Source organism: Momordica charantia (genome assembly GCF_013281855.1).
Source record: "Momordica charantia cultivar OHB3-1 chromosome 11 unlocalized genomic scaffold, Mcharantia_2.0 BLBB01000011.1, whole genome shotgun sequence".
Lineage (NCBI taxonomy): Eukaryota > Viridiplantae > Streptophyta > Magnoliopsida > Cucurbitales > Cucurbitaceae > Momordica > Momordica charantia.
The window spans coordinates 5,284,797-5,390,990 of record NW_028275159.1 but is presented as its reverse complement, the minus strand read 5'-3'; the positions used below and the strand labels follow the sequence as shown (position 1 = coordinate 5,390,990).

General features: G+C 34.2%; 15 protein-coding genes, 1 long non-coding RNA gene and 2 other non-coding genes across 29 annotated transcripts; 12 read left to right on the top strand and 6 right to left on the bottom strand.

The window, feature by feature from the left end:
• Positions 1-8,311: 8,311 nt before the first annotated feature.
• Positions 8,312-17,496, top strand: LOC111012310 (uncharacterized). 4 transcript variants are annotated; one of them, XR_015788712.1, is made up of 9 exons: positions 8,321-8,596; positions 9,519-10,977; positions 11,950-12,138; positions 12,558-12,653; positions 12,746-12,908; positions 13,925-14,057; positions 14,145-15,911; positions 16,012-16,657; positions 16,726-17,496. XR_015788712.1 is itself a non-coding variant. In XM_022286408.2 (8 exons), exons 2-8 carry the CDS (start codon positions 9,627-9,629, stop codon positions 16,438-16,440), a joined length of 4,128 nt encoding a protein of 1,375 aa, XP_022142100.1. In that variant the 5' UTR covers positions 8,312-8,465; positions 9,519-9,626; the 3' UTR covers positions 16,441-17,496. The 4 variants fall into 4 exon arrangements, 3 of the variants coding, with proteins under 3 accessions (XP_022142100.1, XP_087975562.1, XP_022142109.1); XM_022286408.2 differs by having other exon boundaries at positions 8,312-8,465; positions 16,012-17,496; XM_088119436.1 differs by having other exon boundaries at positions 13,928-14,057; positions 16,012-17,496.
• Positions 17,497-18,094: 598 nt separating this feature from the next.
• Positions 18,095-21,506, top strand: LOC111010983 (uncharacterized). The gene is made up of 7 exons (XM_022284581.2): positions 18,095-18,374; positions 18,478-18,562; positions 19,633-19,725; positions 19,846-20,022; positions 20,152-20,250; positions 20,555-20,797; positions 20,932-21,506. Exons 2-7 carry the CDS (start codon positions 18,488-18,490, stop codon positions 21,232-21,234), a joined length of 990 nt encoding a protein of 329 aa, XP_022140273.1. The 5' UTR covers positions 18,095-18,374; positions 18,478-18,487; the 3' UTR covers positions 21,235-21,506.
• A 1,053-nt stretch (positions 21,507-22,559) lies between these two features.
• Positions 22,560-23,429, top strand: LOC111008997 (FCS-Like Zinc finger 6). Its single transcript, XM_022281895.2, has 2 exons — positions 22,560-22,924; positions 23,024-23,429. Exons 1-2 carry the CDS (start codon positions 22,668-22,670, stop codon positions 23,199-23,201), a joined length of 435 nt encoding a protein of 144 aa, XP_022137587.1. The 5' UTR covers positions 22,560-22,667; the 3' UTR covers positions 23,202-23,429.
• A 5,186-nt stretch (positions 23,430-28,615) lies between these two features.
• Positions 28,616-34,449, top strand: LOC111004790 (uncharacterized). Of its 2 annotated transcripts, none has more exons than XR_002600642.2 (3): positions 28,616-28,946; positions 29,629-29,800; positions 34,237-34,449. It is a non-coding gene; the product is annotated as an uncharacterized LOC111004790 (long non-coding RNA). The 2 variants fall into 2 exon arrangements; XR_015788752.1 differs by lacking the exon at positions 28,616-28,946 and adding an exon at positions 29,416-29,556.
• Positions 29,627-34,226, bottom strand: LOC111004761 (sulfate transporter 1.3). The gene is made up of 13 exons (XM_022275943.2): positions 32,550-34,226; positions 32,397-32,445; positions 32,094-32,301; positions 31,805-31,979; positions 31,646-31,711; positions 31,437-31,550; positions 31,210-31,326; positions 30,990-31,116; positions 30,609-30,895; positions 30,306-30,496; positions 30,059-30,144; positions 29,870-29,946; positions 29,627-29,772 (listed from the first exon to the last, which is right to left on the bottom strand). Exons 1-13 carry the CDS (start codon positions 32,892-32,894, stop codon positions 29,629-29,631), a joined length of 1,986 nt encoding a protein of 661 aa, XP_022131635.1. The 5' UTR covers positions 32,895-34,226; the 3' UTR covers positions 29,627-29,628.
• Positions 34,450-35,531: 1,082 nt separating the features above from the next.
• TPR12 (Tetratricopeptide repeat (TPR)-like superfamily protein) lies at positions 35,532-38,840 on the bottom strand. Its single transcript, XM_022275931.2, has 7 exons — positions 38,422-38,840; positions 37,372-38,286; positions 36,922-37,290; positions 36,487-36,820; positions 36,207-36,411; positions 36,026-36,132; positions 35,532-35,945 (listed from the first exon to the last, which is right to left on the bottom strand). Exons 2-7 carry the CDS (start codon positions 38,250-38,252, stop codon positions 35,793-35,795), a joined length of 2,049 nt encoding a protein of 682 aa, XP_022131623.1. The 5' UTR covers positions 38,253-38,286; positions 38,422-38,840; the 3' UTR covers positions 35,532-35,792.
• Positions 38,841-50,348: 11,508 nt separating this feature from the next.
• LOC148208043 (uncharacterized) lies at positions 50,349-52,664 on the top strand. Of its 2 annotated transcripts, XM_088119354.1 has the most exons (2): positions 50,349-51,946; positions 52,079-52,664. In XM_088119354.1, coding segments are annotated over exons 1-2 (870 nt in total). In that variant the 5' UTR covers positions 50,349-51,078; the 3' UTR covers positions 52,081-52,664. The 2 variants fall into 2 exon arrangements, with proteins under 2 accessions (XP_087975480.1, XP_087975479.1); XM_088119353.1 differs by having other exon boundaries at positions 50,350-52,664.
• A 3,331-nt stretch (positions 52,665-55,995) lies between these two features.
• On the top strand, positions 55,996-59,773 carry UNE2 (Major facilitator superfamily protein). 2 transcript variants are annotated; one of them, XM_022287066.2, is made up of 3 exons: positions 55,996-56,411; positions 57,588-58,342; positions 58,760-59,773. In XM_022287066.2, exons 1-3 carry the CDS (start codon positions 56,124-56,126, stop codon positions 59,286-59,288), a joined length of 1,572 nt encoding a protein of 523 aa, XP_022142758.1. In that variant the 5' UTR covers positions 55,996-56,123; the 3' UTR covers positions 59,289-59,773. The 2 variants fall into 2 exon arrangements, with proteins under 2 accessions (XP_022142758.1, XP_022142766.1); XM_022287074.2 differs by having other exon boundaries at positions 56,197-56,411; positions 57,602-58,342.
• Positions 59,774-61,299: 1,526 nt separating this feature from the next.
• Positions 61,300-61,373, top strand: TRNAN-GUU (transfer RNA asparagine (anticodon GUU)). The gene has a single exon. It is a non-coding gene; the product is annotated as a tRNA-Asn (tRNA).
• Positions 61,374-61,447: 74 nt separating this feature from the next.
• TRNAN-GUU (transfer RNA asparagine (anticodon GUU)) lies at positions 61,448-61,521 on the top strand. The gene has a single exon. It is a non-coding gene; the product is annotated as a tRNA-Asn (tRNA).
• A 226-nt stretch (positions 61,522-61,747) lies between these two features.
• LOC111016077 (S-adenosyl-L-methionine-dependent methyltransferases superfamily protein) lies at positions 61,748-65,264 on the bottom strand. 2 transcript variants are annotated; one of them, XM_022291391.2, is made up of 8 exons: positions 64,898-65,264; positions 64,376-64,482; positions 64,158-64,298; positions 63,438-63,522; positions 62,980-63,173; positions 62,732-62,843; positions 62,296-62,403; positions 61,748-62,063 (listed from the first exon to the last, which is right to left on the bottom strand). In XM_022291391.2, exons 1-8 carry the CDS (start codon positions 65,075-65,077, stop codon positions 61,923-61,925), a joined length of 1,068 nt encoding a protein of 355 aa, XP_022147083.1. In that variant the 5' UTR covers positions 65,078-65,264; the 3' UTR covers positions 61,748-61,922. The 2 variants fall into 2 exon arrangements, with proteins under 2 accessions (XP_022147083.1, XP_087975448.1); XM_088119322.1 differs by lacking the exon at positions 64,898-65,264 and adding an exon at positions 64,565-64,876.
• A 4,458-nt stretch (positions 65,265-69,722) lies between these two features.
• Positions 69,723-71,059, top strand: LOC111009395 (E3 ubiquitin-protein ligase). The gene is made up of 2 exons (XM_022282466.2): positions 69,723-70,200; positions 70,429-71,059. The coding sequence occupies exons 1-2, from the start codon at positions 70,081-70,083 to the stop codon at positions 70,882-70,884; spliced, it is 576 nt and encodes a 191-aa protein (XP_022138158.1). The 5' UTR covers positions 69,723-70,080; the 3' UTR covers positions 70,885-71,059.
• A 1,755-nt stretch (positions 71,060-72,814) lies between these two features.
• Positions 72,815-73,561, top strand: LOC111009432 (uncharacterized). Its single transcript, XM_022282514.2, has 2 exons — positions 72,815-73,093; positions 73,200-73,561. The coding sequence occupies exons 1-2, from the start codon at positions 72,950-72,952 to the stop codon at positions 73,368-73,370; spliced, it is 315 nt and encodes a 104-aa protein (XP_022138206.1). The 5' UTR covers positions 72,815-72,949; the 3' UTR covers positions 73,371-73,561.
• A 563-nt stretch (positions 73,562-74,124) lies between these two features.
• LOC111011548 (synaptonemal complex protein 1) lies at positions 74,125-83,062 on the bottom strand. 5 transcript variants are annotated; one of them, XM_022285375.2, is made up of 20 exons: positions 82,715-83,061; positions 82,582-82,631; positions 82,189-82,396; positions 81,952-82,077; positions 81,733-81,831; positions 79,718-80,394; positions 79,387-79,635; positions 79,162-79,290; positions 79,008-79,076; positions 78,824-78,934; positions 77,859-77,966; positions 77,671-77,781; positions 77,509-77,595; positions 76,685-76,771; positions 76,489-76,596; positions 76,221-76,307; positions 76,047-76,103; positions 75,662-75,765; positions 74,519-74,767; positions 74,125-74,406 (listed from the first exon to the last, which is right to left on the bottom strand). In XM_022285375.2, the coding sequence occupies exons 1-18, from the start codon at positions 82,869-82,871 to the stop codon at positions 75,664-75,666; spliced, it is 2,622 nt and encodes an 873-aa protein (XP_022141067.1). In that variant the 5' UTR covers positions 82,872-83,061; the 3' UTR covers positions 74,125-74,406; positions 74,519-74,767; positions 75,662-75,663. The 5 variants fall into 5 exon arrangements, with proteins under 5 accessions (XP_022141067.1, XP_087975716.1, XP_022141058.1 ...); XM_088119590.1 differs by having other exon boundaries at positions 74,125-74,441; positions 74,519-74,749; XM_022285366.2 differs by having other exon boundaries at positions 74,519-74,749.
• A 752-nt stretch (positions 83,063-83,814) lies between these two features.
• LOC111006841 (RNA polymerase I-associated factor PAF67) lies at positions 83,815-89,223 on the bottom strand. Its single transcript, XM_022278926.2, has 7 exons — positions 88,595-89,223; positions 87,714-88,048; positions 86,250-86,589; positions 85,078-85,226; positions 84,885-84,978; positions 84,287-84,358; positions 83,815-84,189 (listed from the first exon to the last, which is right to left on the bottom strand). The coding sequence occupies exons 1-7, from the start codon at positions 89,144-89,146 to the stop codon at positions 84,145-84,147; spliced, it is 1,587 nt and encodes a 528-aa protein (XP_022134618.1). The 5' UTR covers positions 89,147-89,223; the 3' UTR covers positions 83,815-84,144.
• Positions 89,224-90,499: 1,276 nt separating this feature from the next.
• ADCL (D-aminoacid aminotransferase-like PLP-dependent enzymes superfamily protein) lies at positions 90,500-93,752 on the top strand. The gene is made up of 5 exons (XM_022287472.2): positions 90,500-90,914; positions 91,146-91,192; positions 91,364-91,542; positions 92,284-92,963; positions 93,390-93,752. The coding sequence occupies exons 1-5, from the start codon at positions 90,734-90,736 to the stop codon at positions 93,482-93,484; spliced, it is 1,182 nt and encodes a 393-aa protein (XP_022143164.1). The 5' UTR covers positions 90,500-90,733; the 3' UTR covers positions 93,485-93,752.
• A 975-nt stretch (positions 93,753-94,727) lies between these two features.
• Positions 94,728-100,335, top strand: LOC111021189 (TOM1-like protein 9). The gene is made up of 10 exons (XM_022298090.2): positions 94,728-95,103; positions 95,845-95,923; positions 96,122-96,220; positions 96,319-96,432; positions 96,658-96,818; positions 97,323-97,404; positions 97,592-97,677; positions 98,156-98,347; positions 98,744-99,198; positions 99,517-100,335. Exons 1-10 carry the CDS (start codon positions 95,003-95,005, stop codon positions 100,095-100,097), a joined length of 1,950 nt encoding a protein of 649 aa, XP_022153782.1. The 5' UTR covers positions 94,728-95,002; the 3' UTR covers positions 100,098-100,335.
• A 118-nt stretch (positions 100,336-100,453) lies between these two features.
• Positions 100,454-105,982, bottom strand: LOC111021276 (alpha/beta-Hydrolases superfamily protein). The gene is made up of 14 exons (XM_022298208.2): positions 105,858-105,982; positions 104,567-105,018; positions 104,054-104,130; positions 103,879-103,959; positions 103,504-103,632; positions 103,331-103,417; positions 102,818-102,871; positions 102,567-102,657; positions 102,410-102,480; positions 102,238-102,307; positions 101,940-101,992; positions 101,571-101,664; positions 101,128-101,225; positions 100,454-100,699 (listed from the first exon to the last, which is right to left on the bottom strand). Exons 2-14 carry the CDS (start codon positions 104,802-104,804, stop codon positions 100,601-100,603), a joined length of 1,242 nt encoding a protein of 413 aa, XP_022153900.1. The 5' UTR covers positions 104,805-105,018; positions 105,858-105,982; the 3' UTR covers positions 100,454-100,600.
• Between the last annotated feature and the right edge of the window lie 212 nt (positions 105,983-106,194).

Below are 106,194 nucleotides of genomic sequence, written 5' to 3'. Positions count from 1 at the left end.
AAGTGATACTCGAGCTAGTCTGATCTTACAATATTTTATTGTGAATTTTTAATATTTTAGGGAGGTGGTCGCGGTAAAATTTGAACCTGGAACTCAAATTTCCCTTTACATTGCTGCAAACATTTAAGAATAATGTGGTAAGTTTGTGTAATAATTTATCAATTTTCAATAAATTTCTCAGGTACATTAAACAAATGGATACAAAGGTTGATTGGATCAGCCCATTCTATAGCTTTCTGAATGGCTTGGGCTTATTACATGTAATCCAACCCATTATTTGGGATTTAAATGGGGGCTTAGACAAATTAAATTAATTTTAAAATATTAAGGCTTATTTATGGTAACTATTTTAATATTTTAATATTTCTTAAAATTAAATTAAAAATACTACTTTAGCATCCTTGTTATAAATATTTTCGAAATCTATGCCAAATTTTGAAAAAAAAAAAGAAAATGTAGTTTTCACAAAAGTAGTTTTTGTTTTAGAAAATTGGCTGAGAATTCGAATATGTATTCGAAAGCGATGAAAAATCTTACTAATAAAATTGTAAAAAAAAATTAGACATGATTTTTTAAAATATAAAACAAAAATGAAATGGTTTTCAAATGGTAAGTCGATTTTTAAGTCGTGGACATTTTGATGTGGTGTAATGAATTGGTATTATTTTTTAATAAATACTTTAAAGTGGCCTTAAGAATTTATTTTAAAAAAATGTTTGGCTATGTAGCCAAATATTTTGATAATTTTTGGAGTAATTTTATTAAAACTACTTTCAAGTTTCAACTCATAAAGTACTGGAAGAAATAATCACTAAAATAAAAAATAAAAAGTCTACATCACATAGATAAATTTCCAACTTTGGAATTGAAAAAAAATTGTGGGAATGGAAAATTATTTAGAACGGGAATGTACCTATGGTTTAAATTCAAGAGGGGCACGTCAGTGATAATAATAATAATTGATCAAAATTTTGGGAGATTAGTAATATCACTCACATTTTTGGAAATCAGTACAAATGAGAAAGGTACTTTTTTCACGTGGTACCATAAAAGATGAATTTTTCTTTTATTAATATCGATAGAGATTAAGGTGGGTATGAAATTTAATATTATATCCATCTGAACATAATTCGATCAATTAAGGCAGGTGTATTTATCAAAATATTTGAAATTTTAATTTCCGCTATATAAAAACATTTAAATTTAAATTGAGACCTATTAGAATCTAACAGGAAAAAAAAATGGTCTCACAAGTCATTCCCATTAAATTACTCATAACTAGAGACATTTGTGGGTTGGGAATTGGGATGAAGAAAATTTTGCAAATTATTTTGAAAACAGTTCTCTATTTTTTAAAGATAAAAGTCCGTTGAAAACTCATAAAATTCTTCCAAAAGTCATCGTTTTATTATATGGCTTTTAAAATAACAAAAAGAAAACATGTGTGTAAATAATTAAAAGTGAAAGTAATTTAAAATTTTATAAGATATTTTATTATATTTACCTATTACTTCTTCCGAAAAAATTTATGCCAAGAATTACGTAACTAAGAATACTATTCTGTACAAATATGCTATTGAGAAGGCAATTTTAAATTATAATAATTGATGCATAAACATGTTTTATATGTACATATTATTAAGAGAAAACTGTTTTAAACATAAAAATGAAGGGGATAATTCTATCGTTCCATGAATTATTTTAAAATTTTGGCATCATATTATATTTTATATAAAAGAAGTATGGTTGAAAACTACTTTTTTTCGCTTCCTACTTTTAAAGTAATAGTAATAATTTAGTTCATAAATTTTCGTACAATTTATCCTTTAAGTTTTAATACTGAATATTTTACTTTATGTGTGGTCGCCTAAAAAAATTAAACTACAAATTTTAAAATTTGTAACAATTTAGTCTAAATGGAAAAAAATCTCATCATAATTAAGTATTGATTTTTATTATATAATAATTAGTATTTGCCCTTTATAAAAATATTTGGTCTATCCAAATAAATTTATTAAATCTTAACAACATTTTCTACCATTACAACATAGATTAAATCATTATAAATTTTGAACTATAAGGACTAAATCATCACATAACAAAATTTATAAACTAAATTGTTATCAATTTAAAAATACACCTTATTTCAATAATAAAAATATGTGTATTAGAAACAAAAAAATCTCGAGGGGAGAATTCTGGCGTGGTAAGATTCTAATCTATATATCTCCGTTTTCTGTATTTAACTAAATGTGTATATTTTATGACCAACTAAAACAAATCATATTTTTGTTTTATTTTAAAAGGTACTTTTTAAACTATAACCAAATGGAAAGGTAAAATCTAGTTTTTTTGTTTTTGTTTTTTGTTTTTAAATTTGTATAACATATTTAAAACATTTTTAGTTTAATGTGCTTCATTTTAAATTTAGAAGATATATATTGTTTTTATTTTAATAAATATAACATCAACTATCATTTTCTTGGTTACGAAGCCAAAGGATTCAAACTCCAACCCTTTTGGTGAGTAATTAATTTCTTAATCAATTTTTTTTTAAAGAATTTCTTAACTAATTAAACTATGCTCAATCTTAAACTATCATTAGTAGAGGTAAGTTTTAAAATTTAAAATCATATAAAGGAAAATATGTTTAGAAAATATTGAAATATTCCACTTTTTAATATAGCAAATAAATAAATAAAGTAAATTGTTGTTTTAAAGTTTAAAACTTTCAATATGTTAGGCAAGTTGTATGAATATAAAAAATTTTAAAATATACATACGAAGGGGTCAATACATTCGTCAACCTAAACATAACTCGATTGGTTTAAGTACTATGTTCGATCAAAAGGTTGAGTTAGAATCTGATCCTACTTTTTGTACTTAACAAAAAATGGAGAGATATCAAATATCCTCATTTTTGCTTTGCTTTAGGATTTATTTAAAAAATGAACATATTTATTTGTGAATAATTTTATTTTCCTCAAAAAAGGTATTTATTTATTTATTTTATAATATATTTTAAAATACTCAAAATTTTTATTTTTTTTAAGAAATTATTTTTTATTGAAAAATTAATAATAATAACTTCGAGTATGAACACTATCGTGTTAACGTGAGCAGGTATTCAAATCATATAGATTCAAACTAAGTATTGGGTAAGTGAGTTTAAGGTGGAAAAATAATTATTTATCTAAAATTTGAGAACTAATATAAATATTATGAAAGTTCGAGATACCAAAATGGTTATATTTAAAAATTCTACGGACTAAAATAGACATTATTAGGGACAAAAAATTACCCTATCAAATTTTCATGAATTGACGTTACAATATGAAATTGGTTGAGCTGCGTGGGTCAAATCTATTAATATTAATGAGTTTTATCTCAAAACCAATTGGCAATAAGAGGAGTACCCATATCTATCATTAGCAAAACCAACCTCAACCAAACCCCCAACTAGACTACCCCAACCGACCTAAACAAGGTTGAGTCGATCTACTTAAACCAATCCAAGGAGACTCATTATTGGGATGCGAGTTACACTCTCACAACTCTATTCTTGCTACTCTCAACAAAACTCTTTTATAATTTAGACATTGGAGTGTATTAGACTTAGCATCACATATGTGTGCAGGTATTAGCTAGAACTATCGACGATGGAGACTGAAATCAAATTCTTGCATCAACAAATATTTTAAAAGTTTAGGGATAAAAAAAAGTATAAATAAATTGAAATAGTCAAAATAAGATTTAAAGATTTGTAATTTAGTACAAAAAAAAATATATAATTTAAATTGCAATATGCCAAAAGATGATAGAAACTTGTGCCAAAAAGTGCATCTAGGCGTAGCTTGTAATTGATCTATGGGTTTTCACTATTTATTAATCACTTGATTACATTTTTGAAAAATCCATTTAATTACACTTTATTTCTATTGACGAATATAAATACAGAGGAGGCGAAAACATTCATTTATTCCCCATCTGCGACATTTTGAATATACAATGCACAAAAAAACTTTATTTATTTATCTATTTTTCGATTATATTTCTACGCATAAGTGAACTAGATGAGAATTTCTATTTAAATACAAGTAAAAGAAAAAGTCTCCAAATTACCAAATTATCCTTCCAGACTGATGGTAGTTGCAGGTTGAATTAATTATATATTGACTTCAACAAACTTAGAGGTTGGTGTAATGAATATTTTTATTTTTATTGTTATCCTAATTAAATAAACCAGAGGTTGGATGTTGGTAGTGTTATTAAATGTTTTTCTTTTTAATTTTTGGCTGCTAACCATTTTGTATTTATATTTTTTTTACTGATAGATGCCACATTCAATATTTGAATGCTGAACATTGTACGAACCTTAATTATTTATTGAGTCTCTATCATCAATAATATATAATCAGTGCCAAAGCAAATATAGTGTAGTGGTAATTGACGTATGAGTTCGAATCCCCACCCCGACTTGTCGTACTCAAAAAAGAAATGGTATACAATCAGTTTTGACTAATTAATTTGCTCTGTCAAAAAAAGAAAGGAAAAAAAAATATCTGGTTTGTCAAATTTCACAGAAGTAGAAAACTTTACCGCTTTCAATTATGTAAATAGCAACTGTTTTGTTTTTTACATATATGATTTTCAATTATTGTTGAATGATATTATAATTATTGAATTTATTCAGTAGAAAATATCACTGTGAGTGTCATATTGTGTGCATGAAATATATGTAAATTGTTTGTCAAATAAATACTTACTTCTTTATTGTCGTGTATGATGAATAATATGTTTTTGTGTGTTTTTTTTAATTATCGAAAACTATTTCATCACTTTTTTTCTCTCCTTTCTGACCCTCTAATAGCGCGTGATTCTTGCTATTTTGTTAAATTATGAATATACGTAAATTATTATTATTTAAATTGGCACCAAATGTAGTTAGAATTCTCAGTAAATCATACTTATAAATTATAATTAATGTTAGCAAACATACTTAATATGATGAATTTCCTCTAAAATTTTTGAAATCCGGTATAATTAACCTAAAATATGATGAAATTGGTATCGTACATTTTAGGGATGCAAAGAATAGAACGTGAAAGTTATAATATAAAATATCTTGTTGAAGTAAATCAAAATAATTAAAATCAATAAAAATAAGTTATAAACAATTCTCATGTGTTTATCGATATATAATGATTAGGTCAACATTTACCTATATTTTTGATAAGTAAGTTGATAAGGTAACAAAATAATATTAAAACTGATATATTTAACCATCATGGGATGGGTTAAGTGGTGAATGAAGATCAATATAAATTCGCAAACTATTGGGACACTGGATATAAAACAAAACTAAACTGATATATTTTTTTAAAATTTTACTGGGATAATATGAATTTAATATATATTCTGAAAATGATAAAAGTATTCTCAATTTATAAGACATTTTCTTTTTCAAAAAAATATAAATTGATAAATAAATTTGTTAAATGATTTTTTTAATCGTATAAGGTTAAATTGCCTTGTTAAATAAGTTTTAATCTATGCATATTGATAAATTATCATAATGTTCAAAAGATGAATGCCATATTTAGATAAATGAAAAGTGAAAGATATTAGCAAATGATAAACTAAAGAGTAAAGATAAATTATTTACAAAAAATTCTATAAACAAGGAATAAAAACAAATTCTAAAAATTAAATTTGAAGATGCAGTTATTTTATTTTATATTTTTTTAATTTGTATGTCATTTTGATCACTTTTTTTTTTTTTTTAAATCTCTACTTTAGTTTATCGTTTTCTTAAATCTACCGTTTGTTTCTATTTTGCTGTTAAAAAAAAAAAACTGTTTATTTATAATTGAGTTAATATCTATAGTTAGATAACTATTTTACTTTCTAAAAATTAGGCTTGTTTTTCGTAATTTATTTGATATATTTTCAAGTTTAAAAAATAAAAATAAAAATTTTTAAATTAGTTTTCAAATTTTGATTTTGATTTTGTAAATGCTTTAAAAATATAAATAACAAGATAAAAAAATAGATAGTTACCAAAAATGTTTATAAACTTAATTTTTGAAAAATACAAATTTAAAATAAAATGATTATCAAACTAGGTTTATATGACATACTTTAATTTTTATCTATTTGGAAATTAGGTATTTAAAATAATTGTACGATTGCATTCATATTAAAAGCCTCTCTATCAAGGTTTATAATAATACCAAATAAGCTACCGAAACAAATTTTTAAATTTTGTTTATTTTTATGTAATATTGCATGTAAAATATGAAAACAAAATAAAAAATGAACTATAGTAGAAATTCAAGAGAATATTACTCGGATCTCTCTCGAAACAAATAATAATAATAATAATAATAATAAATTCCAAAAATAATTTTCTCTTGGAGTCGGGAAGAGGAAAAAAGAAGAAAAAGGAAATTGGAAGAGAGAAATTGAAAGAAAGCTGAATTGTAGGACTATTTTTCCTTTTCTTTTTTTTTTTAATTAGTTTGACAAATATAAGGTGTAATTAAACCATCCATCTTTATTATAGCAATAAATTTTTATTTCTCTATACATAAAAAAGAAAACTAATGATAGATTTATTTATCACTTAACCATACTTAAATTGACAAATCATAGGGATTAGTTAGAGTCGATAATAATATTTATTTTCCATCTCATGTATATATATAATACTTTCTCTTTTGTGTGTGTATATAATACTTTCTATTTTTCCCTTTTTTGACATTTGTTTGAAAATGAAAATTTCCTGCCTATAGATTTTTTTCCAACAATTTGTTTCTTAAATAAATATGACAGTTCTGCATCAATATAACAATCAACTACTTTTAATGATTAATATTAATATTATAGTTTTGAAATTTTGCATAGTTAAAAAAATGGGTTAAATAAGTTTAAGTGTAACAACCATGATAGTTTAGAATGCTGGATGTATTTTACAATACTTAAAAACTCAATTGTAAAATTTCATAAATTTAAATAAATTAAGAGTTCGAAGACGTGATTGCAATAACTACCGGTAGTTTAGGAGTAGGTTTTGCAAATTTTCCATTATCGTATTAAACGATTAAAAAAAATTAACGAAATAAATCTAATCGTTGAATGAGAAAATGTTTTAAAATGTGTTTTTAATTTTTCCAGAGAGAAACAAAACAAAAAGAACGGAAACTGAGAGTGTACTGTGTAATGTGTACCCAAAGCTGATGATCGGCGTCCATAATCTGTCAGGAGGCGGCCGCCGTGAGTCGGAGCGGAGCAAAAGCAAACCTACCGACCAAATTGCACAGCGAAACCCAACTCAGAAGTTGGAAATGACTTTATCTAAAATCTATCCGCGATATGAGGATGAAATTTCGATGTCTGACGATGAAATTCTCAATTTCATGAAATATCAATACAAATATGATAAAATGTCGATGTGATATTTATGTAAAAGTTAGAAAAATTAAAAAATCGTAAAAAATATTTAAATTAACAAATAAACATTTTATTATTTCTAGATTAGTTAAAAATAATTAATATTAATATTATGTAGTATGAGTATGTCGATGAAAATGTCCAACGGATATTTAGAACCATAACGGTACATAATTTTCTAAAAAAGAAAAAAAAGACATTTTTGTTGATATTTTTCATATTTCGTCCAATTTTTTTACTATGATAGAAATGTCGATTTACTTCTCATGTCGATGTCGGATCCATGAAAATATGAATATGTCGATGAAAATGTCGATGGATATTTAGAACCATGACCGTACATGATTTTCAAGTTTCGCCTTGTTCGTGTTCTCCCCGGAGCGTGGGGTGCACTTTCCCAAGTTGGGTATTAGTTGCAGTCAAAAAGACCCAAAATGGATTGGGCCACATGGCCCAAACCCAACCCATATTTATCTTATTGGTCGTTTCCCCCATCCCCCGCTTATAGCGCATGTACCACTATACTTAGTCTGCCTCTCTCATTTTACACGACCATTTTACCCCCGCCAATTTCATTTATTCTCTTTCCCCACCCCTCGCGTCTGCCCAGGGGCATAGTTTGTCCCATTGGGCTCGGATCCGGGTGGGCTATTGGTAATTATCTTAATAGTCGCGGCACCTTTTGGGGTTTTTGGAGTGTTGAAAGGATAATTAATATAGAAATTAAATCGAAGGGATTGTAATTTATTAAAAATAAAAAAATATATAAACCGGGAAGAAATTTAACGGTGAACGGAGAAAATCCGAACCGGGGAAGGGGTCTCGATATTTCCTATATAAACCCCCATGACACATTGCTTCGCCTCATATTTGCATTCTCTTTCTTCCTTCGCTTTTGCTTGCTCTGACTCTCAAATCAAAGAGCCCCCTTCCCCTCTCATCTCCTCTCTCTAAAATTTGTCTCTCTCTCTCTCTCTACTTATGCATTTAAGGATTCAAGGAGTACCCAAGAGGTAAAATTCTCGAACCAAAAATACCATTTGATTTATTCTCTCGTTTGTGTGGAGGAATTTGTTGGCATCCCGAAGATCAGTTGGCACCAGTAATGAGATCCGAATTGCATAATTGTTGCCTTTGACTATTGGTAGGTTGCATTAGTTTTAAATCTGTACGTATTCTTGATTAGATTTAAATTATTCGGTTCGATCTCTAACTTAGGTTGTTCTCGATTGCAATCATAATGATGGTCATAGAGGCTGGGTTCCGGGTTTCAAGTGTTTATAATTCGATAGTCCTGGCTGGTTTGGCAATTTGAACTAGTTAGGAAGAGGAATTGATTGGAGGGGTGTGCGTATGATTTATTTCTCCCTTTTTTGCCCTAGAGGAAAGATGCTTGCTGTTGCTGGTCTTTAATTTTATTAAAGAATGGGTCTATCTGGTTTATTGGCGGCTCTCTTGATCTGGAGCGATTTACTGGATTTTCAGTCCAACTGTCTTGCACTATATTATGGAATCTCAAATACCTAATTGGTTTAACGCAGGAACGTTTTTGTTCTGTTTTTACCAATTTAGTGCCTTGGTTGAGTTAAAATCCCGTTCCTTAGTTCGCTCCAGGTTCACTTGGTGTCTTGTGTCGTGGTGACATTAGTGGTTATGTCGTTGTATAATCACGCGCGTGAATAATATGAATGGTGAATATGCTTTTTAGTTGTATGCTCTGCAGTATCGCAAGTTGTGTAATCTAACTAAAGTTATGCATTTTACTTGGAACAAATTCTATCATGCATACATGACTGGTGTTTTAATATAGCTTCTTGTGATAGTTGTTCTCTCTTGTAGATTTGATTTGTACACTATACATTGAGCCCACAAAATCCTTCTGATGTCAAACCTTGATGATTGAGCCTTTATAAATTAGAACCGAGATTTTTTTCGCCAGATTGATTGTCCTTATCCGTTCCATGGTTAAACTTTTACTCTTGTTTTCTTTTTCATCTTTAAGTATGTTTGTGATCCTATCTTATTTATTTATTTCAAATAATTGTATTTCATGTTTGGAATTGCAGCCGAGCGTCAAGGCGTTTTGGACTCTGATCCTTTTCAAGTTACTCACTGGGGATAACTGTATCAATAGGGCCTTTTATTAATTTAGTTTTTATGCATTTTTGTATGACATGGGTTCTCGAGGAAGACTATTATTTGATCTTAATGAACCCCCTGTCGAGGATAATGAAGATAGTGATGGTATTATGTTTCAGCTTCAGCAGGCTCAACCGTCTTCAAATTCCCATGCTTCAGACTTATTTCCAACATCAGGAGGTCCCCAAAGAATATTAAACAACCATGCATTTTCTCATGCATCTTCTGTATCAGGTTTTCAGCCTTTTATTCGGAGTAAACTTGGTTCTCATCCTGAAATGGGTGAAGAACAAAAGAAAATATCAGATCAAAATACAAAGACTGCACCATCATCTAAGTTAAGTAATGACGAGACTGCTGCACCAACATTGGTTTCAGGTTCTAAAGACACTCAATCAGTGGAAAGGGAAGAAGGAGAATGGTCTGATGCTGAGGGTTCTGCTGATATAAATGGAGGCAGCGTTTTGCATAAACAGTTAAAAGCTTCACAAGAGCAAGGCCTACTTTCTACTTCCTGTGATGTTTCCGAGAACAATTCTTGCTATACAAAAATTGCTGATAGTACTGTTGATAAAAGTAGTAATTATGTTCCTTCAACATTGGATCTGGAGCCAACTGATCGGAAAAGTAACAGTACCCTTAATACAGAAAGCAATGTTAAAGTTGATACATCCATGGATGGTGGTCAGGAAGAGACTGGGTTGCCCCCAAAACAAAGAGAAGTCAAGGGCATCGAAGCAAGTCATGCTCTAAAATGTGCTAATAACCCTGGAAAGAGGAAAATAGATCAACATCTAGAAGCCAAGCTTGGAAAGAAGCGTAATAGGCAGACAATGTTTCTTAATTTAGAAGATGTGAAGATGGCTGGTCCTATGAAAACGTCAACCCCTCGAAGGCAAACATTTCCACCTCCTATAACCACTCGCATTGTGAAGGAAGTTCATAATGCAACCCAAGTTACTGAACGTGTGGGGGAAAAACAGACTGTTAACAAAGACCAGAAACAAGGAGATGTTTCATATCATGAAGGAGGCATTTCAGCAGAATCTGGTGAATCAAAATTGGAATGTAATGGTGAGACGAGTTCTGGATTACTAACTCGGCCAAACAGGCCAAACAATGATGGAGATCTCCCAACAGAGGCAGCCTTACCACCAATTCCTAGACAGGGTTCATGGAAGATACCTACAGATTCAAGGTTGCAGAGGAATATGCAGGTCTCCAATAGGAAATCACCTCTAGCTAATCAAAGTTCTTCTGACCACAAGCAGGTAAGCAAGAAGCATATTCCTGCCAAGAAGCAAAATTCTGTTAGTACTCATCAAGACTCATCAGTTGAACGACTGATACGGGAGGTGACGAATGATAAGTTTTGGCATCACCCAGGTACAATTTTATTTCCTACTGGATTTATGAATTGCTATTATTTAGAATTTAAATTGTTTTTTCAATTTGGTGTTATTTCTTTCAAGCTTTTATCGATATACGGTTATGTTGAAAAGTTCCCATCTCTCTGAAGATTGGTTCGGCTGCTTCAAGTGGCAAACATTTTAATAGCATTTGAACTTGGATTAATGGAACTTGCAGCTGAACTTTGCTTTCTAGTTCTCATTATCAATTTCACTCCTGTACTATTTATTGTGTGTGTCTGGAGAAAGAAATTGGATTGTGAAAGTATGCTGATAGTATAATGGAACAACTGGTTGGGTTACCATTTACCTGCTTATTTTGATGCTATCTCCTATTCTTACTCAAATTGTGGGTTTAGTTGGACCCTCTAGCAGTGGCTATAAAGTGTGATGTATATCTTGCTCAGGCTCACACATAACAGACGGGATCCCACAGCTACATGAGGTGGGCCTTCCTCTAGGGAGCCTGTTGGATGGAAGGATATCCTTTCATATCGAGTATTGAACCACAAATGTTCTTTATGCTTGAGGGAAATCACCTTTCTTCTGTGAAAAATAAAATACGGTTAACAGGGTTATCAAATTGATTGCTAACTAAACTGTCTGTCCTATTCTTTTTTCTTGGCCTGGATATAGTTCACATTTTAGGCTTTCCATGTAGTTATATTCTTAAATTTTAGCTATGAAAAATATTGAAATATGATTTTGATCAGTACTGATATTATTGTTTACACAATAATATAACAACAATAACAACTTTCATTACTTAAGGCTATTTTCTTATTTTCATTTCTTTAAAATTTTATTGTGTGGACAGCTGCTGCTGCAATTTTGTTGTAACTTGTAATTTAGTGGTTGGACAATTGTCCTGTCTTAACAGATTTATTTATTTATTTGTATTTTGTGTTGGTCTCCCTGTTATGTAACTGAACTCATTATCGTGTATCAGAGGAAACTGAACTCCAATGTGTTCCTGGTCGGTTTGAATCTGTGGAAGAATACATCAGAGTGTTTGAACCTTTGTTATTTGAGGAATGTCGGGCTCAACTTTACAGTACGTGGGAGGAACTCTCCGAAACATTCTCAAGAGATACACATGTGATGGTTCGTGTCAAGAATATTGACAGGAGAGAAAGAGGTGCACATAGTTTTGTATGCACAGCCTTTTTTTTTGGTTTTGTTTTGTTTTAATTAGCTTCATAATTGGGACGAGAAAAAGTAGGTTTGAAATTTAAGTCTAGTAAAATGTTTGAACTTGGTTTGATATATTAAGGGTGCTTTGTGCCAGCAAGATTAGTTGTGCCACGATGCTCTATTCTTCTTGTGCTCTTAAGTTTTAATATTTTGTTATAATTATTGTTGTCATCAGTATTAGGAAGCTATCTTTAATTGTGCTTTGTAAGTCTTTACCTTGTGTGGAAGAGGGTAATCTTTTTCTTTTCTGGTTTGTCAAAGTGTGGTGTACTAAAATGAATATGGCATATGGAGTTAAAAACAAAGATAACTTCTTAGTATTCACACAGTAATCTCGTCACTAAAATTAGCTTATTTTCTTAGGATGGTATGATGTAGTAGTTCTTCCTGTGAACGAGTGCAAATGGTCATTCAAGGAGGGGGATGTGGCAGTTCTTTCCTGCCCCAGACCTGGATCAGGTTTGATAAAATATTCCTTTTAAGCTTATTATAAGTATCATGTCGGTACTTTTACATTATGGTTTTATTCTCATTAAAATTATTCTGAGCAGTGCGATCAAAGAGGAACAACACCATGTCTGTAGAGGATGATGAAGATCCTGAATCTGGTGGACGTGTGGCTGGAACTGTTCGACGGCACATTCCTATTGACACCCGTGACCCTCCAGGGGCTATCATTCATTTTTATGTTGGGGACTCGTATGATTCCAGTAGGTAGGTGTACTATCCAATTTCTTCAATTTGATGAGGGTTTTTTCCTTGCCATTTTATATTGTCTACGTTCTTGTATGAAATTAATATAACGTTTTGCAGAAGAATTAAGCAAAAGTTATTTATTTCTATTTTTATTTTTAAGGAGTGTATTGTCTTTTAAAGTGGTTCTAGTTCATATCTTTTTCAGTGTACAATCTTAGAGATATTGTGACTCTTTAAATGATATGTGCCTCAATGATCTTCTCGTTGGTATTGTCAAGTGTCTCTTCAATGTAGTTTTGAGTGGTGTCATATGATGCTACTCAGAATTATCTTCCAAATATTATAATCTCATGCAGCATTGCAAAAATATTAGCACTGCCTGCAGATAACTTCAAGTACCATTATTGTTACTCTGATAGCATGTTTAAGTTCCAGTCACTAAAAATAATTTAGACAATTTATTTGCCAATTTAAATCATTTACTTATTTTGGTATTGAAGTGGGTAAAAAGTAGGATTTTGGGTCTTGAGTATAAATAGGGTTTGCAAGGACTTGACAATTTAAATGGTGTAGAACAGCAGAAGATAAGTTAGGGTTTGATTTGCTCAAACTTTGCTTCAAGGGTGCATTTTTTAAAATTCTGAGTACATAGTTTGATTTACAATGAAGATATTGTTTGAAAGGAAGTAATTTACCCTGTAGATTATTTTATATATCACCCATAACTTGTATCACTTTTATTTCTATTAGTAAAAGTATTATTTCGTCATTGTTGGCATATTTTGAAGTATTATTATACCACTCTGTATCCTCGTCAGTAATCTCAATGCGTGGATTTGATGATGTGGATTTCTTATCATTAGGGGCATTGTTGTTTCCTAGCCATAAAAAGAGGCTATTCATTTCCCCCCAAAAAAACTTATTTTCTTCAGAACCTTTATGGGGAGGGCACTCCTAAAAGTCAACCTTATTTCCTAAAAAAATGTTCTTATAATATTTCTTTGATTTTTTATTTTATTATTGTTTTTGAATAGCAGGACTGAAGAAGATCACATACTTAGAAAACTTCAGACAAAGAATGTTTGGTTTTTAACAGTGCTTGGTTCTCTTGCAACCACCCAGCGAGAGTATGTTGCCCTGCATGCATTTCGTCGGCTCAATATGCAGGTATGGGTTGAAATTTGTTTGGATTAAAAGTCACCTTGTATTTCCCTTTAAATTATTTTCATTACTAATTGTGCCTACATGTATTAGATGCAATCTTCAATCCTTCAGCCTAATCCTGAGCAATTTCCAAAGTACGAGCAACAGTCGCCTGCTATGCCTGAGTGTTTCACACAAAATTTTGTTGAGTATCTGCATAGAACCTTCAACGGACCCCAGCTATCTGCAATCCAGTGGGCAGCAACACATACAGCTGCTGGTACGAGCAGCGGGACAGCCAAGAGGCAAGAACCATGGCCTTTTACGCTCGTACAAGGTCCTCCTGGGACAGGTAAGACACATACAGTTTGGGGAATGCTAAATGTTATCCATTTGGTTCAGTATCAGCATTACTATACTTCTCTGCTCAAGAAACTAGCACCAGAAAGCTATAAACAAGCTCATGAAAGCAGCTCAGATAATATCATTACTGGATCCATTGATGAGGTACTCCAAAACATGGACCAGAATCTTTACCGCACTCTTCCCACGTTGTGTCCTAAACCTAGAATGCTAGTTTGTGCACCTTCTAATGCTGCAACAGATGAGCTTCTTGCTCGTGTTCTTGATCGTGGATTTATTGATGGGGAAATGAAGGTTTATCGACCTGATGTGGCTCGAGTTGGTGTAGATTCACAAACTCGTGCGGCCCAAGCAGTTTCTGTTGAGCGTAGAACAGAACAACTTTTGGTCAAAAGTCGAGATGAAGTCTTAAGATGGATGCACCAGCTAAAAGTTCGTGAAACTCAATATTCTCAGCAAATCAGTAATCTTCAGAGAGAACTCAATGTTGCTGCTGCTGCTGTTCGTTCTCAAGGATCCGTTGGTGTTGACCCTGATGTTCTGGTGGCTCGTGACCAAAATCGAGATGCATTATTGCAACATCTTGCTGCTGTAATAGAAGGTAGGGATAAAATTCTAGTTGAGATGTCACGCCTCCTTATTTTAGAAGGCAGGTATCGATCTAACAGTAATTTCAATATGGAGGATGCACGAGCTAGTCTTGAGGCTAGTTTTGCCAATGAGGCTGAGATAGTTTTCACTACAGTATCAAGCAGTGGTCGAAAATTGTTTTCTCGACTTTCTCATGGTTTTGACATGGTAGTCATTGATGAGGCAGCCCAAGCCAGTGAAGTAGCTGTTCTTCCACCGCTTTCTCTTGGTGCAGCAAGGTGTGTGCTTGTTGGGGATCCCCAACAGCTCCCTGCCACGGTTATCAGTAAAGCAGCAGGAACATTATTGTACAGTAGAAGTCTCTTCGAAAGATTCCAGCTAGCAGGATGTCCCACTATGTTGTTATCTGTGCAGTACAGAATGCATCCTCAAATACGTGATTTCCCTTCAAGGTACTTCTACCAAGGGCGCCTTACTGACAGTGAAAGTGTTGCTAATTTACCTGATGAGACATATTACAAAGACCCTTTACTTAGACCATACACTTTCTTTGATATTACACATGGACGGGAATCTCATAGAGGGGGCTCTGTTTCCTATCAAAATATTCATGAAGCACAATTTTGTCTTCGTTTGTATGAATATCTACAGAAAACTGTGAAGTCATTAGGCGTAGGTAAAGTTTCAATTGGTATAATAACACCATACAAGCTCCAATTGAAGTGCCTCCAACGCGAGTTTGAGGAGGTTCTGAACTCTGAAGAAGGAAAGGATCTATATATTAATACTGTAGATGCTTTTCAAGGTCAAGAGAGGGATGTGATTATCATGTCTTGTGTGCGTGCCTCCAACCATGGTGTTGGATTTGTTGCAGATATCCGTCGAATGAATGTAGCACTGACCCGTGCAAGGAGGGCTCTCTGGGTATGCTTCTAATTTTTCTCTTTTGAGTCTCTCACACCTACATAGATACACTATTATCTGACAATTTGAATCCTCTGATACTGATCTTATGTTAAACCAGGTCATGGGCAATGCTAATGCTTTGATGCAGTCTGATGATTGGGCTGCGTTAATCACTGATGCAAGGGCAAGGAGCTGTTACATGGACATGGAATCGCTTCCCAAGGACTTTCTCGGACAGAAGGGATCTATTCAATCTGCTTTGCCAGGGAAGATCTCTTCCAATATTAGGGGTGTGAGATCAGCTCTTCCAAGACATAGGACTCTGGATATGCATGTGGAGTCGAGGTCTGGAACACCATCAGAAGATGATGAGAAATCAAACTCTTCGATTATCACCAGGAACGGAAATTACCGGCCTTCTAAGGCTGCTGTAGAGAATTCATCAGATGACTTCGATCAGTCAGGTGACAAATTGAGAGATACTTGGCAATATGGTATACCGAAAAGGCAGAGTTCTGCTGGGATTGTTGGGAAGAGAGAAACTTAATCATGGCTTTTAAATTGGTTTTAATGGTTCAGAGGAAACCCGTCGGTTAATTTCGTGTGCATCCTTGTGATGCTCAGCTTTTGAAGCCTACTTGCATGGGAGCCCGAGCAGTGTCTGAGTAATGACATAGGTTGCACAGCATCTGCAGACATCTGTTCTTGGAGGATCCATTCCTTTGATTTAAATGGATCCCTTTGGGTTACCATCATACCGAAAGGTGAGCATGCAATTCGAGACATCTGTTCTTGGGGGATCCATTTCCTCACATTGTGTATGCATGTTCAGGAATCAAGTTGTGGGCATCGGAATCTTCCATCATGAGAACTTGAGAGCTATAATATGGGCTTGGATTGGAAATTGAATTGGGTGCATGTGGTCAGTAGAATTACCGGCCTCAATTGCTGTTGGAGTTGGGGGGTGGCTCGGCGGCACTCCCGTGGAAATGGAGATTGACTCGCTGGCGTGCTGGCGGAGGTAAATTCACATGTAAAAGATGCTCAATACATTGTTTTGGACAATAAATGCTCTGCATAAAGATGACATTTGACAGGCAAGTAAGAAAGTGAAGGGTTTCAATCTTGTTTGTTCTCTCTCTGAGGAGATGTACTTCTCTCAACCCTTCATCTGGGAGCTAGAATTATATGGGCTGCAGCAGCTGGGAATACATAAAAATTGTACAGAAACCAATGGGGAGTACAGGTTGTGATTGAGGCCGTCAAAATTTTGAATTGCGTTAATGCCAAATTGACTTGTACATACCCATACCCCTTCATTTGAAATTATAGTAATTCTTTGTCGCAGTTGTCTTTTTCTTCCCAATTCTCAACTTCACTGCAGTACACTAATTGATGCGGTGCCTGCCACATTTAATTAATATTGTACCAGTTTGTGCCGTTGTTCTTTGAACACACACACCACATGGGAGATGAGATGGGGCTGTAATTGTGAGGTTTTCAAGAAGAACCGGTGGACTGTGTTTTCTTTTTGGAAGCTCGTATTTGCTAAGTATTGAATTGAATTCTGTGGACTAATAATGTTCTGTTTCGTTTATGCTCATATCTTGTCTTGAAACAAGCATCTTTACTCCAGACAGAAAGAAAGCGATAAAAACGATGCTGAAAGTTGATATTGTTCAACTTTGAAATCATTCTATAAAAGGCAGAAAATTACCATTCTTTCGCATGCTTCATGAGAATTGAAAGTCGCCACTTTCTATTTAGGGAACCGGAATCAGTAACCCACGTTTTTTAATAGGATCCATGGGAAGTATATTCACCTTGAGAATCTATAAAATTAATGTGAATTCTTTTTTACTCTATTTATTCCTTTTCCCGATTCTTTTTATTCATTATTTGTCCCAGAATATGATTCAAATTTCAAAGTTTCAAGTTAATGTTTGATACTAGAATCTTTATTCTAAAAGTAAGTCGAGATCTAATATAGATATTATTTATTAATTAAGTCCACGAAACATTCGGTTCACTAAAATTAAATTAGTGATCCTAATCTATTTTCTTTTTCATGATAAAGTAAACACACCGAGGAACATAAATAGTAATTATCATGAACAAATATGGTAACATGAACAGAGTTGTTTTTAATTAACTAGACATCTAAGTTCCCGAATACCTTAATTTTGATCCTTATGAGGTCGTCAAATGAATGTAGAAGTTTCGAACATTTCTGTAGAGCATTCAGATAAAAGAAAGTTTCTACACCATCATCAAAGATTTTACAAGTCTTAGCCCGTCCACATTAATTCAGTTTTTCTCTCTTTAGTACTAAACAAGAATTTCCAGCAAAATTATCCAGAGACACTCGAATACGATCGCTGCAGCTGAGTTCTGAGAAGAAACGGAGGAATTCATTCGAAGTCCTCGCAGATTAAAGAGAGTTTTCCCGTCTTGAAGAGTTGAATTTACCAAGTAGAGCAGGTGATCAAACGGTACCGACAAAAATTCGAAGGGGGTGCAATAATTTTCCCCACAATTCCTCAGAGTCCGCTCTTAACTGATTATACCCTTTTTCTCTCTTCAGCTACTTTTGTATGGTTCCTTGGGTTTCGCTCTCGGAAGCTCCAAGGGGGTTGCTCTTTCCGCCAAGCCCCCTTTCCAGTCACCTGGTAATTTCTTTATTGAATGATTAGAACTACTAATTGCAGATGAGTAGCTTCTCTTGGCCATTTATATATCAGATTAGTCTTGCGTTTATGAGGATGCTTGAATTGGGTCCAAAATCCTTGTGTTTCATCGGCCTGTAGTTTTTTCTTTCTTGTTGACAGTCTTAAGTATTAAATCGATATCGGAAGGAATGAACAATTTAGTCCTGTATGTGTGGATAAGTGAAGCGATGAGTATTATGCTGATTCTATTGGGTGAAGCGGGAAGCAGCTCTATACTAGTTCTGAATGTCATCTCAGAACATGGAGGTGGTTAGATTAGATACCAGTCATTCTTTTTTCTTAATATTTGATTTTGACTTTCCATCTCCTGTACTGGAAAAGGAGAATTGATAAGTTCTTCATGAGATTGATGTTGGAAAACTGGCAGCATAACCCACCACTCGTCTGCTCTTCAAATGAAAGTAAATCTCTCCATGTTGCATACAGGGAAGACATTCTTAACCCAATTTTTGGGAGAATGAGAATGACATTTTGTCAGGATTTAAGTTTACTTTTCAAAGAAATGGTGAAATTGAGGAGTTTTTGAGATGTTTAGGGTAATACTGGATATTAGTGGTTGAGAATATGAATATCTGAATCCATATGATTTATATTCTTGATTGTTGAAAATAAGTCACAAAGAGAGAAGTTCAAGCTGTACTAGAAGAAAACATTTTCATGATTCTTATTAAACAGGGGAGCTTAAGTAACTTGAAATCGGTAAGTGTATCGATCCTCACATTGGATCTTACAAGCTATTAGTCCTGGGTGGTGATCTCCCTTCTTCTTGTGCATCTTAGACGCATCTTTTAATATCTTTGCTTTAAATTAATTCATGCATCTTTTTACTACATCCATAAGTATGCTGTTGAGAAACAACCCATATGCTCTCTACTTGAAATCAAGAAATTCTCTTTGTTGGGTAGTTTGAATTACAAAAATGTGGCAGAAACTTAGGAGGTTAGAAGAGAACCAAACAAGACATGACATGATGGTGTTGCTTAGTTCTGAAATTGTTTTTTGGCCTTCAGGTGCATAATTCAAAGACGATGAGTTCGAATTTAGAGATACCTCCTTCAAATGAGTGTGAGCAAATTATATTGTCTGAAGAACATCATTCGAAGGTATTTCTCAGTTATATTGTCCTAACTGTTGACGGCTGCTATTCTAGAGAATAGGAAGGTAAAAATGCTGCCAATTTTTGTATTGAAAGTTGCTCAACTGTTATAGTTTATTATTTACAGATTTGTGAGGTGCGAAGGCTTTTAGGGCCGTTGACGGGAAAATTATCTATTTACTGTTCAGATTCATCCATTTCAAGATATTTAAGGTCAAGAAACTGGAATGTGGAGAAGGCAACTAAAATGCTGAAAGCATCCTTGAAGTGGAGGTCAGAATACAAGCCAGAAGAAATTCAATGGGTATTTGACTGCCTGCTTTTTTTTTCGAGTGAACTCATGGCCACGAGCCCAAAATGATCTTTTTCTGATTTTGAATTTAATCCTGAAGCGATGGCGTTTATGGATTTAATAGTTGGATCTGTATTGCAGGAGGAGGTTGCTCATGAAGCTGAGACAGGGAAAGTTTATCTTGCGAACTATGGCGACCGACATGGAAGAACGATTCTAGTCATGCGACCTTGTCGCCAGGTTTCATTTGCATTATGCAGTACTAACAGAAATCTACTGGACAACTTATTGAAGATACTTTAACCTTATTTTGAAGCTTTTATTGCTCGTAGCTATTTTTGAAACAAGTGGGGGAGAAAAAGCCGTACTGAGACTCTCTGCAACATTAATTCTTCTTTATGGAGATGCTTTTCATTTACATGGATGAAATGGTTAAACTAGGATACTTTAAATTGGATCTCTATACACAAGTAAAAGACTTGAGTTCCTATAGATATAGCTTCCCAACAGTAAGTTTAACGATTTCGTGTTTTCTTAACCACAGAACACGAAAGCGGTAGAAGGACAGATTAGGTACTTGGTGTATTGCATCGAGAGTGCCATTTTGAATCTGCCACAAGACCAGGAGAGCATAATTTGGCTGGTTGATTTCAAGGATTTTGCCCTGCCACATATTTCACTGAAAACAACAAAGGAGCTTGCACATATTTTACAAGATTTTTATCCCGAACGCCTCGAATTGGCAATCCTATACGATGCGCCAAAGTTTTTTGAGCCCTTCTGGATGGTATAATTCATTCTTACTGTGATTTATGGCCCATAGGAGTACTATTGCAGTAGTACACTGCCATTTTCTGTTTTCCTTGAAGCAATTATTTGCTATTTACGCTGCTGGACGACGACGTTCTGTTCCATTTACAGGTTGTAAAGCCTTTCCTGGAGACAAAAACTGCCAACAAAGTGAAATTCGTTTACTCCAACGACGTAAACACGAAGAAAATAATGGAGGATTTGTTTGATATGGACCTGCTCGAGTCTGCTTTTGGTGGAAACAACAACGCAGGTTTCGACATAACCAAATACGCTGAGATGATGAGAGAAGATGATGAGCGGACAGGGTGTTTCTGGTCCGGGATAAATCCCACGGTGCCTGTCTGGGAAAAAGCTCAGAGTAGCAGTAATGTAGTTGATTTGAAAACCTCAAACTCTTGTTCTGAACTTTGAGACAATGAGAGAACTAGAAATGCAGATGGCAGCTGAGGCTGCTGAATACAGTCCCATACCAAACTCAAAACTGTGTATTAGTTTCCCTGTTGAGCAAAACGAAGCGTTTTGTATTTCTCTATCATGTAACAATCAGCTATGTCCCATTTTTTTTGGACATTATTAGAGCAGGACTTATTCTTCTTGAATGTTGCCTAAGAAATTTGTCTATTATTATGTATATGACATATGACAATGACATTGAATGCCATGCCACTATACTTTAATCTAAATATGTTAGTGCAGTTAGTTACTAACTTTGTTAAGTCAATAATTTATTTTAAATATATAATTTATTTCAATTTCAACTAGTGTGGGCATTTAAGGCATCCTTCCAAAGCCCAAGGATAGCGACTTCCCAACGACGATCAGACTACCATTTTTTACTAAACAGTCGATATCTTAACCGTTGAGTTATGCTCGTTTCGACATTATAATCGTCCGTTTATTATTCGAATAATTTTCATGTCAATATCAAAATGTTCCATAAAGTTTATGTTACGTTATAGGAAACAATTATTTGTCAAATAGCATAAGAAAATAAATGTTATTTACAGCTCTTTAATGCAAGATTAATGGAAGTACGATAGATTAAGATGGATTAATTGAGATCGAAAATTTGTTTAATTTGTCTCAATAATTGTGGTTGGGACAAAGGAAAAGGCAGTTGCAGATATTCTTAGGCCCAAAGCAAACCACTTTGGTTGAGAATTTCCATTTTTATTTAATTCAAGTCTTTATTTTTCCCCATTTTTTTTAAGAATTGTGCAGAAGAAAATAATTGGAATCTGAAGTCTCAACTTCAAGTGAGCTGTTTCCCCATGTGTGGGTTTCAAAGTGTATTTAAGTATAAATGTACCACTAATTCAGTGGACCTTATATTTCTCCTTAATTCCCCAATTATTATTATTATTCTATTTAATTTTACTTAGATTAACGAAATGGATTAAAGTTACAATATTGAGTTAAACTCCAAATTGTAAGAAGATTAAGAATTTAAAAAAAAAAAAATGGTACCTTTTTTGGTTTGGTTTCAGTAAATCAAGAAATTTACTGGAACGTGAGTGGGGCATGAGTACCCCATGTTCCCCGTCGAGCTCTGCACAATAATTTAAAAATCCATTAAATGATTTTCGAAGTAAAACTACAAATAATTTGATTTCTGAAAGAAATTGACAGGCTGACGTGGATTCCCTTAATTTTATGCAGACGAGTCACTGTCGATTGTAATGGACGGACCAGATTCGTTCCTGGTTTGCTGGCTGCCCTCTCTTCTCTTTTATCACCTCCTCCTTCAGTTCTTCTCCATCTCCTCCTGCGAAAACCAGAACCGGTTTTTGTGATTCTGGTTTTGCGATTACAGGAAACAGAATCAAAGAAGGGAGAAAAATAATATGTCTCTGGGCAAGAGGTCGCGTCCGCCGATGAAAAAGACGGCGAGCATGACGGAGATCACCTTCGATCTGGGCGGCTCCGCCGCGCCCGCCGAGCAATTACCTCCGCCGCCGCTCACGAATATGATCGGATCAATGGTTTCCCCCAGAAACCACAGAAGGCATTCCGTCGATCTACAGGATTCCGCTAATTTCCTCGCGGCTTGCTCTCTCTGCACCCGCCCTCTAGTCCCGGGCCGTGATATTTACATGTACAGGTAAATTAAAGTTTTAGTGAAATCCAATTAAATCGTTTCGTTTTTTAGGGTTTGTTTTGGTTGGGGCTGAAATTGAAGGCGAAGGGGCTCTGTTTTTAGGGGGGACAGGGGATTTTGTAGCGACGAATGCAGGCAGAAGCAAATGAAGCAAGATGAGAGAATGGAGAAGTGCAGTATAGCATCAAAAAAAGCAGCGGCGGCGGCGGCGGCGGGTTCTACGAAGGCCGGCGTTCCACCTCAGATCTCCGGCAAAGGCGAGACCGTCGCGGCTTCATAACCATTCATTCATGCCTCAGTCTCTGAAATTAAGTGTTATCTATCTAAGAATTAAGAAATATTCCCACAAATTGGAATTGTGTGTCGTTCTTAATTTTCTTCATTGGCGGTTATTGTGTGGGTGGGAATTTGAATTTGGGATTAATTACTTTCAGCAAATTAAGATTAAGATATCATATCATATGAACAACAAAAGCTGAGGGATCCATTTTGATGCCTTGTTCTCTTATTCTCTCTGTTAATCTCTCTCTCTCTCTCTCTCTCTCTCTCTCTCTCTCTCTCTCTCTCTTTTTTTTTTTTGAATTTTTAGATCCATTTTCCAAACTCGAAATCCACAAAAATTCGGGAAAAAAAAAATCAGTCTCTCATTTGAAGTGAGCAAGCTAGATTGCTTGCGGCTGCGGCAGTCAACTGTTAAATATATAATGAAGGAATTAGGAGACGGCTCATGTCAAAGAAGAACCATTTCCACTTGTTCCAGATATGGTAACAAAACAATACGTTACAAAATTTAAAATAATGCTATTTTTACTAGAATACAAATTATAAATTACAAAATTTTCTTATTTCTAGTAAATTGTAAATTTATTAACTTAAAGTGTTAATACTATTTTTAATTAAAATAATAATATATTTTATTGATGGTAAATATTTGTTACTATAATAATTTATTTAATATTGATAAATAAAGATTAAATTAAATTAAAATTACATCAGTTTAAAAAGATTGATATAATTTTCATTACAAGAACTACCATTAGTTTCATTTCTATAATATGTAATGAATTCTATTTAACAATTCTATTTATAATTTTGCTATTTAATAATAGCAAAATTAAATTAAATAATCAATAAATAAAAAGAAATTTATAACATTTTATAATAAAATCATCCGTTTATTTTTTTTATTTGAAACAAATTATTAGTGTTAAACGATCATTATTAAAAAGTTATGAGTTCCGTTGAAAGAAATTAGAGAGAAAAAGTAAGAATTGTAAAGTAATTATTGAAAAAATGTCTGCCCACATAATAAAGAATGAGAATTTGGCTCGTGAAACTACAATGAAAGAGATAAATGAATTTGAATTGCCTATTAATGTCAAGGAAGGTGTCTTTCAAGTTTGATACAAATCTACTAGTTAATTTTCTTGTGAGTAAACATGAATTAAAATTTTCATTCTCATCTCATTCAACTTTTATTTTTTTTTAAAAGAATTTCATTAGTTGATCTAAATTAGATTCAAAGTTTTTTTTTCTTTATAATTAAATACGAGGATAAAAAGTTAAAACTTCAAAACTCTTAAAAAAATAAAAAATACCTTAATCGTTAAGTTAAACTTTTATTAACAACAGGAGGTGTTGATTGAATAGAGGAGGGGAATCTGAAGCCTGGTCAGCATTGCATGGATTGGGGCCCATCTGGCATGACAATAACATAAGACAATATATATTGCTCAAATAGGAGGGAAGATATTCACTTGGAAAGCAATCTTGGCTTTTAATTTAATTGTCACATACCTCGCCACCACATATATTGTATAATATATTTCTATTCTATTTCTGTATATTATATTAATTATTCAACAGAAAAAAAAAAAAAAATCTGAGAGAAGTATTCCAGTGCTGTGTCTTCCATCAGGTGCGCGCTTCCACGTGATTTAACAAATTCCTGACTCTACAGATCCATATAATAATATTTATTATTATTTTTCTTTTTGAAATATAATAATATTTATTATTATTAATTCTGTTACTCTAATTGTTTCATGATATAAAGCTTAGCATATAATTGATATGCTAATTAAAATATTTTGTGTGATTTCTGACAAATTCTTTTATAATATTACATTATACATACAATATAAGAAAAAAACATGCAACTTAGGACCATTCAACTATGTTCAAATTAATTAGGTATACAATTTTCCAATTTTAACTTAATTTGAAACTTATTTACTTTGTCATTGAGTTTTTCTATTCCGAAAAAAATTACAAATTAATCTCTCCTCAATAGACTTTAGAACTTTTAAAATGTCTAATAAATCCTCAAATTTTCACTCTTTTTTTAATAGATTATGAATTTGTTAGAAAATTTTAAAATTTACAGAAGTATTAGACATAAAATTAAAAAGTCAGGTTCTCATTAAATACAAAAATTAATTTTATATTTTAACTAATTCCTCACGTCAAAAATTTATTAGACACAAATTTAAAATTCGAAGAAACTTATTAAAGTTATTTTAAATCGGTCCGGCACAACTCTAAGAATAGGGATTAAACTTCTAATTCAGCCGAGAAGAGATACTCGAGGTACGTTTCTTAGAGTTCATCAATGCTATGAGATAATTTATTTTTATAATCGATAAAAATTTCTCATTTTTTGCAATATTAAAAATTATTTCTTATTTTATACCGTTCTGTGAGCACTGAGTACCCTATATTATTATTATTTTTTATTTATAAATACTAAATTATCAGTTCTTATCATACTAGAGAAGCATTGAAATCTTAATATTAAATTGAGTCCAATCTCGATAGGGTGTCGATTCATATTTTTATCGACCTTGAAACACTACAATATTACTTTCTTTCAAATATTTTGGATTGGGATTAGAAGAGTAAGAATTGTTTAAGACCATATGATATGGCTCAAAATTTATAGTCTAACAAGAAAAAAATGTTCTTTTGGATTGAAAATCTTGAAAAATCCTGATGTGTATCTTTATATGGTCATACAGGGAGGACCATATTTCTTACTTTATTTTTCCAATAAAAGGTTTTGTTTAATTTATTAAACATCATTAGAGAACAAAATTGCTATATAATAAAGTTTATTGGTAGAAATTTGAACCACAATATTAGTTGGAGTATATAAATTTATTTTACCAAACATCATCAGGGAGCAAAATTGCTCTATAATAAAGTTTATTAGTAGAAATTTCAACCACAACTTTTTAACTGAGATATATGTTAACTAGTTCAACTATATTTAGGATGCCATAAAGATATAAGCAGATGTAGGCTGACTAGTAAAAAATGTTTAATTTTTATTAGACAAAAACGAATTTAATAATTTTAAAAGTTAAACGATAATAACTATGTTATTCTTATAATTTTCTTAAATAAGATGTAAATATTTGATTAAAATAACAATAAAAAATTTAAAATTTAGAGTTTTCGCGTGGTTTGATTTGATTTCGTACGTTGAAATTTGTTTCTTTTGTACTTTTTTTTTGGTATAGTTGATGTCCCGTGAAGATTTATAGCCCCGACCTTAATAAAAGAAACAAGATGTCTAAATTAATATTCCATTTTAGTCTCTCTGCTAATTGAAATTTAGTTAAAGAAATTAAATATTCGTAATAATTAAGAAATTGTAAACTTGTAAGGAAAGTAATTCTTACATATTTCTGGCATAGTGGCATCTAAGTTGATGAATGGACATGGCATGCATGGCAAGTTGTACAAGTGGGGTCCACTCGACTATGATTTATAATATTTGATATATTATATTCTTTTTTAACATAACGTCACTGCAAGAAATATTACTTTCTATAACTTTTAAATATAACATTTTATAAAAACAGCTATAAAAAACTATGTGAAAAAGGCACGCGATAACTAATTCTTCATATTCAACTCATAATTCGTGTTGATATTGATGGATGGAAGAGTCGGCACATATTTAAATGAAAATTTATATTATTAAAGGATACTATTTATGAAACAAAATCGAATTTTAATACCATAAAAGTCCATAATTATTTAATTCTTAGAATTTCAACTCAATTATAATACCCTATTGTATTAAATCAATTTTTGGAGGCGTATCTACTTTTAAAATGTCTCATATAATTTGGTAAAAAAAAGGAAAAAAAGTCTCATATAATGTATTTTTATATAGACATATTTATTTAATAAATAATTAAATTATTCTTCAATGATTATTGAAATGTATTCAGTAAAATATTGAACCATAACACATAAATATGAACATAAAGTATCATATTTGGTTTAATGAAGTATACAAATTAATATTATAAATTAGAATTACATGAATAACCGAATTGATATATTGTATTAGTAATTTAAAAATTAATGGTTTGAATAATATGCTTCGATAATTATATTGTCATATTCCATACTTTTCGGGTAGAATTTTGAAAAATAAATATTTTTTTTATTAATTAGTATGCACAAATATTGCAAAAAGTGAAGTCCAATTTTGTGGTTAAAAATATATATCCTACATAATATTTATGATGATATTCTCATTTAGAAAAATAAAGTATGAAATGACATGCAATAGTAAAAAGGTCAATGATTATATATATTTGATTTAACTATAAATTCTATCTAGTATCCACTTGTACTCGAAGGAAAAAAAAAAAGTCTAACTAATGTATTTTACTATTTTTCGTGTCTAAATAACTATATACTCACATATGTATAGGTTATAAATTATTTAACCAATCAATATTAATAAATAAATTAATAATAATGATCATTGGTTCCGATTTTCTTTTCGAATTTACGATAGGTTAAATATATACTTTAGTCTATGATTTTGAGTTTATCAATTTACTTTATATCATTTAAAAATTTCAATTTAATCTTTCGTGTTTAATATAAGTATATATTTTTGTGAATGAATGTTCGATGTGATCGTCTGTTACTTCATCAATTGACCAAAACTTAGAGGAGCAACTATACTCTCTAGAATTTTTTTAAAAAACGAATAAAAAAAACTACACTGCCTAGAACAGAAATTTCTAACAAATTACCAGAAATAACTATAATTTTTTGGGTTAAGTTTTAAAATAATGACATTTTAAAAAGAAATTACAAAAATAATGGTAATTTAAAAATAATAACTAAATAAATGTAAATTAAATAAATAAACACAAAAGTAACTTAGGGTTTTTAAACTATTGACAAAAATAGGTTAGGTCAAAGGAGGGGTCAAAACTCGCATACAATGTACGCTACGGGAACTTCCACATATTTTCCTTTTTTTTTTCGCTGAAGTCGCAATCGTTGGCTACACGTGGAGCCACGTCAAACCGAAGTCGGCTGCGACCTTCGGTGAAATCGCGGCCTAAGATCGCGATTTCGTCCTAAATCGCAGTCGACGGCCGCGATTTCGTGAAATCTAGCTGCGATTTACCTACCCTATTTTTGGAATTAGTTTGGATCCTAACCTACCTTTCTCATTTGTTTTTAAAAAGTAATTATTTAAAAAAAAAATCCTAACTTTTCCTTATCTTAGATGACTTAATTTTGACTTTTCCAATCTATAATAGATGAAATAAGAGAGTTGGAAGTGAAATACGAAATTTTTACTTACTATATATCATCATGTCTCTAAGCTTATCGTGAGCTACATGTACCATTCACCAGCGAAGAAATTACAAAAATTGAAAAACACTCCCTCCAACAATAGATTTAACCTTGATAACATAATTATAATAATCCGAAAGAAAAATTACAAATAAATAACATCACATTGTTTAAAATAGTACATGGAAGAATAGTAATTTATCTCATGTTAAGTTTTTGATGTTCTCAAGGGTGGATTGACGACAATCGTCTCGATAGGCAGAACACTGAATTGGCGAAGCAAATGCAAATGTTGAACTGTCGTTTCTTGATCTCCGTCTCCACCGACGCTCAGCTGTTGAGCAATCTCTTGTTTTATTACAATTTACAACACAGCGACAGCGCACAGTTGGATTTTCTTTTTCAGGTTCGTAATGTGTGTTTTGTGTGGGTAGGGGAGCCTCTTGTTTGTGTTTTTTCTGTCCTTGATTTCCCCAATTCCCCACTTCACAACTCATCGTGACATCAACACGCGATCCTTTTGTACTCCATTACTGTTCTTATTGGATTCCTTCCGTTCTTAATTGTCTGCAACTGGGTATTTCTTAATTTTGCTAGCAACCCCCCATTGCACAGTTGGGGCTTTTTCATTGTCCCATTACAAAACAAAAACATTGGTTGAATTAAGGGCCGCATCTGTTTTAACGGGTCAAATCCTAAAATGCAAGATTAAACCGCCTCTGAATTGTTTCAATTCCCTTTTTCATTTGACTATACATGAATATGTGGAGAACAAGAGAATTTAACCATGAATGATGCGCTATCTGTCTCTGATATTCTTTGTTTCTTGTTTTGACTGGAGAATATATGATACAATGCCACTTTCCCATTTTACACCCCCTCACACTTTTTTTTTCCTTTTCTTTTTGGTATTGGGATGGAGTTGACTCCACCATCACCATCACCGTCACATCACCATTCATCCCACTACTGATACACTCACACTGTGTGCGTTGAGCTCTGTATGTCCCAGTTTGGTGAGTGCGTCTTATCTTGTTTCATATTATACAACCAAGTCCCTAAATTGTGTTTCTTTTGCTTTGTTCAAGCTAAGCTTCGTCCATCATCTTTGGATTACAAGATGAGACTGCATCTGCAACTGTCAGGAAGATGTTGTCTTGGCCTATCAAATCTGGAAACTTGGACGCGTGAAGCTTGTGGATCACCACGGGCCCTGGATTTGCCAGAATCAGCTGTTTCCATTCACAAACATTGCTTCTGGTAAGCCCATTTTACTTCATGATGTTAAATTAGTTGTGATGATTCTGTGAAAGGTGAAGATTTTCTTACCTGAATTTCTCTTTTCTTGAGGCTCCCATTTAGCTCTTCCAAAGCATGTATGCCACTCGTGTCTATGTCAGTAACAGCTTCAACATAAAACACAAACAGAAATAATTAGTTTAATTGGCCCAACAGAGCCACAGATGTTTTCTCCACCGTCAATAATTGGATTCAAAATGGTTTAAAACAGATACTTACGTGACATTTCAACTACCAGAAACTGGATTCTGTTCTGGTATGACTTTTTAGTCAATTCTTCCTCATCAGCCAGCCATCTCAATATCCTGTAAAGAAGAAATTGAACAAACTCATTTCTGAATGCTAACATGTTGCTTTTTAAGTTGTATTCTCTTAAATAGCTAATTTAGGAACAGCAAAGATAGATGAAAATAAGTTAAAAAAAGACAAAGTTTGGCTATATGATGGGACTTTCATCTATTTATACCTCTCCTTAATGTAATTCGAGTTGGAAAAGTAAATTGCTGAATCAACTCTCACAATCAAAAGGCCAGAGACTTTGATTGCTTCGGGATATTGCTGTATGTTTCGGTAAACAGACGTCCTGGGGATATTTCCAAGAATTGCAGTCCTTGGTCTGGTAACCTGTAGAAGGATTTTGGCGAAGGAAATGGAGACCTACAAAAAGGAAGAGAGAAAAACCAAATAACTAGGAAGTTAGTTACAAAGAATATGTTTGATTTTCAGGAGTTTAAGGTGAAGGGGAGGTAGGTAGGTATCAGTTAGTTACCGCAATTAGAAGGCCTATCTCAACAGAGAAAAATATGACACCGAGGAAGGCTCCCATACAAGCAACAAAATCAAATTTATCAATCTTCCATATCAACAACGCTGCGTGCAAGTCAACTAGATTGATCACAGCGTTTATGATGATAGCAGACAGAATCGCGTTTGGAGTGTATTTGAAAAGTGGGGTGAGGAATTCCAGAGTTAGGAATACTACAATGGACATCACAATGTTGGAAACTGTAGTTTGGCAGCCAGCCATGTAATTTACGGCTGATCGAGAGAACGAACCTGCAGGCAACCATATAAACACAATCACTTGACATGATAATTGGAAGTCTAACAAGTCTCTTATTCTGATACATTTTCCTCTCTCTTTTCTCACCTGTTGCTACATAGCAGGAAGTCATTGAGCCAACAACATTCATGAACCCCATTGCCACCATTTCCTTGTTCCCATCAATTTGATAGTCCTTCATTGAAGCAAACGTTCTTCCTATAGCAATGGCTTCCTAAAAATCCAAACAAAAGATTCAGAGTCTTGAACACAAAAAATGACAACTAAACTTTCTTCCAACAGCAGAATAGTTTTAGAGTAGGCTCACCGTCAATGCTATCATGCCCGCCACGACACCGATCTTAAACCCTTTTACAAGGTATTCACCTGAGAAATATAATTCTTTCACAGATGGGGGATTGATTCCTTGGTCTATGTGTTTCACCTTTACAAGTCAGAAAAATATAAACATGAGAAAAGAGAAGTAAAAAGATCAACCCTGGCAGTTGAAAGCGCCTGCGATGGTGGTAATACAATATGAACGAAAATACTTACAATTGCAACTCCTTCCTTCTCTGCATGAGTAATGTAAACCAAAAGGGTTGACAGAACAACAGATGTCAGGGGAGCAACTGCAGGCACCCAAAAGAGCCTCTTGTTCTTCTTTCCCTGTTCCATAACAATGAAAGCAATAATAAGAGAAGGGAGAGAAGAAAAATGGATGAGTTTTTCATATGATTGGTGATAGAAGTAAGGGACTTTACAACGAATTTTGCAAATAGAAGAAAGAAAAGAAAGGTTGCTGCAATGACTATTGTCTGCCAGTTCCACTGTGACAAAGTAAACAATGTTACAGTGAGTAAGGTAAATTTGCAAACGCTAACAGTTTTTTCATTTTACAATCACAGGAGAAGAGAACTCACTCCATGTTGGATTGAGCCGAATACCGACTGCATAACGTTGATAATGTCTGTTTTCTTTGTGAATTTTTTTATGCCAAGAAAGCCTTTGAGTTGTTGGAGAGCAATGGTGATGGCAGCTCCACCCATGAAGCCAACGATGGCAGCATGGGACAAGAAGTCAATTAGGAATCCCAGCCTGATCCCACAGTTAAAATTTACACTCAATAAAGTAGAAAAGAGCTGGGGATTTCATAGGAACATATCAAGACCTTCAAAACTAACAAGTTTTTGAATGAAAGTGTTCAATCACCTCAGAAACCCAAGAGTGGCTTGTGTTATGCCTGCAAAGAATGTAGCTGTAAATACCAGCCGCCTGTATGCTTCTGGGTTAGTAGTGGAATCGATTTCAGCTTGAACTAGTGTTCCCAACAAGAGAGAAACAACAGCAACTGGACCAATGGCTATATCTCTCGAGCTACCCATAAGTGCATAAATTAATGGTGGAACAAAACTTGAGTCTGCAAAATTTTTGGAAAAGAATGATGAGATTAGCCTCACAAGAAAATCTTTGATAAGAACCATGTTAGGAGTTAATAGCCGAACAAAAACTCACATAATCCATATTGCGGATCCAAATTTGCAAGCTTTGCATACCCAATATCCTGATATTGTAAGAAATCAATCATTAGCAAGTAGCATTATCTATGCCTTTTTTAGTATCTTCCTTGTTCAAAATCATTACCTACGAAAGTTTAAGAAGCTATACCTGAGGAATGCAGAGACTAGCAATAGTGAGTCCAGCAAGAAGATCTCCTCTGAACTTAGTCAAATTGTAATCTCTTCCCCATTCAAGTATAGGGAAAACAGCCTGGATGCCGAGAATAAATTTCCGCGCCTTGGTTTGATCCTTAAATGAACGCAGAGGATCATCTGGGAAAAATGTTTCTTTCACTCCGGACTTGATTTCTTTCAAGAGATTTTGCTTTGGTGGAACCCCAACTTTGTGAATGTATGGCTCATCTTGTTCTTGATCATTTGGTGATGTCAAACTTGTATTGTCCTCCTTTGTTTCAGGTCCCTCCTCGGTGGTTGAATTCTCTCTCTTATTCATTTGAACTTGTACTTAATTGTCACCTGAATTTGAAAGAACTTGATAAGAAAATACCATAAGCATACATAAACATAAACAATTCTTAACTTAATCAAACAGCGATCACAACACGTGTATACATAATACACTTCAAAACACTAAATCAATATTAACAAAACTTCATATCAGGAATTATAGACAAATAAAAGCTGACCCCTAGTTGAAATGGAGAAGGAAAATGGATGTGGAAATTAGCAGCCGAGTTCCTTCGTATATATACACAAAAAAACAGACAGAAATTTAGAATGAAGTGGTTCCTAATGACCTAAAATTGCTAGACAAAATTCTTTCACATTTTTGGTTACTTTATAGATTTTTCTTTTTTTACCTGAGGACCACAAAGAGCCTTAAGGAATCCAACAGCACGAGAGTTTCGTAGTAATAGAAGACTTCACCATAAGAATACCATGTTTGATTGAATATAGCCACTATTTTACTTGAGACTGACACCAAAGGCCCACAATGCACCATAAGAAAACACATCAACTTGAATGCAACTTCTAAAATAGAAACAAAGAAACAATATTCTCGCAAAGGGCATTGTGATGTTACAGAAACAATGTAGTAAATTTTTTAAAAAAAGGTTATTATTTTTAACTCGAAGAAATTGAGGAATATCCAAAGAGCTAATCTTCCATAAAAATAAAGCATCAAAATCATGGATGGCATATGATTGTCATCATCTAATCATCTAACAATGTAGCTCGATAGACCCCTCCATTATTCCCCAAAACTTTCAAAGAAGAATCAGCCCAAAATTACCTCGTGTCCTTAGTTCTGCCTCTAATTCCAAAAGGTATTCCTTGTTCAAAAGCTGGCCCCAGATTACCTGTTTAAGAAGAGATTATTTTTTAAACACCAAAAGGGGAGAAAAGTGGAATTTTTTTATGTACGAGGGATAATGAGTTGCAATGGCACACCTTTTTCCTCTTTCTGCTTCTTCCTCCCAACACTTGGTGGTCTGAAACGTTTCTTATTTCTGAAAGATTCTTGTTCTGCTCTGTGACTGATGACAAATAAAAATAAATAAATAAATAGAAAAATCACCACCTAGAGATCTTTTTTCTTTCTTTCTTTTATACAAGGCCAAAGCCAAACGAAAGTGACGAAATGGTGACTACATGCAATGAATCCACAAGTTTTTGGCTATTTTTAGTACATTCTGACCCAAAAACTGAATTTGGAATTGTAGCCACGCATGCATGGGTGTCTGTTTTATTTTTGGCAAAATCGACTAAAATGAAAAATAGTTCCCCAGTTCTCAAATCTTACCAATTGTTTTCTCTTTTGTTTTTCGAGGAAGACGATAGATATCTTGAATCTGATAGCTAGTTCTGTGTTTGTGTTTGGTTGCGAAGAAAACTTATGAAGATGGACAGATTTTTTTGTGTGAACTGATGGTTTTGGTTTGTAATCAGAATATATATTGAGCACTGGAATCGCCAAAAATAAGACATTCCGAGTAAGTAACAAGAAAATGTTACCAAGCAATGTTATGGTCAAAGTTTTAAATATCGATATGGATCCAAATGCAGAGGTCTCAATTCTATTGATAAAATATCAATATTGATGGATATTTCTAGAAATGTTATAAAAATAGAAAAAATCGTAAAAAGTATTTAAATTGACTAATAGCATTTTTTTTAATACATCCAATAACACTCAACCTTTATAGATAAGTTAACTAATATTAATATTATGTCTATATAATGATATTTTTGTCGATATTTTTTATATTTTGTCGAATTTTTTTTGTAATGCTATAAAATTCTCGATTTACTTACATGGATAGTAATATGTGGAACGATATTTAATACCTGGTTGCGGCAAAAAAAAAAAGACAAAAAAAAAGGAAAAACGAAAAGAAAAGAAAAATGCCACGTGGAATGTTGGGACAGAAAAACAGGTGTAGAAAATGTAAGGCTCTTGTCTTGTCTACTTTACGGTGTTGTTAGGGGCCACTAACGAACACGTCGGACGAACTTGAACTTGGTCGGTATCTCGTCGTTGTACGGTATGTGACTGGGCGACCGTTTCAAGCCCATCAAATTTCATACTGGAAATTGGCTCACCCATTCCAAAACCTGATTTCAGAATTTTTTTTTTTTTGAGACGCTGATTTCAGATCATTTCAAAACATTGTTTAAGTTGTTTCTTTTTGTTCCAATTTCCAAGCAAGTATATCCCTGACTAATGGGAAGACCCCCTCTATGATCCGGAGAACCGGCACACTGCTCATCAATTATAATTACTTTTGTAATTTGAATTTAGTTCAATTAATTAAGGTATCTATCTCCGATTAAGAAGTTGTGAGAAGTAGAATTAGTTAGTGTTAGAGCAATTAAAGATGGATCACGAGTGGAATAATTGTTCAATATTATTCTCGAATTTCCAATTCCGGCCTACAAGTTTAATTTTGTGCCATAAAAATATTGTTGCAAACGAAACTCATATTCTGCAAATACTAACTATATATATTTCATTGATGCAATGTTTTTGGAGCATCATGTCGAGCTCTCTAAAATTTTTTTAAGTAAATAATAACAAAGGAATGGTGAAACATTTTTAAAGATCAATAATATGCATCAATAGAGGAAATAAATTAAAAATCAAAAATTTTAATTTAATAAAATAAATTGTTTGATCTCCAGGGGTGGAAAATAACACTAGGCAGACCTATCTAATATACTTTGAATTTAGCTGCAACCTTTTTCACTCACATCTTCATCTGAATATCCAATTCAAATGTTTCACAGCATCCCATGAAATGTTTTCTTCCTTTGAATTTGAATTTCATCGCCATATGTACATATGAACAAAAACAAACTCCTTCAACTTTGTGTAATCATGTTCAGAGATTCAACTGCTGTACAACTTCACTAAACTTTCTAATGAATGGGGTTTGGAGCCTGGGATTTCCTTCACTACTGTCCCATTTCTGTATATTTTAAAACCTGGAATGGAGCTCACATTCTCCAACTTCGCCAAATATGGATGGTCTTCTATCTCCACCTGATCAATTCCACCCCACATTATTTACCATTTTAACTTCCAAAATTCAACATAAAACCAGGGAGTAACTAGATTTTCACCTTGAGAAAATTCACCGATGGAAACCGCTTGTAAACTTGCTCGAACACTTCTAATTCTAACCCCTGTTTATGGCTGCTTTTGTTGCAGAACAGAACCACTGACATCCCTGCACCAAATTTAAACCACTAATTACAAATCTGAAGAACAAAAATGAAACTTTATCTTCTTATTGTTACTTACCAGGAGAAGTAACAAAGTGCCTAAAACGTTCATAGCTAGAAATGGACACCAAATTGGACCCAAATTTCAAGTCCTTAACATCTTCCCCACGCTGCTTTCTGAGTTGCACCTGCGCCTCAAACAGGGCCCTCCCCACTTCCTCATTTCCTGGACTCTCCCTTATCAACACCTCATAATCTTGAATCGAAGCCTCCCATCTTTCCATCTGATCACAAATGGTTTCAAAATTTAGGCCTAAACCAGCAAACACAGCATAAAAGAGCTGAAAACTTGTACTTACTTTGGCATTGCAATCAGCCCTCCGCAGTCTGGCTTTGCTGTAACGAGGCTGTGCCTGAAGAGCAGCAGAGCAATCTTCAACAGCTTTCTCATACTGCCCCAGCTTCCATCGGCAAGCCGCTCGGTTGCATAACAAAATCGAGTTATACGGGTCGTTTTCTAGGCCTTCGCTATAGGCAATGCAGGCCTCGGAGAATCTTGACTCCTTGAAAAGAAAATTGCCTCTCAATCGAGCCAATGAAACTACTCTGGCCCATTTAGCCACTCTACTTGCCTCCTTGTTTCTTGGATCAAGTTGTGTTGATTGGTCTGCTGCCGCCACAGCTTCCTCAAACCTGTAATATGAACACAACCCAAGTCTTATTCCTCAATAAAATTCAAGTCCCATTTCTCATTTCTTAGTTTTAAGATAAATTTAACTCTTTCAAGTTCTAACCTTCCCATGGTCATGTAAACTTGTGCCTCGATGGATAAAATAAGGGCACTATCAGCTAAACTAAACGACTTGGTTAGAGAGTTGGTTTTGAGGCTTCGACCCTTTTGGTAAATGGCATAAGCCTCTTGATGTCTATGGAACTTCAGTAGGGCCTCGGCTTGCAGGGCATAGAGTTTATAAGCTGAATTGGCAACAGAGGAAATTGCATATTGTGACTCCTTTAACAGAGTGTTCCATTCATGCAACTTTCTTGCTTCAAAGCACCTACTCAGGCAACTCTGAAGAGCACGAGCTTTATGAATTTGGTTTGAGTCACTGTAAGGCCCGGATTGTTCCAAATGGTCCAAAGCTTTCTCGGGCTCCCCAATTCTACAAATAAACAGATGGGTTTTTTCAAAATGGCATAAAAGTTTAGAATCAACGAACAAAAACAGAGATTTGTGTTGTTACCTGAGATAGGTAGTGGCTAAACGATGGTGAGCTCTTTGATAAGAAGGTTGAATTTCCAATGCCTTTTTGCATTCTTCAATGGCTTCCATTAGACGGTCTAAGCCAATTAAAGCAGCGGCTTTGTTACTGTGGTAAACAGCATTCCCTGAATCTAAGCCTATTGCTCTGTCGTATAAATCCAAGGCCTCTTCATATTTCCCTTTTTTGTATGCTTCATTTCCCATGGACTTCAAAACATCCGGCTCTAATCTACCTCGAATCTGTCGAAACTCTGAAGAATTCCTCCTCATGATGTTCCCCATAGTTCCACTTCCTCCAAGTTTTGGACTTGAATTCATGTCTTTTAGATTCTTAGAGAGGAAACCCAAATTAGAACTTTCAAGCCGTGGACTGTTGTTGGCCGACAAATTCCCACTTCCAGCTTGCTTCAAGTTACCCAAAATCGCCCCATTGCTTAAAGACTTTCGAATGGGAGCTTTGGGTTCGTTGAATTGTTGCTGCGAATTCATGGCTCTTGCTTGTGCAGAGCCATTGGAGGACGATGTGGAGCTTCTCGCAGCATCGGAAGGCCTTCTGCTTTGGATTTGACACTTCTGTTGAGAAATTGAAGGCCTTGGTTGGTCCAAAGTTGGCTTTTTGGGGGTTTTTGGATCTGGGTCCGCCGGAGCTTTGGCTGCAGCGGCCGGATTTTCGATACACACTTCGGAAACAGAGCGCCGGCTCTGCCTTTTGGGATTTTCAGTGGTGGGTAATTTTAAGTTTCCATTATCGGTGTTGTTTGTGGGTAATGAATGTACAGAGGATTTTCTCAGCCACTTGCACCGTCGCTGGAAAATCCTCCTCATAAACCCACAACGAGAGAAATCGGCCGTCTTCTCCATGATTCTTGCAGCAATTCAGACGGTGTTCACAAGGCTGCGGAAATAAATTGTAAAAACAGAGCACAAACAGATCAATACAAGCCAAAAAGAAACCTCATGTTTCATGGATTCAAAGCTAAACACATCAATACAAGGAAAGAAAAAAAGTTAACAAGATAGAATTTTGTACCTTTCTTGTTGCGTAAGCTGGATCAAAAGTTAAAAAAAAAAAAAAAAAAAAAAAAGAAGTTAGAATCTGGGTTCTGGTTTGTGAGCTCGAGCAGAGAAGAAGAAGAAACAGAACAGAATTGAGGGGTTCAGGTGAATGGAATATGGATGGAAATGGAGCAGAGAATTTTATATATAAAGAACAGAGGAGAACTCAATTATTTGTTCTGCTCCACTAATCTTAAGAAGCAAGAACCACCCCATGGCCATCTACTTATTAATCTCGTTGAATTCTTAAAACTTGAAAAAACAACACGTGAAATTAATTCAAATCATTTGAGTGGAACAGAGAGAGAATCGCTTGGGTGTGAAGAATTTGTTGCAATGAGGCCACATTCGCTATTGGTGTGTGTGTGTGTGTGTGTATATATATATATATTTGTAGAGAATTAATAGGCTAGTTCTAGAGTGGCTTTCAAGTTACCAACTTTATTTTTCGTTTGGTTTATAAAATTCTAAATCAAACAAAAGGGATTCAACTCAGGACGGTATTAAATTAATAACCAAACAAATTAAGTCCCTACCATTTTATAAATTTACTGCATAAAAAAGTTTAATATTGATTGGGTTGAATTACATGTGTTTATAAAATTAAAATATCTCTCTACCAAATTTTGGTGGCCCCCAATTCACATAAAAACAAACAAAGTATCTGAATTTTATTTTTAAAGAGATGTGTATGATTAACTTGTCCGATGCACTTCGGATTTTGTAATATTATTCCTTAATTAAACATGGTTTATTGTTATTAATTTCTAGGATAAGAGGCTTCTCTGAAACTACAAACCTATACCCAACAACACAACATTTATCCTCAATATTATCAAAATGGTTTTAGCGTTGAAATTAGCAGACACTCTTATTCAATTGTATTTTTATATTATTTGATTTGCTCAAAAACTATATGCAACGTGTATTAGTTGGGGGAGATTAAAATTGGCCCAACCCTTAATTAATTTTTGTTAGGTGGCGATTAGACTGCTAATCAAAGGCTCAATGTATTCGACTTTACATTAGAAAAAATAAATTATGGGTTTTCTTTTTTCTTTTTTAAATAATGAATGTTTCTTTTTCTTCTTGGCTTTAATCATATTTTTTCATTTGGTTAACCTTTTTCTCTCTCTTTCCGGGAAGAATGAAGATGGCTTTTTGCTGTAATGGAGAAGGTTTTGTTAAGTTGACGCGGTAGTCAAACTCTTTATGTTTCTTATTTACGTAATTAATAATTAATAATTTTAGAATTAGAAGGAAGTTTCTGACTATAATTATGTAAAACTTCTATAACCATTGACAAATCTTACACAATTTATAACTTGGGAGTGCACCAGTTTGAAATTTTTGTCGTTGACAAAGTTATCATCTCTCTACTGTTTTTCAACCTTTACTTTAAATTAAATTACACTATTCTATTTAAAAATCATATTTCTTTTAAGTATTTTCCATAAAGGGTAGGTAAAAAAAGTTACTATTAATGTGGTCTTTATTTTATAATAAAATATATTAAAACAAGGTTAACGATGACCCCACATAATTAAGATGAGATATTTCATACCTATCATTAATTAAAGGGGTTCAACATCAAATAATGAGCTAATCTGAACATAGCTCAACTGGTTTAGGCACTTATTTTCGACCAAAAAGGTCGTGAGTTTAAGTTCCTACCCCAACATATTCTACTAAAAAAATGAGCTAGAAGATAATCACTTGAATCTAGGAAAGACTAAGAAATGAGGGAAATGAAGGCTAAAAATTGGAGAAAAAAACATTGGTAACAAATTTTAGAAGATTTTTTGTTGGGTTTGTAAATGAGTGTAAACAAAGTCCCACATGAGAAAATGAGTGATCCATGGTATTAAGAGAGGACAAGATATGAGACATTTAATTTTTTGTGAAGTCAAAAGTAAAGTCGATACTTAAATACAAGAGACGCGGTTGTCCTTGACACTTTTTTAAGTGAACTTTGGTCTCTACACAATTCTTTTCTAATTCATCCTTTTTCATCATTCGACTAGAGTTAATATGGGTCACGAACTAAAAAAAAATGTTAAAATCCCAAAAGAATAAATTTTGTCTTACGTAAAGTTGTCAGAGTACGCTTAATCTTTTGAGTAAAAAAAAAAGAATGTTAACTTTAGCGCTCAAAATACTAAAATTCATAACTTATCACTCGATGAGAGGCGAGAAGTTTCATTTTCCATCTCACCATCTCAATTGAATATAGATATATTGTTGGTTGAAATTAATTAAACGAATAAGAACACAATTATGTAGCTAAAAATGATTGCTAGTGATTGGGACATTAAGATGTAAAAAAATTAGCTCGAAAATCATTAAATTTAAAGAATTGAGAGAAGGACCAATCCTCTATTTTTTTTTTTTACTTCCAACCTTAAAGAACAAATAAATGATTTTTACCGTTGGTTGGCGAGACATTCATGCATTTACTTTTTATTATTAATATTATTAGTGTTAAATGTTATGATTTATTTAGTCTATCAATATATTATTTATAAGCCATTTTGGCTCTTTTCACTAAACTCTTAAAAAGGATATCACTATCATCTTGGTCTTCCATCACTTGTACTATCTATCACTGTCATATCATTTCTCCCTCCATCCCCTCGAGACCAACTTCAATTTTTTTCCTTCTAAAAAATATATTTAATTTGAAAAGTAAGCGATAATCGTAACGTCTTCTTCATTTATATGTATAAGATAATGAAAACTAAGTGCTTACCACACCCTGCTATATTTAATTAGTGAAAATAGTGAAAATATTGACGATGACAAAGGGGTTGTCATTATCTTTGTTAAATTTTTGGGTAAATGAATTATAGCTAAATTAAGTAAAAGTGTGAAAGAAAAAAAAAAAGTGGCAATCAGGGCAAGTGAAAACTTGGCTTTTTGTTGGAGTAAATTAATGAATTTGCGGCAATCCGGGCCTTAGCTTGTACCAAAACTGTCGCAATGATATCTATCACTTTTTGTTTGGAGAAAATGGAAAAAAGAAAAAGAAAAAAAAAAGTTTAATGATGAGGAAGTCGGTTTGTTAAACTGGAATACAGCTTAATTCCCTAATAGGATCAATTCCTCGAAGCACCCAAAAAAAAAAAAAACATATTTGTTGGCATTTGATAAATTTCAATCCTATTAAAAAGTTTGATAATGTATGGGATCAAAAAGGACCCCATTTATTGATATTTATTTTGATAAATTACTTTATCAAATTCACTTGAAGCAATATGGATGGAGTCATTTAAGTCTAATCACCTGACCATACTAAACTCGACCCAATCATACTCGATCGAATAAATTCATTCAAATTAAATAAGAAGATCAAATGTAACTCTCAATTGAACTTAATACCACATCAAATCAAATTAAACATAGTTCAAGCGGTTAAGGCACCTATCTCTGATAAAGAGATGATGCGCATGTAAATTAAGTTGAATACCTTGTGTGATTAATGAAATTGGGGAGGAAAGAGAAGAGATGGGCTAGGTAGCTGCTCAAACATGTAACAAAAATGTGGACTTCCTGTCTCCCAAAAAGCTGTCGGTGTGGTACTGGGTCGGCACTGGCACTTCCCTCCATCACTGTTCTTAATTGAACTATTTTATGTAAAATAAAACCCATTTCTCCATTATTATAAATCCCCAAACTTTTTTTTTTTTAATTTCCTTTCTTTAAAATTTCTTTTCGATTGCCTTCATTGTATTTCTATACATGCATGATTCGTGAATTATTGATTGCCTACAAAGTGATTCCGAATTAGATGTCGTGTCAAGAAACTATGAGGGGAAAAGAAATATTATGAAAAGACATATTTTTGCCATACCAACAATTAAATACTATAAAATTAATTTTAAATAGTCTCAACCAACATTCCATTAAATTCTGTTATCTTAAGAATTGAAATAAAATATTATTGAAGTTTAAGTGCGAGAGAATAATATTATTTTGATAATTTGAGGAATCTCATTTCTTTAAAATCAGGAACCTCATTCCTTGCAAGATCCACGAATCATAAAGAGAATAAGGGAAAAAGATTAAAAGAAATAACGATAAAAAGAAAAATACATTTCATTATTTTCAGAAAAGGGTTGAAAACAAAAAAAGATTTTTATAAAGTGAGAGGTGAGGCAAAGATATATTCCTGAAAATCTTAAAAAGTAAAGAGTGCGAGGCCAACCACCGGACATCCAACTCTCAAAAATACTATTACATTCATTTAAGACATGGAAAATAAATATTTTTTCTTTTTTAAATTTTGGTCTTCCATATTTTTTGCCGCTCGAGCTCAGCTCATTCCTCCTAAATTGACTATCCAAGTACCATCAGCTTTCTTTTTCCTATTTAATTCAACCCCCTCTTCAAATTAAATGTTAGAAATTCCAAATCTATCTAAAAAAGAAATTTATTTTCATCATTCATCGACAGATGTTAGAAATTGGGAAAAAAATCAAAGGTATGGGTTATGAAGGGATTTGCCGACAAAAAAGCAAAATATATGAATTTAATTGAATAGCCAATATTTGGGTTATATTTAAATTAATGGCTTTTAATATATTTGGCATTGCAAAAAGATGAAAATGCAGTCAAAGTTTTCAACTTTCAGCATCTAAAGCTGGATTTGGATTTCCCCCCTTTTATCTAATTTTATTTATTTAAATGTATAATTTTTTGGGCATAGGGGTCCACCTGTCTGCCGGCATGTACCGCAGTTGGTTCGGGAGGGATAAAATGTATCCAATCCAAAATTAAAAAAAAAAAAGTTAATTTTATTTTTGGCATCTCAACCGCTGCCCTCTCCTTACAAATTCTAAAAATATAATACTAAATGAACATAATTTTAAAAATTTATTAAAATATTTTAAAAGTACTTCGACGGGATAAATGTGACCAACGTTGTTATTTAACGGAGAATTTAAACCGAAGAAGGCTTTTGATTGATGGGATAAAAGAAACCCTCCACGTCTCCTAATTCAGAATATATGTATGTATATTTCACCTGTGTACGCGAGTTGAGTTACATATGTAAAAAAAAAAGAATCGTTTAATGATTCGTAACGTAATAAACGAACTTAATAAAACGAAGTCTTATTTTACTGGATCAACTTGTAGGCTGTCTTTTATGATTGATACCAAAATAAAATAGTGTTTTTCGTGTAATTATTCCTTCTTGCTGTATAGCGGGAAATTTTTGTAATGCATACTAAATGATAATAATAAAGAAAATTTTCCGGCGAGTTACAGTAAACTCACCTACATCGTACGTAAATTTTAGGTAAATCGCGTTTATTTATAGATCTAACTCACTTTCACCAGTCATATCAGATTCATGTGTAAATTGTATATAGGTTGACTGCAAGTTTTGACTTTGACCAAAGTACTACTTTTATCACTCGTTTGAGAAACTACTTCAATTTAGTATTTTGTTGTTTTTTTATATTATTTTATAATCTACTTTAAATTTGTAATTTTCCTAAAATTACATTATTGAAGAAATTAGCCCTACATATGTATTTATACCTAAAAAAATATTTTAAAAGATAGGTTGTTGGGTAAAATTTCTAAGAGTAGTGTGTCTAATCATTTTTTTAATAAATGCATACTTCTTTATTGGTTTACAACATGTAGTCTCAATTTCATGGTTGGATATACGTGCCTCAACAAGGACAATGGTACAGCTAGTAACCCGAGTATCTTCACAATGGTATGATATTGTCCTCTGTGGACATAGCCCTCACAGTGTTGCTTTTGGTTTCACCCAAAATGACTCATGCATACAAATGGAGACAATTGTCATTTCTTATATACCATGGATCACCTATTTTCCTAATTAATATTTGACTTTGTTTGCACTCCTTACAATCCCAACAATTTGTAATCCTACGATCTTATTCTCTCTCCAAAAGATGGAGCTTGAAATGCAAGCTAGGCTTTATAGCAACAAGGGTTTTTGTTGGGTTGGATTTACAGATTGTTGGTGAGGCAAAGATGGTCACATGAAAGTTTGTTTGTTTGTTCAGAAAGGCTTTGGATTTAAGGCTGAGATTGATCAGAAGAGTTGGGTGTAAATGGCTTAGAGATGCGTTTTTGGTGTGTAAAAGGAGAGGCAGTGGTTTAACACGTAAAGGAGAAGGGATATCGATATATATATACATGGGCACATGATCCAACTTCCCCCTCCCCCTCCCCAATACCTATCATTTTTTACTCCTACACCTTGGGATTCATATAATTTGCAATAACACATTCTCTTTATTCAATCTTCTCCATTTAATTTCTTCCTCCCATGACATCATTTCCAATCTCCAATGCCAAATCCCACTTCATGATTTATCTTATCCATCAACTTCAAAAAATATTAGACTGCATTTGTTTTGTGATCTAAAAACATAAATATAAAATAAGCAATTCAATGAAAAATGTGTTCGGTAACATAATTGAAAATTTTAACTTCAATTTATAAAATTATTCAGAGTGTTTAGTAGTATATTTGTAAACTAGTGCGGGTTACTAATTAAATATTTGGTCAAATCTAACGTAATATTAATTGATTTATTAACATATATATTATAAATTTTGTATAATAATTATTTTACAGTATTATATATTTTATAATATATTATATTATAAATTTTCTAGGTTTGACGAAATGAAAAGAGTTTATAATTGACAAAGTGAACATAGCTCAGCGGTAATTGACATGTGTCTCCAACCAAAAAGTTGTGAATTTGATTTCCCATGTATTCACTAAATCCATTTTGATTTAATGAATCTGAAAACAACAAACAGAATCTGAATTGCATATCAAACAAGCCGTTAGGTTTCCATATATGTTAGAGTTCAAAATTACAAACTCGAATAATGTAGCGAAAAGGATTTTTTCAAGATTGAAAAAATGAAAACTTTTAGCTACACACGGGAAGTCTAAATACAAGCTAAGTTATATAGACTCAAGCTTCCAAATAAGATACTTGACAAATCCAAAACTAAAAATTGTGGGTCAAACATCTCTACAAATATTAGGTCCCTAATTAATTAATTGGCCTCTATAATCTCCATGTATAAAAAGAAAAGAAACTATATATTATAATAAAGTTGCATGGAACCTACATGCTTTACCTTCAATTCTGTACCACCATTTGGAGTTTTAGTTACTCATAGTTCAACGTGCATGAATCCATATATTAAGGAGTCTTATTTGGAGGTAGTCTCATGACTTATTTTTTGGAACTATTGCATTTAAAATAAATTAATATTTATTTTAGAGGCATGAATGATCTATTTATTAATAGTTTAAATTTAGAAAAATCTTCCAAAATCCAAATAACTATTAGTTTGATGTGGTTGTAGCATTGGTACTCATCTTGGGTTAGGACTTTTTAAGAGATGTCATAGCCATGTGCATATATTCAACCTCTTCATCTTAATTCCATTCTTGCTATAATTATCTTTGACTTTGTTTCATTAATTTTCAATTAGCTGATATTATTGGGGCTAGAGCAAATTATGTGAAGTTAATTTGTTTCTTTCAATGATGTGTGATTGAACATAAAAATAGAGAAACGGATCTAAAGGGATATCCAAGATGACCAATTAATTTTGTTTCTTTTTTACATTTTGTGGACATGTGGTAATGGTTGCTTAATCCTTGTCTCTTTTGTTAATTAATATGTGATTAAATGTTTTAATGATTGAAATTTAAGTTGTAATAGAACCAGAGCCAATGATGAGTTTACTTTTTTTTTTTTTTTTTTCTCTATCCAGGCATGATAGGGTGGGTTTATGACTTGAGAGAACTCAATAAATTTATTAACTCTCCTATTCAGCCAACCTAAATACTGGTTAAGATATTATAAGACAAATGTAAATTCTCCTTAAATTGTTTTAAAAATTACCGAAAATTAGTATACTTACCCTGATTCAAAATAATATTTAATTAATATAGTAAATGGAATAAATTAATGATAAAGATTTATTAGATTAAAAAAAAAGGTTAAAAAACACTTTTGATCCCGGCAATTTCGCTAAAGTAACAATTTAGTCCTTAAACTTTAGTTTGTAACGATTTAGTCCTTATACTTTCAAATTGGTAACAATTTAGTCCTTGAACTTTAATATGTAACAATTTAGTCATTACAATTTAAAGTTGGTAACGATTTAGTCCTTATCGTGCATTTTTTTTTGTTAAATTCCTTTTATGTATGGATTAATAAACTAAAGAGATACTAAATATATTTATGAATTAAAAAAATTAAATTGTTATATAATAAAATTTGACACTTAATTTTAATAAAAAAATTTACGATAGAAACTAAATTGTTGCAAATTTTAAACTACATGGAATAAATCGTTTACCAATTAAAATTCAAAGACTAAATTGTTACAAACTGAACTTCAGGGATTAGATTGTTACTGTACAAGGACCAAATGTGTTTTTTAATCTAAAACAAACTAAAAATTAACTGAAATTTTTAAAATTTTGGGACTAAATAAACACAACTTGTGGCAAATTTGTAATTTAACTACAAGTTCTACAAGAGTGAGGGAGGAAGAGAGAGATTGTTTATTGGGCCCAAGCCCACTAGCCTTCCAAGGCAGAAAAATGGTAAACCATACATGTGGGCAAGACCAAAAGAAGGCCCACAACACAGAATTGAACGTGTCCTCAATCCTCACAACAAGGCCCAACCCATTGACTTGGATTTTTAATTCACCACTTTCTTTTGATTTTGATTTTTTTTTTCTTTCTTTGGTTAATTGTGCTATTAAATGGGAAAAAAAAAGTTAAAAACACATGATTATTAAGAAAAAAATAATTAGAACTTCCCATTGAGATTCTAATCATGATTCCAAATCATAATTAGCCATTTATCCCAAGTGCAGTTTAATCATTTTTATGAGAAAAAACAAATTAATGGCAAGTAGTGACGTTGTCGTTGTGTTGCATTTCTTAAACCAACACTAAATGAACCTCCACATACACCTCCTCCCTTTTAGGACCATAAAGAAGAAATATATATATATATATATATATATATATATATATATATATATATATTCACACAAATATGAATCTAGCCCTCTATTCAAATCAATCATTAGTCTCCCTTAAAGTAATTAATATTAATTAAACATCATTAGTGGTTAATGAATATATTTAGAAATATACCCACTAATCCCTTTACTAATTTGGCAACCATGGAAGCAATCTAAGAAGCACAACCCAATAATGATGCCCTCGATCGGTCCACTAGAAATTATGTGGATAAATATTTATATTTCACATAATTAAAATTAACCCACGCGTGCATTTCGAAAAGGAGCCAGCCAACGTTCAAGGCTTTTGAAACCCACCAAAAAAATTTGAAAAAGAAAGAAAGAACATTGTAGAGGTTGAGAGACTAATTATACAATTCAGGAAAAAAAACTTACAAGGGGAGAAAAATAGATTTCTTTTTTGTTTTAAGAAAAAATTAAACACCGTAGATAATGAGATGATTCCTATAAAACACAGGATTAGTACTCTAATACTTAAATGAGTTCTCAATTGTTGTTCTCAAATTCGAATTGATGATTGAATTTGTGTATCGTCACACACACATAAGGATGAGGGAGGTGGTTGTTGAAACTGCTGGAAAATCCGCACACGTAACCATATCGATCCTAGGCATAGAATCAGCCTAGTGGTGGTGCAGTTGGATGGTTTTTATCCGAGACATGGAGTGTTGTTTGACCATTTAAGTTGTAGATTGAAGATACATCGTAATTGTGCTTCTTTGAGTGATGACACGTTTGCTTCATAAATCATCCTCCATTCTACTATATTAAATTTTTATTGGTGGTAAACTAGGAAGATAATAAATATGCAAAGGGATTTTGGAATTTTGTTAAAAGTAGTCGACAAGAAGCGCACTAAGGAGTGGACAAATGGAGCCCTTTGTCTCCCAGGCAGCTGAAACGCACATGTCTGTGTTTAACAAGCAAAAATGCCACCCTCCTTTTTTTTAATAATATTAAATATTATTCTATTATAAATATATGCCCCATCTCCGTTTGGCCTCTCACTCTTAGGGCATACCTAGGGCTACAAAGGCGGGAGAATTTGGATTGGATATGGACACGGTTCTCTCTTTTTTAGGGTTTTCGGATATGCTTTTGTATTTTGTAGGGTACCCTACTCTTATAACTTCTCTTTCCTCAACCCTAAATCTAACAAAATATCTAACTGTTTATTATTCTCATTTGTTTCCTCCAGGTGGTGGATTTATGCGTATATCAAGAATATTTTACTATTGTAATAAAATATTATTACTATTTATTGCCGCAATATATATATGAGGACTTTTTTTTTTTAATAATGCTTCATTTGAAACTTATTTCAAATATATATCAACTCCCAAACTATTTTAAAAAATAATACTTTATAAATTGTATAGAGACGACCTATGCTACCTCACGCTTCCCTAGTTGCATAGTGTAGGACATCTAAATTAATTGAGACTTGAACCCCGAATATCTAAATTAAAAGGTAAGGGAACAATCACTATAGCAGAATATTAAAACTGTTATCATTTTACATATTTCGTCTCTTGACATGCCAGAATTTAAAAAAAAAAAAACACATGACGCCAGCGAGGCGCCATGTAACCAGGAAAGCATGAGGTGGCATAGGATTTTTGGAAATAGTTTGAGAGTTAATATATATTTAGAATAAATTGCAAATGAAGCATTATTTAAAAAAATCCATATATATTATGCCTCAAATATCTATAATTGGGGTCCTTTTACATTCAAAGAGCACAGCTGGGATTTATTGAGAAGAAAGATTCTCTGATGTAGCTCTCAATCATAGCTACCTTGATCTTATTTCTGAACTTTGACTTAGTCAAAGGCTGATCTGGACCCAAGATTCCTTTAATATATATATATATATACCGAACATAAGCCCTAGGGAGGGAGCTCATAATTCAATAAATTGACTGATGCCATTACTGGATGGATCTTTTGATCACAAATATAATAATAATGAAATACAAAGGAACAAATGAAACATTGAATTTTCCTTAAATCATGGGGAAATTCCGGCTCCTAATATGGCCGAGGTGTTATTATTTACGAATATGGACTTCCTTTTACATTAAAATAAATACGTCAGATCTATGTAATCATATCTTTATTAATTTTATATATATATATATATTTTTTTGTAATTGAACTATGACGTGTTAGTGTGGTTTAAAACTGATATTTCTCCCAAATATATAAGTAAACTAAAGAAAAAGTAATTGCCTTCAAATTTGAAGAATGGTGCAATTTGGGGTAAAAGGTAGGATTTATGTTAACCTTTGGTAGGTGACTTTGCTTTTTTCTTTAAATGGGTGAATTTGTTTTAATAAAAAATATGTTTATCTTATTTTTTTTCTATTGATTTATCGAAATGATGTCATGTGGCTTACACTAGCATATCCTTAATCCTTAAAATTAGGGTTTGTCACTTGGAAGCAGGACTAGTCCATTCTATGAAGAATTAATATGGTTTATCAATTCTTTTTTTTTTTTTTTTTTTTGTATAAACATATTTTATATAAACTATCCTTAGGAAACTCACTTTTTTATACTATATACTAAATTTTACACAAATTCAATTTTGTACAAGTCCAGAATTAAATGTCAATTAGCTTGTCATAGTAGTGGTGTTATTAGCTGTATAGAATAAATAGGAAGGACATATACAGTGAATCTAAAATGTAAAGCTGACAAAAAAAAAATGTTGAAACCGACTGAGAAATATTGAGGGGTTTAGTAAAAAGGGACCACAAAAATTAGAAATATTGAAGGGAGTCAATTACGTGGTGTTTTATTCATGGAAAATGTTTTGATGGTAAACGCAAGAAAGCAAGGCCGGAGTTGAGTCTGTAGATCAATGCCCGGTGCGCGCAAATTGGGCACTGGCACTTGTGTTTGGTGTTTCCTTTTTTAACCCAATTGCGGACTGTAGTTTATTTTGGTAGGCCATATCTTGGTTTGGTTATATAGATTAAATCTTCCCTTAGCTTTCACATTTCGCTCGCAAAAACTGAACATGTATTCATGTTACATTACAATATTGGCCTCCTAAGCTCCTTCCTCTCTCTTTCATATTCAGTTTGAGTTTGACCCGTTGCCAGCCCCTTTCTTTTCTCCTCCACACATCATCATCATCATCATCTTAATTCACTTCTCAAAAACCCTCTTTTTTTTTTTTTTCCTCTCTTGCTGGGTTTCTTCTGATCATCTCTTTCACCTTCCACAATCCAAAACAAAACCCTAGCTCCTCCCAATTTTCCTCATTATCCGTTGTCATAATTAGGATCTGTTCCAATATTTTCTCTTCTTTTTAGCTTTTTGCTGCTTCCAACTGAAAGACAAGTAAAAGATTTTGCCTCCTCCCCAGATCAACCCTCCGAAGATTTGGATTCCCTCAAAAAGCTGATTTCGAAGCTCCTGTCTCTCTTTCTTCCCACTGCCCCTAGCTCATAATTGATAGTGTGTGTTGCAGAGATTCCATTGTCTCAGCCTTATTTATTTGGTTACTACTGCTGTAAGGGGAATCGATCAAAAAGAAATTATGGATTCTGGTAGTGGAAGTTTGCAATCGTCAAGTGGCGGAGATGAAGAGTACGATTCTGCTCATCAACCACCACTCATCCCCCCGCCGCCATCTTTCAGCTTCCACAATATTATTCCTCCTTCTCACATCGGATCATCAATAATCCCTCCTCAAATCCCTTTCCATAACTTCCAAAACCTCCCCCCAAATTTCTACGATTTCTCCTCCAATTACTCTAATTTGCAACCCCACTTCAACCCCGATGCTAATTCCTTCCCCAATCTCGACCCCCCTCTACGGCCTACATCTCAACCCACCGCCGCCGCCGTTTCTCCTCCTACCCAGAACCAGCCTCCAGTCCGCGGAGGCCCGTCATCTGCGCCCGCGGGGCTACATCCCAAAGTCAGCACAAAGAAGAGAACCAGAGCTTCGCGGCGAGCCCCCACCACCGTTCTCACCACGGACACCTCGAATTTCCGAGCAATGGTGCAGGAGTTCACCGGAATCCCCTCGCCCCCGTTCTCCGCCGGTGGCTCTTCCTACTCTCGCCGCTTCGATCTCTTCACCTCAAGGACTACTGCCGGTACTAATCTAGAACCCTCCGGATCGGGGGGTTATTGCCCTTCTCGCTCAAAGGCCCAGCAGGTATCCCCATTGTTGAATAATGTTATGGTGGAGCGTGAAACAATGTCGAATATGCAGCAGACACCGGGAGGGATTTTTTCGTTGCAGTCGCTGTCAGGGCATGATTTCAATTCCACAAATGTAGAGGCCGGGCAGAGCCACAGCCACAGCCACATTGATGGCAGCGGGCAGCTACTGTCGGCGCTACAAAACGATGAAATCTGGAAAAGAGGACGTCCCAATAACAACAACACTGCGAACTGTAAGTTGAACTTTTCCTCGGGGGGCTCTTCGTCGAATAAGGAGATGGGGAATATTGTTTCCAGTACAGTGGATTCCTGGATTTGCCCATCGGATTAATTTTAATTTCTTTTTTTTTTTTTTTGTAAAAAAGAGAGATGGTGAATTTTTTAGGTAATCAAAATGGTGATGATGGTGGTGCTGCTGATGATTTTAATGATGATTGTGGTGGTGGGCGAGGCGATGATGGAAATTGGGAAAGAAGAACGCCCGAGGCAACCCCATCAACATCATATTGAATTGAATGATGCCCTTTTGGTTTTGGCAGCTTACTAAAGGAATATTTTTATCTATATAGAATGGAGTCTCCATAATTGCTCAATTAATGCATGCCTCCCGGTCTTGTTAATTTAAATTAAAAACCCTCATTTCCATATAATATGTTTAACATAATTTAAATTTTACATTATTATATAGTTTAGACGGGTGAGTTAGTTTTATTATAAAGTATTTTTTATAGATTTGAAATTATGGGGGGAAGGGAATGGAAAAAGAAAGTGGTGGCGATGGTTGACGGTGGATGTTGTATTTTAGTGGATTCAGGTTACATTATAATGGCAAGATTTTGAAAAATCCGCCGCTCCACTACAACAACTGCTGCTGCCTTCCCTTGTTCTAAATTTAATCAAACCAACGAAAATCTTATTCTCATAGTATATATATACTATATGCTATTGCTATTGTTATCCTAATATTTCTTATTCTCTGTTATTATTTAGGTTAAAATACCGCTCTATTTTTATACTTGATTTATTTTAGTTCTTGTATTTTGAAAATGTTTATTTTGGTCCTGTACTAAAATGATCATTTTAGTCCCTTTTACAAAATTTTAATACAAATTTTACACATAACGGAAACTATTTTGTATAAAGTAATGTTTACATTATAAGAAATATATTGATTGTAACATGGTGTTGAAATTGTGATAAAAAAATAGATTTAAAATAAAATAAAAGAATCAAAATGGTCATTTTTTAAGAATACATGGATCGGAAGGAACGTTTTCAAAGTACATGGACTAAAATGAACCAAAGTTGAAAGTATAAGACCAAAACAAACATTTTAACGGTATAAATATTAAAATGAAACAAAACTTAAATTACAAGAACCAACTAGGATTTTAACCTATTATTTATAATTAGTCTGATAAAATTGTTGTTCAGTCTCTTTAATTAATCAACTATCATACCCTACTAGACTCTTCTAATTTCAGAATTGTAATTGACTGAGTTTTTTTTTTTTTTTTTTCCCTTCTCGATCTCTAGGTCGATTAATAATTAATTCCATGGACAACGACGTTAACATTATCGAAAAGAAAAACTAGCGTACGGTATTCAATTTGATTGAAAGGGAATTTTAATTTATACAAGTATATGAAAAATCATATGGATAAAAAAAATATGTATGTATAATTTAAATGAATGGAAATTTATAAATTTATGAGGAAATTAAATTAATTGTGAGATGGAGATGATGGGGCAGCATGCATCAACATCCTTGGGTTGGGCGTGTCGTATCTTTATACCCTAAACTAAAGAGACATAAAAAGGTTGGTTGGAAATTTGGAACCGAAGGTTACATGTGTTCCGTACACCCAAATTTCTTTATGCCTATGATTCATATATTAATTCTCATTCCGACATATAATATAGTCCAATGACTCATCCATATATAATTATTATGCACACGTTTCACGCCTTTTTCTTCACCTCTCTCCTTCCACCTTTCCCCCTCCTTCCCATTAAATTATTTAAGTTACATTAACTTTACCATATATAATTTTTTAGAAAATTTTAAAACTAACGCGTTCAATTTTACGTCTAATAATTAATAAATTAAGTTTTGGTCGTTCAGTAAAGTAAAGAAAATCATGTATCCCATTTTGTAGTATATAGATATGTATGTGAAACTTTTTGAACGGCATAGTTGAAATGGGTAATACCAAATTAATGTGTAATTAATGATATAATGTCAATATCTTTAATTTGTAGTCACCGCCCAATTCCCTTCCCTCAAATTTGTCAACTCTGTTTGTTTTATTTATTGCTTCGTTTTTGGTCAATTACAACTCTTTAGTAATTAAGATGGTACGACTTTAAACAGAGATCAATAGTCATCAATTTGATGTATATATTAAGAAGGTCTCTCTCGTTTTTATTCTTTTTTTGTTTAAACCTCATTTATACTCTCAAAACGTCTATTTTGATCTAATTTAATAAGTAAAATGTAGTGGTAAAATATCATTCTGTAATTTGGCGGTGGGAATATATTGAAAGGATTTTGGTGATTTGGTGCGTAGGTGTTGGGAGTGTGGGATGAGATTAAAAGTGGAGACACAGAGACATATATAATAAAGGGTAAGGAGGCAGGGGTTTGGTTGTGTAAGAAACAAATAATTAGATGGAATAAAAAATAAAATTTCTTTCGAATAAAGCGCATTGATGAGACATTATCTTGGTCTCCTTCGTGGGTTTCAACCCTAGCCTTCCTGTTCCCCACTACTCTCTTCGCTCCCTTCTTAACCTATATTACATATATCATCTTCACATCATAAATATCAAATATAACACACATCTAAATCTACTAGGATATGCTTTCTCAACCCTTTTTTTTGTTACACAATTTCAATCAACACAACTTTTTTCTCTTTCAGTATTTCTTTTTATTCTCCCCCTTTATATATCATTAATTTTAATACTTTCATAAATGGTGTAATATTGTCTATTTTGGTCATAGGTCAATGAGTCCCTTTTTTCTTTGATGGATGTGGAATGTGGAATTTTGTTTGCACTCATAAAAATATTTTATTTCAACCCATTCTAAATGGGAAATAGAAATATGCTCTATTTGTGTATTATTCAATATAATTAACATTTACATTGGAGAGAATTTTTTTTTCTTTTACAATACACGTCAAACTATTGTGAAAATGGTGACTATTTTAAATAGTTTCTATGTCATCGTCGAAATTTTATGTCAAAGGTCACTTTTTTATGAGTCTAATAATTTTAAAATGTCAGTAGTGTTCTTAATACAACAAATAGCACTTTTATTGTCAATTAATCCAAAATGTCTCATTCATTATTTCCTTTACCCTAATTACGGGTTGCACCTAATTTACTACAACATGTAGGGTGAAGATTTGAATTCACAATCAAACTCCCATTTTTTTTGTTGGAGATAGGTGTTTAAACTAGTTGAATTATGTTCGGGTTGACAACTGTAATTATATTAATCATAATAGATGGTAATATTTGTTGAAAATAATCTACAAATATGGCAATTTTTTCCAACAATCTCAAGTTTCTCTCATTAATAATGTATATTACATCATTAATATTCTATTTTTGTATCATCAATATATCACTAATATATTAATATAAATTAGTATATCATTGATATACAATTTTTGTACCGGTGGTAAAATTATCATTAATATATCTAATAAGGAGTTCTTACATTTGTATCGTTCTTTGCAAAATAATAGGACGAATCTGCTCTGCTATTAAGTCCCTACCATGGCCTGATAGGCAAGTTGGATTTGCTCGGTCAAGCGGGGCTCAGCTCAGCCCTTAAGATCGAACCAGAGCCCAGCCCAAAAGAAGTAAGCAGATGGTAAGAATGGGCCAGATGTAAATAACTTTAGTATGGGCCTTCGGCCCGGCCCACAAAATTCATTTGCGGCGCGTGTAGAGTGTGCACGACCTCAGCTGATAAAAATTCACATTTTCCGGAATGGCGTGGGATCGAAGCAACGGATATTCCAATTTAAAAATAAATTAATAAAATTATTTCAAGAAAGAGAGAGAGCGGAATAAGATTTATTGACTATTTTATCAATTTTGATAATTTTCAATATCCACATATTGAAAGATGTCTGAGAGCATGAGGCTGCATGAAAACTAGAGATAAATAATTTTATGTAATATTGATAAAAACCCTAAAATAGTCATTTAGTTTGGTTTTTTGTTAATAAAAAAGTATTTATTTGGGGAAAACGAATAACGTGCCATTCTATTAGGAGGGGATCCTATTGGCATATAAAAGCGGGTGCGAAGCCAACTACCAAAGTGGTGCCTAAATTCTTGGGCGGCGCCGGAGAGATTAGAAAAGTCAAGGCACGGCGGCGAGGGAGCGAGATGAAGGCGGAGACGGTGACGCTGGTTCTGGTGAACCTCGCCGGAGTCATGGAGAGGGCCGATGAATCTCTCTTACCAGGCGTCTACAAAGAGGTCGGCGCTGCCTTGCACACCGATCCTACTGGTCTCGGCTCGTTGACTCTCCTCAGATCCATTGTGCAGGCCTCTTGCTATCCCTTGGCTGCATACTTGGCTGTGCGCCATAACCGAGCCCATGTTATTGCCCTCGGCGCGTTCCTCTGGGCGGCTGCTACGTTTCTCGTCGCCTTTTCCTCTACTTTCCTTCAGGTTCATCCAATTCCACTTTTACTCGTGAATTTATTTTTTATTTCACCATTTCTTAACCCTAGATTATGCTACGTTCTTCATCGCGTTGTTTTAGTCGCGCCAATTTTGTTTACTCGGCTTCGCTTGATTGTGTCTTCTCTGCCGGATATTCTGTTTCGTATTGCGTGGGGTAATAACGAATGTAATCTTTGGTCTATTACTCGAATTGATTAGTTAAGAAATTATTTATCTTCTAGGATTACTGAAGGTAAATCGTCAAAATGGGAAAGGTTGAACAGTGACCATTAAATGGTCCTGGAATGAGTAAAAATAATAAGCCTTGGCAGTTTTGAGTGAGGCGTGATCTTTTGCTCAATTCTGGTTGGAAATATTCTTTATGCAGCTAATCGCATCATGCAAAGTTCACCACGGGCAAAATTACGATGCCAATTACCTGGAAGCCAGCATATAGCGCTGAATAATGTGAGATCATGGAGATTTCGATTCTAGAATTTTTCTCGACTCTGAATCACGTGAAATATGAAATCAACGACTACTTTATCTCTTATTGTGCCATTGAAACCGTGACAACTGATAAGTACTGGCATATTAGGAAGTTAGTAAGAAATTGGGGACCGAGAAAAAGATTCAGACTTAGTTTTGTGATTCAGTGGACTAGTTGCACTCTTTACTAATTTTGTACCATGCTTATATGTTCTGTTAGATGGATGGCTCGGAAGCCAGTTGCCTTTGGTAAATAAAGAAATTGATACGAAAAGCTCAGACCATAGGCCTTTTATGTGAAAGATGATTATATTTTTGGGAAGCATGAAAGTTTTGGATGATTTGTTGATGTAAAGTTGACTATGAAGTAAATCACTATTTTTCCTAACACGTCATGGTAAAAAGCATCTTCACTATTGTGCATTATTTATTTCCAAATTCCAATCTTGTGAAAATGTACACTATGGGGAGGATGGGAAGCTGTACAGACTCGGACAACAAATTTTTAATTTCCAATGGCATTTAGAAACTGTGTTAGAACTTGAGCAAGTCAATCTTTTAGAAGCTTTTAACTTTTTTAGTTGTCATTGTCAGTATACTAGCGTGTGGCAGATTTATCAATGCTGTAATTACAAGTACATCTATTCCTTTGAATATTAGCTGATTATAAGTCATTCAGATTGTACCTAACAGGTTGCTGTTTCCAGAGCATTGAATGGAATTGGCCTTGCATTAGTTGCACCTGCCATCCAGTCCCTTGTAGCAGATTCAACAGATGACAGTAACCGTGGTGTGGCTTTTGGATGGCTTCAACTGACAGGCAACCTAGGCTCCATTATTGGTGGGCTGTGTTCAATAATAATAGCTCCAATGACATTTATGGGAATCCCCGGTTGGAGAATTGCATTTCATCTTGTTGGACTAATCAGTGTTTTCGTTGGCATTCTAGTCCGTTTCTTTGCACATGATCCACATTTTTCAGATGACGGCACAAAGACTAGCAATCATGTCCCACCCAATAATTCTTTTTGGTCTGAAGTGAAGGATTTGGTTCGGGAATCCAAGTCAGTTATGAAGATTCCATCCTTCCAAATCATAGTGGCACAAGGTATCACGGGGTCATTTCCCTGGTCAGCCTTGTCATTTGCAGCAATGTGGTTGGAGCTCAAGGGCTTCTCCCATGAGAAGACCGCTTTCCTTATGGGCATGTTTGTGGTTGGAAACTCTCTGGGAGGCTTGTTTGGAGGTAAAATGGGTGACATCCTCTCCACACGTCTCCCAAACTCTGGGAGGATTATTCTGGCACAAATCAGCTCAGCCTCAGGCGTTCCTCTAGCTGCAGTTCTTCTGCTCTTCTTGCCTGATAGCCCATCTACGGCATTTGTCCATGGACTAGTCTTGATCATTGTGGGGTTTTTCATATCTTGGAATGCTCCAGCTACAAATAAGTAAGTGTCATATTAGCCATCATCTATCTCAGTCTATATGAGGAAAGGTAGTTTTCAGGTGAGGCAATTACATGGAAATTGAAAAGGCTAATATCTAGTTTCCCTTGAAAGAAAATTGATCGATAAACAATTTTTCCTTCGAACAATACGTTTTTCCCAAAACTAAAAGAATCCTAGTTTGGTAATTTGGGCTCCTAAGCCAACTAATCTTGCCCAGGATCTGGAAGGACCTAAGTTTTATGAGATAACAAGCACGGCCTAGAGAACAATAACCATCATTAGCAATGATAGGATATTGATTATGAACGATATCTAGAAAAAGTACATAAAGCATAGAATGTTAATACAGCTTGAAAATAGAAGGGATAACAATAGAGTTTTTTACTTAAAATCATGATTTGATTTGATTTTTTGCAGTCCCATTTTTGCTGAGATCGTTCCTGAAAAGTCTCGAACTAGTGTCTATGCTTTAGATCGCTCCTTTGAGTCTATTTTGTCATCATTTGCCCCTCCTGTTGTTGGACTTCTGGCTCAACATGTCTATGGTTATAAGCCCGTTCAAAAAGGATCTAGTGAATCTGAAGAGATTGCCACAGATAGGGGGAATGCAGCATCATTAGCCCGGGCATTGTACACAGCAATAGGAATTCCATTGGCTCTTTGTTGTTTTATTTACTCATTTCTATACTGCACCTACCCAAGAGATAAAGAACGAGCTCGTATGGAAGCTTTAATTGAATCAGAGATGCAGCAAATAGAATCTGAAAGTCCATCTTCAGGTGCTGGATACTCTCAAGTTCATTTTGCAGAGTCAGACGAGCTATATGCTAGGGATAGAACAGTCATTGATGTGGATTATGAAGAAGAGGACGATCTACATTTTGATGATGATGAAAAGGCAGCTCTTTCTCGCCAGTTGACATTTGCAAATTTTGTCAAACACTAGCCTTCCAAGGGGATGTAATCTGTTGGTGTAGCTTTTTAACTCGCAGGAAACCAAAAAGTGAAACTCCATTCCACATATATCGGTCTCGACCGTCCTGGAGTATTATAACTCAAAACAGAAGGTGAAATATTCATTGAAGAATTATGATGAGTAGCTATTCTTCAGTTCAGTTTAAGAACTAGAGGGGAGCCTCCTTGTAGCAGAGTTTGTGGATAGTCATATAGGCCTCTGCTGTTGTACAAGCTTATGTTCAACCAAACGTGTACATTGAAATGAAGGTCGGCTCCTCCTATAGGTTTAATACACATGCTTTTCTTCTAATTTGGTTTCACTGTGGGAAGGAATCTATTAAATTTGTCATATATTACACTATATTCTTATTTATTGGGTGAGTAGCAGAACAAGCCTTTTTCCAAACTTTTCTTGGAACCAAAAAACGAACATGTTTCTGGTTCCTACTTTTCTGGAGAAAATTTTACAGGTCTCGTCTCTCTGTTCTTTATTTATATTCCAGAATGTATACAGGTTCTTTAGAAAACCAGATTAGCCAGCAAGGGCTTCGATTGTGTTGGTGATGAGAGGAATTCTTCTCAGGAGCAGAATAAAGGCAAGCCTCTCCCTCTTAAATACTTCATTCAGATTTTGATTTTTTTCCCCACCCCACCCCACCACACACATGTACAAATTATAATTTTTTCAATTCAACAAGTTTATTAAAATTTTAAATTTTATGTTTGCACATCGACAAGCAATGCTGATTATAAATGGAAAAAACTTGACTCTTTAGAGTTGAGGAACTTTCTCCTTTTAACACCATCAAATGTTTGATAGCCCAGAGAGATAAGTGTAAAAATAATAAAAATAATGAGTTGTCAAATATTTAATAGAAATTATATCATTGTATGCTTATATGTTACTTATATATATGAATTTGAATAGGTTAAAAGGCACAATGTTTAGTTTATGAAATTTGATGATTTTGAGTCTATTTAGGTTCTTGAAAGTTAAGAGTAACATGCCTATTGGAGGGTAAGGCTAGTGAGATAATCATAATATTAGGGTGGGTGGACCAATAGTTCTGGTTTAAAATGTATTTTGTATGTCAATTCCATTGAATTTTATGGCTCGTACAACTGCACAAGGGAATAGGCTAGTGTGGGTGGACCAAAAAATTTGGTTCAAAATGTATCCTATATACTCATTTCCTATGACTTGGCCACTCTTATTTTATTTAGGTAGCATTATTCTTCAGATTATTACTTGTTAATCTTTTTTCTTTTATAAAATTTTATTGGTTTATTCATCCAACTAACATGCCATGGTAACGTTGAGTAACAACGTCGGTAATAAGAACACTAGAATTAAAAGATAAAGTTTAAGGATATATTTAAATTTTATGTTTTTAGGTTAAAGAGACTAAATAGATAGTGAGATGGCTAACAAAAGTTACCTAGAGTAAATATATAAAGTAACTATTTAAGTATAAAAAAAAGAATTATAACTTATTTCTGTGATTTTACACAATTTCTATAAAAAGTTTGTCAGTGATATTTTTATTGTCATTTCACCCTTCGAGACCTTAATATTGACATTTAACTCATTAATTATAATAGTCACTATAACTAAAAATTACTTTTACAATTAAGACATCGATATAGGTTCATTTTTTAAAAAAGGCATGACAGTGAATTGATTAGTATGTAATATCAATTAGTTGTTCTCATTAACAATATGTGTGTGTGTATATAAATTTATTGTGGAGACTTGTGATCATGGATATATGATAATTCAAGCATCTAAAACTTCGTAGGTCATCCAAAAGTGTAATTCTTCAAAATACTATTTTTTTAAATAATAAAAGTAAAAAAGCTTTAGTATTGAAGAGGCAAATATTGGGGTTATTTTCATAAATATGAAATACAGTTATAAATATATCTATTTTAAATTTCTATGTACAACCGGAACGTAATAAAAATTCATTTTCTAAACTTTCCCACTCAAATTTCAGCAAGCTGGAATAGCTCAGTTGGTTAGAGCGTGTGGCTGTTAACCACAAGGTCGGAGGTTCAAACCCTCCTTCTAGCGTTTAGACATTTTTTTTAATCATATATCGGTTGTTTAAAAGTTTTAATTGTTTTTATCAAGCAAGATAACAAGAAGCTGGAATAGCTCAGTTGGTTAGAGCGTGTGGCTGTTAACCACAAGGTCGGAGGTTCAAGCCCTCCTTCTAGCGTTTTTCCATCCTTTTTGTCAAATTGTTGTCATTTTTTTTTATGAGTTAGTTATTATTAACGAATTTTAGTACCAAAATGCTGGAATAGCTCAGTTGTTTACAAAATGATTCTAATAACTCTAATGTCAGGAGCTCAAGCCCTTCTTAAGTTGTTCACACTCCTTTTGCGTTGGAATTTATCTTAATTTTTTCTCTCCGCACTAAATAATCTAGTAGAGGCTATAAAGAAACAGAAGCTAAAAGATTTAGATATATTATGTTACAAACAGATGAAGGGCAGCCAGCAGCCAAACACCGGCGCATTAGTGTGGCAGACAACATTAACCACCAACTTTTGAACTTTTTTAATAAACCAAAATGACTGCGGGAGAAGGATTGGGAACCACCAGAAAACCAAATGTTTAGCTGGGTTTTGTAGCAGAGATCATTACAAAGAGCCTATTTCTTACACACCTAAAGCCGACTAGACCACAGGCCCTGCAAAGTTCTTCTAATTCACGTTCAGATAATACGATGTGGCTCCCTGTTATCTGCTTTACACGCTGTTGGTGTGATATTATAGGAGTAAGAAGAACAAATCAGAGTTATATTACAGAAGTAATATGAATCTCACAGCATAAAGCAATTGTTGACAACTTGAGTAGAGGTGATTGTTTTGATTGACAATCCAAATAGGATAAGCAGCGTGTAAAAGTAAGATATAATTCACTAAGCAAGCAATCTACGAAATTCCCAGAAGTTTTAGAGGTGAAATTAAAATAATTGCGAACATACCTCTCTTTGAGTCCCCAAAAATGGTATAAAAGAAAACGGCCCATCGGCTATGAAGGTGCTGGCAACAAACACTCCTCCAGGTCTTAAAATTCTACTTATTTCAGCCACCTGCAAGTCCACATCCACATGGCACATAGTTAATAACTAAAAGCCTACCCATTGATTATTTTGGTAGGATGGATCTATGGTACAATTATAGTGATAGGTAATGTTACACATCAGCACGTGCTGGCAGATACACACATTTCACACCCATACACAGAAGCAAAGTTAGATTTGCTTTGAAGATGAGAATAATCATATCACTCTAGTAAAAAGGCAATTAGCCATTAATAAACTGCAGCTCGTCCAGTGTGTTTTCAATTAGTGCAATTATAAAAAGTTGATTACAAGCCGAGGAGCTATAAGCCCCAGGTATAGATGAAAAGCTACTCACAGCAGCTGATGGTGAAGGCCAGCAGTGCAAAGCAGCACCGGCATGCACTGCATCAACAGAATTTGATGCAAATGGAAGCCGAGCAATATCAGCTCTGATCAGAACCAAATTCCTACGAATAAGAAGAATCTGTTTAGATGTAAAAACTCAAACAACAATATAAATATAGGGCAGAAAGATCCTTGAACTATAGCAATTGAACTACCGCCAAATAATGTAATAAGAAACTACAAGGAAATACTATTTACTCTCTGGGGAAATTTTCCTCTTGTTGAATGAATTCATAGCACTGCTTCAACATGTTCTCCGAGTAGTCCAAAGCAACAACAGACGAAAATAGCCCACTCTTGGCAAAGATTCTTGAAAACAATCCACTTCCACAACTTGCATCAATTATGTTTCCACCTAAGATCGGTGTCATGAAAGTTCTGATCAACTCAAACTGCAACGAAATCATCACGTGCTCAGCATTCACAACCATGTGTTGAATGAAAACTGTCAACATCACCATTGTAAACATGAAAAGAGAGACGCGTTCTGATAAGAAATCACTAAACTCTGTCTCTCTCTGACTTAGCATTTTCAATTGGTATTAATGGACTGATCCATCTCCTAATATCGAACCTATAACTCACCAACTGACATTAAGTAAAAAGTACCATGTGAACAATTCTATATTGAAGAGAGATAAAAGAGCTAACATCACCTCCGTCTCTGGGCCAGGAAAACCAAGGGCTACACTAAAGCTTTGACGCCAGCCCCTCTCATAAAGAAAAGACACCAATCTAGTCCTGATCCAACAAAAAGCTGATAAAAATGAGAGGAGAAACAAAGGGGAAGAAGAGAAATGACAAGAATGTCAACCCAACACCCGAAAGTTCATTTTTCTCAATACAACTAAAGGCTACCAGTAATATTCTAATTCCACATAGCAAGGAATTAAAATAATTTAGAAAATAGCCCAAACCTATGCAAATCCCAGGTACGGTTGATCAATATGTCCTATTGTATTGGATATGTAGGGAATGGTATACTTCCCGATTATGTATGCCAACAGAAGTGACATATTAATTTGGTATTTAATAATGCGTTAAACCACTAAATGATAATATCAGCATCTGTTTCGTCATTCTGGATGTAAAGGGACTTCTACAAATACTGATTACGATAAACAAAAAAGGACAAATGAAACCATAAGAAAATTCAAATCATAGTACAAGTAACTTTATTATTTCCATTTTCGGAGGCGTCAAGGTAAGTACTATAGATTGGCGGCTCACAGCTTCTCAACACCAGAGATTACATAATTTCAACCAGGCGCAATCAAGTTTTCTATTTTTGAACAAGAGTGCCTTCTAATATAGAGCATAAAGATTTGAAAGTCTTTTGCATTTGAAAGTCTTAGTAACAATAAATATCATATTACCTAAAAATCTCCGTGGAAGCAGGCATGGGATCACCATAATTGTTATTTCCACTGGCTATCGTCAAGTCCAAATGAGTTCCACTACCAGTGAAAGTCTTTCTACATGTGCCACATTCCAATTGATATCCATTTGTGGACTCTCTGTATAAAAGCATTTAAGTAAATATTATAAATAGAAGAAATAAGAAAAGTAAAAATAGGCGCAGTTCCTAACATACACTGACAGGCCCGAACCAGCCGCCGCCGCAGTCAATGGGCCATAACATACGGAACAAGCTAAAATATTTTCAATGTTGTTGACTTCTCTGTCAAGTATAGAAGAGTCCTATACAAGAACCGGAAATTATTAGATAAAAGAAAAACGAAACGAACAAAACTAATTAAGTTGATAGGTTAGGTCAATTTACCTTTTTCCAGTATACTTTTATCACTCTTACGCGACACATAAATTCAATCATGTTCCAAACAGTATTCTTAACATCTTACTTCTCACCGGGGGTACATAAAGATTTAATTCAATTCGAACAATGTACAGCACAGCAACAGTTTATAACTACATATCCTCTCTCACTACCAGAAAACAATGTTCTCAAACCTTGAAGAGCTGATAATGTTTTGTTCACTGAAATCCTCACCTCAGTATAACTCGGTCCAATTCATATCCTCTCTTTTCTTTGCGTTTCTCTCAAAAACAAACCAGAGGACGTTACCGACTTCAGGAAAAAGAAGAGAATACAAACCGATGGCTGAAGCCTAGTGTCCATAGAGGCAATCGAAGAGGCTGGAACGGTTGAAGCGGAAATTCGTGTAGAAATGGATAGGGTGGGTGAATCGAAGTTGAAGAAGCAGCAGCGCCTGAAGAAACAGAGTCGAGTGGGGACGAAGGCCAACAACATGTGCTTTGCAACGACTGCAGCCATGCCCCGGCGCGGCGATCTGACACAGATACTTGGTTTTCTGAGAGTGAATCAGCTTCCACCACCACTAAGCTTCGCTTCGCTATGGACGGATGGCACTACTGCGTGATAGACAATTGTTCGCATTGGGTTGGATTGCAGTAGTCTTCGAAAGCATGGGCGGGGGCGGGGGAATAAACTTTGAAGTTCTGGACTCAATCTGGTTCCGGGGCCCACAAAAAAATGATTGGAATTTGGGGATAGCAGAATCCCCATTGCCCAATCCCCCGGTCCCACCCCCATATTATTCTCGCTTTGCAAATTAATAATTGAATAATGGGCAAACCACTTCACATCAAAATAAAATAAAATAAAATCTACAAGTAGATTAGTTTTGAAAGAAAATTTTAAAATATTGTAGTTTAAATCGAAAATTTAGAAATAATTTATTGGGTTAATAATTATTTATTAATCTTAGTCAATGGTTAGTCGAGAGTTATTATTATTCATTTAATAATTATAATAATGCACAAATTTCATGAGACGTTATGGTTTGTGGGAGTTTCTTTGGATTAATTTAACACATAGATGATTGATGGAATAAATTAATCTTTATTAACGTAAAGTAAACTATAAACGTACTCAAAAAAAAAGTAAACTATAAACAAAATACTCAAAATCAGTTGATGGTACAATTTTTAATTTTTTTAAAGCGGAAAATAGAGTAAAATAGTAAAAAGTAAAAAATACAAACACCAAAAAAAAAGGTTTGATTGCTGCATCCAAACAAGGTGGTACGGGTGAGTCTTCCAATAGGTTATTTTTCCAACGAATAAGTAACTGTAGGAGTGAAAGCTTCGTATAATTCGAAAAAGTAAGAGCAGCAAGGCCAAGTAAATAAAATACGAAAAAAAATACATAATTTTTTTAGGATTAAACAAAAGGATTTGCAAATAAAAGTGCTAATGCTACAACCAGTCCATAAATTGTTAAAGCTTCCATAAAAGCCAGACTAAGCAATAAAGTACCTCATTTTCTTATCATTAGGAAATGCTTAATAATATATTAACTTTATTTTTTTTAAGCTCAACAAAACCGATATAAAACCTAGTACCTTATCACTAAACTATATATTTTGATTGACTGTAGTACATTAACTGTCGTTACACATTAGGAAATATATGTCAACATTAACTTATTAAGATATCTTTTTCATTTCTTAAAGATTGGAGATTCAATCTCTGATCTACATTTGTACTAAAAGAAACTGTTAGGCTATATTTGTTTAAGTTGATAAGTAAATTAAACATTTAAGGTTGATTAAGCAAAGGTTAACTTGCTATTCAACTTTTAAGCATGCATCTATAACAATAACTAAGTCTCTAGACTTTAAAAAGAGTGTCTAATAGATCCCTAAATTTTGAATTTTTGTGTATAATGAGTCATTCAATTTTAAAAGAATATGATAAATGCTCGAATTAATTTTCTGACATGTTTGATATTTTTTAGAATGAACAGACCTATTACACATAAAATTGAATTTTGTGTCTAACAGAATCAAAACTTTCAATTTTGTGTCTAATAGAATTTTTTAAAATTTGACCAAAGACTATTAGATATAAAATTGAAAGCTTAGAAATCTATTAGGTACTTTTTAAAATTTAGGGGCCGTTTGTTTCGTGAGAATGCAAGATTCCGAACATCTGGATTTTCACTTTTGTTTTGTGGGAATGCAAAATATATCCAGATATCTCAAGATGTTCGGATATCCTAGGATGCTCGGGAGGCCGCATCCAAGTTGTTTTAGATGCCCTTTTGAAACATGAGTTTCTATAATTTCCATGTCCAGATGTCCTATGTTGACATTTTTGCCCTTTCATTATTTTTTTCATATATTTTTTTTATCAAATTTTTTGTTTTTATTTGTAATTTTATAGTTTAAAGAAATTAATGTACTCATGGACTAATAAATAATTTTATGCAATTAAATTTTTTTTATATATTACATGTACATATAAAATAAACTTCAATTAAATTATATAATATTTCCATTTACTGTTAATATTTAGAAGAAATTATTATGAATGATATCTATTATCTTAAATACATAATTTTAAAGCAATTTTTTTTAACGATAACTTACATTTGATATTTTTCTTCTTAAAAAAATATAATTTGATAATATAATAAATGAATTTGACCTCATATAACATTAATTATATAATTGTATTTTGTTTTGAAAAATATTAAAGTTGAAAATTGAATTTATATTCAATATTAATTACTTTTAAAAAAGTCTTATATTAATATGAATTCTAATTAATAACATACAAAAATTAATATATATGCAATTAATATAAAAAACCAAAATATTAAATTATTTTTAAAAAAATCTATTACATAAATGCAAATTATATTAGATTAATGGATAAATTATATAAATATTCGTAAGGGCATTTTTTGAACATTATATAAATTTAGAACATTCCTGCAAAACATAAACGAGACTATCCAGATATTTTTAAAAAGTCAAACATCTAATTAATTCTAAGTATCTCCATTTCCAAAAAACAAACAGCCTGGACATATATATATTAGATGTGTAATCGTTAGTTCAAGAGCTTATTGGTGGGTTTGTTGACGATTGGGGGTACCCCCAAGGGGCTGAGGTCCCTCCCCCCACATGCCCCCTCCCCTCACATTTTGGAACGAATCTCGTAACATCGATTATAGTAGTGGGTGACCATTGACACCTATCAATTACAGAGAACCTCTAATATAAATCAATACAAGACATCGGTTTCGGGTTGTAAGAAATCTTGACTAGCTTTTGATAGCAATTGAACTAACCTCTACAATAGGTTTTTTCTCTCTCTCTCTGAGTACAACATGTAGGGGTAGGGATTCAAACTCTCAATCTCATAGTTGGATACATATTTCATAATCCGCTGAGCTAGTTGGCTACAATGACTTGTTTTATTATCTCATATGCTTGCTTGGAAGTAGATATGTATGCTAAGATTCCAGCCACTAGGTTCATTTAAAATCAATGATCTACCCCACTTAATTCAGTTAGATGATAAAGATTGGAATGTTGATCTGACTGCTCAGCTAATTTAGCAATGATAAAACGCTAAGTACCCAAAAGGGAACAAGCTGGGAAAATCAACACAAAATTCCAACGCTACAGGTTTGTTATTTGACATCATATAAATTTTGAACTCCTCTGCAACTTGGATTCAGATTACTAGAACGAGGAAGCTTCGTAATTACAAGAAGGTTTTCGTGATATATAAGAGAGATTTCTGACAGCAGAGTTCTCTCTTGCAACAAGTCACTGAAACTGTGGGACTTAAATGATGAAAGGGGGACGACAAGGCTTGGGTCGTTTAAGTGATGCCAAGTCCAATAAGAGGTTGAGGACGAAAGCTCAGGTAGTGTGATAAAGCAACCGTTTTCCGATGGCCATCCCCTTAACATTTATGCGAATTCATTATGAGTTAATGAAGGCAGGTAGGCTCTTTACTTGAAACGAATCCCCTTTTCCCTTCTAAGCATTTAATGACCTCACACACATCCCTTTTTGCAAACAATAAATCTTCTTCCTCGCCAACCCTGAATTTCAATTAACCCCATTCATTTCTAAACAAATCTAAATATAACTGAGATATCGAGATCCTTCAAAATTTACCCATATATATATAAGGGTTATAAAGACTAATTTAGCAAGCTGGGTTGTTTTTCCGGTTGAGGGTATGATGCATTGTGAAGTGATAATATGGTGATGTGAGGGTGGTAGATATATATTATATATGTGTGTGTGTGACGAGTAGAATTTGTAAGGTGAACGCAAATAAAGTCTCACATTAATTAGGAAGAAGGTGATCGTGGGAATATAAAACAGTACCCTCATGATTGTGGTTTTTTTTTTGTTCGTCAATCTTGACTGATACCATATTAATATTCATGGGATTCCATCTCAAAACCAATTGGAGTAGCCCATATCTATTATAAATCATTGTAAGTTCTCTTTTCTTTTCTTTCAATGTAGGGTCCTTAACAGATAGGACAATTATCCCCTCCATTGGTATACAACATTTTGAGTGAAACCAGAAGCAACAAAGTGGACAATATCATACCATTGTAGGACAATTATCATACCAATGTAGGGTCCTTAACAGATAGGACAATTATCCCCTCCATTGGTATACAACATTTTGAGTGAAACCAGAAGCAACAAAGTGGACAATATCATACCATTGTAGAGATACTCGGAATACTTAAGGTACCGTAAGTTGTCCTTATAGAGAGCTTTAAAAGTTTTTAGTTAATTGTGAGTGACCAAGTTGTGAGGAAGTTGGAGTTTAATTGACTATAATAAAGATCCTATAGCCACCCAAGACCATCCTTCAACTGCTTCTCGACTTCCCACATTAATGGCGGCTCTTCAACATACCCACCTTCCTCTTTTCCCCTTGTCACCGCCTTCATAAATACATACGAGATCAGCTGTGAGCTGAGCGTTCTAATTGGCGCTATATTAATTATCAGATTTATTATCAACTCTTTATCCACCTTCTTCCTGAAACTAATTTTCTTCTGTAGTTGGACTTCAAATAGCAGGCCGGGGTTGCGCAGGAATAATTAAGCTTAAGCGCCATCGAAATCAAGGTGGTTTGTTGGTGATTAAAGATGGAGAAACAAAGATTATAATGATGTGTAATTGATCAGTGTAGGGGAGTTGGTTAGGGTTTCACATCATGGAGTTAATTAGGGCTAGGATTGGAGTTTTGGAGATGTAAAAAAAGAGAGGAAAAAAATGGCCAACTCCATGCATAGGCAGTGGCAGGAGGAGGCCTTTATTTCAAACCTTTGAAAGCCCTGCCCCCAACTAGATTCTTCCTCGCAGTAATAGCTAACCTCATTATCGTCCATATATTATATGTAGCCTTTTTCACCCCTTTAACACACACAGTGATCGCAACCCTCTTGAAATCATCCTCTCTCTCTCTCTCTGCAAATCAAAAATGAAGAGAAAATGGGAAGACTGCCCACAAGCTGAAAACATAGATCAGTTTCCACCTGACATTGAGCTCCACCTTGAGACTCCATTACCTTTGGAGTGGCAACGATGTCTGGATATTCAGGTACTACTCAGAACGGATTTTCTTTTTCGTTAAATCACCACTAAACTCAACCGTTGTTCTCAACGTACGTACTCCCAAACTTACTCTTGTAAACTACCCCGAATTCCGACCTATGATTTTAATAGATTTCGAATATAAACCTCCCAACTAATTTAATCTTTTATTCATATTTTTTAACCAATACGTTCATACCATCGACATCGATGGTATCCAATTTGTGCGGTACAGTCGGGGCAGATACATTTCTACAACACGAAGACTCGGAAGAGATCCTTCAAGGATCCAAGAAGACCGGATCAGCCGCGGAGCAGCCCCGGCGAGGATGATCCCTTGAGCTTGGACCTTGAGCTCAATCTGAATTGCCAATCAAAGAAGAAGAGCGATGGGGTGATTATGTCTGGTTTGGGAAGAGGTTCGATACATGGTCCATCATGGCTAAGGTTGGAAAGAGAGGAACAAGCTGAGATGGTGGCCAGAGTTTGCATGCAGTGTCACTTATTGGTTATGGTTTTAAAGTCCTCACCGACATGCCCCAATTGCAAATTCATACACCCAATACCGACAGACCTGCAAATTATCCCTCCAACTACAACTACAACTACTTTGTTTATAGCCTCTCACCCTACCAAGGATCAAACCCAGTCTTTGAAACGTTTCTCCAACGCTATTCAAAATAAAGTCTGATTGTGTTTAGAGATTTAATTAGTATTTATATGGGGAGTTACGTTCAGTGTATTATCAGGGGAAGACCGGAGAGGCAGCTTTGTTTTCGAAAAATGTGTATTATATGGAAAAGGAATTACTCTATGTCAAGGGTGATCAATGCAATTGTGTGAGAGATCTTACTCAATTTTTCTAACGTCGTTTTTAACGTCTATGACCTTTTAAGTACATACGTATTTAAAGTTTCATTGGACTTAGGATTAATAGTTTGCGCTTTAATATTATATAAGGATGAACATTTTTTTAGTCAAATTATGTGTAGCAAAAAATTCGATTATTTGATTTTTTATCAATAATATGTCTTTAACAAGTTCAATTATATATATATATATATATATATATATTTTGACTATATAAAGATGTTTCAAATTTATCTAGCAACTTAATTAAAAATATAGTATATATATTTTGACTATATAAAGATGTTTCAAATTTATCTAGCAACTTAATTTAAAATATAGTTGTATATCTATTCATGGATCATGATGACAGCTGGCTAAGAAGACCAATCAGAAACTTCAAACTTTACCTGACCCACTTACATTTATAATAGAATCCGCAAGCCACAATAGGAGAACTATCTCCATTAATTAGTAACAATATCTAAAATATTTCTAAATTTGTGTATATAACAAGAAATTTTAGGGCAGCAGTTCAATTTTTTTAAAAAAATCTACTCCCCTGATATTTAGGATATAATTATTTATACTGTATTTTGTACTTTTAATAAGAGTCTCATAATGCTTGACTTTTTTTTTTATTATTGGAATTGTTTTAAAGTATTATTAATACTTACAGATATAATAAGATTAGTAATAAGTGGCATAATTAGTACTGATCATAGATAGAATGCTTTTTTTCTTTGGATAACTAAGTCCTAAACTCATTTTATTTTTTGGTTTTTAATTTTTTAAAATTCAGTTTATAAACATTATTTTTATTCTTCTATTCCTTTATTTTTATTTATCTACTTATTAAGAATGTTTTTAATATCTAAACCAAATTTTAAAAACTAAAAATTGATTTTTTAAGTTAATTAACTAAAAAATTTGTGTTTTTTAGAAAAGTAAAAACATACTAAAAAAAATTGGCCAAGCATAATATTGAAAAATAGAAAACTAAAAATAAATCACTATCAAAAAGCCTAATTAAGGATTTTGTTTAACAATCAGAGGTGGTTCATTGGTCTGAAGAGACTACGGTTAATTAAAAAATAATGGGTTCAAACCCCATGATAGCCAACATACCTAGTAATTCCTATGTGTTTTCCGGTACCAAATGGTAGGGTCGGGCGGTTGGATACTCATGGATATCACAAAAAAAAAATATTTCGTTTATATTCTATGTTTTTAACATTAGGTTTGTTATTCTTGCCATTTATCTATTTAACTTGTTTTTCCCTTTTTCAAAAATGCTTTTCAATTCTTAAATCAAATTTAAAATAATTATATAGTTTAGGTTTGTTATTCTTACCATTTATCTATTTAACTCGTTTTTCCCTTTTTAGAAATGCTTTTTAATTCTTAATCAAATTTAAAATAATTATATAGTTTTTTAAAATACTCTTTTTTTTTTTTGAGAAATTAAAATACTCTTTTTAGTTCTTAATATTTATTCTTGATTTTAAAAACATTTCTAAAAAGTATAATATAAATAGATAAATTATGAACAGGTAAGCTTTTTTTTTTTAAAGCGAAAAGCAAAAGCCAAAAATGGTTCATAATTTTCTAAAATTTCAAAAATCTCACTTGCAAATAATTTCAATAGAAACAATATAGGAAAAGAATGGTTAATCAAATCAACATGCTTAATTAGTTTTAATAAATGGAGAAACGCGAGAAACATGTGCGCGGCACGGCATGAATATATATATTGATTGCTTTTTCTCTTATTCCTAATTCCCCAACATTTCATAAAACTCAACACTATTGCCATTCTTTCTTATGGATTCTTGAGAAGTACGAGCTAGGTTACGAGAAATTACCTGCATTTTCCTGCTCCAAGCAGCGTAGACTCAGAGGAGATCATGGAGAAAGTAGAGGCGGAATCCAGAGATGAAGCAATGAGATCCAGAACCGCTTTCCGATGTGCAAAAGCAGCATTTGTGCTTTCTTCGCTCAAATCCTCCCAAAATCACTACCTCAGAGCCACTGTCTATGAAATAGTGAAGGTTTCAATTACATTCTATAATCAGTATCTGCGCACTCTTCTATTCGATTCAATTACTAAGAAACTTGATCGATTTTGAAAAATTGCGAATGTTAATTACCTTTCAGGAGAAAGAGAAGCTGAGGAAAACTTTGGGAGATTTGAAGGTCGAGTTGGCTAGGGAGCGTCTGAGGAATAAGAGGATCAAGCTCTGCGGTTTGATGGAATTCGTTCTTCAGATCCTGCTGGTGATAACTCTTTCGAGCTTCTTCTTTTTTATCGCCTTCAAATCTACCTGAACTCTGATAGAACCAGTAGTAGGTCCACGGAGTTCGATTATGGAACAACGCTAACCAGTTGTTCACCGAGTACATTACTGGAATCATCAGCTACCCTTTTTATTTTGTAGTCGCAGCATAGGTTCGAATGCGTGAATTTCTTCGACAAGCTCTGTAGAGTCTTCAATTTCAAAGGCTTCAGAATTTTCTTAGTTACTTGGTTCAAACGAAGTCGTCCATTTCAAGTGTCAAAAGAGAAATTTCTATACATTGCGGAGGTGGAGCGCTTCAAGCGAATTGTTTTTATTAAAAATAAAAGTGCTTTAGAAGTGTTTTCTAAATAATTAATACATACTTCAAAAATATTTTTAGAGAATTTAATAGACGCTAATGAATAAACACCTGTAACTATACGATTTGGGGTGAGAAATAAACTATTTAAACAGATTTGAAAACATAATTGTTTTTATTAAATATACTTGATTTTAACCTTTTTTACAACTTCAATATAATTTAACTGAATAAGACATTTTTATTTCCTTTATTTATATTACTCAAATATTTTTTATAATAATTTTAAGAGGCATTTCTCACATTGTCCAGTGAAAAGATTGACAATTTCTTATGTATTCTCAATCACCAAATGCATTCAGTTATTGAAAATTATTATTACACGACCTTATTATAATAATCGAGATATTTCCTTTGCAAAAAATAAAGAAAAATCGATTTGTAAACAAATTTGATTCAGAAGCCTGTTTCTATCCCCAAGGTGTAGTAGAAAGAAACTGAATATTACTATAATATCGAATGAGTACCTTCGGTTATAACATGGACTAATTTTTCCATGTCCTAATCCATTTGTTAAAGAACAATTCCCTCATAGTGTTCAGTATCGGGAAAACCATGCAAAGGAAGTATATGAATCAAAATATGGCTAAGAGCTGCGAATATTAGAAGGGACCACTGAGCTGTCGACAAAGGACTGTTTCTTGAGAGGAGAAACATTCGAGTCCTCAACCAATCTTCATCACATAGTACACTGCATTCTCAGTGCCTGTAAACATCCACCACGAGCTATAGGGTATCAAACTGGACAAATATGTTTATTTATAAGCACATACATAAACAGTTCATGAAATAAGCAGCGTTGAGAAGATGAAACTTGCCTTCAAAAAATATTGACACGTAAAGCCATCTCTTTGCCTTATTGAGTAATAGACTAAGTCCATTGCGAGAAAAACAATGAAGGATCGCGCATTCTCAGCTCTCTGTTTAATTCCCACGGTGTCTGAGCTATATTATATGTTCAACTAAAATGGATGCAATTCCTGGAGAGAGGCAGTAGCCATGAAATTTGAAACATGTGTCCCATGGGCCATCATAGCGTAGAAGAGGTGCTGAAATTCATTAGAAAACTTCGATCGAATAATAAATACAGGTTATCAGTATATTTCGATCCAGATCTTGTTCTATCACTTATCTGCTTTGCATAACGTGTTTACAACCAACTATAATCTTAGATAATTAAATTATCCATCATAAAAGCAACTTAATTGTCATAGTTTATGCACAAGACTGACATTTCCTTCTTTTATATACTGCACACTTGCAACCGCAAGCTAAGGTACAGAGTACCCGCTTCTTTCAGAGTAAAATGCTACATACTATTTATTCTAGGAGAAAGTGAAGCAAAGATATACATCCTTAAATCTAAAGCACAAGGAGTGTGTTTGGAAATGCTTTCCCAATATCCTAAAATTGTTTCTTTCTTTCTCAAATTTTTTATGGAGTTTGACTACTATCAAGAAAACATTTTTGAGATTAAGTATTTGTGGTTGTGGTACACATTGTTGTTGTCAATGTTAAATAAGGAGTAAGGACAATTTGGACCTTTGGTGGTAAGGATCCTAAGATAAGGATTTTTTTTTTTGTTTTCAGAAATGTGCAAATGAGAAACTTTGGGAATTAAAGATGGAGAGGATGACATAAGGTTCAAGGGACTTCAAATCTATTTGGACCGATAGACTTCCACTTGTCCTTGGTGTAGGAAGGTGAAGTCTGTAAATATAGTATAATATTTTGCCAGACCGTTTTTTTTTATGGAATTCGTTCTTGTATTTTTTTCTTCTCTTTGAGGGTTTGAGAACATTTATCGTGTTGACTAATTTTTTAGGTTAAAATTTTGTTTCCAATAACAGAAACAGCCAAATGAACATCAAATGCTGAAGATTCTACCCAGGTAAGAAAAAAAGATATCAAACTTTCTTTGAAAGAAAATTGAAAACTAAAAAGGCTTTGATTGAATATACCTTTAATCAAATGCATAAGGATCATCTGCATAGGGATTCAGGGACCCTTCCGTAAACAGATCACCAATGTTTGAAGGACGTGATTGAGCTCCACCCTTGATTGTCTACAGACATTATCATTTTAAATGCGGAAAAGATTGAAGAGCTGGAATAAAAGTTGTGCATAATAATGTATTGACATACACATTTAGGCGTTGAAACGTAAACAAAATTTTATCTTTAGACAATTGTGGTTCTCTGATATTTCATAAACCCATTATTTTAATATTCTCCATCTAATTGATACTAGAGAATTATTTGAAGTTAGCATGAATCAGCAACCAACTGCAGTATACAAACCAAGAAAAGAGAAAAGAAGGATAAGGATATAAGCCTTTTCTTTTACCTTGACAGGACCTCGGGGGGTATTTCCTCTTGGAGTTTTACTATGTTTTCTCGGGTCCTGATATACATGAGGAACAAATTTTCCTATTCAATAATAATTATGAGATGATCCAGCTTCTACGCATGTGCAGTTCTGCACGGTCCTATTAGTTCATTTTAGTGATCAGGTTCGTACCTCAAACAGAACTGTACTTTTGGTTTTTCTTCTTTTAGTGATCGTCCTTCCATTTGTAGTTTCAACTTCATATTCACGGCGAGTAACCTGGCCAGCCATTAATTAAGTTTCAATGCGTCAGGGTAAGTGAAAAGCTACATAAGAGAAGTTAGTCCTTCACGTAATGTTCTTGAGTTTCTATCCAAATATTAATGGTTAAATGAATTCATCTCAACAGTTCACATAATGTAAAATGCACATACTTTTACATACATCAGAAATAACTCACCTTCTTATGGTGCTTAGGGATACTTGCAACACTTCCTGTGTTTATGTCCTCTACGGTCTTCAACAACTTCGATACTGGTGTTTGAGCTTCTTGTAGGTAAGGTGAATCCTACGAGAAGATGAATACGGAAGTATTTATAATGTTGTTGATCAACAGATTTCTTTGCTGCAATTTATCGACAAGTTGTCAGTAGCACCTCTTCATGCGCCGGTCTAATCAGAGTGCGCTTGCTTTTTCTGGAACCACCAGAACCTCTCATCTTGATTGATGACATGGAGTAGTCCTGCACCATAACAAGTTATTAAATTATCAAGGAGAACCTAAACTTGATATATGAAAATGACGAAGTACTAATTTTATATCGATCCTTTATTTTTTTTTTTTGGGTTAAATGACATTTCCAGTTCCTATTCTTTGGCTCTTGTAACAATTTTGTCTATATACTTTCTCTTTAATAATTTAATCTCTATACTCTTAGAAATGTAAAAACTAAGTCCCAAGTATTAAAGGGTGGGAATAGGAGTAATCTAGAGATTTGCTGTTTGAATTTATAGTTTAATGTCAGGAAATAAAAAACATAATCGAGGGTATTCAATATTGACAGTGAGGGAGGGTAAAATGACTTTATTTTTAAACATCAACACTTAATCATTGCATTTCTAAAATTACAGGAATTAAATAGTTTCAACGAAGAATATAAGGACAAAAGTATCCAAGAGCCAAAAGTATAAGGACTGAAAATATATTTAACCTTTGTATCTTAACGCAATGAAGTTCAATATGGAGAACTAGGATGCTTCTGATAACAATATTAAATTTTGAGAAGAGAAAAATGATCCAAGAAAAATCGGTTTCATTACTGTGCATAATGAAGCTTGAAATTGATCATCAGCACATAGATGATAGAATACATCTAGCTGCCACTTCAAGTTACAAGAAAGCTTTTGGGAGGAAAATGGCATGAAGTTGATTCGTAATATCACGTGCATGTTCACACATGCACGTGGGACAAGAGATTACCTTCTTTGAATTCACTTCTTGATCCTCTTGAAGCTTGTCACCCATCACTTTCCATTGTAATTGCAACAATGTTCTCTGCCTGTCTTCCTGTGATATTTATGAGTCGATTAAGAAATGAGCACAATACCTGATATTTGTACTCGAGTTTGTAAATGTAAGTACTTTAGTTTTTTGGAGATCCAACTCCTCTTGAAGCTTCCTACATTCATCTTCGTTTTGATGTCTCAAAGCTTTCATCTGAGCCTCATGTTCACTTCTCAGTGACGTCAGTTTCTGGAACATTATAAATTACTAAACTATTAACTAATATTGAAAAGGTTGACACAAACCAAAATTTGAATACTTATAACCTCTTTTAATTCATTCTCGGCTTGCAGTTGAGCACGCTTTAGCTCTTCATTGTGGTCACCCTTATGAATTTGTTCGTTTCTAGCATGTTCTTGCTGAATTTGACTCAACTACAAAATCAAAATGTAGGATAAAAAAGACTTACTCATCGATGCGCGGTCTTTATCCTTGAACAAACATAGAAACATATGATACTCAGCACAGTTAATGCACCAACAGAACAAAGAAGCTTCTGAAACTGTTTAATGAATTTAATTACTGTTGAAAAAATGAAAGTGATAAAAATAATGCAGGAGCAATAGTAAAATTCTCACTGTTTGATGAACAATGAGGAAATATGAAATGTGAGAGAGTAGAAATCAATAGAAGGAAAAATCAACTTCTAATTGAAGTGATACAAAATTGTAAATAAACAAATGAAAGTACAAATGTTGGTGATACAAACTTCTCATGGAAGTTCACCCTTATATAGGTGTACAAAATACATAACTTAAACCAAAACTAAATTGGAGAAACTTACAATTTATAAAAGTGAAACTTAAAAGATAAAAAACTGAATTTAAATTTGAGTTACAAGAAAAAACTCATAACTCAACAATTACACATAAATTCTATTAATATAAACTAGAAGTTAACTTCACTCATAAGTTAGCCGATCCATCAAGGCTGTCAGATAGTTTCTCATGATTTCTGATATAAAAAATTTAAGATTTAATACAGCTCAGATTGTAATAACAAAGTGTAAATACAATATGCTAAGATTTTAACGTGGATCTAAAAAGAATCCGATGGACATCATCCCTAGTCTAGAATAAAAGTTGCAGTAATTAGATCACAAGAAAAAATAAAATGAACAAGAAAAAATAAAATGAACAAAAAAAAAATGTTAAATCTAATCTAGGGGACCATGTCAAATATGAATATCTTGATCATAAGAAGATAAACTTCATTCTTTTCAGACGCATACCAGAGTAGCATGTTCTTCCTGAATGCGAATCAGGCATTGCCTAGATTCTTCTTTCAATTCTGCTAGTTTTTGTTCACAATTTCTTTCCATTTCTTGTACAACTTGATCTGCCTGTACGTTAAAATGAATAAACAACAAGTTTAATAGTGTAATATGTTGCAACATATGAGTATTAAGAGCGAACCTTTTCCTTTTCCTTGTTAACAATCTCTAGTTTCTCCACTTCATACTTACTCCGGATGTCATTGATGGCCTATTAGTTTCACGGCTGTCAGCCCAAGTAAAGGTAGTCTTACCGCATGAAGAGTATTTATGAGTAAAATGGTTACAAATAATACCTGATCGTTTCTATGGGATATTTCTTTCAAGTGCTTTGATAACTCCAGCTGTTTACTCTCCAGCATTGTATCGTACTGTCTTTTAGCATCAGAAAGTTTTGTTTCAACAGCAAGCAATAGAGCCTGATTCTGTAATAGATGAGTACTAATCTTCAGGTCATCGAAAAGCTAATCACAATAATTTGTCGTGAAAGTGAACAATTGCAACAGTACAAAATACAAAACCTCTTTATTTTGTTCTTCTAGCTTCTTTTCACGCTCGTTAAACAGAAGAATAAACTCTTCCTTTTCCTTCAAAATATTGTGAAGTTGATCACCCTCTATCTCAAGCATATCTGCACGTTTTTTATGATTTTCACTCTCCTTCATTAAAGTACCTATCTCTTCTGCCTTGTCGTGTAACTCTTTCTCCAATTTTTCTATGTTACTCTGATTCTCAATTTCCAGTGCAGAAATCTTCTGCAACAAATCTTGCTGCAAGAAAATATCAAACAAAATTAGTCAAACAACAGTGCTTGTCATCAAATTACTTATATTTGTCGAAAAAGTTGTAGACCATTTTATTCTCAGATGATCTTGAACTTTCTGACAAAGTACCAATTTTCTCCTCTAATCTGGAAACCAATGATTCTGTCTCTGTCTTTTCTGAAGCAAGAATTTCCACTTCAGACGCCAACTTTTGAATTCTCTCTCCTGCTAAGCGAGACTCTTCTGATAGTTGTGCGATAAGTGATTCATGGACTTTCTGAAGTTCATCTACTTTCTGCTGTGATTCCACATTTATCAATTTGAGTGCACTTTTTTCTGATGTTACACAAATCAATTTGTCACGAAGCTCGTTGCATTTCTTTTCGGCCAGCTCTGAAGCAACATCCCTCTCCAATTTGACCAGCATAAAGCAAGAGTCATTTAGAAGGTTTAGCTGATTAAATTTCTCTAAAAAAGTTGAGTTCTGTCGATCCAATTCAACCAGCTGTTCAACCAATAAATGGACTAGATTTTCAAGGTTTTTGGTCTCCAAGAGTGATGCATCTAATTTCTTAATAACCTCATCATTATACATTTCCAAATCACTCTTTTCCTTCTGCAAGTCATCTCGTGTGGCTATCAAACTTGTAATTTTATCTTCTTTTGAATTTGACTCTAATTGTGTCGCTTCCAGTTTAAAGTTTAACCCCTCTACGGTCAACCTGTTCTCCACAACTGTTTCTTCAAACCTCTTCGTCAGAGATTCTGCAAGAAAGTATCATTATAGTCCACCTTTTATGAGAATAATAAAGTAACCAGTTCCACAATGCAAAAAGTGACCCCATTAAACACTTCAAGGGGCTTGAATTGTGAAACATACATCTCAATCCATGCAATCTCATTTTTCAATGCCTAGTTAAGGTACTTTGTGATGTCCACTATTATAGAGGTAATAGGTCGGCCTTCCATTTAGCTTGTGCATGAGTACACGGAGGTCCTTATCGTTAAATAAATAGTAATTTTACTGTTCTCAAGTTTAGAACATTATGAGATATTTAAAATATTTCAATAAACTTTAATAGTCTTTGTTATTAAGATCATGAGTAACATCGAGTCAAATGCTATGATGGGGGAGACAGATAACTGGAAATTTGATTGTTATCTCCTTTCACAAGATCCAAAATACTTGAACCATGAATTTATTTTGCAGCATCCATCAAGTATGTAATGCGTGCGATTAGAGATTTAGCATGGTAATTTTGACTCCTTGTTTTAAGAATTCTATAGAGGAAGTTTTGGGTAAAATGTTGTTGATACAAAGAAAGTGAAAGCACTAGCTGCCACATTTATATTTCAACGGTGTTGATGAAAGCGGACCATGAGGGGGAAATGCATAAGGCAGCCAAAACCAAGATGCGTGTGGTACCTAATCTGTCCCCTAACCAGAAAAGAATATTGATGATTATGTATTTCATAAGATTAAGTAACAATGCTGGTCACTTTAAAGAATAGTAAAAAAAAAGTATGACATGGTAGTTTTCAGCCTCAAATGAAACATCCCAGTATGCTGAATGCTCCTGTATAACCTGACTTGAGCATTAAACATTGTCAATAAAATATGAAAGCATCAAAGGTTTTAGTAATCTCTTCTAGAATTCTTCAAGCACCAAATTGTCTTGCATTTATAATTAACAATGGCAAAGGGACTGTTAAATGTCAATAAAATCTTTGTCACAGTCCTATTCCCGGCTCTAAGGTTTCAAGGCAAGGATTCAAAATGATATAGTGGGGAACAGTTCTCCACAGGCTTAATTTTCTTCTGTTTATATAACATAACTAAATAAACGTTCGGAAATTTATATAAGTACACTGCAACTAAGAATTGGTCAAATTAAAGCATGGAATCTTAATATATGTATACAAAAAGTAAAAAGTAAGAGTTGGTTCTTGTAGGCCAATACTTCTTTGTCCTCATTTTCAAAATGAAACATTCCGTACTTTGTCCTCATTTTAGAAAGACGGGAAGATTTTCATCCCAAATTACCAAGCATGCATTGTTTAATGAACTTTCTGAAATTTTAGGCCCTATTCGTGATAGTTTACCTTTTTCCTCAATGAGATTTGCAGTTCTCTGCTGTTCATCTCTGTACAATTTACAATTTTCCTCTTTCTCAATTTTGAGCTCGGCTAGCTCCTTCTCACCTATGTTCAGAGTTCAAAAGCATTAGATAGAACGGAGAATTTTATGGTACATTGTGAGTTATATTAGCCAACTAAATGTTACAAGAAAAAGTTATTCACTTCAAAATTTTAAGGACTTACGATTTTTTATTGTTTCTTCTGCCGACTCTACTTTTATTGATAAGTCATGCAATCGTTGGTTTAACCCATCGACAGCTATAGAACTTGCGGATAATTTGGCTTCTAAAACCTCCTTATCTTTCTCACCTGTATGATTTTGTTAATACAATGATTACATTTAAGGTTAATTCCTACTTGAGGTTAATTATACTAGATAAAAGACAGGCTTAAAATTTTGAGCCTGAGATTGATAATTACCCTCCTGAACCTGACAGGCTAATTGCTGTAATGTTTCAGTGAGCTGATCGCACAGTGTCTTGGTCGATGAGAACTTGAATTCTAATCCCTTCCACAATTTCTCGTCTTCATTTTGCTTGACCTTGAGCTTGGCGTTTTCATTTAATGCAGTCTGCAGTTTATCCTCTAAAGCACGCACATGCTCCACTGATTTCCTTAATTTCGTATTCTGTAAACACTTTCAACTTATGAATCAGACCTAATGAACTGAATTACAGGAAACACAGCACACAGCCTATTTGTGCATCGAGGTTTAAAAAGAGAAGGTTGTTATCCGACCAATTTCAATGACCAGATAAAGTTTGCATGAAGACGCACGCACGAGCGTGGTATATAGAGAATGGAACTTCATACCGCCATTTCCAGATCAGTCTTCAAAGAAACTTGCTCTTTCATCAATTTCTCTGCAAAATATCAACGACAGGATCAACATAAAACTTCACTCCTCACAAAAAGAATGATTAAAACTGAACTTTCCGATTGGAACCTGCAGCAATCTTCAAATTGACAAAACTTCCCGATGAGGCAGAGTCCGGAACCGAACGCGAAGAGAATGAGAACGTTTTAGTAGTTCCTTGCGCCGAACCTGAGAGTGACTTCAACTGCTTCAAGCTCTTCATGCTTGGAAATCCGAGCTTCTCCATTTTCAAATTGAAAGACAACGACGGAGAGAAAACCTAGTAATTTGTACTTCGACCTCGCTCTCGAGCCCGCGGAATTTCGCACATCATAGTGTGACTGAAATGAATTGGGCGCCAAGAATACCGAAGCTTCAACTAATTTATAGTATTCGGCACATCATCCTCATGCCGTGTCAGCCGGGTGTACGAATGTGCCAGCTATTTTCAAATCAACGTGGTAAATAAAACATTCAATTATTTAAATATTGAAAATGATAAATACTAATACATATCATATTGCTTTTTTTCTTTGAAAGAATATTGCTTTTTTTGTAATAGTCATATTGTGTTTCTAAAAATTAAATGCTTATGGTTCCAAAACCTTGCAACTTCAACTTTCAGAAGAAAAAAAAAAAAAGATAAATGGAAAGGCAATGACCAGTGAGATTATAGAAGGCCCTGTTACTATTATATATTTGAATACTAAATTCTATATTATTCCCCTGCAATTATAACATTGTCACCATTTAAGTTTTAGAAGTTTAAGAAGCTGAAGATGGATTTGCAGCCTGATGCCAGCAGCAATGAAACCATAGGCTCCCTTGTTAGAACTTAGCAACAATGATATTTTCGATAAGCTTTATTGTAATTATAATTTCAATTAAGAACTTAAATATATATATATATATATATATATATATATATATATCAACAACTACTCCCATTATTATTATGGTTGAAATTTTATCAAAATTATCTATGAATAAAATCTTCATAGGCTTCTACCACAAATAATTTAAACAAACAACTATTAATAAATATCCTTGTTATAAACAGCATACTATAAAAACGACATGGGGCTCAAGATATTTTGCAGCCGAAGACACTGGAACACCAGACACCATGGAAACTCGCAATTACATAAATGCACTTTTACAAATGAGAAAAACTAGAACCAGAGAGGGCCTTGTTGAACATGCCAGTTTTATACTTCATGTAAAGGAAAATTTTTAAATGGGTACCTGCATTAAGTAATCAACTAATAAAATATAAGTGCCAAGATGAAGAACTTAAAAGAAAAGGACTCAGGCACAAGCCAGTCAACACTCTGATCTCTGAGTGACATTTGAGTGAGTGCAGGTGATGGAAGTTGCCTTCCAATAAGTATCTACAACCACTAATAAAAGTACAGAGTGAAGATGAAAAATTGGTAAGGTAAGGTTTTACATGGAGTAAACGTTTCCTAGTAAAACCTGCCGTCGTCAAAAAGCCTCTTCAATCAACCATTACGGCGAAGTCAGTCCAGTTTCACTCTGTCCAGATCATTAATCATCCCTTCGAGCTGTAAGAAAGTGAAACACAAGCATGATTGCCGTTAGTTTCCTTTCCTCAAGATAACAATGCGCAGAGATGCAAGATTGAAAATAAATTTTACATACTTTAACAATTTGCCGCAAGAAGAAATCTCCATAGCGATTAACCGGCTTAGATTCAACAACGTGAATTATGTCCTGCAGTGAGATTAAGTTAAAATGCAGGGTAGATCGATTAAGACAGCACTTTTTTAACATACTACATAAATGATTTTTCCTTTAGGTGCATCTGATTATCTATTACCACGGGGGAAGTCGGATTGAATCCAATCTGTATGGCAACAAACTATCATATAATATATCTATCAGTACATCAAAAATTCGTAGAACTGAACAAATAGAATCCAACCCCCACCAACAACAACTCTATTTTCCTTCCGGACAATCATAAACTCAGCAGAGTTGCCATATCAACATTCATTTGCAAGCTAAACGGTTTCTGTAAAAGAATAAATAAAATAATAATAACAAAAAAAACAAGAAGCCAACAGTCACCCCCATAAGTATTACAAGGCCACAGAAGCTACGTGTTATTTTTCAACTTGAAACCATTCAAACTTCAAGCATGTTAAAAGCAAAATTGAATTGAAAAACATGTAATATGTTCTGAATTCAAAATGCTTTCGTAAACAAAGAGATGGTAATTGAATGAAAGTAGACATACATCTTCAATGTAAAAATCCACATCCGCATTGGACATAATTTTTCCAACACTATCAACAGCATGAGTTTTGTGCTTGTATGTCAACAAAATCGTCCTGTAAATATAACAAAAAAATAGCACCAGTAATCTTAGGAAAGATGCAGCAACTTATAAAAATGAGAAGATGATATATCCCGCTGTCTTTAATTCCAACCTTAGAGTGGATTCGTCCACTTCCATGTAAATTGCAAGCTGCCCAAGGGAGATGGTAGAGTACACTTTCAAGAAGGTCCGGATGCCAGATAGTAGTTGTTGTTGCTTTACTTCATAAAGAAATAGTTTCAATTGAAGCCTATAGGCATCCTGGAAAAAAATAAGAGGCATTAAAAAAACCTTTGAAAGAGAGAGAATACACACACAACACAAACATACACAAAAGGGGATGATGAAATAATGATATCAAAGTTCATCAATCTTAATCAAAGTTATCAATCACACAAAGTTTTGTGAAGAAATGATGATATCAAAGTTCATCAATCTTAATCAACAAATCCAATTTGCACAATGTAGACAAATCTAGAGCTAGATGCTCAAAATAATATCAATGTTAGCCTCAGAGAAAATTTAAAAAAATCCTCTCCAAATGATGTTTGTCAGAATCGCGGTCTCCATAGGATATTTGACTGGGATAATCAAGGAATCAGTAAAGATCACATACTGCGTAAATCATATAATATTAAACTGTTAGGAAGAAAAGCCGTTGAACCATGTACTCCCATCTTATTTATTTGTTTTTTCATTCACTCGCTCATTTTGATTAGAAACTACTTAGTGGATGAATGAACTACAAGGCACAAGGCCAACAAAGCCAAAGGACTTAGCAAAAATTCAATTGTAGCAATATCAAAATTTCCACCAAAAAAAAGGAAAAAAAACCAACTCCTAAGAAGCGCTTGATAAGGCAACAAAAATAACGTTTGTACTCAGCCTATTCATTTCTTTTCTTTTCTTTTCTTTTTAATGAGAAACAAATAACAGCCTATTCATTGTTAGAGTTGACATATTAGAACAAGAACTTGCACAATAACAGACAGAAAATAAAACGTGCAATACTAGATCCAAAAAGCAAAAGAAAACTCAATGTCCCAAAATTTTATCATTTATCTCTACATCTCTTCATATTCTTTCTCATTAAGCAGGTTAAAGCCACTCATTCACCTAATTTCATTAATTTGTATGGTCTCATAACACTTGAGTTTCATCCATCAAATTTCTTGTCAACTTCAATACTGCATCTAATATAACTTCAGAACGAATATCAATGGCAGACATATCTAGAATTTAGTTGTAACAATATTTTTTTAAAAAATACAGATCTAAGCTTACCTGGTTGTAGTTTACAAGAGGCTCCTCAAAACTAGGAGCAGATGGAGTGATGAACTTCGGACAAGCATATGAGAAAAGCTCATCATAGATGGCAAAAGCCTCCTCATCATATCTTTGCATCCTCATCATCTTTTCACCATACTTCTCACGCAACTGAGAGTTAACAGTTTCATCAATAAGCTTGACTTGTGGGCAGAGTGAAACACATATTGCCAACAAGGCATACATCTGCTCGTTCTTCTTCAGAATCTGCTCATACTGAGGAGATTTTTGATGGTATTGCTTGGTCTTATAAATATACAAGAGAATTCTATTAAATTCATGAATGGCATCCACATACCTGAAAATAGGGGGAAATAAATTTATTCAGATTTCATTTTTAAGTGAGAAATGAAAGGAATAAGTCCAAGGCACTAAATACAGCACTCTATAAAGTCATATAAATATTTTATATTCAGCTTTACATGCAGTTTCAATACTTCCTCACCGTCCATATTATTTCACAAAGCATGCAATATTTAATAGGAAGCAAGAAAAACAAAGGGTACAGAAGAGAGGGGAGGGAGAAGCGAGGGAGATTCGAAGTTACATGCACCCTTTGCTTGTGCATGTGGTGTGGTGTGGTGGTGGTGGGTTGTTAAATGAGACCGGACCATTTAGGAGCATTCTGGCTCATTAACCAACTAAGCAATCGAACAAATAATTCGTGCAAACAATCGAATCAAAAAACAGAATATATTAATGTTCACATATTAACATATCATATACCAATTTGTTCGGTAGGTCACAAACATCCTAACCAGACTCAGAATTTCAGAAATCGCCAAATAGTCATAACAAAATATGTAACCACTCTTGTTTTCTGGTTTATCAAAAGCTTATCTATGCAAAACCAGGCATGAAGGTCTTGTTGCTAATTAAAAGATCAGAAACCCTTTTATATGAATTTATTTATGTATAGAACAATATCCAATACTTGATTATTCAAGACATCACCATGTACGCAGTAGTAATCTCCTATACTGTGTGCATCTTACATCTCAACTTTCAACTGCTGAAAACAAATAAGGTACATTAATAATGCGTTTCCTTTAATTATTAGGAGTAAACTGGCAACATGTACACAAATTTCAGGAATTTGTTAGGCCACCTGAAATAGACCTGACATTCTTGTTCTTGCCTTCACTCGGAGAATGAGAAAATTAACAGAACATGAAAGTGGAATCAAGAAAACTAAAATAACTCAAATAGAGGGTTCGGGGAAAATGTAAGACTTCAAAGAACAAAATATTTACATGACAACCACCTAAAACTATAGAACTTTCTGGTAATCCATCCAAAAGAATAGTTGGTAACTAGATACACCAAGATGCAAAATCTATTGAAAGGTAAGCAGGGGAGGGAAAACAATGCATCGACATGATAGAACAGTAAAACAAGTATACTGAAAAAAGAAGATCATACCTGCGCAACATTAGGTTGGCAAACCCGTAATGGTATATAGTAGTAATATGGCTTCCAATCACAGTAGTAAAAACACCTTGCTGACTTATGTCAATTGGGAGCAAGCACTTCAAACCAGTGTGATAATCACCTAACAGGCAGTGAACCCGGAGCAACCCCACCATGCTGAAATATCCCAACACCTTCAAAACATTACTACTCCCACCACTATAATCATACCCATCAGTAGCTGTAAATTGTTCAAGACCTTCTTTCTCCTGCTCAAGAATCTGAATGATTGAGGATTTCTCCACAAATGCTTGCAAGTAGTTGAGCACACCATATACATTCCAAGCCTGGAATTAAACAACCATGGAAGTTAAGCCCCTGAACCTTTGGATCTAGATAGACCATAAAAACCATTAAGACTAGAAGGGCAAAAAACTCGTAAGTGAAAGTGGCTGCATGATGATGAGTGTAAGAATTATATGCGCCTGTTGAATCAAGATGCACCCAAATATGGCTATAAAATTTCACCTTACCTAGTGTTACGTACACAAAATACACATCTCATAGGTCTTAAAAAGATTGTCATTCAAAATTTATAAACCATGACACTCAATGCCATTCCAGCTATAATTTGAGCACCTCAGATAAGGAATAGGTTTCAAGTCCAAGTTATCCAAGTCTAAATTACTAATTACACATAATTCATATAGAACAATAAGAAGGCCAAGCAGTAATACTGTTTTATAACCTTTGGAGTTCACTTCCTTGTCTCATTGCAGACCGAATAACACGCATCGTCCATATTTTCATACAACAAGAGATCCAATTTGTCCAGATTTTCATTTAAAAAAAAAAGAAAGAAAGAAAGAGGAAAAAAGACCAATTGTAACCACCTGATCGTACTGCCTCAGAAGCGCAATTTCCTGCTCAGTCTTGTTCTTCATCTTGGCCCGGTATTGGCAGAAGCTCTGGAACTGATAAACAAACTCATCGACCATATCCCACAGCCACTGGTTAGGCAATTGCATATTCACGACTCCGTGCAAGACCACCTGGAATAGGCTGCAATAGTTATCCCAAGAGTCAATCCTCTGCTTCAAAGTTGGCGACAATCTCGCGTAGAGATGACGGAACCACATCTCACGGTAAAGCAGGCAGAATACATGGTCGTTATCGACAAAATGAGCCACGGCATCTACAGACGGCCACGGAGTATCCTTGAATAGGCGGTCCGATAGGGTCTGGAAGGAGGTTTCATACATTTGATGAGTTTCGTATACATTCTTCTCGCGGATGTGTCGGTATAGATGAACGACAAAGGATTTGACGGAATCTGGAACGAAATTGGGGTCGTAGCCGATGTCTTGGCCTGCCGGAGATGGCGCCGCCGCATGTCGGGGGTCGTCATAGTTGGTTCGTGAATCTTCGTAATCGTACGAGGCCATGGTGACTGAATTCCGCAGTAACTGAGCTCGACGAAAATTAGGGTTTTAGTAGAGAGTTTCGGATTTAGGAAGGAGAAGCAGGGGTAGGAGTAGGGACTGCTGCTAAAGTGGGAGGTGAATTGGGCCCTAGTTTTGGGCTTCTTGTTATTGGCCCATTAGATTTCAATATGGCGGGCCTATCCCGAGCATTGATATTTATTATAATAAATATTGTACAAAAATTAATGAATTGTGAATGTTTTCTATAAATATCAGGAGAATATTAATTTAATTTTTATGCCTTTATCGAATTCCGTCTTTTTTTTTTTAATAACTTGCATTAAGAAAGACGGTCACGGGCAGAGGAGCTTTCTCCTTCGGCATTTCACAAAAGTTAGAGGAAAAATTATTAGTCCAAGAAAAGGAATTACAAAACTTGGTATAATGTTTTGCCAATAGATCTGCTGATTTATTATTCTCGTAGATATATAGGGAAAGAGCAAGCTTCAAAATATAGAGCTGCTGATTGAATGTCATGGAGCCAAACACATCTAGTCCCAAGAGTCTCCATTTCTCCATCGAAAAGAAAAATAGTCGAAAGAGAGTTAAATTTTACTGTTAGCCGAGAGCAACCAAGAATTTTATTGTGAAGTATTTATTTTATCCGATTATATTTTAAACCTAAATACCTATTGTAACTTCACTTTGACAATTATTAAATTTTTGGTTAATTAAATGAATTATAAAACATGGTACAAAATTTAAAGGATTTTAGAGAAAAAGAATATTATAATTTTTTATATTTAATTTGTTATTATTATTTTTTTTAATATAGTTGTTCTTTTGTGCATAAAATTATTTTCTTTTTAGTTGAAATCAATGGTTAACAAATTTGTGTATGTTATTTGTTCTTTTAATTAGTAAGTAAATTAGCATAAATGGAAAAAAAGGTACAAATTAAATTACAAACGTTTAATTAAATCTAAGGCGTAACCAAGATTTTAAATGTCGATGTCAATGAAAATGTCAAAGACTTGATTTCATGAAAATATCAATGAAAATATGGATAAAATGTCGATGTCGGACATTTCTATAAAAGTTAGAAAAATTTAAAAATTATAAAAAATATTTAAATTAACAAATAAGTATTTTCCTATTTATAAATTAGTTAAAAATAATAAATACTAATATTATGTATATATTAGTGACATTTTGTCGATAATTTTTATATTTTATTGATTTTTTGGATGGAAATATCCCTCGTATCGATATCGAACTCATGACACATGGAAATATTAATGGAAATGTCGATTATTTAGAACCACGGTCAAACTCGATCAAATTGAAAGTTTATTAGTAAAAAAGAATAGTTCTTCTCAAAATATTGATTTCAGTCGGCAGCTGTGTTCGACGAAGAGAAGACGACACAGAAAATAGCGATGGCCGATTGGTTTGTTGTTCTTGTTCACCGAGTGAGCATGGGGAGAATCATTGACTATTATCGCTTCTGTAATGACTCGCTTGTAATTTGCAAAACGTGGTCAGATTCGTGAAACACTACTTTTTATACCTGTACCTGAGAGTCAACTGCTGCATTGGGGTTCTTCCATGGCTTCACTCCAGTCTCTTCTCAAACCCGTTTCTCATCCACTGATTAGCCCTACAGAGTTCTTTTACGATTTTCAAAGACCATTGCGTTTTGCTCGACTTCTATCTCTCTCGGTACACGAATCGCGCAATTCCCGACAGTTGTCTTCCAGAGGATTCAGAATTAGGAGTTCGATTGCAGGTTAGTTCTTTTAATTCGTCGTGAGAGTGTTTGATTCCACTGAAGCCTTAAAAAAACAAAGTTTACGATATGACTATCAATGACTTTTTGGCGGGTAACTGTAGAACATTTACTCGCTTTTCAAAATCTGGGTGTTCAAATCCTTTTCGGGTTTCTGCCTTTCTTACTTTCTTTCATTTTGCCCTCTCCATCCCTCTAAAATAATTAAACCAACTACTTGTCTTGTCGCAGATACTATTGGTCACTCTTCTGATGCTCCAGTGCTTAGTAGTTCAGAGGTCCTCTTCTTTCCGTCTCTATCATTCTTTGAAATTTCTAATTAAAGTTCATCTTGGATAACATGATCTATTTTTTGGTAGAAATATGCAAGAAAAGTTCATGTTCTATGTGTGGGATGCGGTAATTGCATAGCTTTACTGATTGTTATTTCGGGCCATGGTTGACTGAAGGTGCTTGAAAGATTAAGGGCGAGCCGAGAAAATCTAGAAAGCCAGCAACAATTTCTTGCCATGTATTCCAGCGTTTTTGGAGGAATTACAACAGATCCAGCTGCTATGGTAATTCCAATTGATGATCACATGGTCCACCGGGGACATGGTGTTTTTGATACTGCTGCCATAGTGGATGGGTATGTGAGATTTTATTTTATACAGTTTGATCAAGACTCTGATGTTGATTTAGCCCAGGACCCACATAATTCGCACTTTAAACTGATGGGCTTTCATGATTCTCTAAACTTTTCCAAAACCTAATGATTAGATATTTGAAATGATGGGGAACCATTTGACTTTTACCTGCAGTTTTTTTCTATTTCAAATTTTCAATGTACTTTTGAATAGTCTAATTTCGAAATATTGACAATATTCAATTATATGTTCACCTCACTGAGGGTTCACCCTTAACCTACTTAAGATGAGACAATTCAAATAGATATCGGGTAAATCATCTCTTAAAGAGACGATTTGCCCAAATCTTGGAAGAAGAAGAAAATTGAAATGTAAACATCATAATCTTGGCTACAAAGTCTGAATATAACTCATGAAGTGACTTTATGACTCTGTGCTAATACAAGACGACAACTGTCTCGTGAAATCATAACACTGAAAAACTTTCCATAGTGTTGTTTCTCGTATCACAGTGACAGACAAGAATCTACTAGACGTAAAACGGATCCTTTTTTTTAATTCTTCTTGGTTGCTTGTCCCTTCGGGGACATCTGAATTCTTCGAGGTTGCTTAGTTTTTATTATTAGTTCCACTTTCCCAAAGGCACATTTTCATTTCATGATTTTGCCAGTGTTGAGTTACCTTAGGCATTTAATTTATTCCTGGTTGTGTTCAGCTCCTTTACAAAATGCTTTGACATCCAGATATCTCTATGAGTTGGACCAGCACCTCGACCGCATTTTAAGATCAGCATCAATGGCAAAAATAAACCTCCCAGTCCCATATGATCGGGAGACGATTAAAAGGATACTTATAAGAACTGTGAGTGCTTCTAAGTGTAGGAATGGATCACTTCGATATTGGCTTTCTGCGGGACCGGGAGACTTTCAACTATCTTCTTCCGGCTGTTATGAGCCATCCCTTTATGCTGTTGTAATTCAAGGTAAGCCGCCATCTCATCCAAAAGGAATCAAAGTCATAACTTCCTCAGTCCCAATGAAACCACCTCAATTTGCAATTATGAAGAGTGTTAATTACCTACCAAATGTTCTTTCAAAGATGGAAGCAGAAGAAAAGGGTGCTTATGCATCCATTTGGTTGGATAATGACGGATTCATTGCTGAAGGGCCTAATATGAACGTGGCTTTTATTACAAGTGATAAGGAGTTTCTGATGCCTCACTTCGACAAAATCCTAAGCGGGTGCACAGCTAAGAGAATTTTAACTCTTGCAGAGCAGCTAGTGAAAGAGGGTAGGCTTCGGAGTATAAGATGTGAAAATTTAACCATGGAGGAGGGCAAAAAGGCAGATGAGATGATGCTTATTGGGAGTGGAGTTCTTGTTTGCCCTGTACTGCAGTGGGATGAGCAGATTATTGGTGATGGTAAGTTTCTCTGCAATCTTCAATTCATAAATAAGATGCTAGAGAATAAATATCCAGGCTACAACTGAATCAAGATGTTTGTATCATCTTGTTTACATTTTACCTGTACTGCTGTGGGATGGCGCCATCATGTTTTTGTAGGTGTTGGGCGTGTTAATTTATTTACGCTATGAATCATTGCTTTTATCAATAGAGACCTATGAACTACCATGGATTGGCCTGGCATCATCGAGGCTGGTGAAAGGTAAAGAGCCTTAAATATTAATAGAAACACATGAAGTTTTCTTCCCACCATAGCCAGAAGACGATCTCAGGAAACCATCAGTTTTAATTTTTGTCTGATCATGGGGACGGACGTTATGATTATGAGACATGAAACCATGTGTTTATCTGATAATTTAAGAATGTTTTGGTTTTCCTCCTCAGGAAGAGAAGGTCCATTGGCTCAAGCGCTTTTAGATCTTCTTATCGAGGACATGAAATCCGGCCCCTCAACAGTTCGAATACCAGTTCCATATTAAGCCCAGCCTACCATCTTTCTCTCAGAATTTGCTGATACATTTCCCATGGATGCCGCTAGTTCGAGCTACATGGGGCAGGGAGCCCTCCACGAGTGATGTGTAAGTGGTGATTTTGATGGTTGTTTAAGAAATAAATCATGCTTACTGTTTGGTTCTTAACAAATATTTCTTCAGTGATTGATATTTTCATAACATATTTCGATAATATGTCAAAATATGCCCATATATATTGTTTATAAAAAAAATTTAATGAGTTTCCCGCTTGTTATTCCTTGTTGTGTCTGTGGTGATTTTGATGGTAATCTTGGGTTGGCTTGTTTTAAAGTGGTGACTATGATGGTTGTGTTCATACTGTTTGCTTCTTAACAAATATTTCTTCAGTGATTGATATTTTCTTTCACATATTTTGATAATATGTCAAAATATGTCCACAAATATAGCTGTTTATAAAAAAGATTGAACAAGTCTCTCGTTGTGTTCTAATTTTTTTTTGTAAATAAACGTATTGTCGTGTCTGTATCATGTCATATTTGTATCGTGTATTCGTGTCCAACCTTCTGGAAGTAGAGAAGAATACGTAGAACAGAGTGTGCAGAGGGGATTAGAACGGCATGGAAGATGCTTGAGTTCATGAGACAAATAATAATGCCACTTCAACGTTTAAAACCATACGTGTCAATAATCTTACGTGGCTTTGACATTTTTTTCCCTTTAGTTTGAAAATAATTACATAATTATTGTTCTAATTTAAACTTTTAAACTCCAATTCTTTGACTTTTGAAATATCAAATCAATTTTAATAAGTTGTAAAGCATCCGAAGTTTTGAATCTCACACGTATGGGTGGTAAATGAGAATTAAAAATTTTGAAAGGACATATCGAAATAGATTGAATTAGTTAATTAATATTGGTCCATTCAATCTTTACGCACAATTTTTAATTCTAAAAATATTCTATTAATTTTTAAAAGAACAAATGATTTTCGAAAGGAAATGTCAATTATCTTTTTCTTTTAGCACAACAGATATGGGGTGTGGGAGTTTGAATTTTCAGATGATAATTACTGTTCGTCAAATTCTTGCATTCCCTATGCTTGTCAAACAAAAAATAAATAAAAATGCAATTCCAAATTTCCAAAGCCACAGCGGGGCAAGGTCGTAATTTAGCAATGGAAAAGAATATTTTATAATTGAATATTGTCCAAAAGTTAAAAATAATAAAAAAGAGTTTCTAAAATGTATATATAAATATGAAAGGGGTGGCGGGTGATGAAAGTACGGCGAACTGCTCGGGCCGTTACGCCAAATACCATTTGATTAGTCGGCGTTTTCACGAATCAGCAATATCGGATTCTTATAGTCGGCTTTTCGATACAACTGAGGGACGCTTAGCAATTTCAGTGTAAGAGTGAGAGTCAGGATACACTATTCAACAATCTTAATAGTTTAGGAGCTTGCAGAACGAGTTTACGATTTGTCGCCTTCTTCTGTGTGGGTAATCGTGTTGGTTGTCGTCAAGATGGTGAATCCGATGGTTGAACGTGCCACGAGCGGTATGCTTATCGGTCCTGACTGGGCCGCGAACTTGGAGATATGCGATATGATCAACAGAGATCTTGGGTAGGCGTGATTTACTGGATTACACTTCCCCTCTACTCCGTTTTCAGCTTTTCACTCCTTTTTATTTTTGTTTCATAACTTTGTCATGTTTGTTGAAGTTGTCTTATGAATTCTCGAAGGAATGCATTGTTTGGCTTTCGAATTTGATTACAGGCAGTTGTGGGAGTTTGTTTGTTGTGGCAGTAACTTGGGTATTGGTAGAAATAAAAACTATTTGCCCCCTCAAAGTTTGGATTCCGTCTTTTATTTATTTTATCGTTGTTGCTGATCATAAGATTCTAGGTGAATTGGTGATGAATAAATAGCTGATGATCAATCTTGCTTATCTAGGCTGCTGATAGAGTGCATATATTCTGTTTTTATTTTGTAATTAAGTTGGTACTTGGTAGAGGGAAAAAGAGAAGGGTGGGGGGACGCACACTTTTTTTCTTTAGAATTGAAGCCATTGAAATTATGCAAATATTTTGTCTGATTTATCTTTTCATGAGAAAATGGGAAAAAAACAAATATTATATATATATATATTATGTATATATGTGTGTGTGTGTGTGTGTGATCATTATTATTATTACTTACCTAATGTAATGAGACAAAATCAATATTGTCTTGGAACATGCGTATTGAAGTTTGGTACCTAGAGAATCCTATATTTATCTGTTTTGAAGGATTAGGGAAATTATGTAGGGAGTATTCTTTTCATTATTGTTTAGTGTGGACTAGTTTGATGATGACTTATATCAGGCAAGCAAAAGATGTTATTAGAGGAATAAAGAAGCGCCTTGGAAGTAAAAACCCCAGAGTTCAGCTTCTTGTCCTGACAGTAAGTTATGAACACCCCTATCAGTACCATCGCCTACATTTTAACTAATTTATTGACATGATGTTGCTACTATTTGGTATTTACCTTTCTCGAAAGCTGCCTTGTGACTTTCAAGTATTCAACTCATTTCACCTTTTGTATCTGCCTGTGTATATTTTGCTATTGACATGCCTGCGTGTGCATGTGTAAATGTTGTAGCTCTTGGAAACCGTCATCAACAATTGTGGGGACATTAGTTATTCGCATGTGGCAGAGAAGGATATTCCTCATGAGATGGTAAAAATTGTAAAGAAGAAGGTAAGAGGGGCTTCCTTTTACTTTAACTTTTTGCTCTTTCACAAAAGAAAAAAAAAAGGTTCAGCCTGGTTTCATGGTGCCTATGATGCATGGTGCAGCCTGACCTTCGTGTCAAAGAGAGGATATTACTCCTGATAGATACCTGGCAAGACGCTTTAGGAGGACCAACAGGACGGTATCCACAATATTATGCTGCTTATCAAGAACTATTGGTAAGACCAGTAATAATCTTATTCATGATGTCATGCTGCATATTTCTAAGGGATGGTTTTTGACAGAGCAAATTTCATTATTAAACAATATAATCTTCTTAAGTTCTAAAGAACTTTGTCTGGACCTATATTTGTGTAATTATTTCAGTGTAGGTAGGGCAAAATGATCATCTCAAATGCTTCTTTCAATGACAATTGACATTCTCTGAAAATTTTCCCTTTCAGCGTGCTGGGGCAGTTTTTCCTAAGAAATCTGGGATGTCAGCGCCCGTACTCACACCTCCACAAAGACAACGAGATGGATTGTATAGTCAGAATCCACATAATCCTGACTATCAGCAAGATGCTCCCGGAGTCTCTGCAGATGTTAAATTTTCAACCTTAAGGTACACTTTTGATAGATTGTATGAATGAGCAAAAGAATGAAAGAAAGAAAATATAAGACAGGTTATAGGTTATTTAGTATTACTAGAACATGAATACAAATAATCAGGAAAATTTCTGTATACTTTCCAACTGCACACGATGTGGCACATTCTTTTATATATAATGGATCCAGGAATAAATTCTGATCACGAATAATCTTGTAGCCAAAACAATCAAAATCACTTGATGTATGAAAAAACATATTTGCTGTTTATTTCACTTTGGGATTTGATTGTCTCCCTTCCTATGGGGTTATCGTTTACTATTTAATCAATCCTCGTTTCATGTGTTTATGGTAGAAAATTGGTTGGAAGTAAAGTGTTTAATCTTTTTCTGAAGAAACTGGTAGTTCCACCATTAAACTTGTGTTTGACGTGACAGTTAACTTCATTCTTTTGACATTTTCTTTCTGCAGTCGAAAATACTGTTTTGGGATCTTGTATGACTCTAAATTCCTTTTTCAGCTTGACCGAGATCCAGCTTGCACGGGGAGTAGTGGATGTCCTTACAGAAATGCTAAATGCATTAGATCCAGGGAACAAGGAGGTAAGTTCTTGATTTGAGAAGAGGTTAGATCAATATTCTCATAAAATTGTGTGCTGATAATGGTGGTTTGAGTAGTTATCTAATAATGTAATTTGTAATAATAAATGATTTCCGTATTGTTTCCAATTTTTTTTTTTCATTTCAATTCCTTCTTACCATCAACTTGATGTGACACTTCATTTTGCAGGGCATTAAGCAGGATGTTGTTGTTGACTTGGTAGAACAGTGCCTTAATTATAAGCAGAGGGTAGTTCACCTTGTGAATTCGACATTGTAAGACCTACTTTATATATGTGTGCGTGCGCATATGTGTATGTATGCATTTGGTTTTATATCATGGTCTTTTCAGCTATATTTCTCTATCGCTATGTCATATTATTGTCAGCATACAGTGGAACTGGGAAGTTGGTGTATTTAGGTACTATATTGGACGTGTCATTGTCATGAGAATGCTTTGCAAATTTCCCCTTGGACTTAGATGGTGAAAGTGTCGAGGGGTTAATATCATTGAAATCAGGTGAAAAATATGATGTCAGTACCTATAGAAATCTTTCCTTCGCATTTGGTGATATAGATCGTCCGTTGAAAATGATCTCTGTGTTACTTATTTTTGTGTTCATTAGGACAATATACATAGATGGAGCTTCTTATATACTTGTAGCAATTAAATTTTATGAAAATTTGTTCCCTTTCAGAATATATACAAAGCTCCTCATATTTCAGTAGATACTAATTTCAGCTCTATATTTAGGGATGAATCATTGCTCTGCCAAGGATTGGCACTTAATGATGATTTACAACGAGTACTTTCCAAGCACGAAGCCATTGCTTCAGGAACTCCTGTCCAGAAAGAGAAACCCAAGCCCGAATTGGTTGGAGCATGTCATGATGCTCATCGCCCTCTTGATAATACCAGAGATAGCAGTAAACAACCTGAGAGGAAGTAATTATATTCTTTGATTTCTTCATATTGCTTCAGTATACACACACACACCAGCCTTGTTTTTGCTGAAGATTGAACGGAAGTTCTTGATTATTAAGCTTGCTGGCTTGAGGCTACTGAGTTAGCTTTAAAATTTAGGAAGATACTTGCATAACACTAATCACATGTTTGAAGCTTAGAGTGCTTCTGTCTAGCATCTGCAATTGAAGTGATCACCATCAACATCACTTGTTGAACTTCTTTTTCTCTTTGAAAATTCTTTTGACGAATATTTGCATATTACTATTGTATAACTTCATAATCAGAATCTTTTTATGTTCACCCATTAAATTTGTTTACCATATATTCTTTGGCCATTTTAGCTTTAACTTGTCAGTACCAATGAATTTGTTTCAGCTCGACCTCAAACAGTAGCTCGGGTACAACATCCGTAAATCCATCACTGGTTCTTCCTGCATCTCCTGCCACTGATGCTCCAGCTCCCCCGGCCAAGTTTGATCCCAAATTTGATCTGCTGAGTGGTGATGACTACATTTCTGATCCAATTTCGCTGGCTCTTGTTCCTTTGGGTGAGCAGCAGCAAACTACTCCTTTATCTGAGCATAATGCACTTGTACTTTTTGATGCGTGTTATGATAGCAACGAAACAATTGACGCTGCTGAGACCCAGCCGGGCAATCCTAGGGATGAAACCCATGCTTCAGCCTCACATTTCCAACAGCACCAGAATGTTCAATCTCCACAGGGTGGACTGCATCTCAATGGTTCTGGTCCTGGTCCTGGTCCCTCCTGGAATGACCAGGTTTCCCAGTTGGGACAGCAACAACCCCTGCCACTTTCTCTATTACATGGTTAGTAACTTTGTGTATGCATACTGGAGTTGCGCAAACATTACACATTATGTTATTTTTAAGTAGACATTGATCACCATATAGTACACACCACTACACCAAAGGGGAAAAACAAAGAAAGAACTAAAAAGTATACTAATTGGGTATTCTTGGGAGACAGCTTCCTTTTCCATCCCTTTGTTGATGTGATGTAAAGCAGTGTTTTAAGCTTTGGCCCTCTGCATACGGACAAAGAACATGCTTGCTTCTGTTTCTTGATCTTGAAATGCATGAAAATGAAACGAAGAAATCTCATTGTTTGGGTGGTTGGTTGATCAGGTTCTCAAAACAGCGAGTCATTTCCGCCACCACCTTGGGAGGCGGAGCCTGTGGATGATAATGGCCCGGTAACAGGTGAAGAGTATCCTCACCCAATGAAGGTGACTCAGGTCGTTTTCACGCATGTACAGAGTGGTACATATCCCCACGGACCTCAGCCAGTTTTGAATGACCAAGTTGTAGGTGTGTATATCCAGCCAATTGTGGGCAGCCAGATTGCAGCACTTAATGGCCAGGTTAGTTTCAGCAATCAGCTCGATTATGGAGGATCTTCTGGGGGCATGCTTTCTCGGCAGACGGGGCAGATGGCAGCCTTATATCCTCTGCAAATGTTTGGCAATCGATTCTCTGGCCATGGCCACGTCCAGCCACAGAGGACACAATACCTGGAGCAGCGGATGTATGGGCTATCCATTAGAGATGGTAATGGCATAAGAAATTCATCTTACCGAGTTTCTACCTCGTCTAATGTGCCTCCCAGCAGGCCTTCTGGGCCTGAGGATAATCTTTTTGGTGATCTCGTTGACCTGGCAAAGTTCAAGTCCATGAAACCTACTCCTGCAACTGCTGGTAGCAGGTGAAAATTGATTTCACTTCCTCTAAATCTTTTTGGCTCTCTCTTCTATATTTTCCGCCTATTTTGCTCCTTGGTCCAATTCCTACGCTGCATATCTGGGGCTGGGTGACGTCCACTGTATATACTACACCATTAGGCTTTCTTTGATTTAGGTTTTTAGGCCTTGTAGGAATTTTGTCATTGGAATTCAGAATATTGTGTTGATTTAATTTTGTAATAAAGGCCGTATGGGTGTTTACATTTTTTTTTCCTCACGAAATTCATTGAAATCTACTTACGTAGCTTTACTACAACTCAAACTGTCTTGTCTTTATCGAGTTTTGATCCAGCTCAAGCATGAAAGACATAAAATGACAGATGTTTCAAGCAAGCAATGACTTTCCATTAGAACTGATGGGAATTGTTTTTCTCGTACAGGAATAAGATTCAACTTTATTTCTTCACTTGCACTTAACTTCTCAAATGCATCATAGATTTCCACAAGATCCGCAGGGCCAAGAAAAGCCACTAGCCACTACTCTGGATTAAAAACCTGTCAAACCAATCGCTAGCTTCTTTTACCATCTCTGGTGTCATTTCGTGGCCTATCCCCGGTTGTGCTATGAACTGTAAAACATGAGCATTCACTTTTAAAAAATCTCTAAATTAATTTTAAAATAAAAGAAAAAAAAAAAAATTTTCAAGCCCTTAAAACTTATTGTAGACTACAACTATCAAAGTGAAGAGTGGGAGAGATATTGTCCGATAATTTATGCATATAATTTCGTAACAAAATGAGTGATGATGATGAATTGTAAAGCAAGCTCTGTATTTATTTTGCTTTGCACGATTCTCCAAGTGAACAGAAAGAGCAAACATTGTTATTAGAGAGAAGACATCCCGATATGAACTAGAAGTGCTAAATTTACTAGTGGAAAAGTTAGGTTCTAATTTAAAAAATAAAAATGCAAAATTGCAGCCTGAAACGTAATAATATGTTTAGGTATTGAAATTCTAAATTCAAACCAGATAACCCATGTATACATATTACATACCTTAAAATTGTCTGGGCAACCAAGCTTCCGATAAGCTGTCTGTGTTCTTGATACGGGAGCATCCAAACCTCCAATTGGACAACGAGGGTCATCTGCACCTATTGTTTCCAAATTCAAATGGCATATTAAATACATTTGAACAGAGATACCATTCGATTTTAAATTCAAAAATACCAGGAGTGGAAAAACATATGCAGTTATAATTGCAGGTTATGGCGTACTTGTGTCTATAAAATTAAGAGATCCACCTATTTTTCAGGCGAGTTTATCTTTAAGGAGACAACCACCTTGTGTTTACTGACATGATGTCAGGACTACTGGATACTTATAAATAAAGGACCAGTTTTTCTGTTCGAACTGCATATTTTAATCTTCCAATTTCTCTAGATTTGATGTTGGTTTGTGATTATAATGATATAATATAAGCAGGATACGAACATTACCATTTAATAGCAACAAAGGGCGTGGTGCAATAGCTGGAACTGAATAAATCGAGTGAAATTGGGAACTCAAACCAGGAGCAATCCTATTCCAGACCTGAACAAAATATAAGAATAAATGATGGTAATTCAACTTCAAATTGTAACACACCACCCAACGTTAACTTTTCATTAAGAACATCCTAAAGGCCAAGGAGATACAGAATCCCCTTGACTAAATGGGGGATCAAATAAACACCCCCAACAATATAGAACAACTATTTGGGGATAAGAACAATATAGAAATAGGTTGGGATAAATGGCAATAAAAAAGTAGCACACTATCTAGGTCTAGATCAACAATCCTTAAACCAGGAACTTGAAAGAATAGACCTTCTCCACCAATTCTTTGTTGATCTCACTCAGGCCTAATTCAATTCGTGCTTCTGCAGACAAGATACAAAGACAGGTCATGTGTGTATTGATAAAGTTATTCATATTTTCAAATTATCATACCTTTAAAAGGCTCACACAAGAGGTTACAGTTAAATCTGATCTTGCTTATCAATCAACTATAATTAATTATTTCATTTTGTCTTTAATTATTTAACGTTTTCTTCTTCCTAGCTTCTGTTTTGTGTGTGTAACCATACACCTTGTTCAATTCTTTACCAATTACCATGCACCTTACCTTCAAAAACGGGTTTTATACTCTCAACTCGGGCCTGCCACTTATCATGATCAATGGCCCATCGAAAACACTGCAATCATATCGCACGAGTATCAGTTGACCTCCCTTTTTCCTTTCCAGAAAGGAATGTTACTAACACAAGATCCGGAGTGTTAACAGTTGGGTTAATTACCTGTACACCAATTATGGGGACAACCACAGCATAGCGGGTGTCAGCAGCAGCAGCAAACCATGCATGCATTCCTGCAGCGAAAATCTGAAGAGGTAAGATTTGTATAACAAAGGAAAGGTAGTCCTAATTTGGTCCATATTGTTTTACTTTGACTGACCTCCAAGTGATTCACCAGTAATCCCTATTCTAGATGGGTCAACATCCTCCCTTTCCGTCAGATAATCCGCCAACTTTATCAAGTCCCATGCCTGCAAGTAATATAGTCTATTAGCTTTTTGTTAACAAAAGTCACCCAATTAATTAAACTGAAGTTTCTCCATTTTCCATCTTAATCTGTCAGTAACATTTGCAGCTAAATGTTCATTTGTCATCGCATTAATTCAGTTACCAAATTGAATGAGGATCTACCGTGTCAAATATGAACGGCATGGTGTCACCTCTTTTCCATGAAGATATAAGAGCCTGCACTAGATTATGACATTAAGTTAGGATTTAACCTTGTAGAAGAAAAGAGCACTTTGTTTAAAGACTAGAGAGGATCCAAATGCCATAGTAGCATAAATTACTCAAAAGAAACTATATTACTGGTCTATCACTTACTAAATTACTGGTTTATCTCAAATCTAAAAAAGGAATAAATACCATAATAGCAGGTTTAGTTTCCCGATTCAGAAGAAGATTAAACACCTCCAAAGAAACTAAATTACTGGTCTATCACTTACGTGGCAGCCAGATTCAATAAAGTTATAACTTATAGACCAATTCAGTGCCTGAGACTCTGGGAAATCTCAAGACCTTGCTAGTTTCACCAGTGGGTGACAAGCCAGTTAAAGAGTGCATACTTTTTATTGCTGAAAAACTCACAGATAAAAGACAACTCAATTGGCTAGCTAGAAGAAACTAAAGCTACAATTGGCATACATCACGGTAAGTGGTTTTGTCCTTGGCCCTTTCACCATGGTAACGAGAATCAATGGCAATGGCTACATATCCCCTCGATGCATAAGCCTGAAAAAGGCAATAGTATATTGTAATAATCTGGTTATAACAACTTGGTGATAATATCAAAATGTAAGAGCAAAAGGAGCTGCTACCTCAAGCAACGGTCTCAACCACTCTTTGCACTTGTTTGTACTGTGCAGAAAAACAATTGCAGGTCTTCTTTGCTGTCTGCTATCCTTCATACTAATAATCAATATGGGCAATTGGCCTTGCTCTCCTTCCTACATTGATTATTCAATAACTACGTTATTAGTTTTATCCAAAAAAAGACTATATTATTTGTTCCTTACAATTAGCATACGGGCTTAACAACCAAGAAATTATTGTTCTTATCTAAAATATGGCAGCAGATATTTTACTGAATATTTTGCATGGATGAGAACTTTTGGTCTAGTTGAACTCCTAATATACCGTTAAATCATGCCCCAATTACAAGTTAGTGTGAAAAGTATAAGAGCATAGCTTGCCTCCGTAGTCAGATAAAGATTTTCCTCGTGAAGCAAGTCCTTCAAATTGCTAAAATTTTCCTTTGGACAAGATGCCATCGCCTTCAAAGTTCAAACAGGTAAAATAAATCAACATAGTTTAGGCTACTACTTAAACAAAGATGAAAAAATAACAAAGAACCAGTAATACTTCAACCTTACTGAAGGTTGGCGGGTTGGCCTCCTGAATCAGAGGGTGGTGGACAGGCATTGCGGGCTTCACACTTAGCGGAGCTGAGAAATTCAATCACACATTCAATATCGCCAAATTAATAGACATCATAAACTCATAATTTCTGTAGGTAGGCCAATTAAATACAGTAATTTATTGTTACTACATGAATTTTCTTCAGTGTTAGTCTTGGCTACCAAGTATCACAAAAAGAAAAGACAATATGCCCGCTACCTAAAAAAGACAAAAAAAAAAAACGGGGGGGGAGATCTTAGAATGAAAACTTCCTATTTCTCACGAAAAGGCAAAACGATGTTCAAAAGAGGTAAAACGGAAGAAACTGGCATCGCCTAAGCAAAATGACGACGACCCTTCAAATCAAGCTAGAATTTCTGCAACAAAATGCTCGAACTTCTCATTGACCCAGACCAGACATCAAAACATTAAAGGTAACTAAAACAGCGAACAGAAAAATAAAATTCGAATTGAACTTCGCACCTTCTCCAGATCGTCGACTACGCAGAACCCGGAGGAATTCGCTCCGGAACTTGTCGGCGTCAACAAGAGCTTCTTCCATTTGACTGGCTTCGCGTTGACAACTTCCCCTGGCTGCAACCTGGAACGAGAGTTTATTGGGATCGGATTTTTGCGGGTTCCATGGCAAAGTTGGTGCGCGGCAAAGGCAAAGACACGTGAGGGAAGGGCGAAGTCGCACGTGAGATATGAGAGGTGCCATTTGGGGCCGCTGAGCATTGAAGCAGAGCGCAGAGGCGAGCCAAGGCGGTCCACACCCTGGACCCTGACGCAGAGTTGCTGCTTTTTCTTTTTCTTTTTCTTTTTCTTTTTTCTAATCAGTGAACGATTCCTTTTTCTGATCCATAAAATATGGCTGCTTTATTTTGCACTCAACAGAACAGGCACTCGCCCAACGTCGACAACGACCGTCTTAGCTGTATATTAATATAATACTATTGGTTATTTTTTATATAATGCCAGCTTCTGTCAATCACAATTAATCATCTAAAATTAAATAAACTTAATTTAACTGAAGTATAAATTTAAAATGAATAAAATTTGACTCTTCATCGGTAAGGACCACTACTGAGTATTTGACAACTCATTATATTTTAAAATAAAATTTTATTTTCTTATTTCTCTCTTTTAATTATCAAAAGTTTAATAATAGCGAGGACAAAGTTACCCTAGAGTAAGAAGCCAAGTTTTATCAAACTTAAAAATGAGTCTTTCCCTTGACTTGATGCATTCTCTCCCTTATCCTATTCTTCTCATTGAGACTAGGGTATCTAATATTTTACGCATACAACCAAACCAAGTGAACTTGTTTTAAAGTGGCCGACATATATGATAAAATTAACATATATACAGAATAATTTCTTTACACAACTATATATATTAAAGAAATTGATTATTATATTGTAGAATCAAAATGTTTTAAGGAATTGGATATGAAGAATAATGCATGTGGTTTTGGACAGGAACGTAACTCCTTGAGGAAAGTGAAGTCATATATTATTTATTTGCCGATGTAGAGATATGAACAAGTGGAGTATATGCATGTGTAAGCTGTGGATGAATTCAAACCCTTTAAAAGAAAAGGAAAAGGAAGCAGTTCAATACATGAATTTAGACCCTCTAAAAGATGCGCAGAGATTGAAGAGGGCATAAAGTGAACTTAATTAAATGATTCTTTTCTTTAGTAAATATATATGCATAAAGCGTGGATGTGCGAAGCTGATTAAATAATTTGGGGCATAAAGTAAATTTATACCTTTCGATTACGATTTTTGGGTAGCATGCCAAAAAGAAGGAACTTAATTGGCTGCATTATTAGCTGCCCTTTTGAATGTAACATGCATGCCACCATGATCTACGGATATTATCCACAAGTAAAAGAACACTGTGAAATATCTGCAGTAAACCGTGCAGAAGTCAAGACAGCAATATCACTTCAAATATTTTTCGTATATTTAGATCCAGCTACCGTACGTACACCTCGAGGCTTGTGATTCACGGAACTGCATGCATTGCTGACACACAATAATAATCTTTGGTCCGACAATGCATATTACGTTCTAAGGTAGTACGAGAGCTGCCTCTTGTCATGT

Bases quoted from the DNA above. Each gene is read 5' to 3' on its own strand.
- LOC111012310 (XM_022286408.2), top strand. From the start codon at position 9,627: ATGGGTTCTCGAGGAAGACTATTATTTGATCTTAATGAACCCCCTGTC. The intron at 12,654-12,745 runs GTTTGATAAAAT...TATTCTGAGCAG, and splicing joins CTGCCCCAGACCTGGATCAG to TGCGATCAAAGAGGAACAAC. The intron at 12,909-13,924 runs GTAGGTGTACTA...GTTTTTGAATAG, and splicing joins GACTCGTATGATTCCAGTAG to CAGGACTGAAGAAGATCACA.
- LOC111010983 (XM_022284581.2), top strand. From the start codon at position 18,488: ATGGTTCCTTGGGTTTCGCTCTCGGAAGCTCCAAGGGGGTTGCTCTTT. The intron at 19,726-19,845 runs GTATTTCTCAGT...TATTATTTACAG, and splicing joins CTGAAGAACATCATTCGAAG to ATTTGTGAGGTGCGAAGGCT. The intron at 20,798-20,931 runs GTATAATTCATT...TTCCATTTACAG, and splicing joins TTTTTGAGCCCTTCTGGATG to GTTGTAAAGCCTTTCCTGGA.
- LOC111008997 (XM_022281895.2), top strand. From the start codon at position 22,668: ATGTCTCTGGGCAAGAGGTCGCGTCCGCCGATGAAAAAGACGGCGAGC. The intron at 22,925-23,023 runs GTAAATTAAAGT...CTCTGTTTTTAG, and splicing joins CGTGATATTTACATGTACAG to GGGGGACAGGGGATTTTGTA.
- LOC111004761 (XM_022275943.2), bottom strand. From the start codon at position 32,894: ATGAATAAGAGAGAGAATTCAACCACCGAGGAGGGACCTGAAACAAAG. The intron at 31,117-31,209 runs GTGAGCCTACTC...TTGGATTTTTAG, and splicing joins CGGGCATGATAGCATTGACG to GAAGCCATTGCTATAGGAAG. The intron at 29,947-30,058 runs GTAAGTATCTGT...TTTATGTTGAAG, and splicing joins TCTGGTAGTTGAAATGTCAC to CTGTTACTGACATAGACACG.
- TPR12 (XM_022275931.2), bottom strand. From the start codon at position 38,252: ATGGAGAAGACGGCCGATTTCTCTCGTTGTGGGTTTATGAGGAGGATT. The intron at 36,133-36,206 runs GTAAGTAACAAT...AATTTGGTGCAG, and splicing joins GCACTTTGTTACTTCTCCTG to GGATGTCAGTGGTTCTGTTC. The intron at 35,946-36,025 runs GTGAAAATCTAG...GGAATTGATCAG, and splicing joins CATCGGTGAATTTTCTCAAG to GTGGAGATAGAAGACCATCC.
- LOC148208043 (XM_088119353.1), top strand. From the start codon at position 51,079: ATGGATTCTGGTAGTGGAAGTTTGCAATCGTCAAGTGGCGGAGATGAA.
- UNE2 (XM_022287066.2), top strand. From the start codon at position 56,124: ATGAAGGCGGAGACGGTGACGCTGGTTCTGGTGAACCTCGCCGGAGTC. The intron at 56,412-57,587 runs GTTCATCCAATT...TGTACCTAACAG, and splicing joins TTTCCTCTACTTTCCTTCAG to GTTGCTGTTTCCAGAGCATT. The intron at 58,343-58,759 runs GTAAGTGTCATA...GATTTTTTGCAG, and splicing joins AATGCTCCAGCTACAAATAA to TCCCATTTTTGCTGAGATCG.
- LOC111016077 (XM_022291391.2), bottom strand. From the start codon at position 65,077: ATGGCTGCAGTCGTTGCAAAGCACATGTTGTTGGCCTTCGTCCCCACT. The intron at 64,299-64,375 runs GTATGTTAGGAA...GCTTTTATACAG, and splicing joins GCTGGTTCGGGCCTGTCAGT to AGAGTCCACAAATGGATATC. The intron at 62,404-62,731 runs GTGAGTAGCTTT...GTGGACTTGCAG, and splicing joins GGCCTTCACCATCAGCTGCT to GTGGCTGAAATAAGTAGAAT.
- LOC111009395 (XM_022282466.2), top strand. From the start codon at position 70,081: ATGAAGAGAAAATGGGAAGACTGCCCACAAGCTGAAAACATAGATCAG. The intron at 70,201-70,428 runs GTACTACTCAGA...TGTGCGGTACAG, and splicing joins AACGATGTCTGGATATTCAG to TCGGGGCAGATACATTTCTA.
- LOC111009432 (XM_022282514.2), top strand. From the start codon at position 72,950: ATGGAGAAAGTAGAGGCGGAATCCAGAGATGAAGCAATGAGATCCAGA. The intron at 73,094-73,199 runs GTTTCAATTACA...ATTACCTTTCAG, and splicing joins CTGTCTATGAAATAGTGAAG to GAGAAAGAGAAGCTGAGGAA.
- LOC111011548 (XM_022285375.2), bottom strand. From the start codon at position 82,871: ATGGAGAAGCTCGGATTTCCAAGCATGAAGAGCTTGAAGCAGTTGAAG. The intron at 82,078-82,188 runs GTAATTATCAAT...AAAATCATACAG, and splicing joins AGCCTGTCAGGTTCAGGAGG to GTGAGAAAGATAAGGAGGTT. The intron at 77,596-77,670 runs GTACTTACATTT...TAAATATCACAG, and splicing joins TGGATCTCCAAAAAACTAAA to GAAGACAGGCAGAGAACATT.
- LOC111006841 (XM_022278926.2), bottom strand. From the start codon at position 89,146: ATGGCCTCGTACGATTACGAAGATTCACGAACCAACTATGACGACCCC. The intron at 84,359-84,884 runs GTATGTCTACTT...ATCTCACTGCAG, and splicing joins TGGATTTTTACATTGAAGAT to GACATAATTCACGTTGTTGA. The intron at 84,190-84,286 runs GTATGTAAAATT...ACTTTCTTACAG, and splicing joins TCTTGCGGCAAATTGTTAAA to CTCGAAGGGATGATTAATGA.
- ADCL (XM_022287472.2), top strand. From the start codon at position 90,734: ATGGCTTCACTCCAGTCTCTTCTCAAACCCGTTTCTCATCCACTGATT. The intron at 90,915-91,145 runs GTTAGTTCTTTT...GTCTTGTCGCAG, and splicing joins AATTAGGAGTTCGATTGCAG to ATACTATTGGTCACTCTTCT. The intron at 92,964-93,389 runs GTAAGTTTCTCT...TTTCCTCCTCAG, and splicing joins TGAGCAGATTATTGGTGATG to GAAGAGAAGGTCCATTGGCT.
- LOC111021189 (XM_022298090.2), top strand. From the start codon at position 95,003: ATGGTGAATCCGATGGTTGAACGTGCCACGAGCGGTATGCTTATCGGT. The intron at 96,221-96,318 runs GTAAGAGGGGCT...TGCATGGTGCAG, and splicing joins TAAAAATTGTAAAGAAGAAG to CCTGACCTTCGTGTCAAAGA. The intron at 97,678-98,155 runs GTAAGACCTACT...CTCTATATTTAG, and splicing joins CACCTTGTGAATTCGACATT to GGATGAATCATTGCTCTGCC.
- LOC111021276 (XM_022298208.2), bottom strand. From the start codon at position 104,804: ATGGCACCTCTCATATCTCACGTGCGACTTCGCCCTTCCCTCACGTGT. The intron at 103,960-104,053 runs GTTGAAGTATTA...TGAACTTTGAAG, and splicing joins ACCCGCCAACCTTCAGTAAG to GCGATGGCATCTTGTCCAAA. The intron at 101,993-102,237 runs GTAAGGTGCATG...TCTTGTCTGCAG, and splicing joins TATAAAACCCGTTTTTGAAG to AAGCACGAATTGAATTAGGC.